The sequence below is a fragment of the Eulemur rufifrons genome, chromosome 7, assembly GCF_041146395.1.
Source record: "Eulemur rufifrons isolate Redbay chromosome 7, OSU_ERuf_1, whole genome shotgun sequence".
NCBI classification, from domain to species: domain Eukaryota; kingdom Metazoa; phylum Chordata; class Mammalia; order Primates; family Lemuridae; genus Eulemur; species Eulemur rufifrons.
The window spans coordinates 25,349,392-25,493,570 of NC_090989.1; the positions used below are offsets into that span (position 1 = coordinate 25,349,392).

General features: G+C 38.2%; 2 protein-coding genes across 3 annotated transcripts; one reads left to right on the plus strand and one right to left on the minus strand.

Annotated features, from left to right (window-relative positions):
• Positions 1–15,460: 15,460 nt before the first annotated feature.
• Positions 15,461–34,515, plus strand: BTG3 (BTG anti-proliferation factor 3). Its single transcript, XM_069472435.1, has 5 exons — positions 15,461–15,669; positions 18,989–19,169; positions 23,403–23,540; positions 28,088–28,295; positions 33,831–34,515. The coding sequence occupies exons 2-5, from the start codon at positions 18,997–18,999 to the stop codon at positions 34,068–34,070; spliced, it is 759 nt and encodes a 252-aa protein (XP_069328536.1). The 5' UTR covers positions 15,461–15,669; positions 18,989–18,996; the 3' UTR covers positions 34,071–34,515.
• A 47-nt stretch (positions 34,516–34,562) lies between these two features.
• Positions 34,563–101,743, minus strand: CXADR (CXADR Ig-like cell adhesion molecule). Of its 2 annotated transcripts, none has more exons than XM_069475017.1 (8): positions 101,556–101,743; positions 74,898–75,064; positions 67,524–67,728; positions 63,646–63,801; positions 62,571–62,693; positions 61,904–62,042; positions 58,335–58,518; positions 34,563–35,045 (listed from the first exon to the last, which is right to left on the minus strand). In XM_069475017.1, the coding sequence occupies exons 1-8, from the start codon at positions 101,596–101,598 to the stop codon at positions 35,004–35,006; spliced, it is 1,059 nt and encodes a 352-aa protein (XP_069331118.1). In that variant the 5' UTR covers positions 101,599–101,743; the 3' UTR covers positions 34,563–35,003. The 2 variants fall into 2 exon arrangements, with proteins under 2 accessions (XP_069331118.1, XP_069331117.1); XM_069475016.1 differs by lacking the exon at positions 34,563–35,045 and adding an exon at positions 45,792–46,004.
• Positions 101,744–144,179: the final 42,436 nt, after the last annotated feature.

Below are 144,179 nucleotides of genomic sequence, written 5' to 3' on the forward strand. Positions count from 1 at the left end.
AGATCTCTATGAGAATGAATATTTGATGTATTTGAGGTGTTCCTGGAGTCTGCACTGCTTATTGTCCAAAGAAATTTCAAAGGTGATACTGGCAATGTTCTAGTGTATTTGGAATTCATAAAAATTATTTCATTAAAAAATTACAAGTTGACAGCTATGAGTGCTATGTCACACTTGAGTAAAAATGAAGTCAGCTGCTGCCTGGCTGCAGCAGTACTTTTATTTGACACTTTCAAATACGTGGCTAAAAATGAACTAGTGTGCTGGCCAACAAAAAGCAAAAGAGCATGAAAAGCAGCGGAGTGATAAAACTGGGTAAGAGCAAGACATTTTTAGTTCAACTATTTTATTTTATAGTCTAAGACTATAAAAGCAACCAACTGTAAAACTATACTTAACTATGTACCACTGAATTCTACATGATTCTACAGTAAGTATCATCATCTACCTTTTCCTCCAGAAAAATTTTCAAGTTCTAAATTTAGGCTAAAGAACCTATGATGTTGATGTAACAATAATCTATTTAATACATTTTGCTATTCAGATTTCCATCATCCTCTTAATATAATACTGATCTTTTTACAACTATTTTAGAGAGTCGACACCACTTGATGTCTCCATTTTATCAAATTTGGTTCTCTTCCTTTGGTAGGTATAAGGGAGCTATGGGTATGTCTTACATTCTCTGTATAATCTGTCTCTCTCCATTCCTGCTTCCATTGTCATCTTGATCTATACCCTGTGTTTCAAATTCTGCACTTCCCTTTGCCACAATCCACTATCCTCCTGGAAAGCATTTCCAAAATTTTTTGCTCCTATAAGAATCTTTGACTCAAAGCTGAGTAGGTAGCAGAATTTTTGAAAGAATACAGCAAAAGGCAGATTACATTTGAAAATTGTATGAAGTGATGACATTGAAGAGCAGTACAAAAAATAACACAAAAATGAGTATTAGAACAAACTGAGAATGTGGGACATTTTAAATGACAATAGACCCAGTTTCTTCAACAAATCAATGGAATGAGAAACAAAAAAATAAAAATAAAATAAAAAGGAAAGAAGGCAGGAAGGTGGTCTTTTCTGCTTTAATAAGACTTGAGAGTCAACACATTCAAATGTAATGTATGGACTTTGAGTTATTCAGTAACCAACTGTATAAAGAAATTTTTGAGACAACCAGGGACACTTTAATATGGATGGGGTATTCTACAATACCAAAATGATATCAAGGAATATCAAGTAATTACTGTTAGTCCTTTATTATTATCCCTATATGATTTTTTGTTATGTATAAAAATGGCATTGTGTTATATTTTTTAAAAAGACCATAGTTTTTAGAGATCCATCTTGAAGTATATGGAAGTGAAATGATAGGATTTCTGGGATTTGTTTTCAAATATTTAGCAAAGAAAGAAAAAGAGATTAAACTGATGTGACACAATCTCGACAACAGTTAAATCTTAATGAATATGGGGGTTTCATTGTGCTCTGCTTTCTACTTTTCTGTCAGTTTAAAATTTTTCATTTCATACAATTTTCAAATTGAAAAATAAAAAAATTAGATATTTCTGTTCTTAGGACCCTTGCTAAATCCTGAATCTTAGAAACTTTCATTTGCATTTCTTTTCCACTTAAGAACCAGCTCAACATATTTTTGGATAGCCTTGATTTCCTCTTAGACTCTTACTCGTAATCTCCAGCCTACATCTAACCTTCAAATGCCCATTTATTTCCCACCCACAGCAATTTGGAGATATTCTGGGTTATTCTGGCAATGCTTAGAAAGCCTGGTGTCCATAAACACAATGGTTCATCTTGGTGTTTTCCTACACAAAAGCTATTTTTCCTATATTTTTATTGACTTCACCTTTCTTCACAGGCATCATTTATCCGTCTCTGCTTTGTGTTTTCATAGCATTTTAAAAATACCCTCATGGGAGCATTAATTACAAGTTATTCTTTTACTTGTCTGTCTTCCCCTCAGTAAATTGTAAGCTCCCTGAAGACAAAGACCATGATGGTCTCCCTAGGAGACCTGGAATCCCTTGCTAACTACCTAACACTTTTCTAGTCTCCTAAGTGTCAGACTTATATTTGAGCATTTATTTATTTGTTTATGAAAAAAGGAAAACTTGGGCTTTGAGAAAAGGAAAAGTTTAGAAAAGTTGGGCTCTACATGGGTATGAGAAAAAGAGAATTCTTTGCTTATTAAAAGACCAACTGAAAAAGTTAGCCAACTAAAAGAGGAAAGAAACTGATGAATTAGACCAGAATTGGACTCATTTTCATATTCTATTGACCTACACTTTAAATTTGTTCACACATCCATACTTTTACCAACTTGGGTTTTAGTTTTTTCATCATAGAGTATGAAATTGGTTTCTCTTCAGGTATCTCCCTAGCTCTGACCTTTCATCACTCTCATCTTTCCCAGTAGCAACTACAGGCTAATGTTTCTAATAAATTGCCTTTATCTTGTCTCCAAATTTTCAGCAGCTCTCCACTATCTGAACCCTTGACTCTGGTATTCAACTCCCTCCCAATTTGATCCCAACCTGCCTTTTCAGGCTTGTCTGCTTTCAATCTCTCAATCAAATCCTTCTCCTTTCCTTGTTGGTTAATGCACACCTCTTTAACACACCTCAAACTATTTCATTCCAGTTCTTAAAATGCCTTCCTCCTTACATGTAGCCAGTCCCAAATTCTCTGATAGAATAGTGGAGAAAGCACTAAGTCTGGAGTTAGGGAAACTTTGGTTGTCCTCTTTTCCAATACCATTTTATTGTGGGATGTGAGGCAATTGAGTCAAATAACTTCTCTTGAACTCAATTTCTTTATCTACATGACAATTGGGAAATACAAAAGAGTTCTAAGTTCTTTTTCAGCTAAAAGCAGTTATTGTTTCTTCCCCATTCAGCATAGCTTTTGTCATTAATTCAACAAACAGTTCTTGAGTGCCTCTTATGAGCAATAAACACCTGCTCTGTGAAGCCAACCTTAACACCCACCACCTCTTTCCTAACAGCTGCACTTGCTGACTAAAGTGCACTGATTGTCTATGGCAGTCATTATTTACATGTTATTTTTATGCCTTATTATCTTAAATATAGTGTTAGCTCTTTTACAGCATGGATTTGTGCTTCTGCATATCCTTCACAGATAAAGTTCTCAAACTTTGAACAGCATAACCTGAGAAACTTGCTGAAAAAATGCTGATTCCGTCATCTCCCATCTACCCCCTACCAATTCCAATTCAGTAACTGGTAATCTACCTTGTAATAAGTACCCTCCCTCCCCAGCCTACGATAACAATTCAGGTTCCAATTCAAGGGACCACACTTTGAGAAAAAACTTCTCTGCTGTATATATAGCACACTTTCTTGCTTACGCTTAGCATGTGTTCAAAAAACATTTTTTAAAAATCTGTTTTAATTCTGGGGGATAGGTATACTTTCATTGATAAAGATTTAAAATAGAAAATGGCTCATGAGGGACAGGTAACTCTAAAATGATCTGACCATATGATTAATATCGAAAATAATACCCATGAGAAAAGAGAAAGAAAAAATGCATAGGAAACTAAAGAGACTGCAAAGTTGCTTCTGAAAGATCAGCTACAATTAAAAATGTCATTGGCTGAAACCCATAACAACGGTGAAGGGAAGGCCAAATGTCAGAATGGCTGATACTTCACAAGGGGCGGTTTAGTTGAGTTCAGAGAAAGTGTTCAGACCCCTGCTTAGTGCAGGTGTAGACAAAAGCACAATCTTCAGAATCTCATTTTGTTTTTATTCTTTACTCCAAGGAAAGCAATTTTAAACCAGAAAGAACAGAACCAACATCCTAAGGCAAAGGATTAAAGAATAAAAAGGAATAGTAACTTTTGAGGGGATTGATATCTCTGCCTCTAGACTCATTTGTAGATTTAGGGTACACTGTCAATAAATAAATAAATGAGGAAATGTTTAAAATAAGAGAAATCTCAAGCATTTGCAAATGGGATATGTCCTGATTTTGAAAGAAGGAAAAAGCAATGGTGAAGACTATGGACTTGATCTTGAGCTCTTTCAAGATTTCAGCACAGACACAGATTATTAAAAAGCCTGTCAGCATTTAGAGATAGAAAAGATGAAAACTTTGAGCTAGTTTAGGTACACTGAAGACAGTAATGACAAACTATTTGTTTTCTTTTATGACAGATCAAGAGATGTTTATAGAAGTTGCTACTGATGACCTCAGCAAGGCATTTGATAAACGAGTGACTTTTTATGAAAAAGATGTTTTTTTAAAAAATAGTTCTATTAGGTAAGTTCAGAGTTAGCTGACTCATTTTTTTCCTCAAACATGATTAATGAAGTGAGTCTTCTGGGGATTTTTTGGTGATATGCATTTATTCAAAAAACATTTATTGAACATTTTACTATGTGCCAGGAACTGCTCTAAGGTAGTGGGAATCCAACAGTGAATAAATCAAAGTTCTTGCTCTCAAGGGACTTAGTAGAGGGAGACAGGTAATAGACAAGTAAACAAATACATTCTGTCAGATTGTGGTGAAAGAAAGAAAAAAAAAGTTAATGGGAAAAAAGTGTCAACTGACGAGTGGATAAAGAAAATGTGGAGTACACACACGCACACACACCCCCCCCCCCCATGGAGTACCACTCAGCCAGAAAAATGAATAAAATAATATCTTTTGCAACAACTTGGATGGAACTGGAGATCATTGTCCTAAGTAAAATATCTCAGGAATAGAAAAACAGATACTACATGTTCTCACTTATAAGTGGGAGTTAAACAAAGGATATATATGGTCATAAAAAGCAGTAATAGACATTGGAAACTAAGAGGAGGGGAGAGTGGGAGGGAAATGAGTAATAAAAATATACTATCAAGTACAACGTATACTATTCTGGTGATGGGTACATTGAAAGCCCTGACTTCAGCATGATATAATTCATCCACGTTAACAAAAAACACTTGCACAATCTACACTTTTGAAATTTTAAAAAAAGGGAAAAAATGTATTTGGAGATGTTTCTTTTAAAGGATGGTCAGAGAGGCTGTTAGAATCTGGTGATGACTGAACAGGGACCTGAAGGAGTGCAGAAATGAGCTGTGTAATTATCCAAGGGAAGAACATTCCAGGTAGCAGGACAGTAAGTAAATGGGCCCTGAGAGGAAAGCATGCTTGTCCAGGAGGCTGCATGACAGGAAGAATAATGTTTCCCCAGAGGTCCATGCCCTCATTCCTGGAACCTATGAATTTGCTATATTACATGGCAAAGAAACTGTGCAGATGGAATTAATGTTTCAGACCTTAACATAAAGAAAGTATCCTGGATTACCCAGGTGGGCCCAATGTAGTCACATGTGCCCTTAAAAGCGGAGAACTTTATCTGACTGCGGCAAGAAAGGTTCTAAGTATGAGAAGGATATACCATGCACTGTTGCTGGCTCTGAGATGTAGGAACCCATAAGCAAGGACCAGAGAGACTCCTCTAGGAGTTAAGGGTAGCCGCTAGCTGACAGCCAGTAAGGAAACAAGAACTTCAGTTCAGAAGGCAAACAAACAGAAGGCATTGGATTCTGCCAACAAACAGAGAAAACAGCCAAGACAACCGAGACTTCTTTACATTGTTTTAAGCTGCTAAATTTGGGGCAGTTTGTGGTCAAACAATAGAAAACAAATACAGACCATGACACTGGATTGAAAGGAGAGAGAAGTGTGGTGGAAGCAGCAGCAAGAGAGGTGGAGGGCACTGGTTGGGGAAAGAGGGTAAATGAGGGGACAGCTACCATGGGGCTTGGGAGACTGTCATAAGGCCTTTGTCTTTTACTGTGGGTGAAATGGGAAGCCCCTGGGGGTTTGAGGCAGAAGCATGACATCATCAGACTTAAATTATAAAAGGATCACTCTGAACTACCCGGGTAGAATACAGTTAGATAAATGTCCCAATAGTTCACGCAACAGCTTGGACTAGAGAAATTGTAATGGAGATAGGAATGGTCAGATTCTGGATACACTGGGTTGAACCACATAAAACTGCTACTTAAGGGAGTCAAAAAAGAGTTGAAAATCAAAGGATGAATAAAGAGGATTTGCTCAGGGATAGCTTATGGTGTGCTGGGGAAAGAGAAGAATCATTGCTGACTCCAAATCTTTGGCCTGAGCCACAGTGGGGAAGAAAAAGACTTACACTGAGATAGCAAAAAGGAGTAGTGAGTTTAGTAGGCAAACGAGGGCAAACGGGTTCCTCTTAGAACACGTCATGTATGAAATCCCTATGACATATCCAAATGGAGATGCTCATTAAACTGTTAGATACACAAGTGAAGTTCAGAGGACTGTCTGGAGCTGGAATGTTTAATTAGGGAGTCCTATCACAAAGACGGTATTCAAAACCATGAGACGATGAGTTCAAACACCAAGGAAATGAATGTAAAGAGAGAAGAGTGGTACGTCCTGGCTTACCCCTTTTTAAAAGTCTCCCCTAGATTGTAATTTTTTTTCTGATTCATAAATACAAATATATGAATAATTGCACAAACCAAAATATCTTTAAAAATTTAGTTATGTATTTAATGAATTATCTACCTTAAAAATAATAAAATTGAATAAAAACTGTACATTACAGAAAATCCAAAATAAAGAGTCATTGCTTAATTTTAGGTCTTCCAAATTAAACAGATTATATAGTTGAAAAAGCCCAGTAAAATTAGTATAAACAACACACCCATATGGAAAGACCAGTGAATTATATTCCCCCAATAATTGTTGTTCTGAGACACTTTAATGTCTTAGATTGTGCACCTTTTCTATATAACATTTATGCTGAACATCTGATGAGAAGTATTATTCTTTCATTTTGGTTTCTCAGCACCATGAGAATTTGGTATTTATATGTCCGCAATTAACAACAAAACAAAACAGAAAATTACCAACCTAACAACTTTGTTCTATTCTCTTTCCTTTCATACATAATGCCCCCATTGTGTTTTGGTTGTTGGTAATGATATAGGTCATACCTATTTTATTACTCTTACCAACTTTCCTTCTGGGAAAAAAAAAGTATTTGTGAGCACATTAGACTAATATAAAAACACTGAAAAAAATCTTTCTCTGTCATAAATCTCTTTGCATCCCCCCAAATATAAAGCACATACATAAATGCTTTATACATAGATATAGATATATCTTTTTGTATCACAAAAAGGGTTAGTTGAAACTTCCTACAAGGTAGAGAAAAACCTGACCTGCTGTAATTACCTCCTAAGGCATTTTTATAAGGACATCATTACAAAATATTTTTGTCAACCACATCATAAACAATTATTAATGTACCAACTTCAGTCCATGTTTTGAGCTCCTCCTGGGCTAGGGGTGGGGTGGGAACATACTCTTTATGGTAACATTTCATTGGATCATCTGCTGACAAAGCAGATTTTTAAAGCTTACCCATAATCACCCTAATTAGGCCGTCAAATGTCAGGACTTGCTGTGTGAATTTGAATAATTCTAGCCATCTCTGTGGTGCAACTGATATTGCCCGCATTAAAGGAGTGACTCTGCCTTGGAAGCAATTTTCTTATGTTTATGGCCTCTCCCCTTCCACCAGCCCATATCAAAAAAGTAGTACAGAAGGTTTGCAATGATGCCCTCCCTCACAAGTCTGTGAAACTTTCTTTCACCTGGGATCCCAATCACATCCAAATATTTTATTTATCTACACCGTTATTGTCTTTATGCCTCTATTTGGTGTTTAATTCATAATGCATGCAGTAATACATAAAGTAGACTGTTCATATATGTCTTAGTCTGTTTCTGCTGCTACAACAAAGCACCCGAGACTAGGTAATTTATAAAGAATAGAAATTTATTTCTCACAGTTCTGGAGGTTGGGAAGTCCAAGATCAAGTTGCTGGTGGATTTAGTTATCTAGTGAGGCCTGCATCCTCTGGAGGGAAGGAACACTCTGACCTCACACTGCAGAAGGCAAGGGCAGGTGGGATTAACTCCCTCCATCAAGCTCTTTTATAAGGAAATCTAATCACATTCACGAGGGAGGACCCCTCATGGCCTAACCACCTTTTAAATGGCCCACTCTTAATACTATCACATTGGCACACTTGGATTATGGAGGGGACACATTCAAACCATAGCAACATCTTCATCTGGATTGTGAGCAACTTATTTGTTCATCTTTTGACCCTTTCTAACAGATTCACTGTCCCCAGTGCTCTAGCACAAATATTTGACGTGGTTAGGCAGAAAATCCTCCTGAAAACAGACATCCAGTCCTCCCTCCCCCATCCCCACCCATCCCCACTACCACACGACTGACTGAAAGAAAGCAAAGAAAAATAAAAACAAGGTGGTTTGCTTTCTTAATGAAAGCATGCTTCATGTTGTTCACTAAGGGATTTATGTTTTTTAATCTACTTATCATGATGCCTTTAAGGAATTGCTAATGAATAAAAGTTATTGTGATGGTTGATTTTATGTGTCAACTTAGCTAAGCTATGGTACCTAATTATATGATTAAATGCTAGCCTAGATGTGGATGTGAAGGGAATTTTGTAGATGTGATTAACATTTATAATCAGTTGACTTTAAGAAAAATAGATTACCCTGAATAATGTGGGTAGGCCACAATCAGTTGAACACCTTAAGAGCAAAAACTGAGGTTTCCTAGAGAAGGAATTCTGCCTCAAGACCATAACATAGAAATCTTACTATGTAGTTCAAGATTACAACTTCAACTCTTGCCCAAGTTCTCAGCCTGCTAGCCTGCCCTATAGATTTCAGACTTGCCAGCTCACACAATTGCATCAGCCAATTGCTTAAAATAAATTTTCCCCCTCTTTCTCTCTCCCCGACCCCATCCTATTGTTTCTGACTCCAGAGGACCCTGATTAATACAGTTGTATTTCAAGCAGTTCTTTCTTTTATAGTATTTCTGAACCTTTTACTAATTGAATACAGGCATACCTTGTTTTATTGCACTTTATATAACTGCACTTTGCAGATACTGCACTTTTTTTTAACAAATTGAAGATTTTGACAATCTTGCATCAAGCAAGTCTTTCAGCACCATTTTTCCAACAGCATGTGCTCACTTTTTATCTCTGTATCGCATTTTGGTAATTCTAACAATATTTCAAATGTTTTTGTTATTATTATATCTCTTATGTTGATCTGTGATCAGTGATCTTTGATGTTACTATTGTAATTCTTTTGGATTGCCATGAACTGCACCCATATATGAGCTGGGAACATTGGCATGTACCTGTAATCCCAGCTAGTTGGCAGGCTGAGGTGGGAGGATTGCTTGAGCCCAGGAGTTTGAGACCAGCCTGGGCAACATAGCCATCCTCTGTCTCAAAAAACAAAACAAAAAAATGTGAACTTAATAGCTAAATAGCTAAATGTTATATGTGTTCTGACTGCTCCACAGATCATCAGTTTCACCATCTCTGTTCCTCTCTTTAGGCTTCTTACAACAATATTGAAATTAGGCCACTTAATAATCCTGCGATGGCCTCTTAAGCGTTCAAGTGAAAGGAAGAGTTGCACATCTCTCACTTTAAATCAAAAGCCAGAAATGATTAAGCTTAGTGAGAAAGGCATATCAAAAGCTGAGACAGGCCAAAAGCTTGGCCTTTTGTGCCAAACAATTAGCCAAGTTGTGAATACAAAGGAAAAGTTCTTGAAGGATATTAAAAGTGCCACTCCATTGTACACACAAATGATAAGATGTCAAAACAGTTTTATTGCTGATATGGAGGTTAGTGTGCCCAGTTTCCATTGCCTCATTTATCAAAGTTTTAGTGTCTGGATAGAAGATCAAACCAGCCACAATATTCTCTTAAACCAAAGCCTAATCCAGAGTATAGCTCTAACTCTCTTCAATTCTATCACAGCTGAGAGAGGTGAGGAAGCTGCAGAAGAAAAGTCTGAAGCTAGCAGAGGTTGGTTCATGAGGTTTAAGGAAAGAAGCCATCTGTATGACATAAAAGTACAAGGTGAAGCAAGTGCTGATATAGAAGCTGCAGCAAGTTATCTAGATCTACCTAAGATCATTGATGAAGGTAACTGCACTAAACAATAGATTTTCAATGGCGATGAAACAGCCTCATAATGAAAGCCCATTTAGGCCTTCATAGCTACAGAGGAAAAGTCAATGCCTGGCTTCAAATCTTCAAAGGACAGAATGACTCTCTTATTAGAGACTAATACAGCTGGTGACTTTAAGTTGAAGCCAATGCTCACTTACCATTCTAAAAATCCTAGGCCCCTTAAGAATTATGCTAAATCTACTCTGCCTGTGGTCTATAAACAGAAAAACAAAGCCTGGATCACAGCATATCTGTTTACGGCTGAGTTTACCGAATATTTTAAGCCCACTGTTGAAACCAATTGCTCAGCAAAAAAGATTCCCTTCAAATACTACTGCTCATTGACAATGCACCTAGTCACCCAAGAGCTCTGAGGGAGATTAATGTTGTTTTCATGCCTACTAACACATCCATTCTGCAGCCCATGGATCAAGGAGTAATTACAACTTTCAAATCTTATTCCTTAAGAAATATATTTTGTAAGGGTAAAGCTGCCTTGGATAGTGATTCCTCTGATGGATGTGGGCAAAGTAAATTGAAAACTTTCTAGAAAGGATTCACTATTCTAGATGTCATTAAGAACATTCATGATTCATAGGAGGAAGTCAAAATATCAACATTAACAGGGAGTTTGGAAGAAGTTGATTACAACCCTTACAGATGACTTTGAGCGGTTCAAGACTTCAGTGGAGGAAGTAACTGCAGATGTGGTGGAAATAGCAAGATAACTAGAATTAGAAGTGGAGCCTGAAGATGTGACTGAATTGCTACAATCTCATGATAAAATTTGAACGTATGATAAGTTGCTTCTTATGGATAAGCAAAGAAAGTGGTTTCTTGAGATGAAATCTACTCCTGGTGAAGATGCTATGAACATTGTTGAAATAACAACAAATGATTTAGACTATTCCAGAAACTTAGTTGATAAAGCAGACGCAGGGTTTGAGAGGATCGACCCCAATTTTGAAAGAACTTCTGCTGGGATAAAATGTTACCAAACAGCATTGCATGCTACAGAGAAATCTTTCCTGAAAGGAAGAGTCAATAGATGTGGCAAACTTAATTGTTGCTTTATTTCAAGAACCTGCCACAGACACCCCAACCTTCAGAAACTACCACTCTGATCAGTACACAGTCATCAACATTGAGAAAAGATCCTCCAGAAAGATAAGGACTTGCTGAAGGCTAAGTGGATTGCTAGCATTTTTGGGCAATGAAGTATCTTTAAATTAAGGTACGTACATCGCTTTTGTAGACATAATGCTATTGCACACTTATTAGACTACATATACTGTAAACATAATCTTTATATGCACTGGGAAACCAAAAATTTGTGTGACTTGCTTTAATGCAATGTTCATTTATTGCAGTGGTCTGGAACGTAACCAACAATATCTCTGAGGTATGCCTGGATACCTGTATTCCTAATCTTGCTGCACTAAATAAGGGTAGGAGCTTATATGCTACTCTCTAATAAAAGTCAGTTTCTCTGCTGGTATGGAGAACAGGAGAGTATTGTCAAAGGAACCCAACAACAATGGCATCTTTCCTGCCAAGCAAAGAAATTTTACACCGGGGTTTCCAATATGAAGCGTTACCTGAATCCAGAGTGCCTGGCCCACTTAAGTATTATAGCCTATATATCATCCTAACCTAGTTCACACAAATACTAACTAATTACCAACCAAGAATCTGAAAATCTTGATCAAAATATTTTCTTCTGAAAAAGATGGACCATGTTTGGGACCTGGTTGAGGCAGGGAAGAGGGTTTCACAGTTAATGCCACTCAAAATAGGAGGTTAGTGTGCCCAGTTTTCATTGCCTCATTTATCAAGAGTTTGTATCGTGACTTTTGGAAGTCAGTTTTATTGCATGATGTAATGGAGAAAATCATGAAGATTACAAATTTTCTTTTCTTTTTTTCCAAGACAGAGTTTCACTCTGTTGCCTGGGCTAGAGTGCCATGGTGTCAGCCTAGCTCAGAGCAACCTCAGACTCCTGGGTTCAAGCAATCCTTCTGCCTCAGCCTCCCGAGTAGCTGGGACTACAGGCATACACCACCACGCCCGGCTAATTTTTCTATATGTTTTTGGTTGTCCAGCCAATTTCTTTCTATTTTTAGTAGAGATGGGGTCTCGCTCTTGCTCAGGCTGGTCTTGAACTCCTGAGCTCAAATGATCCACCCGCCTCTGCCTCCCAGAGTGCTAGGATTACAGGTGTGAGCCATCATGCCCAGCCTACAAATTTTCTTTATGCTTATTTTTTTAAACACTGCTGGTTCATGAATAGTTAAGAAGTTGAAGCATGAAAAGTAGATTTAGTTTATTTTAATTAAGGCAAATGGCTAAGTCCTAAAAATTCTTGAAGAAATGTATTGAAGTGTTTTTAGAATTAAAAAGTCTTAGATCCTACTTGCTGGACCTCCAATAGCCCCAAAGGCTACATATACTTTTCCCTTACATTACATAACATAACACAATTTTCTATGTCCACTATAAAAGTGATAGTTTTGTATTCAGATTCAAATCTGACATGTGAATTAAGAAGAGTGTACCTGAGACTGTTTTGTTTTTAGTGCTGAACTACTCTGAACCCAAAGGACTTTTAAAGAGTTACACTGTTACTTAATGAAAATAAGTCCTGATTTGGAAAGCTATTTACAGATTTTGTTGATTGAGTGTGAGTTCTGTGTGACTTTGGGATACAACCACAGGATGTCTGTGATTATAATCCTCAGCCCTATCAGGGTGGTTCATTTTCAAAAGAAACTACTTATACTTAAAGCAAACTACACTCATTAACACAACAGTAGTGAACATTTAAAGTTAGCTGTGGAATGGAAATACATATTAATGTTTTCTTAGTTCCCATCTCCCCCCCTTATCCTCGGTTTCACTTTTCATGGCTTCAGTTACTTGTGGTACAGTACTATGAGATATTTTTAGGGAGAAAAAGAGACTACATTCACATAACATTTATTACAATAAATTGTTATAATAGTTCTATCTTATTAAATATTGTTGTTAATATCTCACTGTGCCTAATTTATAAATTAAACTGTATCATAGGTATGTATGTATCAAAAACAAAACAGCCTATGTAGGGTTCAGTACTATCCACAGTTTCAGGCATCACTGGGAGGGAGTCTTGGAATATATCCTCCCATTGCTAAATGGGGACTACTGTATTTATATCAGCTCTGCTCCTGTTTTAGTCTGGGCTGCTGTAACAGAATACTATGGACTGTGTGGCTTAAACAACAGAAATTCATTTCTTACAGTTCTGGAGGCTGGGAAGTTCAAGATCAAGGTGCCAGCAGATTTGGTGTCTGGTGAAGGTATGCTTCCTGGTTGGTTGTCTTCTTGTATCCTCACTTAGCAGAGAGCAAAGAGAGTGATCATTGCTCTGTTTCTCTTCCAGTAAGGGCACTAATCCCATTCCTAAGGGTTCCATCCTCATGACCTAACTATCTCCCGAAGACCCAACCTCCAAATACCATGACATTGGGGATTTAGTCTTCAACATGTGCATCTAGGGGTGGGGAGAGGGATTGGGAGGGACACAAACATTTAGTCCATAGCAGCTCTCTTTTTCCAGTCTTCTAAAAAGGAGGATCCTGCCTTGCTAGACCAATTCTTTTGGGATTTTGTGATTCTGACTCAGGAGGAAAGAGAGCTGAGGGAAAGGATCTGAAGCACATAGCTAGGGCAAGTTTTGAAAGAGGCACAAAAGCAGGTACTGTGTGCAAGAGAAAGGGATGAGAGAGAGAAGAAAGTATTTAAGATATATTGTTATGTATCTGCTTCACATGTTCAGCTACGACAGATTTTTTGAAGTTATTTTGAAATTAGGTTTCAGGTTATTGCCTGTTTTTTGAATGTGATACTGCTCAAAGACTCAACCATGTGGGTCACAGATTTGTAAATATTACACAAAATACTAAGCCCAAACCATAGTTCTGGACAAATTTTGAGTAATGTTTGTGGCTACCTATCTATTTTATGAAACTGCAGAGTTATCAGTAAAATCACCTCATCAGATTGTTATGATTTTCAAATGAAAACACCCTCACATCTCCTAGAATAGTCCAAGGTGTAAATACTAGCACCCTCTTTAAATGTATACTGTCCTAAAACAGTATACTACTTTTTTTTTTTTTTTTTTACAAATAAAGTTCATTGTACTGGTTTTGGGATTGTATTTTTACTACTGCTAGAAAATTATTTTGAATTGTCAATAGGCTATAATCCATGAATATCAGTATTAAAATTTTAAAATATTCATAAAACTGGGCTGAAAACATCATCCCAGACTTAGTAGGCAGTAAGGAATCTGGTCAATATACTGTAAAATCTGAACATTCAGTTCTTTAATAATTTACATGTTTTAGCCCTCTTTTAATAACAAAGAAAAACAGTAGGAATGTCTTGTATTCTTCTGGCCTGTTTGATGTATTAAAGTGCTTCTGCAAAACTAACACCATGGTGCCAATTCAATATAAAAGCTTGGAAAGATGTTCCTTCTTTTCTTCATAAAGTTAATGTTCCTTTTCCATATTTGTATTTGCTCGAAGATTAAGCTTTGCATCTGGGAAGTCCTTGAGTATAAGTGTCTCAGAAATAGAAAGCTTGGACTCTCAAGGCTTCATTCATTTGGCTAAAATTCCTTGGGTCTCTCTTTTGTGCAAGATGCTGTAGCCAGTGCCAAGCCGGGACACTACGGTCCACAGGAGGCAGCCCCTGCTGTGAGGGAGCCACCAGCTGGCCAGAGAAGGGTCCAAATGGGAGTTTTAAACAAACTGCCTAAAACATAGCAAGAAGGATGAGGATCGGTCCATAAATGCAAAGTTCCCCTTCCCGTCTGGTCCCTGTGCCCTGCGAAGCCCTGGGTGGGCAGGGTCTAGAACTTGCCCTCCCGGCCAGAGAGCGTCAGGCCAAAGAGCGGAAAGGAGAGACCAGAGGTGGAAGCAAAGGCCGAGGCAGCCAAAGAGAGGTGGCCCGCGCGACCCCCGAAGGGTGGTGAGGCAGATAGGGCGGCCGGGAGGGGGTCTGTTCGGCCCTCAGCGCGGCTCTTTCCCGGTGAGGAAAGCCCGCGGCGCTGTGGGCCTCGCCGTCGGGGTCGGGGATCCGTACCCAGCGCGTGGCAAGGCAGTGGACGCGTCTCCGCCCGCGCGAGGCGGCCCGGGGCTGGGGGTCGGGCTCGCGGCAAAGCCCCGCCCCTAGGCTCCTCCCCCTGAGGCGCGCGAGCCGGTCCCGCGCGGCGCCAACCTTTTCCCGGGTCATCGCCCCTCCCCTCTTCCGGGCCGCGAGCCCCCCGCGCGCCGCTTCGAGATCGCGCCCGCTCGTGCGCGCGCGCCCGCCCGCCCTCCCGCCAGCTAGTCCTCTCAGCGCGCGCTCGGCCGCCCGACGACGCGGGATTCGCACGCGCCGGACGAGGCTTGCTGCGCTCTCTGTAGCTGAGCGCGGGCCCGCTGAGGCGGCGCCCTCGGTTCCCGGCCAGGGCACGGTCGGCACCGCTGAATCTGCGGCCCCAGAGCGGCGGCGGCAGCAGCGGTGAGGAGACCCGGCCGGCGGGAGGCAGACATGGCGGGGCTGAGGGCATCGTGGGGGAGGGTGGTCCGGGCGCCCCTGTGGCCACGTCGAAGGCTCGCTGGCGGGCAGTGTGCGGAGGAAAGGGAAGGGGTGTGGGATCGAACTGGGTGCGTGGGCTCCTGCTCGGCGCCGAGGAAGCACTGGGGGCTGCGGGGGCGGCCGGCGAGGGTTTCCTCGGGACCCTCGGCTGGCTCCGGAGGGAGGAGACGCCGCCTCGAGGCTCCTGCCACGTTTCCACAGCGCGTTACCTTCCGCCTCGGGGTGGGCGACGGCCCCTGCGCCCTCCCATCCTCTGCCAGCCCCCTTCGCGTCAGTGGGTTTTCTGGATCCCGGGACGCTGCTTGTTATTGGAGGGTCGCGGTCCTCGAACCCAGGGCCACCTGGAGCTGTGGGGACAGCTGCCCCAGGGGCAAGGCGGGGTAGGCGCGCCCTACCGAGGATGTTGTCGGGGGAGGCCGGCCAAGGAAATGGACTTCAGGGCCCTTCCCCCTGAACTTGGGGGAAAACCAGATTGCAGAAGTTGGACGCGGCCAGCAGGCCATTCTTTCAAGAGTGGGTGGAGATGTTTGATGCCTCCTCACCTAGCTCTCCCAGAACCCCAGCGGGAGTGCTCGGCGGCAGGTTTCCATGGCTTCAAAAAGTCAAAAGTCCCGGCCCTTTTGGAAAATTCTTTCCTTCCTCATGGTCCGAAGCCCGCCATGTAACGCCGCCGAGGCTGGGCAGGGGCTCCTCACCCGCTCGGGCCGGTCTTCCCGCTCCCTCAACCTTGGGAACGTCCATCAGGAGAAAAAATTGTTTCTAGAAACGGTTGCGATTAGCTTTTCGTTACAAGAAAGGGAGAAGTACAAAGTTTTAAACTCCTGGAAGGCCGGGGTTGGTTTCCTTTTGGGTTTCATCCACGCAGCCTTGAGCAGAGGAGCCTGTGGAACAAAGTAGAACTTGAGGAGCCGCCGCGGCGGTGACGACCTCCCAGGATGACGTCACTGTGCGATATTTAAAATGGGAGCTTTGCTCTGAGCGTGGGTGGAGGAATTGCGGCTCCTTACTCAAGGCGCCTAAGCTCTTGGCCCTGCTTACTTCTGATTGTTCCCTCCTGACTTTGTAACTCTCTCTTGTACCTTTTGGTACTCTTGGAATACTGGTGGGGGTGGGCTAATTTTTCAGCTATTCCAGTCATCATTCTTGGAAACAGAAAAAAAAATAAAATCCATATGAGTCATCTTGTATTACAACCAAAAGCAACCACTAAGTGGTTCTTTCCTTTCTTTCTTTTTATTTCTTTGATATGAAACGGAGCAAACAAAAATAGAACCCAAAATTCTCACATATAGCCCATGGTGGACAAATGTAATGAGGAGAATGATCTAGTTAAGGATTCAGTAAATTTCTTTAGTGTGGTTCCTTGCTTTCGTTGGTGGGGTGGAGGCTAGTGCAGTTCCATCAGCAACTTTCTTCTCAAACCATGTATTAAATTGCCTTGGGTTTTCCTTTCCATCGTATCGTGGTGGAGTATAAATGTGGCTTTATAAAGTGGAAATGGCTCACATTTTTCAAGAGGATGCTGCACAGCAGTTGTGGTAGGCTGGGGTTTTGTGTGCTTGCACACTCTTGTGTGTGGACCCGTGCCCAGTGCCTGGTAGCTGGCTGTAGAAAGTGAGTTTGGCATTTTAGGGTTCCAGGAGGAAGGTTTGGGTGTCTTCCCATCCAGAATCAGGGTGGCTGTGGCTGCCAGGACACCTCTCAAATAACTATACAGAATTTATTTCACAGTGAGGTTCCTTGTTTGAGTTTGCACATGGAGTAAAGAAATCACATTGTGAAGGAAGACTTAAGAGCAGTTTGAGAAAAGAAAAAGAAAGCTAACAAAATCAGCTTTATTTTTTGAATGTGTAGGAACACAAACTATTGCTAGGTTCGTTGGTTTTTATACCAAACATAGCAGAGGCTGTATGTCTTTAATATGTAATTGGCTCCAAAAAAGGTTATGTTGCTTACTAAATGCAGCATCTGAATAACTCCAAGTTATTTACAGCAGCCAAATGAATGAGCTCACTGAGTAAAGACAGGATATATGTCAAAACAATCCCATGACAAGGTTTTTGCCTTTATGGATTAATCAATGATAAATCAAATCTACCATTCCAAAAAGTCCTTCTTTGAGGCAGTCCAAAATGCAACTCAATCTCTGATTATTTCTTTCAGTTTGATTTTCTGTGGATGACCCTGAATTTTCACTCTCTTCTGATAGAGCCACTATTTTTTATGTGTCTTAACTTTTAGGTAAATATATCCCTGTTCCTGAAAGAGTACCTACAGAAAGTCAACAGTGAATTTTTTTTAATGTGTAACAGCTTTGAGATGTAATTCATATACCATGCAATTACCCATTTAAAATGTGCAATTCAATGATTTTAGTATATTCATGGAGTTGTACAACCATCACCATAGTCAATTTTAGAATATTTTCATCACCCCATAAAGTAACCTTGTACTTATTAGTATTATTCTTCCTTTCCCCTGAATCCCTCTTGGCCCTATGCCTCTGATCTACTTTCTATCTATATAGTTTTGCCTATTCTGGACATTTCATATCAATGGAATCATACAATGTGTGGTTATTTGTGTATGTTAATATACCACACTATTTGTCCATTCATCAGTTGGTGAACATATAGGATATTTTATAAATTTTTTGGCAATTCTGAATACTGCCAAGGACATTTGTGTACAAGGTTTTGGCATGGACATATGTTTTCATTTCTCTTCGGTATAGAAGTAGAATTGCTGAGTCGTGTGGTAACTCTGTATTTAACCTTTTAGGAACTGGGAAACTTTTCCAAAATGGCTCTATAGTACTAGATTTTAAAGGGAATTTTTTGTGTGTTTTAAAGTTCAAATAATTTCACAGAATTCATTTCATTTTAGCTTATGGTAGCTAAATATTGACCGGTTTAGTATAAATTACATAGTGTTACTCGTTATAGTGCTTTTCTTTGAGTGGTGTCTGTGATTTTATTTTAGCCAACAGGAGCAATTTGGTATGCTCTCTTTACTAAACATCTTCACAAAGCTAAGTTATAAGGTTCTTAAGTAGTATTTTATAAGGTCTCTATAGCATAAACATAAATTAGTGATTGTTCCCTACTCCAGAGATGAGCCAATGAAATACATGATAAAATTGGAAGGAGGATAGGAAACTATGAAGGGAGGATATTTTGTAGAGCTTTATCTTGTAGTTTTTATGTTTTCTTTTTTGAGAAATCCTGTTTTATCTTTACAGGGAAAAAGATGAAGAACGAAATTGCTGCTGTTGTATTCTTTTTCACAAGGCTGGTTCGAAAACATGATAAGTTGAAAAAAGAGGCAGTTGAGAGGTTTGCTGAGAAATTGACTCTAATACTTCAAGAAAAATATAAAAATCACTGGTATCCGGAAAAACCATCAAAAGGACAGGCCTACAGGTAAAGGATTAGATTGGACAGTTGGATTGGACTAAGTGAAGAGGCTGATCAACTCCTGAAATGGGTGCAAGGCCAGAGGACTGAAGGGTATCCAAACCATGCTTATCAGTTTTATCTGCAAAATACAGAACTATGGGGTGTCTAGGTATTTTCTCCTTACTCATTTTTAAAGTGCAGGTATCTATTGGTGGAGTCTCACAGCCTAGACTCAGGAGGCCAATGCTATAGGGTCATAGGAGTTATTCTCTTGTGGTGGTAGTCTGGCTCCTGACTGAGTGCTTATCTCTGTGTATCACAGGTACCTGGGGTTTTCACAAGTCTAGAGGACCCCTAGTCATCCATTTAATGGGCATGGTAAGAGTTGAGGGAAATGAGTCTTCTTGTATCTAAAAGTAGATTACATGACAAATGTTTTTTGGAGAAAGGGAACTAAGATTATTAGACATCTGATATGTTCTTGACACTGACAGGAATAATCTCATTTATACTATGTATAATTCTTTGTGCATAGTATAAATATAAGCCAGTGTAACTGTTTTGTAGATGAAGGTAACTCACCTATGATTCACTGGTAAATACTGGCTCTGGGATTTGAACTCAGGTCCAACAGACCCCAAGTTCTCATGGGCTTTCTGCACACCACAGGGCCACCATTGCCTTGGCATTAAGAAGGAAGAGAATTCTCACTTATAGCTGTCTTTTGTACTCTGGTTTACAAGGTGCATTTACAGTTTAATGTAAAGAAGAGCAGGCTCCTATAAAACATGTCCTGGCATGCTCACTCCCTAATACTTATGTGACTGCTCAGGAACCGGGGTTGAGATTGTTCTCCTGCTAAACTCAGCTGTCAAACCTTGTCCCATTTGTGGATGTGGCCACAAAAAATAAAAGTGGAACAGTTGTGGCTATAGTGACACCTGCAGAAAAATTCTCTTTTATTTGTGCATATTGCTGACTCCAAAGTTTCCTACACAAATCAACACTTCTGTGCTTTGATGTAAAAAGGACCTCGTTTCAGTCACTGAGCTTTTGGATGTGCAAGACTATTCAAGAAATCTAGAAAGGAGGTGAACATATGATCTGTTTATTTCTCATTTGCTAAAAGTCAGATGAGCTTATATTCTATTGACAAGGAAATTAGTGTATTTTGCTTTTTGTTTATAGTCAAAGAGATTTCCTAGTAAATTGAAAAATATGATGAATTAAAGTAAAAATGTGCAAGGTAAAGGAGGCTCAGGTCATTTTTTGTCTTCTTACTTGATTTTCTTTTTTTCTGTATATCTTCATTTCTGATAGAGTGAACAGCTTTTGTGCGTTAGAGGTGTTGAGGCTTTTTACACTGATTTAATTGACATTGGATGAAGGCTTTTGGAAGTGCAAGCCACTATATTAATATTGAAAAAGGAAGCACTGTCAAGTAAATACTTAAAGGTCAAGCAATGTTCAATTTCATTTCTATTAATTCTAAAAACTTGAGAAAAAAAAGTCAAACAAGATTAAATTGGCATGTGATCAGAAGTATCATTATTGAGTCATTTTGAAGCTGTCTTTGAAGTAGAAAACTATTAAACTTAATAGTGGGTTGTAACTATTACAAAAATGAATAGAATATGAGATTAACTAGAGTTAGTAGACACTCTTCAAGCCATAGAGTAGGTGGAGTGTTAATTTTCTTCCAAAATGTTTATAAATTAAATTATTTCTTTGCAGTATATACAACAAATAAGGTGCTTGTAGAGCAAAGCAATTTGGCAATATTATCAAGATCTGTGGAAATATTCATAACTTTTGAATAGTAAGGTTTCTAAGACTCTATTCTGAAAGCATAATCAGAAATGCAGGTAAATATGTATGAATATGGGCCAAGCACAGTGGCCCATGCCTGTAATCCTAGCACTCTGGGAGGCCGAGGTGGGAGGATCACCTTGTGCTGAGGAGCTCAAGACCACCTTGAGCAAGAGCAAGACTCCATCTTTACTAAAAATAATAGGAAAAAAATTAGCTGAGTGACTAAAAAAAAATAGAAAAAATTAGCTGGGCATGGTGGCAGACGCCTGTAGTCCAAGCTACTGGGGAGGCTGAGGCAGAAGGATTGCTTGAACCTAGGAGTTTGAGGTTGCTGTGAGCTAGGCTAACACCATGGCACTCTAGCCCAGAGGATAGAGCAAGACTCTGTCTCCAAAAAAAAAGTATGAATATGGATGTTTCTTACACTTTGTAATTGCAAAAAATTGGAAAGAACTAAACTGTCAACATTAAGTAAATGATCGACTATTTTTATTCAACTTTTAAAATTTTGTTTCTGAAGAGTAGTTAATGGATAAGTAGTCACAGTATGTAGAGTGAAGAAACAGCATTAAAATATGTAAGATATGCAAATTTTGTTGAAGCAAAGTCTCTGTTTAAGCATCTATATTTACATATAATTTTTAAGCTTAGAGCCTACATCACCTTTTTGTAGAGAAGAAAAACACATACATCTAAGATATATCTCCTTATCCTTAACTGCTTTTGATCCCAGGGTCTTTTGAATGACCCTACACAACATGAGAGTCTGTAGCATGGGACCATGTTTTTAAAGTGACCAAACAGCATTTGATATACTATAAAACAATTTTTTCACTCTGACTTTGGTATATTGTTAATGGTGATGCTAAGTTAGGTACATATACACAGAAATGGGTATTGTTAAATAACATGCACCTTGGAGTCTGGTGGCCTGGATTTTAACCCTGGGTCTGTCACTTACTAGCTAAGTGATTTTGGGCAAGTTACTCAAACTCACTCTGCCACATTTTTTCCTTACACAGTTCAGTATGTAACTCACAGGATAACTGTGAGAATTAAAAGAGTTAATACATGCAAAGTATTTAGGAAACTGTCTATTGCATAGTAAACTTCCAAAAAGAGTTACTGTTAATATTATTTAGAAACATTTGTTATTAGCTGTTACCTAATGAGAACTTTTTCATTTTTTAAATGAAAATTGAAGCCAACTAATAAAATAATTTAACTTTTTTAAAAAACTTCAAATCATACATTACTTTGGAGATCATTGTATCTTATGGTATTGTTACTATTTATCAATTAATTTGTGTTTCTATATTTTACAGCTTCATGTCTGATGAAGAGGTGAAATGACTTAGCTAAGCTCACCTAGTAATTATTAGGACTAGTACCAAAACCCAGGTTTTCTTGACTGATTATTGGTTATAGGCAGTAAATACTTTCTATCATAGCTAACATTTCCCTACTTAATCAAAATGCTTATTTAACATTTAACTTAACAGAATGCATATTTTTACATTCACTCTAGTGGCCATCTTTGAACATTCCATTAGGTAGATGTAATATTTCTTAGGTTAAAAAAAAATTGAGCAGAGGTTCTATAGGTTTAAAATTTTTTGTCACTTAATTTTGACAACTATTAAAAAAAATTCTTGAGTAACAAAGGTAAATGAAATAAGCCAATAACATGTTAGGTATTTTAATCAGAAGTATCTGATATAAATGGTTCTGTGTCTTTGACTGATTCTATATTTGTAGGCAAAGGGTACCCTCTTAACGCTTTATTATCTGCGATGTAAAAGCAAGTTAATGACAGATCAAAACTTGTCATAAGAATTTCCAAGTATCATTTGAAACCTTAGGTGAGGGTTTTGTTGTTTTTTTTTTTTTTGAGACAGAGTCTCGCTTTGTTGCCCAGGCTAGAATGAGTGCCATGGCGTCAGCCTAGCTCACAGCAACCTCAAACTCCTGGGCTTAAGTGATCTTACTGCCTCAGCCTCCCAGGTAGCTGGGACTACAGGCATGCGCCACCATGCCCAGCTAATTTTTTCTATATATATTTTAGTTGGCCAGATAATTTCTTTCTATTTATAGTAGAGACGGGGGTCTCGCTCTTGCTCAGGCTGGTCTCGAACTCCTGACCTTGAGCGATCCACCCGCCTCGGCCTCCCAGAGTGCTAGGAATACAGGCGTGAGCCACTGCGCCCGGCCAGGTGAGGTCTTTTGTTACAGATTTTGTTGTATAGGAACTTAGCCTACAAAAACTTTTACCTTTCTTCTCTGTTGGGATAGATATGCTCGTGGGTTCTCCACCAGGGTATTTATCATTATTATTATTATTATCATTAGTGTACCATTATTCACCTTGGCAAATACTAATAGACATAACAATATTTATGATTAAGATTATATTAAATTCATTAATGTAACTCCACTTCGTTGTAGATGCATTCGTGTCAATAAGTTTCAAAGAGTTGATCCTGATGTCCTGAAAGCCTGTGAGAACAGTTGCATCTTGTATAGTGACCTGGGCTTGCCAAAGGAGCTTACTCTCTGGGTGGACCCATGTGAGGTGTGCTGTAGGTGAGTTCTTGAGTCTGGTGGCTAAACTGATGCCTGTGCTGGAACTGATTTTATGAAATTCTGTCCTGTGTGGTCTGCCTGTAGCTTTATGACCAGGAGTTGGTGGTTTAGCTTTCTCAGATACAAATAAATTTTACGAAGTACTCTTTGGTTTAGCTTTCTCGGATATAAATAAATTTTACGAAGTACTCTTCTGGAGGTGATGGTGAAGGACTGGTTACATTCCTGCTTTGCCACAAAGAAACTTAGAAACTGGGCATAGTTTTTGGAGAGCTTTGCCATGAAGTTTATTGTAGGCCAAGAAGTAGGACTTAGACACCTTCGTTCTTCTAGGTCAATTGTTATCTTTTTCTTCTTTAAATTAAGGAAGAAGCTAATCCCACATAATACTGGATAATAATTTTTGATTGGCCTGTTTCTGTTTGTCTCTACTCTCCCTCCCCCTTTTTGATTTTTAAGTGACTGATAGGTACAGTCATTTTTTTAAGGGAGAAGAAAGGATAAGCAAATTACAACATAGTCTAATTTGTGCTGTAATAGAAGTGTACACAAAGTGCAATGATAGATGGCACAAAGTAATAAGTTATTGAATCTGCTGGGGAGTCAGGAAAGGCTCTGCTGAATAGGTGATACATGAACTGGGATGGGAAGGATGAGTCATGGTTGACCAGGTGACAAGGTGGGAAGGACATTCCACAGAGGAGGAACAGAATGAACAGAGACATAGAACCCCTGCAAGAATTTTCCTATGGCTATACTTTTAAGGTATTTCTCTTTGGTTTTGTGGTACAATTCACCTGATCACCTAGCCTCTCTATTGATTATAGTAGAGCTGTTCTTTGAGGCAACCCTAACTATATGCTCCAAAGGTGGTCACACACTTTGACCTGATCTCCAACAGTGAAGGTGGATGTAAAGACATAAAGTGCTAAAAATACACCTTTGTTCTTCCGTAATTTTATCAGGACCATCCCTGGAAATTACTACCTGATTTGCCAGTGGCTGAAATATGTTTATTGGTTTGGGAAACCAGGCCTAGGTGGTAGAGGTTTATGGAGGTGAAGATTCTCCAATGCCTCTTTCTCAGGTAGAAAAAGAAGAGCAATCCATCTTAAGTTTATGTCTGAGAAAGTCAAACATTTTTAGATTCTGGGACTAATTTAGGACTAACCTCAAGATAGTGTCAGGCTTTGGAGACTTCAGCCACTGAACCTCCCTCCACAGAAGACCTCAGTTTGTAAGTAATAGCTGTCACAACATTACTTTGTTGAATTGCTTGCTTTTTTATTTGACCTTCACTTAGACCCTGGATGGCTCTGTATTTAACATAGTTCTTTGGGTTAGTTGTGTAGTTTCTCAACCCATAAAAAATGAGAAGCAGCATTTGAAGGAGAGTGTTCATAGTAGTCTTAAAGCTACAAAAATGACATATGGTCTGACATAGAGGCAACAGTGAAAAAGCTAAAGAGTCAGCACAATTATATTATCACATAGTCAATATTTAGTATTGCGATCCTAAATCAACAGGGAATAGTTTTTATGTCCAGGGATGTTTAAGAAGTTAGGTAATTACATAAACATTTTGGACATATGTAATAAGTCTCAGCACCTGAAGATAAAAACTTTAGTTATGTGGACAGTCTATTTAAGTAGACACTTCATTATTTGTTGATGGCTGATAATTAAAAACTACTGTGCTTTCATCTTACTAATCTTTAAAAATCTCTGTACTTAGTAATCTTCTTATAATTTTATATATGGTTAAAATTTTGCCAGAAATGTGTATGATGTGATTTTTTTTCCCCAGTTAATAGAAATCACCTTCAGAATGCAGGGTATTCATTCAGAGGTAATAAAACCCCAAAAAGATAGTAGCAATTGAGTAGAGGTGACTGAGTAGAAGTGGTTAATAGAGTAATAGCTTGAGATATTGAGAAGTTCTTTTGGTCCCAAACTGGAAAGATAAATATTCTGAAAATTAAAACAAAGCTGATCTAGCAGTTACACAGTTGAACAAATATCTGAGAATCTTTAAAAACAATAACTCATTGGTATACCAGAGACTGAGGTTATAAAAAAAAATTGAAATGCTGTCAGAGAGAACATTCTTCATAGTCCTCAGTTACTGTGTTAGAAAAAAATGTTGGAAGAGTGCAGAGTGCCATATAGTTAGAAAGGTTTACCACTTAGTGAAATATTTGAGAGGATACAGAATAGATAACAGATCTTTCCTATGATGAGAAGGTCTGAGAATAGCTGGCAACTGCATTATCTTCTCAACATATTACAAGTTCTTTTTGTAATTTCTGCAATCCTTTTTTTCTGATAAAGAGCATTAAATATTGATTTGTTTCAAAATAATAAAATTAGCCTTGATGTTTTAGCAGTACATCATTGAAAAATGGAGAGTTTAAAAGTTGTCCAGCTATTACTAATTCTCCTAAGACATTAAGTATGTGTTCTAATGTTACAATAATATAGTCAAGCAGCTTCTTTTAACCATGGAGAGAGCCCTCATACCAAAATATTACAAAGGAAAAGGTAAAGAACCTGATTGGATGTTAATAAAGCTAATCCTTCAGTCATCAGATGGCAGCCCTTGATTTAGGTTTCTGTTTGTACAAAGGCAGGGATTTTCCTCAAATTTCCTGCCTTTCTGTTTTGCTCGAATTTTGACTTCATTAATGGACAAAACTAAAGATTGGCCTAAGCCCATTGTCAATATTACTGGTATTAACATATGAATTAACCTTTATATTACATTGAAATTTGTTGAATCTTCAAACCATGAAGAGGGCAGAGAGGTAAATTTCCATTGCTGAAACCTTATACTAAGTAAACTTGAAATTACAGCACACAAATTCTATGTTATAAGAAACTCACCCAACTGTTAGGCATTTTATACTATGCACTATCACCAGCTGAAGATTAACCAGTATCTAGCCAGCTGTAGCTTCCTCATCTAGCAGGTAGAAAACTAAGGCCTATGGAAATTAAGTGACTTGCCTCTGCTTATAGAGCTACTTAGTGGCAGAGATAGTTAATGCCAGAGCAAGAATGAGAAACTAGTCTAATGCTGTTTCTACCATCCTGTAGCAACTCTTTGTATGAGGTAAACTGAAAAAGAATAGAAAAGGGAGTTATGTACCATATTAAGGTATTATTTGTGGCTTCATTCAACCTATGGGAATGGAAGACAAGACAGCTATATGAAGAAATGGAACTCATCTATGAGGCTATTTGATTTCCACATAAATTTTCAAAGGCTTTATAGCAGTTACCTTTTACCTTATTATCCTGATTCAAAAATAATTTGAGACAAGTTATCTTGAAATAAAATGAGTTGACACCAGTTAACCCTATTTTTCTATTGAATCAAAAGCTTGACATTATTTCTACTTGAAATTATTTATTTTTATCTTTTTTTCAAGCTTAGAATCATTTTGTTTCTAACTTTAATTACATATTGTATAACTGCTTAACAATTAATATCCTGTGTCCTAATGCTTCCTAGAATTGTTTAATAGTGTTTACATTGTGCAATCTATTTAAATAGATGTGTGAGTTTCTCCTTTGTCCTCTGAATAAAAACTCTCGGTTTTACTTTTACCATTCATTATGCTATTTTCCCTCATTACAGAATTTATTTTCCTTTTTTTTTTTTTGTTTGTTCATTTTTTTAGTAACCAGCAGTCTAGGTTATGTATTTTGACAATTATTTTCTTTAACTCAAGCCTTCAACTCAAGCCTTCAAAAATGTTTTGAAAGAATAAAATGGCTTGTTCACTTTACTTTAAAAAATTATGGTGTAGGATAAACAGTTATTTGAGGAGTGTCTATGAGAAAAGCAATATGATTTAAGCAAAATCTCCTTATATTCTTCAACAATAATTTTTTTTTCTTTAACCTCATAATTGCCTTTGTTCTCATTTTTGTCAATGCGAATATAAGAAATACAGGCCCCTTTTTTATTTAATCAGGGTAAAAGTCAATATCATAGAAGATTTCTAGTTGGTCTGTAACTTGAATTACTAGGATATACATTATATTTAAAATACATTAGAAAATTTTAAAAATTACAGGCTCATACCTGTAATTCCAGCACTTTGGGAGGCTGAGATAGGAGGATTGCTTGAGGCCAGGAGTTCAATATATATGTGCATATATAAGAAAAGACATTAAAAATACATTAGAAAATTTTATTGTACAACCAGTTTTATTGGTATATACAAAATGTAATGAAAACAATGATTTCTTTTTGATGTTTTCAACAATTTTTTTTTAGGACTTAGTAGAAAAGAAAGAAAGTTGGGGAAAAATATGGGGTCACTTTTATGTGTACCTAAATAGACCAAAAGTTAAAAATTGTGGCTTGCTTGCTGGCATGAAGCTGGCTTGAAATACTACATGTGTGTGGTTAGTTCTGGGATGGTTCCTTCTTTGCCTTGGACCCATAGCATGTCCAGACCTGTTTAATTGTTTTTATGGACATTTTTTGCTTTCTTGATATAACTTCAAGGATTATAATTTTTTAATTTTATTCTTAGGTATGGAGAGAAAAACAATGCATTCATTGTTGCCAGCTTTGAAAATGAGGATGAGAATAAGGATGAGATCTCTAAGAAAGTTACCAGGGCCCTTGATAAGGTTACCTCTGATTATCATTCAGGATCCTCTTCCTCAGATGAAGAAACAAGTAAGGAAGTAGAAGTGAAACCCAATTCGGTGACTGCAACACCAAGCCCTGTGTACCAGGTAACCATGAAATGGATCCGTATTGAAGGGCATGAGCAGAGCTTGCCAGGGTGTTCTAGGTAACCCTGCTCATGTTGTCCAAGGTTTCTGATTTGAGACTCTGGATTACAGTTCTTGCCCTTCCCACATTAAGGGAAAGCAGCTTCTCTGAGATGTAAATAAGCATCCTGAGTCATTTTATTAATATCAAAGATCTGCTTCAGCACACAGTAACTAGGATAAATATATTTCAAAAAACGTGTCAAAAAATAGAAAAGTCATGATGATAAAATATTCCTGATATTTTAAAATTGCTTATTTTATTCAAAAATTGCAATTTATTTTTTGTAGTCTTTAACATTTCCATTTCATATCTTTGGGCTTAACTTTCTTCTTCTCTCCCTTTCCGCGATTAAAGAGAAGCTTCACTAAATTATGTTTTGGTTAATTTTTTACTCAAGCCACAACAATATGTCCCTTTTTCTTTAACAGTTGAAGACAGTCAAAAGTCTAATGGGCATGTATTTACAGATTCATTCACTTATTTGTTATTTATATATATATACACCAAAGAACATTTGGTAAGAAGCAGAGTATTGGTGTTTTGAGTATCAGAAACTAAGCTTTTAAATTCAGCATATAGGTTGGGCACGGTGGCTCACACCTGTAATCCTAGCACTCTGGGAGGCTGAGGTGGGAGGATTACTTGAGGTCAGGAGTTCGAGATCAGTCTGAGCAAGAGCAAGACCCCGTTTCTACCAAAAATAGAAAAAATTAGCCAGGTTGGTGGTGCGCACGTGTAGTCCCAGCTACCTGGGAGGCTGAAGCAGGAGGATCGGTTGAGCTTAGGTGTTTGAGGTTGCAGTGAGCTATGATGACACCACTGCACTGTACCCAGGGCAACAGAGTGAGACGCATTCAATCAATCAATCAGTATTATTTCAATGTAACAATTTTTTATTTCTCCTTTTTTTTTCTTTTTAGTTAAATTATTCTTAGACTTGAGGGAAAGATTAGTTCTGAAGATTATCATTTTAGGGATATATATATATAACATGCAACATGTACCTGCTTTATAATACTTCAAACAATATGAGAGAGTATAATAGTGAGAAGTGCTCCTTTCCCCAACCACCAATCCTATGCTCTCTCACAGAGGCATTCATCATCAGGTTTGGGGTGAGGGGATGTTGTATCCTTCCAGAGAGATTCCCTATATAGTTCAGTAACTGCTTCTTACTCAATAGGTTTAAATTTTCATTTATCCACTTCTGCCACAAACCTAATGTTTCATTCTGTCTAATTAAGGCAAATTAATAAAAACAGGTGCCTTTAAAAATTAGAAATAAGTACATGTATAGAATAAGGCTCAGTTCAAAGATCTTTTTAAATTGTTTTGACTTCAAAATACCTTTTCTGTTGAGGAATGTTGTTTAATCAAGAATTTTTTAAAGTATATTAAATGGTCTTTGATATATAGATATAAATAGAAAATATTTGTATTTTAGAATCATTTAAAAAAATCTTTGCTATAAATATTTGCCACATTTTTTTCTCTGTGTGATGTATTATTAATATATACTACAAATTACCTTTAATGAATTTCCTGGAATTTATTCAAATGTGTGGCAATTTTTCCTCAGAATTTTATTTGTTGTTACTTAACCACACAAGAATGTAAGTCTCAAATTAAATTGATTGCTGCTAATTTTTTACAAGTAAATTAACCTGTAATTTTTAGGTTTCCTTTTAATGTTAAATTGCATTTTATTTTCCCCCATGTTGAAAGACTATTAGGATAACAGAAAGGCATGCAAATTGAGGTGTCTCTTATGTGCTTTTTAAGAAAAACATTTCTCCTTGGCACTATACTCATTAACAAAACATTTCATAATAGAGAAGCATTGCTTTTACAAGCCCTTGTGTGGAAAGCTAGTGCAAATGGCAAAGTTTAATCTTTTCTTTCTATCTACTTTTTAGTCTTCAATCTGGCATTGTCAAGAACTTTAAAAAGGGCTGTCAAATAAGGACAGAAAATTTTTAGTTTGTGGTCTTTGTTCTTTAGTGTCTTCTGAAAGGTACCCTCAGAGACAGTGTTCCACGAGTTAAGAAGTGAAGATTATGGCAGTTTTCCCCAAATTGATTGGTAGATCCAACTCTATTAATCTTGAAAGACTTTTTCTAGAAAGTGACAAATTGATTCAAAATTTTTAAAAAGGAGGATGCCCAGTGGTCTATAATCCCAACACTTTGGGAGGCCTAAGTAGGTGGATCACTTGAGGCCAGGAGTTTGAGACCATCCTGAGCAACGTAGTAAGATCCCTTCTCTACAAAAAATAAAAAAAAATTAGCTGGGCATGGTGGTATGCATGTGTGGTCCTAGCTCCTTAGAAGGCTGAGGTGGGAGGATAGCTAGAGCCCAGGAGTTTGAACAAGTTAGAGAACTCACAATAATATAAAGCTATTAGATATTCATTGAGATAGTGTGGTAATGGTTTAAAGATACATAAATATGGCTGGGCATGGTGGCTTACACCTATGACCCTAACAGTTTGGAAGGCCTAGGGGGGAGGATCGTTGAGGCCAGTTTGAGACCAGCCTGGGCAATAGCAATACCCTGTCCCTACCAAAAAAAAAAAAAATGAGTTGGGCTTGGTGGTGTGTGCCTTTAAGTCTCAGCTACTGGGGAGGCTGAGCCAGGAGGATCACATGAGTCCAGGAGTTTGAGGCTGCAATGAGCTACGATTGTTCCACTGCACTCCAGCCTAGGCTAAAGAGTAAGACCCTGTCTATCTCTTAAAAACAAAAAAGATACACAAATATATCAGTGGAGAATCCAGAAATAGACCCATATATGTATATGTGCAGTGGGGGTTTATTTTAACCTGATAGCTAGCAGAAAGAAAGTAAAGATTATGTTCTCTCTCTCTTTTTTTAAAAGACTAGGTCTCACTCTGTTGCCCAGGCTGGAGGAGTGCGGTGGTACAATTCTAGCTTACTGTAGCCTCAAACTCCTGGGCTCAAGCTATCCTCCTACCTCAGCCTCCCCAGTAGCTGGGACTACAGGCACATACCACCATGCCTAGCTATTAATTTTTTAAAAAATTGTTTGTAGAGATAAGCTCTCATTAAGTTGCAATAGCTGGGTTTTTGTTGTTGTTGTTTATTTGTTTTGTTTTGTTTAACAAAAGTGCCAAAGCAGTTCAGTGGGGAAAGTCTTCAAGAACTGGTGCCAAAACAATTAGATGATCTTTGGGGGGTGGGAAATGAACCTGTTACTTGACACCATACACAAAAAAATTGATTTGACATGGACCATAGACCTAAACATAAAAGGTAAATTTCTGACACTTTTTGAAGAAAATAGGGAAATACAATCTTTATTACCTTGAGATAGGCAAAGATTTCTTCCAGGAGTCACAAAAAGCACTAAAAAGAAAAAAATTGATAAATTGGACTTCAAAAATTAAAAGTATTGAAGTCCAATTGGACTTCAAAATTAAAAATATTTCTGCTCAAAGAAACCATTAAGAAAATGAATGGGCAAACCATCCTGAGATAGAAATATTCTTATTACATGTATCTATAAGGGATTTGTTTCCAGAATATACTTTTAAAATCATTCCTATAAATTGATAGTAAAAGACAAATGATCCAATTAAAAATAATGGGCAAAAGATGTGAATAAACATTGTGCAAAAGAAGTTGTATGAATGGCCAGTAAACAAATGAAAAGGTGTTCAACCTCATTTGTCATCAGAGAAATACAAATTAAAACTACATGAAATACTACTTCTTCCAGAACCACTAAATTAAAAAGTCTGACAACACCAAATGTTGGCAAGGTTGTGAAGCAGCTAAATTCATAAACAACTGGTGGGAGTGTAAAATGGTACAACAGCTTTGGAAAACTGGCACTTAAAAAGTTAAATATGCATCTACCCTATTACTCTCCAATTCCACTTCTAAGTATTTATCAAGAAAAATGTCAATAGATGTCTACAAAGCCTTGTATCAGAATTTACTATGCTGTTATTCATTGTAGCATCGTTTGTTGTACATCTTTTTTTTTTTTTTTGGAAACAGGGTCTCGCTCTGTTTCCCAGGTTAGAGTGCATTGGCATCATCATAGCTCACTGCAACCTGGGCTCAAGCAGTCCTCCTGGCTCGGCCCCCCCAAGTAGCTGGAACTGTAGGCACGCACTACTATGCCTGGCTAATTTTTCTATTTTTTGAGAGATGAAGTCTCACTATGTTGCTTAGCCTGGTCTCCCACCTTGGCCTCCCAAAATGCTAGGATTACTAGCATAAGCCACTACTCCTGGCCACATTGTTTTTTTAATAGTAAAAGACTGAAAGCAGCCCAAATATACCCCCAACAGAAGACCAGTTAATTTAGTGATGACATAGTCACTGCAATATTATATAGCTGTAAAGCAATTAGAAAGGTTTATATGTTAATACGAATGCCTCAGAAAAATATTATTATCAAGTGTAAAAAGCAAGGTACAGAATGGTATTTTTTTAAATGTTTGTCTATATGTGCACACAAGTATATGCATAGATTATATCTCTAAAGGTATACACAAAAAATTGCTTAGTATCAGTTGCCCCTGAGAAGAGTAATTGGGTAGAGTACTCAGATAAAGAAGAGGGACCTTTCCCTGTATACTCTTTTGTACCTTTTGAATTTTGTTTTGTTTTCTTTCTTTTTTTTTTTTTTTTGAGAGAGAGTCTCACTCTGTTGCCCAGACTAGAGTGCAGTGGCCCAATCATAGCTCTCTGAAGCCTCGAACTCCTAGACTCAAGCAATCCTCCTGCCTCCAAAGTGTTCAGATTACAGGCATTAACCACCATGCCTGGCCCCTTTTTGAATTTTCTATCATATGAATGCAGTGCTATACAGAATATAAATAAATTTTACGAAACTATATTTAGAAGGGCAAATTAGAGATCAGAGAAATCTGAAACTCAAAGGTTCTAGCATTCTGAGCAGAGGTCCAAAACTGCTAACAAGACCATTTTGAATAATGTGAACTTGATGTGCCCACCTGACTTACGGGATAATCTAAGATTGTTGTTCTCAAACACTAAATTGGCTATGTCAAAATCAGCTGGAAAGTGTTGTCAGAATACCTGGCCTCTAGTCCTAAGATTTTATTATTGTTCAATAGGCCATTGCTAGGCCATGAACAGTTTTGTGTTTAAAAGCTCTCAAGTGACTCCTTTTTTAGCTAGCTGTGGAAACTGTCTAAAACATGACATGTCCTTATAAACTTCCATTCATTTTGTGTTTTGATTTTTTTCTGGTTGAAGTTGTTTTAGAATGCTGCTTGAGTTTATTCATTTCTTCATGCATTCAGAAAATGTTGATTACCTATTACAAATACTGAGGTTTTTCACATAGTCTTGACTGTAGGAATGTCACTTACACCTACTCTCAGGGTTGTGGATGAGTGATTCTGTCTGTCTTTAATCTGGAAGGTTACCTGGTCTTTACTTAACGTGTGACTAATTTTTCCTTTAAATTAACATAATGTTTTTTCTTCCCTATAGATTTCAGAACTGATATTCCCACCTCTTCCAGTGTGGCACCCTTTGCCCAGAAAAAAGCCAGGAATGTATCGAGGAAATGGCCATCAGAATCACTACCCTCCTCCTGTTCCATTTGGTTATCCAAATCAGGGAAGGAAGAATAAACCATATCGTCCAATTCCGGTGACATGGGTACCTCCTCCTGGAATGCATTGTGACCGGAATCACTGGATTAATCCTCACATGTTACCACCTCACTAGCTTCTTTGATTTTGTTGGTGTCATGTTGAGAGAAAGGTAGAAAAAACCTTACCACACATTAAAAGTTAAAAGTTCATACTAATAGTAGTGAAGTTAGATGGACCAAACCATCAAACTTATTTTTATAGACGTTATTGAGAATAATCTTTCTTAAAAATATATATATGCACTTTAGATATATTGATATAGTTTGGAAAACTTTATTAAAGTTAGTCAAGTGCCTGAGTTTTTAATATTGGACTTGAGTATTTATATATTGTGCATCAACTCTGTTGCATACGAGAACACTGTAGGAGTGGACGATCTGTTCTAGCACCTTTGAGCATTTACTTTATGGAGCATATGTAAGTTATTTATATACAAGGAAATCTATTTTATGTCATTGTTGTTTAGAAAAATTGCGTGAAATCATGTAGTTGCAAATAAAAAGTAGTTTGAGGCATGACAACGTGTGTTTCTGTTCTGTGCATAAAAAGGAGAAAGAGTAAAGGATATTTCATATCAATATATTTAACTAAATATTTAGCAAAAATATTAAACAAAATATGAGAATTTCAGTATTTCCTTTAAAAAATCAACTTCAACTTTTTATTAACCATACTTTCCCCAAAGACCACATATCAAAATATGCACGTAAAAAGTTAAAAATTTCCTAGTGGTAGCTAATTGAAAATATAAATATAATAAAACATCTTTTAATTATCAAAGTCACTATCCATAGGATTTTTTAAACTGGGAATTTGGCCAGTACTAATTTCGATACGACTTCTGACTTACATGCCTAATGCCATTGCATGAAGCAGAAAAATGTTCTTACAGCCGCTCCGATCTTTGTACCTTGTTCTTTTTTCAAAAACCATTTAAGTCTTTACTATATGTCTAAAATAAAGCCAAATAGTACAGTACTTCAGATTCTTCAGTAGTCCTTCATACTTATACCACTGTAATCTCATCAGTCTTGTAAGCGTACTTGAACTACAAAAAGAAAAAAAGAGATACCTCTATAAGAGTTTGGAATTTTTTCCCAGAGGCAAATTTTTAAAAACTAAGATCAGTAGTACTTTTTTCATCACCTGCATCTTTACATTTCCAGTCTTAAATTATCTCACATATAAGAAAAATCATAGCTTGCTAGTAAATTATAATTGGATGGCTTTGACTATTCCAAAAATTCCTGTTTTTTTAAAAACATTCTATTAAGTATAGAACACAGAAAAGTGCACAAATCATAAAGGTATAGCTCAGTGGTATGAAAGTGTGAAGTCAGTTTTTACAGTGGTATTTTAAAATGTTTGCAACTTCATCAGAAAACTCATTTTTTAAACTTATAGACTTTCCTAGTTTTAATTGTTATTGTACTCTTTGTTAAGCCATATACAACCTTTAACATACTTCGAAATCATAATATTCACTTTTTTGCCTGAAATCTATAGCGAATGCCTATTCCAAATAGAGCATATTTTCCTAGGGGCAATTGGTAACTCAGGGGAGATTAGTTTTATTTAAGTTAAAAGAAATTTAACTTTCAAAGTGATTGTACTGTTTCCTTATGGGTTCTAGAGAGTTTTGTGGTAATATTGACAGATTTGTGGGTATAAAATTGGAAAGTTTCAAGTATTTTTTATCATGAAGTTGGCAGATAGTATTTGTTTATTAGTTTGCTTGTGTTATAGGTAAGTTGGCCCTTTGTGGCGGTTTCATATTTGCAGATTCAGCCAACCGCAGATCAAAAATATTACTTGAATTTGACTGCATACATGAAGATGTACTACCTGCAGAAGAGTCTGCCCTTATTGACTATCCATCCTCCACCTTGTTCTAAAATATATTTAGAGCAAAGGAAAGCTCTCATCAATATGGCTTTTTCAATCTATTTCTAATGAAATAAAACCATCCCTCTCTCAAGCAGTTGTGTCTTAAATTCCAGTAAGCATGGGGTACAAAAGTTTGCCAAACACTTTTTTAATGGTAATTACTAATTATGACTCTAGGAGTTAAGTCTGTAAGTCTGTCTCCCTTAAACAACTCCAGGACTGCTCTAATGAAGACAAAACATGGCTGTATAATTTCAACTTGAAAACCTTATCGGGCCGTTTGAAGCAGGAGTAGTTTGTCACTGAACAATGAAGATAATTTGTTTTAATACTCTATTTTATTTTATATTTGTAGGCATAACTGCAAAGCTCTAAATTTTAGAGGTTAAACTTGGACGTGGATTTTGACAAATACAAATTCTTTTGGTAAGTTCTATTACATCAATACTAAGTGCTTATTTTTGTTTTTTTAGTGTAATATTTATATCAAAGTATTTAACTTCTCAGTAAACTACGATTTCAAGCTAAGATAATACAGCATTTATGTTAACTTCTATTTAGCTATCATAGGTATGTGATAATTTCTTATTTGATTGAGAAAAGGGAAAAAAACCTGATAAACGTACATTTTACCTTGCACAGTAGCTATTCTGTCCATTTTTCAGATAATAGTAAGCAATAAGTTTTTTATTTTTATTACTATGTTCCAAAAACTTACTTAATACTTCCTCATAATAACCACAAGAGGTAAGTGTCATTATTATCCCACTTTAGATAAGGATTCTTAGAGAATTTTAAAATGCCCAAGATCACAAAAAGCTAACTAATGAAGCCCTGACATAAAACCAAACTGGGCTTTTTTAAAGCCCATGGTCTATGATACCTTGGCACCAGATTCAGTTTGTTACCTATAAAATCTACCAAATCTTGAAACTTGTGAATCAATATTAGACCAAGATTTGGAAAAAACCGATGCAAAGATTACATTAAGTGAATGAGAACACAGGACATTAAAGTATCTATTAATTAGCCTCTAATAAATCCTTGACCAAGTTTCCTGTTACAGACTATTCTGATATTTCTGAAAAGGGGGCTAACAATTTGATAGCAATTTTATTTGCTTGAACTAGAAATTATATTGCAATAGGCTGTATAGCCCAATAGACTGATAATTTAGATGACAAAGCAAACTGCACCAATGATTGGTTAAGTGGAAAGATAACACACAGATAACTAACACAGGGTATTATTAGGTCATTAAATATGAAATGTCCAATTTCGAATCAAAAGTTTAGTTTATTATATCTCAAGCAGTAAAATTAATCAAAGTATGCACCTAAACTATCAACACAGTTTTGCCATCTTAACAGTAGCTTGTTTATGCCAGTAGCAAAGAAGCATGGAGAGTGAGTGGTGATAAAATTATAAAACATGTTTTCCACAGCTTGTTGAGAATTAAATATTTTTCCTTGTAAGAAGGAGTCCAAAACCTGGAAGAAGTGGTAGTGAGTTGGTCAAGGTCTGGTGAATCCAGTGGATGACAGTTTCCAAGTCCAACCTCTGTAATTAGAGCAGTGTTTGTGAGACATGTGGTTGTGCGTTGTCTTGCAAGAGAACTGACATGTCTCTATTGACCAATCTCGGCTGCTTCATCTCAAGCATCCTCATCATTTTGCCCAACTGGTTGCAGTAGACATCCGCTGTAATCAATTGACCAGGTTTCATGAAGCTTTAGTGGATAATACCAGCGCTAGACTACCAGACACCATTAGTTTTTTTGATGAATATTCGGTTTTGGACTGTGTTTCAGCACTTCATCTTTATCCAACCATTGTGCTGAATGCTTTTGAATGTCAAAAAGAATCCATTTTTCATCACACCTAACAATACAGTGTAGAAATGGTTCACCTTTATATCGTGATAGCAAAGAAAGGCAAACTTCGGGATGATTTCTCTTCTGACACCTGTTTAATTAATGCGGAACCCATCTATCCAGCTTCTTTATTTTGCTAATTTGTTTCAAATGGTCCAATTTAGTAACATGTCAAACCTTGCTGCTAATTTACGTGTAGGTTGAGATGGACTCACTTCCACTACAGCTTTCAGTTCATCATTATCTACCTTGGTCTCAGGTGGCCCACATGGCTCATTTTCAAGATTAAAGTTGCCACAATAGCATTTTTCAAATCATTGACATACTGTGTGTTCATTAGCACATCCTTCCCAAACATTTCGTTGATATTTCAAGTTGTCTGTGCTGCATTGTTTCCAAGATGGAACTAATATTCCAAAATAACTTGAATTTTTCACTGATCCATGGTTTCACAAAAATTGCTCAAAAAAAAAAAAATATTTGAAAGATAATCACAAGCCAAACCATGTGTTTAAAAGAATGAGGATGTACCTTCACAATAATGTCAAAGTGAAATGTCAGAGATATCGACTGTCAAACTTAGTACTTAAGGAAATCGGACATTTCATACTTAACCTAACACTCAAGTTTATCACAGTCTTTAACTTGTTTTTTCTTAGTTGTCAAATACATGGTAATTTAACATGATGTATAATATGAATATACCTTGTTCAAATTCTCCATGTACTCTCTGGAATCTGTATTCCAGTGGGTAAAGGAGTAACATTGTGGGTCTCCTAAGGCAACACAAAAATAACCCTGCATGACATTTGGCACTTTATGGCATTGGACTTACCATCCTGGGAAGTTGTCACACAAGCACTAGTTATAGGGAAGGCTTATGCAATTCCTATTTAAAATGGATACACTTTATTGGTTGTAGAAACTATCACCCACCTCCCAATTTAATAGCATTAGGCCATCTTCCATGTTCCTTTGCTGTTCACATAAAATTTTAAGGATAACATAAGGACCAAAATGGAAGCACATTTAAAGCCTTATCAAAAACAAATTCACCATTACAACTTAGATACATTACTGCAATTAGGGTGGTTTGATGTTTATTCCGAAAAGCACACGATCAGCACAAATAAAACTATTGAATTTGTTTCTATCCTCAAAAAAGGAATAGTTAGCTGTAGAAATAACCTCCATAAAAGTTAGAAACGTAATCATGGGAGACTTTTGCTTAAATTTCATAGGACTTGAAAAGAACACCTGTTAAGATTTAGACACCCATTGCATGGTTAAAAAAACTATCATTTTATTTATGTGTGTATATATATACTTGTATAAAATTTATAAAATATAAATCTATATGGAGTATGGGTAAAAAGCATTTCTATCTAGGCTAGAGGTTTAATGGATCATTTCAGTACATAATTTTAGTGTCATGACCAATAAATATATGAACTTCACTAGTAATTGAGTACAAATTAAAACATTTATTTTGGCAGTCATAAAATTAACGCTCAGCGTTGGTGAAGATTTGTGGGGAAGCAGTCACACTCATATTAGAAATTTAAAGAGGAGGACAGTTAAACCTTTTTGAAGTACATATCCTTTGATCAAGCAACTGTACTTTTAGAAATTTATCTGCAGAAGTACTCAAACAAGAGGGCCATTATCTATGTAAAAATGTTCATTGCAAAATTGTTTTGAATGGCAAAAACACCAATAGATGAACAGTTAAATAATATTTGAACATCTATTCAAGGAAATACTGTGGTAAATACCATATAGCCATAAAAAAAAAAATAGATCAATTTGTAATGACACAGAACCAAAAAAAAAAGTGGGGAAAGAAAAGTGTTATGTCTAGAATGATGCCACTATTGCCTGGAAAAATAAGTAACAAATTCTTTTTTTTTTTTTTTCCTCCATTAGGGTTTTTTTGTTGTTCTTATTTCAGCATATTGTGGGGGTACAAAAGTTTGTATATTGCCCTTGCCCCCCCAACCCCCCTGAGTCAGAGCTTCAAACGTGTCCATCCCCTAGACAGTGCGCATCGTGCTCATTATGTAGGTATACACCCATCCCCTCCCCCACCCACATCTGCCCGACACCCGATCAATGTTATTCCTAAATGTGCTCTTAGGTGATGGTCAGTGAAACCAATTTGATGGTGAGTACATGTGGTGCTTATTTTTCCATTCTTGGGATACTTCATTTAGTAGAATGGGTTCCAACTCTTTCCAGGAAAATACAAGAGGTGCTATATCGCCATTGTTTCTTATAGCTGAGTAGTACTCCATGGTATACATATACCACATTTTATTAATCCAGTCATATATTGATGGGGACTTGGGCTGTTTCCACATCTTCGCAATCGTGAATTGTGCTGCTGTAAACATTCGGGTGCAGATATCTTTGTTATAGAATGTCTTTTGTTCTTTTGGGTAGATGCCCAATAATGGGATTACTGGATCAAATGGTAGGTCTACTTGTATCTGTTTAAGGTATCTCCATATTGCTTTCCACAGGGGTTGCACTAGTTTGCAGTCCTAACAAATTCTTAACAGTAGTTAGTGTTATCAGAGGCAGGAGAAGGGGCAAATACAGAGAATTTTAGTTTTCTGCTTTGTGCAATCAATCTTTAAATTTTTATACTAAGCATTATTACTTTGTAACAAAAGGGGTAAAAAGACAACACTTTTTGAAAGGACGTGATTTAAGACAAGTTCAGTGGAGTTATTTTTAGCAGATAGAAATACTACACCTCACTGATAATCACATTGCATGTATGTGTCATGGGCAATCTGTTACATTTCTGAATTAAATGATTGCAATGTGGTTACAGAATTTTATGTTTGTGATTAAACTGTGTCTAGAAAGAAATATTCCAAAATAAGAAATGCTTGCAATAGGCCAGTGGTTTTATATATTTTTCCCCCAGTGTTCCCAATTACATATTAATTTCATGAGAAAAATGTTAAATATAGTATTTTGTGGGAGAAATATCTGTATTAAGAAAAAGTATTAAATACCTGGAAATAAACTTTAACAAAAATGAATGAATCCTATGGAGTAGAAAAATTATAAAAATCTGTCAAAAGACAAAAAACTGAATAGAAGAATATACTATTTGTAAATTGATTCAATATTATAAAAACTTTACTTTTCTACTAATTAATATATAAAGTCAATATAAATCATAATAAAAATCCCAATGAAATTTTATGTAACTAGAAAGCCTGATTTTTAAGTGTACATGGAAGAATGTTTCAAGAATTAACAATAATTTTTTAAAGAAATTCTCAAGAATACCCAAGAATTTTTTTTAAAGAACAATGAGAGGAGGATGTTCTTCCTTTTGCATGATTTATTAACATATACTCTAAAGTATAACATAAGAATCAACTAATACACCAGTGAAATGGAATTAGGGGTACAGAACCAGAAACATTTATATGCATAAATTTGTTTGGTGAATAAATTATTTAGCACAGCCAATCGATAAAGCAATACAAATGGCTGAAAACAACAGACATGCTAATGGCACACTAATAACAAGGGAAGTATAATTTGAGACTATGAAATGCCATTTTTCACCTAATAAATTGACAAACATTGGGAGAAATTAGTTTGCTTTCTTTCTGGAGGGCAATTTGACAATGCCAGAAAAAATTTTTAATCTGTAAAAATGTTTGTACCCAGTAATTCCACTTCTATATATCTAGCAGATATCCTATGGAAATACTTTCACAGCTGTACAAAAACTGATGTGCAAGAATGCTTGTTGCAGCATAATTTGGAATAATGAAAGATTATAATTCATTCATATTGTGTAAGAGTATGAGGCTGATAAAAGTATGATTAGTGTCTATTGATATGGAAAGATGTCTGTGATGTTATATGTGAGGGATGAAAGTAGCAAAAAGACTAATAAGAGGATTTAATAGGTTTATGATAAAATGAGATGATTACTGTAAAATACTCTAGTACCTGGCAAGTATCAAATGCTCAATAAATATGTTTAAATATGTTTAAATATCTTCTATGTAAAAAGAATAAAAATGGATATAGAAAGTAAGGATAAATTATGTACCCATAATAATTAAAATAATTTTAAAGTAAGGATAATAATAGAATCCACTTAGATTTATCACAGAATACCACCATTATATATAGTTCATATGTACATATACACATATAAAGCATTTTACTGAGCAAAATGGAAATTAAGTACTGCAAGTGCTTTCCATTCTGTGATAAACCTGTGCATGTTCTAGTATTATCTTCACTTTACCAATAAGGAAACTTGAGTCTCTGAGTACTCAAGTAAATTGCTCCAGGTAACCTAACTAATTAGGCTTCAAACCCAGGCAGTATGTGACTCCAGGACACATGCTTTTAAGCGTTAGAGGGTTGGGAAGATAGTTTCTAAACTGCTAATTAATGGTTACCCTTAACCTTAATAACAGTGTGTGAGCATTATTTTTTGTCATTTAGAAAGCAATAAAATTGATATCATTTTGGTATTCTCTTGATTTAGACCAGACTGCAATGAAAAGGAATAAATCACCTATAAAAATTTTTGGCCACAAGAGGGCATCAGATATTCTTTTCCAACTTCAAAACTAGAGGTTGTATTTGCAAATAATAATCTCCCTCCTACATGAAAAGTGTTCATGGTTATAATTTAAATCACTGCTTTTTCTATGGATCTACATGTAGAAATTGTCATTGGTAATGGAGAATTTTAATTAAGTATGCTATAGTTACAATATACAACAAACATTTCTTTATTAGAATTATTTTTCTGTTAATAAAAGTAGTATTGTTCATTTAGGATAAAAATTAAATATACAAAAGCACACAGATATTCAAAATCATCTGTTATCCTTCTAGCAGATATAACCACTCTTAATGTTTTATTGGATGAGGGAACTTTATACTTGTAATGTTGTTATGATATGAAATATATTCATGTTATGGTAACACAATGTGAAAGCTTGAAATATTTTCTTATGTTGATTTTTTTTCCTAAAACCTTATTTTTAATAGTTTCATAGTATTCATATGTATGTGCCTTAACTAATTTAACCAATCTTTATTGTTAGATATTAATCTACAGATTTCTTTTGGAAATGTCTCTTCAATAATATATCTCAGTGTACACCACCAGTGGTGGTGGTGGTGGTGGTGGTGGTGATCAGAAGTATTCCTTTAAAGTCCAGAAATAAATGGAGAAGTTAATCTCATAACAGAATTGCCAACTTTTTGAATTCACACATAGAAAATATATAGACAATAAATTTTTTAAAGTCAAATCAATAAGCTGTAAAATTCAACAGAAAAACAGCAAGTGTGATTGACTCTTTGTTTCACTAAACTTTAATAGAAAAAACAAACATTGTTTTTGCATTTTACAGATCATCTATCAATCACTTCTTGCAAAGAAGTGATAAAATATGCTGATTAAAAATGAAAGTGTATTTTAAATTTTTGAACTTTGTCTCAAGTAATGGAACATGAAAAATATAAAATTCAGTTGTGTCATCTGAATTATTACTAAGTGAAATCTATTTCGTGTTTCTTTTTTGTCTGGTTAATTTGTAAGCCCCTAATTCTGTCTGCTGGGTGTGTGTGAGAGAGAGAGAGAGAGAAAGAGACAAACACAGAGGATATTATGACATTCAAATCCTTCTATAAAAAATTCTCATAGTCTACACTGAGGTATATTGTTGATTTCTTGCTTGCCATTTATACCCGATGTCTAGAACTCTTGTGTGTGTAAAAAAACAACACATTAGTGTATCAGTAAAGCTGCCATTAGGAAAAAAGGGCACAAATATTTAGAATATAAGGTTAATAAAAGGTACAGATCAAAAGATAGAAATAAGGTTGGGTATGATGATTCATGCCTACTGTAATCCCAGCACTTTGGGAGGCCGAGGGGGGAGGATAGTTTAAGACTAAGAATTCAAGACCAGCCTGTGCAACATATCGAGACCTTACCTCTACAAAAAAATAAAACATTAAAAAATTGCTCAGGTGTGGTGGCATGTGTTTGTAGTCCCAGCTATTCAGGAGGCTGAGGCAGGAGGATTGCCTAAGCCCAGGAATTTGAGGTTACAGTGAGCTATGATGATGCCACTGCACTCCAGCCTGAGTGACAGAGCAAGACTCTGTCTCAAAAAAAAAAAAAAAAAAAGAATATTCTTAATATTGTCTAGTGATAAGACAGACCATTTTTAAAACCTGATATTGATAACTAAATAAGATCCTTTGGAAAATAATTTTGAAAATACCATTTGTTGTGCTTGCTACTCCCTGACAAATCCTGGAAGGGATACACAAAAGTTAAAATACAGAGTGTAACATAAGGATTTGGCACGAGGGTTTACAGTATAATCTCCTCTGACAATCAGGACTGGCAATCCCAAAAAAATGTAAGTGGGAATCCATTAAGAATGATATATTTCTTAAACATTTTAGATGTTTAAAATATATCAGTATAGTTTCAGTCACCAAAGTCTTGATGTAGAGTTAAGAATTTTTCTAGGAGTCCACTTGCTCAAGGCTTCTTGGGTGTGGCTCCAGGTCATGGTCCTCAAATTTGGCTCAGAGTAAATCTCTAAAATTTAAAAAAAAAAAAAATTTTTTTTTCCCCCTAAAAATTTGGGTCTATCACTAGGGGCTATTTGTGTTTTTTCTATAATCTAGACTCATGGATCCTCAAAGTTTGGTTTCTTTGCAGTAGAGTGAAAATATATTAATACTTTTGAAGCAATGTGACAGGAGAATTAAATTTTTATTTTCATCAGATATGTCATCTTTGCCATATGTAGTATAGTTGATATGTACAATTAAATATCTAATCATAGCAAGTATGACAAGCATCAAGAGTTGCTGCCCAACAAAAAGCAGACTCTCATCAAGCACATACCCCACCAGGGCATCCATGGGCATCAGGAAAAGAGTCTGCAGCTGTTCACTCTTAGGTGACCACGTTTCACAGAGAGAATGGAGGGCACTAGTCAGCTATCCTGTCATTGGCCTTCTTGGCTAGTGTTGCTGACACTCTAACTCTGCCCTTCTTTCCTTACATATAGTTCTCTCAGGGTCTGGACTGCCAAGGACTTAAGGTTCCTAGAAAAATACTTGACCAGGAATTAAAAGACCTGGATTCTGTTCCTGTTTGGCCTTGATTCAGAAATCAAAACCTTTCTGAATCTTGATTTTTTTTCCTAAAATGATACTGAACGAGATAGATAACATAGAGCATTTTATAGTAACATTTTTTGTTACTATGTCTTTCATAATGATTTCAACTTAACTGTATCTGGTTTAAAAACAAACCATCCTACCTCTAAAATGCTATCTGTCTTTTTTCTTTTTGTATGTGTGTGTGTCACTGAATAAGCATTTTTTTCCCCAAACATCCCTACTCTTGCTTTTATCTTGGAAGCAGGACTTTTAACTTTCAGATTTGGAAGACCTTAATAGTATAATGTCCAAATACATTAGGAACCATGTGAGAGTTTGCACAACAGAATAACCAAAGTTGTGAATGCAGGAGGGCACAATGAGGTGTACATTAACCACCCTGTGCTACAATAGTCTCTTCCCTTGGAAGACTATCTTCACAGTGCTGTTACAGACCAAAATAAATAAACAGCTGAAAGAGTCATCACTGAATGATGGCTTAATACCAGCCAGGTGCTGTGCTAGACACTTTACACGGATTGTCTCATGTATATTCATGAGGTATAATAGTTTGTTCCTCATTTGCTCAGTGGTGGAGCCAGGATTTAAACTTTTGCCTAACTCCAGAGCCCAAACACTTTAACAATTATACTTACTGCTTCTAAACAAATCCTTCCATTTATCTTAAATCACAAGTGAGCACAAACCTTTCCCCCCCGGAGTTGATTGCACACAAAAAGCCAGTAATAAGCATGTCTTTCTTATGCATGCCTTGAAAGCACTAACTGGTGGCCATAATGGATCCCCCTCTATTAATAGCACTGTTAACAAAAGGAAGGAAGGGAGTTAGGATCCATTCTATGTGAAGTACTACACCCATGAGCAGCCCTATATTTCCACTCCAGGATCCATTACAGGATATTTGAACAGAGATGAAACCCTATCATAATGAGGTCTTTCTGGTTGCTTCTGCAAATTGTTCTCAGAGGTCCAAAAAGGAATCACATGTAATACTTGGGATAGTGCTGAATTTTTAAAATCTATTCTCTCTTCTTCCTGTGAGCAAACAGGAAAAAAGAACTATACTTTTGTTTCTTAGTTAACATTTGAGTGTTTAATCATTAATATGCTTACTTGCTGATGCCAGGCAGCAGAGTGTGGATTGTGTGTGTCAGGGTGTGTCAGTATGGCCCGATGGCTGTCTTGGATGAGATGATACTGTGTTTCAAGTATTGCTTTGATACTAAAGTGGATGATACACAAACGTAATAAATATATGTTGGAGAAAATTTGAAAAACTACCACCTCAAGTTATTCTCTTAAAATTTGGCATATCTTTTCTTTAACCACCATAGACATTTTAAATTGTTTTTATTTTAACACTTACAATAGCCTGTGGACATTTCTTTTTTGGCAGAACTTGAACTGCTATGTAAATTTCTTCACTTAACTATATTACAAATCTTTTGCCCATAACATTACAAGAAGTTTAAATCGAATCTATATGTACATATGTTCATAAGGTCCTACTGGCTTCTATACAGTGCATCTTTTTTTTTTTTTTTTTTTTTTTGAGACAGAGTCTCACTCTGTTGCCCAGGCTAGAGTGAGTGCCGTGGCGTCAGCCTAGCTCACAGCAACCTCAAACTCCTGAGCTCAAGCGATCCTCCTGTCTCAGCCTCCCGAGTAGCTGGGACTACAGGCATGCGCCACCATGCCCGGCTAATTTTTTCTATATATATTTTTAGCTGTCCATATAATTTCTTTCTATTTTTAGTAGAGGTGGGGTCTCGCTCTTGCTCAGGCTGGTCTCGAACTCCTGAGCTCAAACGATCCGCCCACCTCGGCCTCCCAGAGTGCTAGGATTACAGGCGTGAGCCACCGCGCCCAGCCTACAGTGCATCTTTATCTTGTTCTAAACACAGCAGATAGTATCTTTTGGTTGACAATGCAGAGATTACAGTTCCTCTCATGTAATTATTTAATTTTACTTTGTGTTCTGTTGTTTCTCTGAGCACATAAAATGTCACCACTTTGTCAGATTAAAAGACTGGTGAATGTTGGAGGACTATGATTTTTCTAACAGGTTGCAAATTGTAGTCGCTGGCATCTTCTCTATCATTCTGTCCTCCCAGAATCACAAGGTCATTCTACTGTTCCCTAAAAGTGTTCTCACTGTTGACAGTTCTGGGACTGTGTGAGGGGAAAATGTCCTACTTAGCAACATTAAAAGAGCACAGTGCCAGCAGCCAACATTTAACTTGGAATAATATGTGACGGCTGACCTACCATGTGACCCAGACACATCTTTTCAAGTGCAAAATAACTTATTTTCTTCATTAGTTCAGTTTGTGCTGAATCCATAAAACTGCTCTTAGCAAAAAAAAATACCTCCAGCAACTGGAAGAAAACAAAGATAAAGGAGACACACTATCATGGGGATACATGTGGTGATTGCGTGATATGAACATACCCAGAACTGCTGCAATTATCACTGACAAAGATTACTGAGAATCTGTTATGTGTTGATAATTTAGATGTAAAGATGTCTCCACCTTTGAGAAATCTGACATACAGTTAAAGGAGACAAACACATGAAAAGACAAGTGACTCTCAGGTACCAGTGAGGGTACCGTTCAAGGAGGGAGAGAAGTCAGGTTAAATCAAAAATGGTTTGGAAATAGCTTCTCTCGTGGTGGGATTTAAAAAGGATTAGGATTACATAGAAAAGGGCATACATAAATAGTCAAATAAAAATGATAACCCAAGTTCAGACATCTTAATGGGTAAAGGAAAAAAAATGATAACCCAAGGAAAAAAGTTGCAGTTCGTATCACAAAGGGCTAATTTTATTAATATTTAACTTCTAGAGATATATAAAACATTGTGCCCATAATTATAGCAATACTGTATTGTACACTTAAAATTTATTAAGAGGATAGATCTCATGTTAAGTGTTCTTGCCACAGTTTTTTTAAAAAAGGCTACCGCTTTACTTTTTCCCTTACCAGTTTCCTTAAATTGTTGTCTAGAGATCACTGCATCAATAAAAAAGTTTGTGAAATGATCTGGCATGTAAGAAACGATGGCTTCACTTAAATTCCACAATTTCACTTGTCCTAACAACCCATTGTTTTAATACCTGTTCTCTGAAATTGCTCAAAAGAATAGAAAAGACTCTAGGATTGCAATATTACATATAACAGAAAATTGGAAACAATCTCTAGGTCCAAAAATAAGAAAATGATGAGTTATGGAACATCAACTTAATTAGACACCATGCTCCATTCAAATGGATATATATGAAATACTTTGAACAGGTAAGATGTTCAATATCAAGTGGGAAAAAAAAACCAATAGAGAACATGCACTTTAATATATATATATATATATTTTAAATATGCCAGAAGAGAAATAGGACAAATTTGGGTGATGCTGTCATTTTAGAAATATTTTAAAATTCATTTACTATTGTTACAATGCTATCTTAACAAGGAAACAATTTTTAAAATACTTCAAGTCAGATGCAAATCAAATTCAGAATATGCAATGAGTTAAAAACATATCCTGGCTCATAAAGATGGAAATTTTTTCAATAGTTTCTATTACTAGTAGGTATTTTTGTATAACACAGGGAATGACGTCACACTTTATAACAGTACTGGTGTATGTTCTAGACTTTTGGAGATAATCAAAACATAATGGGAATTTAACTATACTGGTACTACGTTTTTTTTTTTGTTTTTTTTTTTTGTAGAGACGGGGTCCCGCTATGTTACCCTGGCTGGTCTCGAAAGTCCTGGGCTCAAGCAATCCTCCCACCTCAGCCTCCCAAATTGCTGAGATTACAGGCGTGAGCCACTGCACCCAGCCTTCGGTGCTGCTTTTGTTAAAGACCAGTCCAGTGCAGTAGTGAGAAGGGAGGAAAGAGTGGAAAAAGGTATTCAATCTGTAACTGACTGAACTCTGTTGAGAGAACTCACTACCTTCAGACCAGCCTGCTTTTGATTGAACAGTGACAGAGAAGGTGTGATTAGAGCTGTTTCCTTTCTCATGCTGACTACATAACATTAAGGCTCTAATTTCAAGCTACTCTGTAAACCCTAAAGATAGGATAACCATAAATCTTACTGTCCAAGACACTTGAGAGCAAAGTATTTATTGCTGTTAGTAATTACGCTGAAGTAACAGACACAAAACCAGACTATCCTCGGAAAACTGGACAGTCATATTAATATGAGGCAGATATTACTATTATATTACAACAAGGATGATGATGATGCTAGCAGCCAACACTTACTGAGCACTAACCAGGTGCCAGCCTAAGCACTTGACATGTATTACTATCAATCCCGTAACAATTGGGATAGATACTACCAGGTACGTACTCTATTTTATAGGTGAGGAAATGGAGTGTAGAGAAGTTAAGTGGTTTGACTAAGGTCATCCAGCTAGTAAGTAGTGGAGACAGGATGGATCCAGGACAGGCTGTCTCCCAAGCTGCTTTATGGTGTTATCCTGCCTGAAGTATTGTTTTCAGAGGTCCCTCCACCCCCCCAACACTGTATATACTTACAACATTTATACCAAATTAAATTTGTTCAATCAATGAAACCCTGTTGAGTATTTTTCTCCTTTTCCTCCCTCCCAAAGCAGTGATGCCCAGAAGTTAGTTTTTTAATTTAGAAATTCTAAAATTGAGAAGTACATCTTCGAAATACCAAAAAAGCCTTCCTGACAGGAGCAGCAGCAGATGGAATCAGGCAGTTCATCCAAAGTTGCTAGGAATACTGTCTTTCCCACTGGCTGACAGCATTGGACCCCAAATATCAGTCTTAATATATGTTTTTTTCATTTCCCTACTTCCTATTCAAGTGAAGTGCCCAGGATCTGGCTACTTGTCTTTATCTACATCATTTGGTAATCTCCAACATTTACATGCCCACGAATCCCATTTCCGTCTCCAGTCCTGCCCTCTCTCATACTCCACATGTCTATATCTATTCAAAATCTCCATTTGCATATATAATAAACTCCAACTCAATATGTTCAAAACTGAATTCCTTAGCTTAACTTTCAACTATTTGAAGAATCAGGACTCCAACTTCCACCTTTATCTCTCTACATTCTCTGCCATGGTTGCTTCTTCTAGTCCTGTCTAAAAACCTAATATTCCCTCACCTCCATGACCATTCCATTGACGATTAATTTTTTAAGATAAATATTCACAGTAAACACATACACAAGTACTTGTATATGTAAAGAGCCTTCCTAGGATAAATAAGAAACTTTACTTTTCATTATATACTTATACCTTTTGAATTTTATGCTCTGTGAAGATGACCTATTCAGAAATTAATAAAATGTAAGAAGCAACTATTTGAGGGGAAGGGGATGGGCAAATTCACACCTAATGGGTACAATGTGTGACGTCTGGGGGTTGGGCACGCTTGTAGCTCTGACTTGGGCGGTGTAAAGGCAATATATGCAACCAAAGCATTTGTATGCCCATAATATTCTGAAAGAAAAATAATTTTTAAAAAGCAGTTAAGCCTTTTGAAGGGGAAGTAGGGACAAATTGGGCAATATGAGTGAGGTGACTTAGATTTCACTCTATGCTTTGTGCATTACCTTTTTGAAATATTAAAAAAAAACTAAAGAAAATTATTCAGGTCCATAAAAAGTTATCCTGTGAATAACTTAAAATACAGAAATTTTTTAAAGGTCTAATTCCCTCAAAAAATATTGTTTCATCTTGTCGGCAAGAGTCGTTTAAAAAGACAAACTCATAACCACTTCATCAACTTTTTCACTTGACAAGCAGATGTGAGGTTAACAAAGTATATTATAGTCACTCATATTTGAAATAAAGAGAGTATACTCCTGGGGGGGGGGGGGAGGCAATTAGGGATCGTGGGTCCTAATCGAATGACTGGTGTCCTTATAAAAGGCGGAAATTTAGACACAGGGGGTAGACATACCTAGAGGGAAGAGAGATGGAGAAAACGGCCATTTACAAGTCAAGGACAGAGGCCTGGAACAGATCCTTCCCTCACAGCCCTCAGAAGGCACCACCCTGCCAACACCGTGATTTTGGACATCTAGACTCCAGAACAGTGAGACTAAATTTCTGTTGATTAAGCCACTTAGTTTATGGCAATTTGTTATGGCATCCCCTGCAAACTATTACAATAGCACATAGAAATTACTTGTAAATGACTGGTCATTGCAGAAGACCAGTTATTTAAAAAGACTTAAAATAATTGATGTAATACTCCAGGTTTTTTGAAAACAGAAATCTAAGAAATGGTGTTTTAAGTATCTAAGTAGGTCTCCCTAAATTCTAATATCAAGAAATACCATCAGTATACCAAAATTAGGCAAAAATTTTTAAGCATTTTTTTTTTAGCCACATTAAGTGTAGTCACATATGTCTGCAAGTTTGTGAAGCCCAAGAAAAAATACTTTAACACTAGGGACTTCGCATGGAAATGAGTCATCTGCACAGGGTTTCTTAACATTATGTGGAGGTTCCCAAAGTTGGTTAATTTTTGAAACAATCTGGGAGAGAAAAGAGAGCCACTGACTTCACCCTAGACCCACTCAGCTGGAATCTCTAAGGAGGGCCTTAGGGAGGCCGAGGCAGGAGGATTGTTTAAGGAGTTCAAGACTAGCCTGGGCAACACAGAGAGACCCTGGCTCTACAAAAAAACATTTTTTTTTTTTTTTTAAATTAGCAGGCATGGTGGTGTGCGCCCATCATCCCAGCTACTCGGGAGGCTGAGGCAGGAGGATCACTTGAGCCCAGCAGTTCGAGGTTGCAGTGAGCTATGATTGTGACACAGCATTGCAGCCAGGGCGGCAAGTTAACTTTCTCAGTCAAGTGCTGCCTTTCCCTCACTACACATACTCACCACCCTTTTTCTCATGACACTGCCTGATTCAGACTCCTAAAGGAGGTATAAAAAGCATGTGAAGCAAAGAGAATGCAAAATGCTTTATGCCATAAAAGACCTGTACTGGCAATGGGGAGGGCCCATAAGTAGCCCTAATTTAGCTGAGTTGTGAATCAAGAAAAATGACTCAAAGGAGATATTTGCAGGGCAAATATGCATTGGGCAGGTAAATAAGGAGGGACCCTTTTTTGGCTGAGGAAGTTGATAGTTCACAAAGAGATGAAATCACAGCCCCTTAGCTGTCTAGCATGGCTATCACATAAAGGTATATCTGGAGATGTGGAGAAAATAAACCATAGAGAAATATAATGGACCATGAGAAGCCTTTATGTCATGTTCAGATGGTCTGGTTTTTAATGTGATCATATTTACATTTTAAGATAATTGATCCACTGAGAAGATTGGGTAGCATGACTTAGGGAAGGACAAGTCAAGATCATGATAGCTTCTCTTATTTTGTTGGGGACTGATATCAAACTTTATAATTTCCTATATCTTCTCCCACCTCCCATTTTCCAACAGAGAATTTTCACAGTTAAGCAAGGAAAGGAGAAATAAACTGATCAAGAACCTAGTGTTTGGTTACTACACTGAAATTTATTTCTCGGTTCTTCATTAGCTCCAGAAATTCTTCTTTAAATAGCCACCATCAAGGAGAACCTAATAGCTTATTTTTGTGCAATTATGTTAAGGCAGCAACTTTTTGCCCCCTATAAATATTTAGTGAAATTTAAAAAAATCACCTGAGTGACAACAAAGTATGTTTGATTTATACTTTGGACATACCAGCAAAAATACCTGAGCTTAGTTTCTAGGACTAGCTTTCTGATCTTTTCACTGTTGCCATTATTGCATCTTGAAATTGCATTTGATTATAACTATGCCATATTGACAGATTACTTCATACTCAATATTGTGTCAATGTAATCAGCTTTGCCATTTGTTATTTAATTAACCAGAAATATTATTTGGCTGTTAAAGCTACGAGATTAAAATATGGTCTAAATTAAAGGCATTACACTATTCTCAGTTTCCTATATATTTTATGATAATCTAAATTCTTTGAAAGTCTGTGTATCATTATCAGCATCCCACCTATCAGGGATAAATCCAAAGATTTTTCAAGATTATAGCAATTTTCTTTAAAATTTTCCAACATCTCCTGTGAAGCAGGCATTTTTATACTCATTTTAAACACTAGGAAACTGAAGCAAAGTGAAGCAACTAGTAATATTAATGTAATAAGTGGTATTCAAATACACCTGACTCTAAATCCTGTGCTGTTCATGTTTAATCCCTGAGTAGAAAATTCACATTACTATAAAGCAGTGGTTCTCAAACAGAGGTGATTTGCCTCCCATTCCTGGGAGACATTTAGCAATGTTTGGAGACATTTTTTATTGTCACAACTTTGGTGGTGAAGGGAGGGGGGCATCTAGTGGGTAGGGGCCAGGGGTGATGCTAAATATCCTACCATGTATAGGACATTCCTGTTGGGCTGTTGGACAAAGTTATAGCCCAAAATGTTAACAGTGTCAAGACTGAGAAACCATAGTATGAATAAAATATTCCTCAACATGTCTTCTTACAGAAGCATTAATACCGTATTCCTGGTTTTTCATGAAATCAATGTTTAGAGTCCATGAAAATAAACCATAACAAGATGTTGCTGTCATCTGAATGTTTGTGTCTCTTTCAAATTCGTATGTTGAAATCTTAATATCCAACGTGATAGTATTAAGAAGTGGGGTCCATCTGGGAAGTGATCAAGTCATGAGGGCTCCACCTTCATGCATTAGTGCCCTTATGAAAAAAGGTTCAAGCAAGCTCTCTTGCCCCCTTCTGCTATGTGAGGACACAGCAAGAGGCACCATCTTTAAAGCAGAGGGTAAGCCTTTGCCAGACACCGAATCTGCCAATGCCTTGATCCTCCAGTCTAAGGTATTTTGTTATAGCAGCAGGACCAGACTAAGACAGATATGTATTTAATATATACAGGCATGCACATTTTTAATGCATCTGAAAAACTTAGAGTTTATACTATAAATTCTGAAATGATCATAGAACTTAACAGGTTTCAACCTCAATTATTATACAGTATCATATACATACACAGGACTGGGGAAATACATGTTTGACATGTTTTCATTGTATGATTGTTGCGATCTTTATTCCTTCTGCTTAAAGGATGCACAAGGGGAAAAAGAAAACCTTGATGCAGGAAAGCAGGGAGGAATAACATATTGAAACTTTAGTGGATATTTTTTAGAAGGCATAATAAAGCCACACCATGAGGCAGAGAACTGCTTTCAGGATTTTATTTCAAAAGTACACAAGGTCACAAAACTAGAGCAAGTTGTTCTTTTAAACAAATTTTGTTCTTACAAATTTCAAAAGCTGCACCATTGGATATGTAAGCCTGAAATTTTAAATACAAAATCTAAAACTGACACTATCCATTCTTTACTTTGCACATGTGATGTGTCAAAATATTTTTCTCAGTGGTACAAGTATTTTTATCACTAAAATTCACAGGAACAAGGATAAATGAATCAATGAATTGTGGTTCTCTTAACACTTATGTCACTTAATAAGTTAGCAGAAAACACAACGGTCTTTAATGGAACTTTTAGTGTCCATAACCAAAACCAAACCCAAGTGATACTCATTATAATTGTAAAATAGAATATACATTTTGTAAAACGAAACTTGATTTTAATTAATAAGAGGCTAGTGTTCCCATCTATAAGTAATTAGTCATCTCCAAAGAGAAATAAACAGAACCACAATTCACAAATTTATTATTCTTCCCTGGTTCTATAACATTTTTAAAAGGAAGTTTATGCTCAGTTATTAACTATTTTAGTGTCAATATAGGCAAATGAGTAAGAAATCCTATTGCAGAACATGTTGTCTTTATTGCTGAAATATCCAAAGGCATTTGAAATATTAAAACTTGCCCAGAACATTTACACCACTAAACACAAGAATGTTATAAAGATATATGTACATATATATAATATATAATGTCACAAGCCACTAAAAAGTTAAAATTGTGCCAACATTTTCTACAAGCTACTTATGTGACACATCAAAGCATTAACCACATAAAATATGGACTTTTTCTGTTCACACTGGAATAAGGCATCTGAAAGCCCTAAACACTGTTAAAGCAAAAAAAAAAAAAAAAAAAAAAAAAAACTCTAAACATTCACATAACTTCAAATATACATGCTGCACGCACAGAAAAAAAACTGAGAATAGTTATTTTGAGAAGCTACACATTACAGAATCTGATAGTCAACTTCATGCAATGAGTTCTTTTTACATTTAATCAAAATGTTTACTTGCCCCTTTATTTGCTCTAAATTTCTAGGACTCAATCTTAAATTAAAAAAAAAAATTTTAATCAGGTATTTCTTTTTTCCACAATTTTTATGGATAATGATTTGGGATTTTTCAACTAACCTCCCCCTAAAACACACTCAGACTGTGTTTCTATTGTAAAAAGTCCATGGCAGATAGCTCAAATTTTAAGGAAGTACTTTGTCCAGAATAACTGGTCAGTGTAATAAATAAGAGACTTTTTTAGGGAATGAAGGGCTTTCTAACAGAGAAATAACATTAGTTAATATTGCCAATATGAAAAAAAAAGAACATCTATAAACTACTCCATATTCAAAGTACAGAATCATTTCTCTCCAAATTACCTTGTGTAACCTACAGAGATGGTATCGAGTCTCTCGGGTATAAGGTAGAAAGAATCAGTTTTGCTTTGAAAATGCAGTACGGTCCTTGACTGATGTTACTTGGCTCCCTAACTGAAATGCTGTGATCATTTTTTGCTGAACTACTTGATGATTATCAATAGTAATTCTAGAACAAATATTTGATCTCTATTTCAACAGGAATTATTAGTGAGCATTATTTGGGAAGTTATCAGTACTATGTGGGCAACAGAAACTTACAGTGAGAGGAGCTGGAGACATAAGCCTAAAACTAACTTGTATCCTCAAAATTTAATCACACCTAGTAGGTCTCTTCAGGCTACACAAGTGATTTTTACAAGCCTGTTTCTCAGACTGTAGTTGGTATGGATCTTAACTGAAAGCCTTTCTGAAAGATTTTGATTTACTTATAGCAAAATCCTAGATAAACATGAAGTCTAAGGAAAGGGAAGTGTTATACACATCCCCTTTCTGTGGTAATTCCTACTTAGACTGACAGCATAATCTTCACTATATGAAAATCAGGAATGGGAAGGACCAACACTTTATTATTAAAGCTCGTGTTCTGTTTACTACACTATTTTATAAATAGATTTTATTCATATAAAATAGGCCAAACATCTGGCAATCAAAAATAGCTACTGTTAAAAAACCAGAAACACAGTCAAAGAGTGTTGGGGATGTTGACATTTTTAAATCGTTATGAATAACACAATCGTTTTAAGTTACATCCACGAAGAACAGAGAGGAGGCAAGTCTGAAAATGCGAGGATAGAAAGGTGTCACAGTGATGTGTTTTAGCAACAGTACCTTCACCTCTAAGCACCTTTCCAGTAGGTGACAGCAGCTCATAGGCACCAGAAATTCATGATAGAAATTAAATTACCCAAAAGGCACAGATGAAAATGTTAACACAAGTATAAAAGTAATTTTATGTAAGGTTAAAAACCTATTTTAAAAATGCTTCCAAATATGTAAAACTATACACTAATCCATTACACAGACATTCAGCTTAAGTTTACCATTAAAAAGTGTACACAATACTCTGCCTAATTGTAAATACATGCCAACATTAATTTATAATGTAGCATTTACCACCACAGCACCCAAATAGATTAACAGAAACCAACTCCCTACTAAAATCTAGGGAAAAGGTTTTAGAGCCAGTGAAATAATTTATTGTATACCTTATTTACTATAAAGAAACTATTGACTCATTCTCCTATATCCACATTCCCTCACAATCTTAAGGGAAATACAATAAATCCACTTTCTTCCAAAACAATACTTAACACATTTGGCAGGTAGGAGTATTCCTTTTACTCCTTTTTCTTTCTTTCTTTTTTTTTTTTTTTTAAAGAATAAATCACTTCCAGAAAACTAAGACTCAAATTTTTTCAAAGCTCAACTTGATTTGCTGGAACTACATAAAGACATGTTTGGCCACACCACAACTGTAGATCCCCCCAAGTCTGGAAGCCAGAATTGGCAGAGGACACTCACTTGCTTAAAATGTATTTGATCATTCTGAGTCTATGATGAAAATATCCTCCAGGAACTGCTTTCTAGAGGGTAAATTTAGGATTACATGTTTCTAGAACGCATAATATATAACACCGTCCAAAAAAAAACAAAACAAAATGGCAAAAAAACCCCAAAAAAACAAAAACAGAAAAAAACACTATACCAGAAAAAACACTTAAAATGTAGAATCAATAATTAGAGCATTTCAATCTGTAATTGCCAAATAATAAATGAGTTATAATATTTTATTAGAAAAATATCAACTACAGTGGAGAGCTAGTGTTTAGTTGGGGACTATGAAATACTACATCCTTGATCTGGCTGTTCACTATTTGGAAGACCAACAACAAAACCTATCCCCACAATTGCACCATTAGTGTCATATCTATATGTAGCTGACAACACATGTTCTAACTCAATCTGATAGATACTCCTTGACTTTAGTATGTAAGAGCTTACTATGTCCCTGTTTCCTGTAGCAGTCTATCAACTAAATCTTTACGAAATCATTGTATAGACAAGGTGTATGAATGATTTAAAAGTAAAACTAGTAATTTCTATAACATAGTGTTTTCTAAGTTATTAGAGCTATTCCAAACACATTTAGAGTTTTCAAAGAAGCTATAAAAACAAGTACAAACATACGTAAGTAATTTTGCCATTTACTAATTTGGAGAAGACTGTAGGGCCATAAATAAATGATATACACATCCTAAAAATAATGGTAGAAATTATAAAGTACCAGTTTCACATGATTCAAGTATCAACTTGGTATACACGTCAGTTCACCAGTTTCTTCAGCTGTGATGTGATATTCAAAGTGCTACATCTTACGTAGGTATTGTTATTTAGAAACTGTTAAAATCAACCTCTAAAAACCCAGTTTGCCTTTTCAGATGAATTTGTCTTTACTAACTTTAATGCCTTTACTGTTTCAATGTAACCAAACAAAATTTTTTTGAAGTATGTTTCTTACAGTTTCTGATCAACTTTTTTTTGATATATTTTGAGGTTAGTAACAAGATTTAGACCAGAATACATTTTCGTCTATCAAGAGGAAAGAAACATGGAGAGCACAGATGAGAGGTACGGAGTATCTATACTATAGACCCATCCTTGCTCTGTGCTGGAATCATCACAGGAACCGCTCCCATGCGACTTAGATTAGGGGCAGCTACCTTAGCAGGTGGGAGAGTTGGACTCTGAGGAGCACGTTCAAAGTCTTCACTCGGTACTTGGTTATACTGAGTCTTGGAATATCCTTCCATGTTGGAAGGAGACATGGATCCCAGGGATGAATGATTGCTGCCTATGTAGCTTCTGGCAGTGGATGTACGGCTCTTTGGAGGAGGCACATCTTCCCTAGAAAGCAAAGTCCCCAATACAAGTTAAAAGAATGAGTTTCTAAAATCCTATAATTATATAAGCTATGAATCATGGGTAAGAGCCTCTATTTTAGCTAAGCATATAAAAGCGTGTGTGTAAGTCACCAAAAAAGCAAGCAGAGCAGATATGTCACGAATTGTGTATCTATCCTCAATTTATCATTTTGATTTAAAGGTATATACCTTTGTATTTAATGAAATACGGTATTTACACAAATGTATATGGTTGTATAATGTTATCTTACAAGGATAAACTTCAAATAGTTTCATATTCTAGTATCACTAATCAAGATAATCTAGTTACAGTCATGTAACATTTTATAGTTGATAAAATACTAACATCTCCAGATATATCTCTATCCCCCCAAAAGAAAAGAATTCCTTTTTGCTATGAAAAGTTATCTAAAACCTTAGCTGAAAATCTTGCAGATTTAAGTTTGCAAAAACTGGCAATTTAGGCATAAGAATTCTCACACCAAGCACTGACAAAGACTATACAGTCGGCTCTCCGTATCTCTGGGTTCCACATCTGTGAATTCGACCAACCAGGGATTGAAAATACTTTTTAAAAAATTCATCTGTACTGAACATGTACAGATTTTTTTTTCTTGTCATTATTCCCTAAACAACACAATAATCATTTACACAGCATTTATATTATGTTAGGTGTTACAGGTAATCTAGAGATGATTTAAAGTATACAGGAGGATGCATGTAGGTTATAAACATATAGTACACCACTTCATACCAGGGACTTGAGTCATACCAGGGACTTGAGCACCCTCAGATTTTGGTATCCGCAGAACATCCTGGGACTAATCCTCAGCAGATACTGAGGGCAAGTATATATCTGAGTTACCTTTGGTGCATTTAAGAAATACAGGCATACTACATTTTATTGTGTCTTGCTTTTACTGCACATTGAAGATACTGTATTTTTAACAAATTGATAGTTTCTGGCAAGCCTGTGTTGAGCAAATCTAGCCATGCCATTTTTCCAACAGCATGTGCTCACTTCATGCCTCTATGTCACATTCTGGTAATTCTCATAATAGTTCAAACTTTGTCATTATTATTATATCTGTTATGGCAATCTGTGATGTTTGATATTACTATTTTAATTGTTCTGGGGTACCATGAACCATGCCCACGTAAGACAGCAAACTTAACAAATGTTGTGTGTGTTCTGGCCGTTCCCCCATCTCTCTCCCTCTCCTCCAGCCTCACTATTCCCTGAGAACAATAGTATTGAAACTAGTCCACTCAGTAACCCTACAATGGCCTCTAAGTGTTCACATGAAAGGAATCGTAGCACATCTGTCACTTCAATCAAAAGCTAGAAATGATTAAGCTTACTGAGGAAGGCATGCTGAAAACCAAGATAGGCTGAAAGCTAGGCTTCTTGCCCAGCCAAGCTGTGAATGCAAAGGAAGAGTTCTTGAAGGAAATTTAAAGCGCTACCCCAGTGAACACATGGATGATATAAGAAAGCAAAACACACCTGAACAAGAGCAAGACCTCATCTCTACCAAAAATAGAAAAAATTAGCTAAGTCTGGTGGCGCATGCCTGCAGTCCCAGCTACTTGGGAAGCTGAGGCAGGAGAATCACTTGAGCCCAGGAGTTTGAGGTTGCAGTGAGCTAATAATGACGCCACTGCACTCTAGCCCAAGCGACAGAGCAAAACCCTGTCTCAAAAAAAAAAAAAAAAGGGAACATTTGTGATCCATGGGAAGAGGTCAAAATATCAACATTAACAAGAGTTTGGGCCGGGCGCGGTGGCTCACGCCTGTAATCCTAGCACTCTGGGAGGCCGAGGTGGGCGGATCGTTTGAGCTCAGGAGTTCGAGACCAGCCTGAGCAAGAGCGAGACCCCATCTCTACTAAAAATAGAAAGAAATTATATGGACAGCTAAAAATATATATAGAAAAAATTAGCCGGGCATGGTGGCGCATGCCTGTAGTCCCAGCTACTCGGGAGGCTGAGACAGGAGGATCGCTTGAGCTCAGGAGTTTGAGGTTGCTGTGAGCTAGGCTAACGCCACGGCACTCACTTAAGCCTGAGCAACAGAGTGAGACTCTGTCTCAAAAAAAAACAAAAAAAACAAAAAAAAACAAGAGTTTGGAAGAAGTTGGTTCCAACTCTCACGAATGGCTTTGAGGTGTTCAAGATTTCGGTGGAGGAGTAACTGCAGATGTGGTGGAAACAGCAGGAGAACTATTGTATTAAAGAAGAGGTGCCTGAAGATGTGCCTGAATTGCTGCAACCTCATGGTAAAACTTGAACAGATAAGACTTGCTTCTTATGGATGAGCAAAGAAAGCAGGTTCTTGAGATGGAATCTACTCCCAGTGAAGTTGCTGTGAACATTGTTGAAATGACAACAGCAGATTTAAAATATTCCATAAACTTAGTTGGTAAAGCAGCAGCCGGGTTTAAGGACTAACTCCAAATTTGAAAGAAGTTCTACTGGGATAAAATGCTATCACACAGCATCACATGCTACAGAGAAACCTTTCATGAGAAAAAAAGAGCCAACAGATGTAGCAAACTTCATTGTTGTCTTACTTTAAGAAAATTGCCACAGCCACCAAACCTTCAGCAAACACCACCCTACCTAATCAGTCAGCATCCATCAACACTGAGGCAACACCCTCCAACAGCAAAAGATTACAACTCACTGAAGGCTCATATGATTATTAGCATTTTTTAGCAATAAAGTATCTTTTTTTAATAAGGAATGTACATTTTTTAAGACATAATGCTACTGTACACTTTAGAGTACGGTATAGTATAAACATGACTTTCATATACACTGGGAAGCCAAAAAATTCCTGCCTCACTTTATTCAGGTGGTCTGGAACCAAAACGGCAATATCCCCGAGGAATATCTGTACGAGTGCCTGGACTCCACCCTAGACCTGCCAAATGTCAATTTAAGTCATGTGTTATTATTTTTTAAAGTTCTGTTATCCAGTGTGCACTTCCAGTTAAGATTTACTGATTTAGAATATTTGAGAAAAATAAAATTATACTATCAGTAATTCTACAAATTACCATGTCACTTGATACAATCACCTTTTTTTTCAAACCCCAGTATCTGCTCTAATTTTTGAAAACTTTATCCCTGCTATTTTATGGTGAGAAGGAAGACAGTCTTGAGATAATCATTTTGCAATATTTCTTTAAATGGGGTAGAAGAAAGTTTGGGGGGGACAAGGAAGGGTGGTTGATTTTGTGGGGCCAAAGCTTTTATCCAATTCTCACAGGACAGAGGCTTTGGATGTTTAATGAGAGAACTAATGCTTTAGAGACATAACAGACTTATTATTACATCAGTCAACTCCTGTCTCACTTAATTACCTGATATCATGATGAACTTCCTTTTCATATTTTTCTTCTCTTCGCTTTTTACGACAGCAAAAGACGATAAGACTAATGAGCACTAGAGCAAGCAAAGTTCCTATAATAGCTCCCGCAATTGTTCCAGCTCTATTTGAAGCTAGAATAAGATGTTAATAAGAATTAATAGTAAAAAAAAAAAAAAAAACTATATCTATTGATAATGAAGGTAGGATACATATTGATAGACTGATTTCACTGTACATATTAACTTTGAGACATATTATTTAGCCTTTTTGATCCAGTGGGGAAAATACATTAAAAAGAACTTCCTGCTAAACTGTATAATCTATTTCAAGCATAAAAATGATAAAATTTGTCTAAAAGACCTTAATATTCAAAGCTATCTTGGTTAATATATAGGAATGTTCTAAGCTACTCAACACTCATAATAGCTAAATATGCTACATGAGTTGATTTGGCAACTCTTACCTGCTTAATGTATCATTGTAATGATGAAGGTTTTATTAATGAAATGTATTTTTCTAGAAAAGCTAATAACCAAGCCAGAGAATGTTCTGATCAAAGTTAGCATCCTTTTGCCTTCAATACACCCTTGCTGACTGGATTAAAGGAGGTGGGATCAAGATAACAAACAAAACAGCCAACATGGAAAGAAGACACTTACGAGGAACGACGTCCAGGCGCAGCAGGCACTGATCGGAGCCCACTCTATTTTTGACTGTACAGCTGTATGTCCCAGAGTACTCAGAAGAGGCGTTTTTTACAGATATAACAGATGAAGTCATTTCTATAGGAAGGGGAAAAAAAGAAACATTTTTACAGTATGCATTGCTCTGAGTTATTAGTAAAGGCAACCTCTACCAAGTTTGATAATCCAATTAAAAGCAGGACAGACCAAGGCTGGGTGCAAACAAACTGCCATCCAGCCAGATGGGCATCTCCAGAATTCAAATAATCATGCTTCCAGTTCATTTGCATCAAGGCAAAAGCAACCATGACCCCATCCACCACAGAGCCTCAGCTGAAGCAGGGGTGTCGCTTAGCTGTTGCAAACCCATTTTGGGCCACATCTGATTATAAAAATTATCCTATTCCACAAAGGCTCTTTCATGCAGCAAGAAAACTTGCAAATCCTATTTTATCACCACAGATAGAAGAAACATACAAAAGAAAGTCAGAAGGGGTCGTCCAGTTTGGCTTCTCAGTTTGGGGGTGGAAAAAAAAAAGGAGAGAAGAGAAAACCAATTTAAGACCAAGGGAATCAATCTGAATTTACAGGTCAATTATAACAAACAAGTGAGTGATCAGATTTAGTAACTTTCAATTTGTAACTTTCTAGTTAGTGTCACACACAGGTTTTTAGTTATTTACAGACACACCGTGGGTAAATTACCGTATCTTCAACATGAATCTAGGCAAAATACTCAAGATCCAATTCTTGTTACATTTTGGTCACTATCTAACTTATGATCATGAACATTTCTCATCCATTAAAATAAATCTATCAAAGTAACTAATTATAATACCCTAAAAAGATAGAACTACCTCTTAATTTATGATAGATGGCACTAAGTTGACATTACAAAACACTGAATACTTGCCATGGAAAATCCTGACTGTTCTGTATAGAAAAGGAAAGGTGTTTGTGAATCTAAAATATACAAGCACACACACACAAACCCTACTAGATTTAAATCCAAATCAATGGCACATGGTACAAACAGTATCATCAGCAGTACCTGTTAACCATGAGGTGGGCAATTTCTGTGAGTCAGACAATTTTTGCCATTCATATCGTAATGGAAGGGAACCTTCTTTTGGTTCACATTTTAGTTTAAAGTCATTTCCAATTTCTTCTGATCCATCAATGTAACATCTTGTACCTGAAGGCTTAACTGAGAAACAAAGTTACAACTTTATATAAGATAAGGGAATTCATTTTTATAATGATTACTTAAACACACAGCATGATGCTCACAACCACTGACTCATTATCAGTTGGTCCTGGGTTCAGAATTGACAAAAGAATGAAAGACCATAATAGGGTGTCAAATCAGTTTACTCAGCTTTATCCAACACAAAACAGGAAAGAATGAGCTCAGGCAAAACCACCATTGCGTCAGGAGGTTTGGCAATAATTGAGGCGCAGCTCAGTGCCCCTGTGTTCCATGGGGCACACCCTAAGAAAGCAAGGACGCCATGCGCTGGTCTACGCGAGACTCAAGAAAGCTCCCCCTCCATTCCTTACCTATTCTTCTCCATGCTTGACATGTAGCCCTCTGGGAGTATGCACCAAGCCATATCCCTTAGGTGCCATTACCTTGACAATCGGGATTTACCATCAGTAATGGTGATAACAGGAATAATTCACTTAGCGCAGCAAGGACCAATTAACATTCCGAATTTCCTTTAACTCAACCGATCCAGACAGCAGTGTTATAAAAAAGTAAATCTAAGGCTATATTCCGGGTCTCCCTAGGTAACTGTTTAGAGCAGCTGCTGCCCCATTACCTGCAAATCACCCTGGATTAATACCTTGGCATTGCATACTCCTCTGCTAAACTTTATGGGGGCATAACATTCACACAATCAAATTAACACATTAATCATGTGGGTTGATCATCCATTAAGCACCACTCCAACCCTCTCCCAAGAAAGTTCCCTTGTGCTGGTCCAGCAGATCCCACTTCAACACCTGGCCCCAGGCAGCCACAGATCAGATTTCTACCAGTATGGATTAGTTGTGCTTCTTCTAGAATCACGTGAATAGAATCATATAGTATGTACTTTGTCTCACTTCTTTTATTCAGCATAATGGTTCTGAGATTGATCCACGTTGTTGTGTATCCGTAGTCGTTTTAGTATTCCAGCGAATGACTATGACACAAGTTTGCTTACTTGTGCAGCCCGCCTACCTTCCACTGGGAGGAAAAAGTGCAAGTCTTAAGGAAACACAGATAAAGTCCTGTCCCCTAAACGTTTCTTTGGTCTGGGCTTTCTGAATACCTGGCCATTATCCTCTGAACTCTTGCCTCCATAATCATTAGCATAGCCAATAGTCCTTCTCAGGTAAGGGCATGTGACCATCAAGTTGTACTTGGCCATGGTATCCCACCAATTTAGTAAATGCCATGTTCCATACATGAATTGCTTCATCATCCTTCCATGCTAGTTGGCCTACCTCAGTTTTGTGGGAAATATACTCTAAATCCCTAAATGGGGACAGGGTATACTTTTATCGTGATGTCATCTGTCCAGAAATGCTTTCTGCTTGGTTCAAAAAAAAAACCCTTACTCCAGGCAAAATCCATCAATAGATGCTAAAATCAATAGGCAGAAGTTAGAGGAGAAACAGGATAGTTGCATAGTATCAAAGTAGCTCCCCCAAGATATTTTTTAATTACAGAGAGAAAAATCCTAACTTCATAGTGGAGAAACCCATCTGATAAAACTTAAGCCAAGCAATCATGTTAACAATAAGACGTGACATCATGTGCCCCCTGACATGACTGGAAGAGATTAAGGAGACATAAATGTAATGTGGATTCTAGATGTGATCCTAGTACAAAAAGGACATTAGTGGAGAACCATGAAATTCAAATTAGGTCTGTAATTTACAGTATTGTACCAAATGTAAATTTCTCGGTTTTGATAATTATAACATGATTTTGTAAGAGGTCAACATTAGATGATGGTTATACTCTCAGAAACTGCTGGTATTTTTGCAACTTTTCTATAAAAGTATTTCAAAACAAAAGGGTTGGGGGGAGCCATGCCTGGTACCAATGGTTTGCAAATCCCTCAGGACCAGAGTTGACTGAGCTACCACACTTGCTGTTGCTACTGTGTTCCTCGGCATGGTGCAGTTTGAGTCCACCATATACATCCTGTTATGGAACTGTTAACTGTGTATGCTCTACCCTTCAGAACAACTCGTTCTCTTTATGCCAAAATGACTCAGTAATAGGGCCTTTGGGAGCTCCAGGGAAAGGCACTGGTGATATGTGGTCACAATATAACCTTTTATCAATTCCTTTTGTTATCATTACCCACTTCGGTTTCTTTACTGAGCTGCATCCACACGTACTTTTGGTGTATCTGAAAGAGCGGGGGGCGCCCCTGGCAATGGGGCAAGCTACACCAACGCGCTGCCCCTCACATCCAGACAACCAACAGTCATCTGGGTTCATGGTCACACAGTGCACAGGGCTCAATGAATGAAATATCATTACCTTTTGAGAATGCCATGGTGGTGAGTCCTTCAGAGTTCCCATAAAAAAATCAAAATATAAGGTAGAGCCAAATGAGAGCTCCAATAACTACTGCTTAGTTGGGTCACTAGAGGGCACTTCATCGTATCTTTCTCCCAGATTATCCAGGCAGAATTTTCAGGCAAAGGTAATAGATAAGTTTCCATCTAATTCTCACTTTTAAGAGAAAACAATTCTGGCAGTTTCTCCCAGCACCAGTCATGAGTCATCTAACAACAAGGAAGAAAAAGCTACAAGAAATTCTTCTCTGGCTCTGACACAGTCTCGCCCGGATCTGTGTGTAAGTCATCCCTACTGCCCGTCAGCAATCACTGCCCCCTTTCTCTTCCAATCCCAAATTCATCCCCTCTCTCCCTCCCGTGTTTGAATTCATGGCTCACTTGGCTGTAGCAATCCCCCACCACGGTAACAAAAGGGTAAACTGTGTCAGTGCTTCCTACTTACTCATTCTGAAGAATTAGACATTGGGATTGGAGGTTTAATGTCAAAGGGCCATTCCTGTTGCTGGGCAGTCATGGCTGCTGCCATCCGTGTGCTTAGCCACATTATGTGCCATGACCGCTGCCCAACCCAGGTTCCTTCTGGGATATGTGCTGCCTCATGCTGTCATGATCTCAGCTGGGACCTGCAAATTTGACCCCGAACCTGGTCCTACTAGGTCCAGCAATACACACACACACAGAAAATGACACGCTTGTCCACAACACTTCTTGGAATACATGCTAATCACATAAATTCCAATGTATCTGCAACATTAAAATATGGGCTTCACAATAAATAATTCTGATAACCAAGTATAAACTGTTTGGTTTATCATGAACCAGTTAATGTTCCATATATATCTTAACTCATTACTTCCTGCAAAGCAGTGTTCAAAGAAAGTATAGTCAGCGTTATAATCTCAAGTATCCCTGGGCTTAGAATAAGAGTTCAGACCACTTGTTGTACTTTCACCTGCTTACATAGTTATAAAAAAGAAAAGTTACCCCATGTTTACTCAGTGTAGACAAAGAAAGCCAGGACAAGGCAATAAACCTAGATCTCCTAGCTCCTGGATTAGGGTTTTTCCTCCATACCACAATACTTTTCTGCTTACAGGGTGTCCCAAAAGTCACCATACATAGAGAAAATGGGAAATTGTAGCTAAATGTACATTTACAAAATATTCATTATAAAATTCTAAAATATGCTAGTTTTATGTCATATGCTTTTGGAAATACTTCAAATGTTTAAAATTATTACTTTAAAAAGCTGGGTTTTGTCTTACACAAATGCCGCCATTACAGTACTGTGACCACTCACCCTGTTACTAAAGTAACTCATTTATACAAATAAAAATAACTCACCAAGAACTGTCAGCTGAAGCTTCTTATTTGCAACACCAGGAGCTTTTTTCACTTTGCACTGATATGTGCCAATATCTGACAACTGTAAATTCGTTACATTTATTGATGCATCACCAGATTTGAGATCATTACTCGTAAAATGGACTCGTCCTTTCAGATCTTGATAGTAGTCATCATAAATTTTGTCTCCAGAATATAAAATAATCTAAAAAAAACAAGACAGGAGGAAAAGCAAAAAAATATACACATACAAAAAGCCTGTCTCTAAAGGAGCTCTGTATACACCTGCTACTACAGAATCCAAAAAAAAAAAAAGAGAGAGAGAGAACAACAGTACTCTGAGGAAACCTACAATTATCCAAATCACAGAATAAGAAAATGGAAAAGTGTCAGTGTGATCCTTGTAATAGTCCCACACTTCCAAGACCCAACATTACTAAGTAGAGCAATATAGTGAGATGGGACAAGAACACAGATGTGTTCATTCCTATAAACTCTATTTTTCAATTGCCTCCAAGGCTACAGCAGTGCACCAATCAAGTGTACAAAATCAAGTACATACTGCCCCCTGCCTCCCTAAAAAAGGCTTATCATCATTTACCTGTGCAATCTAACAAAAAGATGACTATTTTTTGTCTTTTTTTTTTTTTTTTTGCCACCACCTAACCAGATGAATATTTTTTGTCTTAATACTAAGTTGGAGGCACTTGGTGGTTCTAGATTCTAATAGATAAAACCATAAAATAAATCTTTTAAGATATGTGTAACCAGGTTAACAAAACCTCTCAATGACTCTTCTGTGACCAAGGCAAAGCTCTGTTCCTAACTCCACCAAGTTTTCTGAGCCACTCTTACAGCCTTTGATGGCAATAACTGAAGGCTAGATTTAGAAGGAAAATAAAATCTGTGTTAAATACAGCTTGGAAGAGAACTGCAGTAGTCATCCCTAAAATTAATTTAACACATTTTATAATTTCTCACATTTGATAATAAAATCCCTACTCTGGTCACACGAGACCCTAAGGGCCAAAGAGCAGAGGTGCCAAAATCTCAGGAAACATAAATACAGTCTATATCATACAAATAATTTTTTATCTCAGATGCTAATTATGGGCAATCTAATCAGAATAAATGTCATCCAAGAATACCTTAATAAGTTTATTCTGTAGGAACTTCCTGACTGGAGGAACTTGGGTTCTTTTCTGTATTATCTTCTCTCCTACCATACTGACCCCACCCTCAATCCAATAAAGCTCTTTATTTACACATGAAGTGTCTGCATCTAGGTCCTGCTCAAATCTAGGTCCTGGCTCAATACCACTTTGCTAAGTCAACAAAAGAAGAAGCTGAAGGGTCCACAGCTGATATACTATGTAAACACAAGCCATAACTGTATTTGCTCAATATTGTTGCCACTTGTCAACAGCAATACCTAATACTCCACAAATGAGGCTGCTCTATCTTTCTTTGGACTTAAGACCAAAACATTCAATCTATTGTACTTCTAATAGCTCGTTTTGCTACCCACACACTTTAACAGTCTTTAAGGAGGCTCTGACAAATAAGACGTGTCCATACTGTCGGTTATTTTGTAAACTATCTTATTATTTTCCCATAAAAACAATGGGTTTCTTTTTTTAATTTGAGACAGACTAGACTCTCATTCTGTTGCCTGGGCTAGAGTGCTGTGGTGTCAGCCTAGCTCACAGCAACCTCAAACTCCTGGGTTTAAGCAATCCTTCTGCCTCAGCCTCCCAGGTACCTGGGACCACAGGTATACGCCACCACACCCGGTTTATTTTTCTATTTTTAGTAGAGATGAGGTCTCTCTCTTGTTCAGGCTGGTCTCGAACTCCTGACCTCAAGCGATCCTCCTGCCTCGGCTTCCCAGCATGCTAGGATTACAGGCATGAGCTACCACGCCTGGCCCCATAAAAACAATGTTATAAAAACTCGTTAAGAAATGGGGAACTAACATTTACTAGGCAACTTTACATGTTTTTATTGATTACCCTTCACGACCCTTCAAGGATGTTCACATTTAACATTTAGGCTTAGGAAAGCACTGGCTCTCAGTGATCAGCTTGCAAAGTCGCACAGCTAAGATGCAAACCAGATCCATTTAACTTGGCACAGTACACAAATAACATTTCAATATCCCTCACAGGCTTACAAAATGCTTGTGCCTATAGTATTTCATTGAATTCTTATAACAACCTTGAGATGACAGGTGTATTTGTTCCTCCTTTACACATGAGGAAACAGGTTTATGAAACAGGGGAGGTAGTACAGGCTAGTGCAAGGGATAATAAAAGTGCAGGTGTGACAGAAAGACCTGGGTTCAAATTTCAACTGCATCTGTTGCTAGCTATGTGACGTGGGGCATGTTCCTTCAAATCTCTGGGCCTGTCTCCTCCTTTTCATATGTATAATTCTTACTTTAGGGTATCATTTATGGCTTAAATTAAGTACCTACAACTAAAGTATATAAAACACTGCCCCGCACACAGTACATGGTAACTGCTGACTAAAGCAACTGCACCAAGAATAAGACGGAAATTTCTCCAGCCCAGTCCTCCCATTCCTGGTCCTGAACCCACACTGCTAGCTGAAATATATTAAAACAGGGGCTCCATTAACTTATAAAATAGCTGAAATTCTATGTAAGCATCCTTTTCTGCATCAATCTCTTTCTAACCCTTCCACCTTTCTTTTGGTCTGACTTTACTGTGTTTTAGGTTAAAAGCTACGTTTTAATCCACAAAGAGACAACCAAAGCCAAGTCCCTGTTTCACCCTTATCTCACTACCCCTGTAGACAGCACAGCTGTGCCTCCCACTGAGCAGAGAAGACCTGGGTCCTCCTCCCATTGTAAGACACACTAAAGGCTCAGGGCACACTGTTTCTTGGTCTCTATATGCGCCTTGTCACAGGTTTCACTCCTCTCAGGAGTCTTAAGCCAGAATCACTGAAGGCCCCTGCTCTCCATATACATCCCAGGCTTCAGCGATCTTAAGCACCGGATCAGCGCTGGTCCCTAAAGGGAGGTGGGCACTGCACTGGCAAGGGACAACAGGAAACTATAGGACCTCACGTAGAAGCCTATTCTCAGGGTTCTGGCAATTCCACAGTGAAAGAAAGGAGAGGAAGGAGAAGTAAAAGCAAAAGCAGGAAGGAACAGGGTGTCTGGGATGAGCAGACAGAGTGAGTCAGGCTCAATTTACTTTGCTTCGGGAGACAGAAGGAAGTTCTGGTAGCAGAATCAGGGCAGAGCGAATGCCCTTGGAGGGAGTGACCTAGTCATTCATGACTTGGGAAAGCACCTTAATTATTTCCTTCACAAATACATCATGGGCAAACTGACTGGATATGCCAAAAATATCACATAACTACACTGGTGCAGTCATTGAATGGAAGAACTTACTACCTTTAAACATCCCTTTTCTTTTACATGGACAATAAATAAAAATAAAATTTTGGCTCACGCCTGTAATCCTAGCACTCTGGGAGGCCGAGGTGGGCGGATCCTTTGAGCTCAGGAGTTCGAGACCAGCCTGAGCAAGAGTGAGACCCCACCTCTACTAAAAATAGAAAGAAATTATATGGACAGCTAAAAATATATATAGAAAAAATTAGCCGGGCATGGTGGCGCATGCCTGTAGTCCCAGCTACTCGGGAGGCTGAGACAGGAGGATCGCTTGAGCTCAGGAGTTTGAGGTTGCTGTGAGCTAGGCTGACGCCACGGCACTCACTCTAGCCTGGGCAACAGAGTGAGACTCTGTCTCAAAAAAAAAAAAAAATTTATCTTCCAAATGTATATATTACTACATTCCCCCAAATATTTAGACTTGTTTTCCTCTCCCTGGTTTAATGTAATTTATTAACATTGATTTTTTTATACTAGCAAATCGAATCCAAGTACTTATCAAAAAAGTAATCCACCACGACCAAGTGGGCTTCATCCCCGAGATGCAGGGGTGGTTCAACATACGTAAATCTATAAATGTAATTCACCACATAAATAGAAGCAAAAACAAAAACCATATGATACTCTCATTAGATGCAGAAAAAGCCTTTGACAAAATTCAACACCCTTTTATGATAAAAGCGCTTAACAAAATAGGCATTGATGGAACCTACCTAAAAATGATACAAGCCATATATGACAAACCCACAGCCAACATCATACTGAATGGGAAAAAACTAAAAGCACTCCCACTTAGAAATGGAACCAGACAGGGCTGCCCATTGTCTCCATTACTTTTCAACATAGTATTGGAAGTCCTTGCAAGAGCTATCAGGCAAGAGAGCAAAATCAAGGGAGTCCAAATAGGGAAGGAAGAGATCAAACTCTCACTTTTTGCTGACGATAGGATGCTATATCTGGAAAACCCCCAGGATTCAACCATGAGACTCCTGGAATTGATTAACGAATATAGCAAAGTCTCTGGCTACAAAATTAATATACACAAATCAGAGGCATTTATATATGCCAATAACAGTCAATCGGAAAACCAAATTAAAGACTCAATACCCTTCAAAATAGCAACAAAGAAAATAAAATATCTAGGTATATACCTAACTAAAGAGGTAAAGGACCTCTATAAGGAAAACTATGAAACACTGAGAAAAGAAATAGCAGAACTTGCAAATAGATGGAAAAATATACCATGCTCGTGGATCGGAAGAATCAACATTGTTAAAATGTCTATACTACCCAAAGTGATCTACAGATTCAATGCAATCCCTATTAAATTACCAACATCATTCTTTACAGACATAGAGAAAATAATTATACACTTTGTATGGAATCAAAGAAGACCCTGTATAGCAAAAGCAATTTTAAGCAATAAAAACAAAATGGGAGGTATTAATTTGCCAGACCTCAAACTATACTACAAGGCCGTGGTTCTTAAAACAGCCTGGTATTGGCACAAGTGCAGGGACAGAGACCAGTGGAACACAACAGAAAATCCAAATATAGAACCATCCTCATATAGTCACCTAATTTTTGACAAAGCAGGAAAGAATATGCTCTGGGGACAAGAATCCCTATTCAATAAATGGTGCTGGAAGAATTGGTTAGCCACTTGTAGAAGACTGAAACAGGACCCACAGCTTTCACCTCTCACAAAAATCAAATCACGGTGGATAATAGACTTACCTTAGGCGTGATACAATCAGAATTCTAGAAGAAAATGTAGGAAAGACTCTTACAGTCATTGGCCTAGGCAAAGAATTTATGAAGAAGACCCCCAAGGCAATCACAGCAGCAACAAAAATAAATGAATGGGACATGATTAAATTAAAAAGCTTCTGCACAGCCAAAGAAACAGTCCAGAGAATAAACAGACCACCTACAGAATGGGAAAAAATTTTTGCATAGTACACATCAGATAAAGGACTGATAAGAATCTATTTAGAACTCAGGACAGCAAGAAAAAATCAAGCAACCCTATCAAAAAGTGGGCAAATGACATGAATAGAAACTTCTCGAAAGAAGATATAAGAATGGCTAACAAACATATGAAAAAATGCTCAACATCCCTAATCATCAGAGAAATGCAAATCAAAACCACAATGAAATATCACTTAACTCCAATGAGAATGGCCTTTATCAAAAAAAAACCCAAAACAACACATGTTGGCGTGGGTGTGGAGAGACAGGAACACTAATACACTGCTGGTGGGACTGCAAACTAGTGCAACCCCTGTGGAAATCTTAAACAGATTCAAGTAGACCTGCCATTTGACCCAGCAATCCCATTACTGGGCATATACCCAAAGGAAAAAAGGTCATTCTTTAACAAAGACACATGTACCCGAATGTTTATAGCAGCACAATTCACAATAGCAAAGATGTGGAAACAACCCAAATGCCCATCAATACATGATTGGATTAGTAAGCTGTGGCATATGTATACCATGGAATATTACTCAGCTATAAGGAATGATGAAGATACGACATCTCTATGGTTCTCCTGGAGAGAGTTGGAACCCATTATATTAAGTGAAGTATCCCAAGAATGGAAAAACAAGCATCACATGTACTCACCAGAAAACTGGTTTCCCTGATCATCACCTAAATACAAATCTGGGAACGACACCAATTGGATATCAGACGAGGTGGGGGGTGGGGGAGGGGATGGGGGTATGCCTACACAATGAGTGCATTGCGCACCATTTGGGGAGTGGTAACACTTGAAGGTGCTGACTCGGGAAGGGGGGGTGGGGAAGGGAGGGATATATACCTCATGATGGGTGCAATGCGCACGACCTGGGGAACAGACACGCCTGGAGCTTTGACTTGGGGGGAAAGGCGGTACAGGAGCAACGTATGTAACCTGCAATTCTGTATCCCCCATAATAAGATAAAAAAAAAAAAAAAAAAACCCAAGGATGCTTCCGACAATACTACAGGTTCAGTATATGCTCTCACTAAAACAAGAATCACTTACTAAAGCATATCGTTGACTTCAGCACTAAAAACTCATTTTCCAATTGCTGTATTTCTCAGCTATAGTTAATAAAACACTGCCCCCCCCCCAAAAAAAAAAAACATTGATTTTTTTAACAAATTAAATGTTTCAGATGACGCTAATACGCAACATTCTAATAAAGTGAAATATTCTGGAACCAATTAAAAGGCCAAGGGTGATATCTGTATTTGGAGGTGAGATTACTGGGCAAGTTTCCTCCTTTGTACTCTTTTTGGCTTTGCAAGTTTTCTACGTTAGGCTTTTATTACTTTCACTGGAAAAAATACTGTAATAATATTTTGATTTCTTTTTAAGATTAAATATTTTATAGGTTGTTTTTATGCTTTCAAAACTTTGTTTTGCTTTTGTAAGAAATTCATTGTCCAGGATATTTAACACAAAAAAATAAGGAAAATAGAACATACTTACATTACAGTACATTATATCTAATGACCCTACTACAAGTAACAGAATCCTTAAAAATCTAAATCTGTCTAAACTTTAACAAAGTGGAGTTTATTCTCCTAACACAGGATGCACACTCCTGCCTTGATATCATGCCTGCTCCATCTACCCCTCTACCATTTCCTGCCTCGTAACATATAATACTTTCTATCCAGATTATCAGAACTTTCACAAGTTCCTCTTCTTCCCTGAAGCCCTCTTTAAGATGTCTAGTGACCTCTTCTCTTCTGTAATCTAAGGTCACTGATTATCCATTTCCCTCTACTACACGTATGTGCTATTCCACCTCCCATGACTGCTTCCTCACCCAGACCATACGCCTGAGAAGTCTGGGGCTTTCTTCCTGCTCCCTGTGGTGCATCCACGTGATCAGCACAGTGATGGACACAGCAGGCAGTTGCACAGACATCTGCTGAGTGACCAAACTTACCACTTGATCCACTTGCTGATTATCAGCTGGTGATAGCAGCCATTCAATGTCCAGCGGTCCCTGGTCTTCGGCACTAAGTGTAAATTTGCATGGCAGATAGGCAGTTTCCCCTTTGGCTTTTTCAATCATCTGTTCAGGAGTAGTGATACTCAAACTTCTGGCGAAATCTGGAGGAAGAAACATGCATGGGACTAAGCATCTGGAATTACGCTGGCAGCCTTCTCAGTGCCCCACAGCCCTTCGGGAGGAGCACAGGGATGCAGAGTCACAGGGTGGGGTCCGGGTCCACAGGAATGGAATCCAAACTCAGCAGTGCCCACGCTTTAGCTTGTGCCTTTGTAAAAATGGTATGACACTTACTTGATACAATCCCCTTTAAAAGCACTGTGCACTTCCAGCATTATATAAAAATATAAGTTTCTCCTAGTAGAGAGTTTCCAGCCCTTTTTGCGCCCTTCCTTCTGCTCTCCTTTGCTGTGACAATAGGTCCGCTCATCATCTGTGGTGTAAGTACCATGCTCTGTAAACCTACGTAAACCTGTATCTTGTTCTTGCTCTATAATCCTATCTTTCTCTCTTCAATAAACCTCATTGTCATGCTTGCCTTAAAAAAAAAAAAAAAAAGTTTCTATATCCAAGCAGATGTTTAAAACTGAATTTACCTAAAATCTCTGAAAAGTCAGTCATGTCATACAAGTTCAAGGCTACATTAATTCATGTTGGTCACAGTGCCACAAACACACCAGGAACTCATTGTTGGTAGGGCGCATAGTGGTAAATTTTAACACATTTTCTGCCAACACTTAATACTAAATTTTTATTACAGTTGATTCTATAACTTCTGCTGAATGCTTCGAAATATTTCTAAGCAGTAACTTTTGATGAGAACAATTCAAAAAGAAAGAAAATACTGTCAATTTAGAATGCTTAAAAAATTTACCAAATAGGTGATCTCAAAATTATCTCTGAGATATTTCTTGGCTAGGCATGGTGGCTCATGCCTGTAATCCCAGCACTTTGGGAGGTTGAGGCAGGAGGATTGCTTGAGGCAAGGAGTTTGAGACCAGCCTGGGCAACATAGTGAGAGCTGTCTCAAAAAAAAAAAAAAAAAAAAGACATTTCTTACTGATTATGCCTTCCTACTTCCCTTCTGAAAAAGTCACCAAAAATATTTATTTTATTATTTCTAAAAAGACATCTTAAAATCCCATAACTTATTCTGAAATTTGTAGTCTATAAAACTTCCACTTAGATCACAATTTACAAGGTAATGCTAGATGGCAATATTTTAAAAATATGTAAAGTAAGATATCCTGAGCTCCAAACAAAACTTCATACATTCTTCCAGTTGAGTTTGTTAAAAAAGTATGGCTTAAGGCTAGTCCTAGTGCAGTGGTGTTCACACCTAATCGATCACAACCACTTACAGATTTCTTTCTTCCTTCTCCATTCCTACTGCTTCACTTGACTAGCCTTTTTTTATAAAAAAAAAAAAAAAAAAAAAAGGTAAAATTCAAAAATGTAAAAAAAAAAAAAAAAAAGGGCATTGGGCCTGGTATGGCAGCTCATGCCTGTAATTCTATCACTCTGGGAGGCCAAGGCAGGAGGATCACTTGAGCTCAGGAGTTCGAGACCAGCCTGAGCAAGAGCAAGACCCCATCTCTACTAAAAACAGAAAAAATTAGCCAGGCACAGTGGCACAGGCCTGTAGTCCCAGCTACTCGGGAGGCTGAGGCAGGAGGATTGCTTGAGCCCAGGAGTTTGAGGTTGCTGTGAGCTAGGCTGACACCATGGCACTCTAGCCTGGGCAACAGAGCAAGACTGTCTCAAAAAAAGAACCAAGAAACAAAAAAAAAAAAACTTACTTTTTTAAAACTATTCACACTATAAAAGTCTGCACAGCACTACTTTGTCACAGCTGTGGTTTATTTGTGATAACCCAATATTTTCTTAAGTATAAATTCAAACATCTAACGTATACATATCTGTAAGTTTCACCATTTTCTGTTTAAGAAGTAGCTCTACCATTTGGACCTGTATTGCCTGACACTGACATCTGGAACTGGATGATGACCTGGAGGAGGCCCAAAGCACTAAGACTGTGCTATGCTATGTGGGACCTGCCTCTCATTTCCTCTCCCTTCCTTCTGCTCCCACCATAAAAATAAGCACATTAGAACAAAATTAAGAGTAAATCAATCCAAAGTCGTACTTCTCCACAGTGACTATTCTGATGTTGTTTAAATGAAGTTATTAGCCATAGCATATTCTTTCCATTGGCCCCAAAATAAGCTTAATACATACAGACTATCAGTTGTAATAAACTGTTAATAAAGCCGAAATCAACAGATTGAGAACTAAAGAAAAGCCAGATTACACTAAAGACCATTTACATTCAGGCACCATCCTAAGCTTTTAATCACATTTAAGCACACTCCTCTAACAGATTAAAAATGGCTAAATTCTCTGCACTTCTCTTAACTCTGAGGCTGGCCTTGTTTTGAAAAATAAAACACGGTAGGGATGAGCTGTGTGAGTTCCAAGGCTAAACCTCATGAGCCCTGGCTGCACCCACTCTTGCCTCCTCGGATGCCGGCCACTGTGTGAACCAACCACACGGAGGGCAAGTGAGGTGTCTGACCAACAGCTACAACCACCCAACATATAGGCACCCTAGACAATCAGCCCAGGTCCAGACCAGCTGCCCACAGCCCCACTTGGGAGCCTAGAACTTCCCATCTCAGCCCAGCCTAAACTGGCAACCCACAGGATCGTAAATGATTTTTGTCTTAAGCCTCTGAAGTTTGGGGTGGTTTATTAGACAGCAAAGATTGCTAAGACATCATCCAAACCCACTGATTTCAGCCCAAAAGTCCAACTACTACAGTCTCCATGTCATGTCCACATTTCTATTTAAAATTATGTGATTAGATATTTGTGTAAATCAAATGTTTCTCCTGAGTAACACTTTCTATTGTTTCCAATAAATTTAGATCTTTTCCTTCTTCATTCACTAGGGCATTCTTCTACCTCTCTAGCCTACAATGATTTTTCTTGTCTTCTTGCTATGAATGCTCACAGTACTTTACTTTCTACCATTTGTATCACCCATTTAGCACTTACCATACGCTGCCTTGGATTTTTTTTTCTTTATAAATTTTATGGTGAAGTTAAGGTAGCATCCAGGGTTTTGTCACATCTCCTAGATGCTGAGGAACCTATCTTCTTCCCATGGTACCTCGTATTTTTAGGACCTTTTAAAATGCATGTCTTGATTTACCATTATGTGATTAGCTCCATTACGGCTGGGAGAAATTGTGGATACCCTCTATCTCTTGTTGTAGTTCCTTGCACAAAGAAAAGAACTTGTGATTGGATTATAAATTTGACCAATTTTAGAAATGCTGAAAATGCATTAATCTGCTAGAAGAAATTCCTGCTAATTCAAGTGTTCCTTTCTATAGCTAATACACTTTGTTGCCTGCATTTAATTTGTCTGGTTATTAATAATGTATCAAGTAAGATAAAAAATACTCTATTCATACTACAGAATGAAAATTCCATTTCAAAATGAATTAAGACATAGCCCAAAAAATGGAGCTACAAATATATAAATAAGAATTAAAAATTGCTATAATTAAAACTTCCTGATTACTGTGTGCTTTTAGAGTTTTCATTTTGTAGAAATCAAATAAAAAGTTAAATGACCTCAATTATAAATCTAAACGTATAAAATTTCAAACCCTCCTAATCTACGCTCAGTACTCATACTATACAAAGTAATCAATAAAATGCAACTTAGTTTTCACAATATTATCTTTTATTCTTTCATGTTTGATACATAAAGATTACTTTTATTTTAAAAGATTGCCTTTAAAAAATATTCATATATATGTATCAAAATGATCTGGAAAGACATATGTCAAACTGTTAACAGAAATTATTTTTGTGAACTGAGATTTTAAGAAAGATGATTGCCCATTTCTGCTTTATTGATCTTCTTATGTGTATACTGCTTAAGAAATTTTAAACAGATTTGTAAATGGCTTTCAGTATTTCTTTTCTAAAAAATGGTTAAAACATTCAATTGTTCTTCATTATGTTGCACTAGAAATCAATTGAAATCTCAAGATACTGCAAAACAGTTATGGTGTTTCCTAGCAACACTGAAGGGCCTCTTTTCACAGAAGCATAGTTTTTCAAGTGCTGAAGTATGCAACAGTCACAAATTGTATAAGACAAAAGGCAGACACTTGGTCTCATGCAGTGTCCCTGGGATTCTTTCCTAATACTACCCAATTTTATTTATGCAGCAAATAGACTAATAATTTAACTTACAATCCACTTGTAGGATCGAATATGGTTTGAAAAGTAAATCAAATAGTCTTATAATTTTATTCAAACATATTCAGAGTATGATAAAATATGCAGCACATTATCAAGCTGCAAGTATTTGCAGAGTTCAGTTAATAAGTGCACAGCACTGAATTGTATAAACAAACTGAATCACATCTCATATTGGCAATAACTGAAATAACATCTCCCAGTATTCTGCTTGCTTTTTTATCTCCAATTTCCAAGTCACTTGGATCTTTAGATCTTCTTTTCTGCCCAGTCTGAGCATCAAAGTGACATGAGTTCATCAAAGAGTATTTTTTAGCCCTTGATGTCACCTCCTACTAAGTAAGGCCTTAGAAGATCTGTTTCTACCCTAAGAATGGAACATTACTGGAGATAATGGGAGGAGCTATTCCTCTGGAAGGGAAGCAATGCTTTGAACTGATGACATGCCTTAATTTCCTTAATTTGCTTTTTCAACTTTAAGCAATTTGTTAACCTGGATGGTCTCCAATGATCTTTTCCTTCTGGCAATCTTAAAATCATAGGATGTTAGAAAGTGCTCATGAAACATTATGGTTGGTTGTTTATTTTTTTAAAAGAATTAATCATGAGAATTTTAAATCATGTTTGAATGAGGAAAGCCTTAGACAAAAGTAGAAAAGAAAACCACAAAAGCTATGAAGGAGAAGACAAAAATTTAACTGTATTAAAATTTTTTAGTTAGAAAATCACCATTTCGTAAAACTATACTAATAATTGTTTCAGGCAAGATACTGAAAATTAGTGCTGAAAAGTATGATAAGAAACAGAATCACAGTTATCTCCACTAGAACAAATGTACATCATGTGAATTTGTCCAAACTCATAGAATGCACAATGCCAAGAGTGAACCCTGATTATAAACTATGGACTCTGGGTGATAATGATGTGTCAATACAAGTTCATCAGATCTAACAAATGTACCACTCTGGTGGGGGATGTTGACAGCAGGCAAGGCTGTGGAAGGGGGGCAGGGGGAACACTATACTTTCTGCTCAGTTTTGCTCCTAAAACTGCTCTACGAAATAAAGTCTACTTAAAAAAAAAAGACTAACAATACATAACCATATTCATAATTAAATACAAATTCAATACCATATTTCAGATATAAAATTGACAGTGATTAAAAATTTTAATAAAAGCTAAGCTTGGCAAAAGCGTTGGCAACAGACTGTGGCAATATGGTGAATAAATCAGTACAACCTGTTGTCAACACAGCAGAAGAGACCTGTGAAATGTCAACGTGTTAACCCGCTTTTAGGCGCTGCAGCTGAACTCTCACAAATGAAGAGCTCATATGTACAAGGATATTATTCCCTGATGCACTCTTATTCACTGATGTACTCTGAAAGAGAAAAATATCTGAAAACAACCTAAATGTCCAACAACAGGCAGGAGAATTAAGGTAAGAAATCCAAACTCATTTACCTGAGACAAAGAGCTAGGGCAAATATACCAGATAGAACCAGTCCCCTCCATCAAAAGGACCTTGCTAAAATTTGGCTTTTGAGTGGTAACATCAACATCCACTTATAGTAATAGAGGTATGATGACTAAATACTGCCACCTTCAGGTTTAATTCCATTTACCTTACAGAAAATATAATCATCTAATCAAATCATATCTTTCAGAAAGAACCTGACATTAAACATAAAGTGTAATAATGAACATACTAATTTAATGAAAATACATTTTGGGGGACTGTGCTATGGACTGAATCCAGTCCCCTCAAAGTTCATATGTTGAAGCCCTAACACCCCATGTGACTGTATTAGAGACAGGGCCTTTAAGGAAGTGATTACGGATAAATGAGGTCATAAGGGTGGAGCCTTGAACCAACAGAGCTGGTGCCCTTATAGGAAGAGGAGGAGACACGAGAGCCCTCTCTACCAGGTGAGGATAGAGCGAGAAGGCAGCTGTCTACAAGCCAGGAAGAGGACCATCACCAGAAACACAATTTGTTGGCCCTTTGATCTTGGACTTCTCAATCTCCAGAACTGTGAAAAAAACAAGCTTCTGTTGTCTAAGCTATCCAATCTATGACATTTTGTTATGGCAGCCTGAGCAGAAGAATACACACTGCCCACAGTTTCCTGGAGTGATGAAGTTTTTCATCATGCATAAGGTAATCTGTTCAACTGGACATGAGGTTAATGCATTCAGCAAAAATTCTCAAGAAGATTTAAACACATTGGGAATCTACAAAACAATGGGAAAATGTGCTTATCAATCCATAGCCAATAAAGATCACTATGAAGGCACTGTTTGGATGGTCCTTCCAACTAAGAAAGAAAAAATATATCCATATTAATAGAGAGGCATACAGAGATTGATGAATTTACTTAAATTTACTGCTTATCTGTAAGTCACGCATTAGGTAAGGGGCTTTACATTTATTATTTCATCTAATCCTTACAAAACCTGTGGAACAGGCAATACAGACAATCACAAAAAGGAACTGCTTCTCACGTGAAATCCAAGTAAATGTTGAATAACACCAGTTACTTAATGCAGACTAATGTGGAAAAAGAGAGAAGTAAGAGAAGATAATAAAGGCACCGATGTAAGGAAATGAGGCAAGAGAACTCAATGGCAGGAAAAATAATTGTTTATGTAATAGGGATATCCATGTAGACCCCTTAGAAATCTCAAATGAGGAAAGCACAAATCACCACTAGTGTGGTTTTTTTTGTTGTTGTTGTTGTTTTGTTATTTTGTTTGTTTGTTTTTTTGAGATAGAGTCTCATTCTGTTGCCCGGGCTAGAGTGCCGTGGCATCAGCCTAGCTCACAGCAACCTCAAACTCCTGGGCTCAAGCAATCCTCCTGCCTCAGCCTCCCAAGCAGCTGGGACTACAGGCACGTGCCACCATGCCCGGCTAATTTTTTCTAGATACATTTTCAGTTGTCTAGCTAATTTTCTTTCTATTTTTAGTAGGGACAGGGTCTCGCTCTTGCTCAGGCTGGTCTCGAACTCCTGAGCTCAAATGATCCACCCCCCCTTAGCCTCCCAGAGTGCTAGGATTACAGGCGTTGAACCACCGCGCCCGGCCTCACCAATAGTTTTAAAGATAGGCTGGAAGACCCCTTATGGCACAAGAAAACATGGGGGTGATTTGAGAATTCAACTCATATACTTGATTTGGGGGGAGGGGGACCAGGGACATCAAACTGCCCTGGGTTTGTTCCCCCAGCACAACCCTAAATTTCTCCTCTCAATCCCCTATCTCTGTAATGGGACCTGGCACCATCACGTTCCACAATCAATCCCTGCATAAGATCATGGATGCAAGAAATAGCTACATCACCAATTCATTTGCACAAATCCAGAAATAAGATTAAACGGGGGGCTACAAGGTTCACTTCTTTTCTCATTCAAACACACACTATGTCCAGTTAATTCTGCCTCCCCTGCACCCCGCTTTCTCATTCTAACCCACTCTCCATATTTCACCCAGGGTGTTCTTTATACAAATTTTTTTTTCCCCCCCAAAAAAAAGATGTCACTGCCATGTTTGAAAAGTCTCTGGTGGCTGCACCTTGGTTCAGACACCTTAATTCTTCTGCAAGACCCTTTATGATCGGACACCTTCTACCACCTTTAGTTTCTTACCAGTCCCCACTCCCATGGTATGGTACACTGCAGCCAGTTCATCATCATCTCTCCCCAGTGAGTACTCACAAAAGATACCTCCTTCTCTGCTCCAGCCCACCTTTTTAGGCTAACCACTATAATCTCAGTTCAGTCATTTCTTCCAGCATTCCTTGTATCCATATGTGGATTGAACCAGTGTCCTCTATGTACTCCTCAGGCCACTGATAATGCCTCCATCTCAAGCAATTATCTCACTTTACTGAAATTGCTGCTTTACTCTGTGTCCTTCCCACCCTCTACTCCCAGTGATTATTTCATAATTGACTCTGAAGCCAAAGACCCTACTGGTCTTGATCATCACTTGTTTTCTTTAGCATAGCAAAATTTTAGGTACTCAGCATTCAACAAACATTTGCTGAATGAATGAAGATTTTCTCTGTTCTATCACTGAGGAAACAAAACAAACAGAACATTTTAAACATGGTTTCTGTGTTTTTACCTATCCCAGCAAAACACCAAATGACAGGTCTGACCAGTGATGGCACAGGCACAGGGATTTTAGAGATTGTGTCTCACTGCAGATTTCAAGCAGTGACAGGTGAGGTCTTTTCAGCTGGGTGCAGAGAAGAGCTACGAATTATGAGATAGACAACTACATAGTCTGTCTTGAAATCTATACAGCCAACAAAGCCCTTCATTACAAGGAATGAATAAAACAGCAATAAAGCAATTCTGGATGCCTAGAAGCAAGCAGATCACAATTTGGGGATCTGCTGAGGGAAGAGGTGGCAAAGTGAAGCTCACAGGCACCATACCTTTATATAAGGGGATCCACCAAAACGGTACCGTTCAAAATAGTGAAGAAAAAATTAACAAGATAAAATGCAACTGAAAGGTAAGTCTTTTCTCTATTAAAGATGGAAATACAATGCCTGAGCAACATAGCAAGACCCATTTCTACAAAAAATACAAAGAGAGAGGAGAGGGGGAAAGAGGAGAGGGGAGAGGGAGAAGAGGGCAAGGGTGAATAAAGATGAACCACAAAGTGAAACTGTCTTGTCTGGGGCCAATCACAGAAGGAATAAATCAGGAAGTACCAAGGGGGGAAACGTAACTAAGGCCACATTTGCAGACCACACTGTTGGTGTACATTTTCCCCTTTATGTCTAAAAAGTCCCTTTTCTCCCTTGCTCCACCTTCTCCACAGAGAGCCTCTCTAGCCATTTATCAAAGTAAACCTTACCTGTTACTTCCTCTCTGAAGCTCCCCGGATCCCAGAGGCAGTATTAATTGCTTCCTCCTCTGTTATTATACAACATTTCCTCTATTATAGGTAGTTATTTACAGGTCTCACTTAACCAGGGCCTCATCTGTGGAGGGTGTGTCCCAAGGCTTATTCAATCAGCCCCCTCCCAGGCAGCCAAGGACAAAACTGCTGAACTTCAGGCGGAGGGAGGGAGCTATGAGGGAAAGTGAGGAGCTATTTGAAAAGGAACAGTGATGGGAGAGAGGATCACCAGACCTCATGAGGAAAGCATGGGAGGGGAGCCTTGGGAAGACTGTATATCCAGGGAAGCAAAGGAATCCAACAACACACCTGGATGGGAGGAACAGCTCAGAGGGCACTGCGCAAGCCTGGGCTGGTACTGATGGAAGCAAAGACCAAATACTTATTATTTGAATAATAAGAAATACTAGCAAATTTGGTAAGAAACTAATGCTACTTTATATATAGTTGTGTTAACATGAGAGAAAATGTTAAGAAAAACTTTTATTGTGGGTATTCCAAAATCACAACTACAGATGAAGAAAAGTTGCCTGTTCATCCTTCAACTATCTCTAGGGCAAAATGAAGAAAAAAGAAATTAAAAAAGTTACACGTTGATGTATGACTTCCCTCTCAAAATATGGAGAGTCATTCCAAAGGTATTAACAAAAAGGGAAAAATGTTAGAAACAAAAATAAGAGGAATTTAAATTTATATTCCAAAACTCTTACATATCTGGTTTCATGGAAAGGGGATATGATGTTAATGCCAACTGTTATGAAGAATTTATTTAATGTTAAGCTTTTTGAGAAACATAGCATGCCCTAAGGGTTACTATTTTAAAGAGAGGACACGTTGAACAGTATTGCTGAGTTCAGATCACGGAATTCAGGAACCTTACTATAAAAACACAATGGTCAAAAATGATTCACTAGAGCAACTTTAAGAATAAATTAGACAAATCAGGAACTAGTATGTTTAAGGGATTGATAAGGACAAGTATAATTTTGTATGTTTGATTACAAATACTGTAGATATCTCTCGGTTAGCAAGTCCTGAGATATTCTAAACGCTGTACAAAAAGGTGACCACCATGCTATTTGGATCATTTCTTTCCCCTCTGCTGACTCTAACTCCAACCTGGGCCAATTTCCTTTTTCCCAGGAAGCTGCTTTGGGATTAGCAATATTTGAAAGTCATCTAAATAGTGAGTGTCCTGGCTTCTTAAGAAAGGAAAAGAAAAAACAATTTAAATATGTTACCACTAATTAATTATACCACCTAGGCCTTTAAATATTACTGAGGGAAGGAAGAAAATGCAGGGAGGTAGAAATAAAGCTCTTCGCTGTCTAGGAGTTTTAGTTGTTTAATTCCCATGTGTGCTACTCAGTATAGACAGACTGCTGAGTCTCTGAGACTCTGAGACTGTACTCAGAGCTAAGGAAATTAATATTTACAGTCAGATATATTAATAGCAGTGAGAAATGACATAGGCATACTTATTTGCTTTTCTATGTACTTTTTAAAATATCAATTCCCAGCTCCCCATGCCCAGTTAGAAATCAAAAAGCAGGCCCCCAGGAAATAAACTGGGATAGAAATGGGGAAACCATTGTCTTAACAGTAAATACCAACTAACAGTGACTGAGTACTTTCAAAATACCCTGTACATACGAACTCGTGCAATTCTCCTAACACCTCCATGAAAGAGGTACTAATACTGTTTCTTCACTGTTTCACAATAAACACAGACACTGAAAGGTATCTAAGCTACTAAGGGACCAAGGTTCTTTGAAGGCAGACTGACTCCAGATTCACATCCATGCCATATGTAGAAACTGACCAGTGAACACGCCAGACAGATTTCACTTCTGAAGTCAATAGAAAATACAGTAAGTACATTATAAGAAACCCCATTCTAATCACCATGGTGGAGGAAGGTTTGGAATTTACGCTATTCCTCTCCTCTATTATATTTCTCAGTACTATTTTAGGTAGCACATTGTGCCAGAGTGTGAGTTCGCTTGTGTTTTTTATTGCTGTTGTTTTTGAGATAGTCTTGCTCTGTCGCCCTGGGTAGAGTACAGTGGTGTCATCAATGCTCACTGCAACCTTCAACTCCTAGGCTCAAGCCATCCTCCTTGAGGCCTCAGCCTCCCAAATAGCTGGGACTACAGGCACACGCCACCACATGTGGCTGATTTTTTGTATTTTTGGTAGAGACGGGTCTCACTCTTGCTCAGGCTGGTCTTGAACTCCTGACCTCAAGCGATCCTCCCAACTTCCCACCCCCTGCCCCCAGTGCTAGGATTACAGGCATCAGCCCTTTTTTTTTTTTTTTTTTTTTCCTTTTAAATCAGGGAAGTAAATACCAGACTAGGAATCTGTTGTCAAATCTGTCACAAAAAAAACATCTATCATTTTGGACAAGTTGTTTGTCCAGGGCTCAAATATAAATTAAGGATGTTGAACTAAATTATCTGTTTCAGATCTAAATACGTTCTAATTCCAAATCATGAATCAACCGACCTAGAAGCCTTCCCCTGACATCCATCTCTTTCCCTCCCCTCCACCTAAATCTCAGTGGCATTAGCAGGAGTTCTGAGTCCACCTCCCAACACGTGCAGACATTTCCTAAACATTAGCATCCTGAATGACAGAAGCAGTTCTGCCCACTGAACAGCATGGGCTCTAAAGTCAGATCTGGGTTCAAACTGAAATTCAGCTTACTAACTTGGCCATGGGCAATTTCTACCCTCTTTATGACTAGATGTTTTCCTTTTTAAAGTGAAGACTAATAGTAATAATGCCTACTTTATTGCAGGGATTAAATAAAATAATGCATATAAAGCTCTTAGAATAGTTCCAGCAAAAATCCCAATGTTTACTCTTCAATAAATAGTAGCTAGTAGGCAATTCACTGTCATCTCTCAAGCCTGTTACTCCTACAATGATACAAACCCCCATGTGTTGGGAAGGTGTCTTTTTAGTGTTTTTTCCCTAACGCTTAGCAGTACCTTCCATAAGGGAAGAACTCAAAATCTGCTATTGTAAAGTAAGGACATTGAAATGCATCTACTAGGTTTGGCAATTGGAACGTCATTGGTGACCTAGGCCAAAACTGATAAAGTGAAGGCTTTGGGGAGTTGCAATGGGATATATCCGACTACAATGCTTGAGAAATGTGAGTAGAAAGAGAAGTAACTACCGTTTTGAGGAACTTGGCTCTCAAGGAAAGGAGAAAAATAGTAGAGTGTTATGTGTGGTCAAAGTAAGGTTGTGGTTTTTTTTTTTTTTTTTTGAGACAGACTCTTGCTCTGTCACCCTGGCTAGAGTGCAGTGGCATCAGCCTAGCTCACAACAAACTCAAACTCCTGGGCTCAAGCAGTCCTTCTGCCTCAGCCTCCTAGGTAGCTGGGACTACAGGCATGCGCCACCATGCCTGGCTAATTTTTTCTATATATTTTTAGATGTCCAGCTAATTTCTTTCTATTTTTTAGTAGAGATGGGGTCTCGCTCTTGCTCAGACTGGTCTCGAACTCCTGAGCTCAAACGATCCGCCCGCCTCGGCCTCCCAGAGCGCTAAGATTACAGGCGTGAGCTACCGTGCTCTGCCAAAGTAAGGTTGTTTTGAAATGAGAAATGTTGAGCATGTTTTTAAGTCAAAAGGAATGAGCAAATACAATGGGAAAAGTTAAAAGCACATACAATAGGACACTCAAAGATGCAAGGATCAAGACCCCAGAAAAGAAGGAGACCTAGAAAATAAGGGATAAGACACCTTTAACTAAGACTGGAGGGAAGGTTGTAAGCATTGGTACAATCATGGTTAAGTTTATACACTGAGAGATTTTGTACCCAATAGTCTCTATGACAAAAGAGGCATACAACATTAATTTAGAATAAAGGAGGCTGAAGAAATGTGAGTAGAGGGCTTTAGAGACTGGTCCAGGCCTGAGATTTCTATGAGGAAATGAAGGTCTGCAGAGTGGCATCAGAAGTCTAAGATGAGAGTGGATGAAGCTGGGCAAAGATCCACTAGAGTTTATCATACCATTTTCTCTAGTTTTACATATATTTGAAATTTTCCATTAATTAAAAAAGTTAAAAAAAAAAAAAAAAGAAAGAAAGAAAGAAAACCACAATGAGGCGGCATTAATACACCCACCAGAATCACCAGATGAAAAGAGGCTATGGTGAGGATGTAGAGCCACAGGAACTTTCACACTCTATTTCAACTGGTATGATTAGCTCTGGAAAAGGGTTTGGCAGCATAAACTAAAATGAAACATATGTATAATCTATGGGACTCACAAATTCCATTCATAGGTAGAGATGTATGCACACATGCACTAAAACACACATACGAGGCCGGGCGCGGTGGCTCACGCCTGTAGTCCTAGCACTCTGGGAGGCTGAGGCGGGAGGATCGTTTGAGCTCAGGAGTTTGAGACCAGCCTGAGCAAGAGCGAGACCCCATCTCTACTAAAAATAGAAAGAAATGATCTGGACAGCTAAAAATATATAGAAAAAATTAGCCAGGCATGGTGACACATGCCTGTAGTCCCAGCTACTTGGGAGGCTGAGGCAGGAAGGATTGCTTGAGCCCAGGAGTTTGAGGTTTCAGTGAGCTAGGCTGATGCCATGGCACTCTAGCCCGGGCAACAGAGCGAGACTGTGTCTCAAAAGAAAAAAAAAACAACCACATACGAAAACGTCACAGCAGCAGTGAGACAAAAAGCACATACTGTAAAATTCCATTTACATAAAATGATAACACTAACATATATTGTTAGAAATCAAGAGAGTGGAAAGATGAAGTAGAGCGTGAAGGAAAGGACTGAAAGGGGCATGAGGGAGCTTCTGAGATGTGTGTTATATTTCATTTCTTGATCTGAGTGGCAGGTACATAGAGCACTTTGTGACAGTGCTGTGACCTGAACGCTGGTAATAATAATGCTTTGAACTATGTGCTCTTCTATGTCTGAATGTCATCCTTCTATTAGAAGTTTTATTTAAAAATAAATTTTAAAAAACTGAAGGAGGCTGGGTGCAATGGCTCACACCAGTAACCCTAGCACTCTTGCAGGCCGAGGCAGGACAGATGCTTGAGCCAGGAGTTCAGAGACCAGCCTAAGCAAGAGTGAGACCCTAATTCTACTAAAAATAGAAAAATCAGTTGGGTGTCGGGGTGCATGCCTGTAGTCCCAGCTACTCGGGAGGCTGAGGCAGGAGGATCACTTGAGCCCAGGATGGTTGCAGTGAGCTATGATGACACTACTGTACTCTACTCGGGGCAACTGAGCAAGACTCTGTCTCATAAAAATAAAAATCAAAAAAAATTAAAACAAAAAAATAAAACTGAAGAAGTAAGGACCAAAAAATGTGAATTTAAATTGTCTTTGTCAAAAATATGTCCTAACGTTTTAACAACATACTTAAATTAAGAAAAAAAGTCTAGCCAAATTGGACAGTAAAAAGGTGTCTCCCCAATGCACACAACTGTGTATTTCCTCTTTTTCTCCAGCTGTGCATCACACACCATGAGAAGGAGCAACGAAACTGGCCTGCAGAACTGACCCACATCAGGGATGGGAGCTGGGGTCTCACCACGGATCTAGGATTAGAGAAGAAATTCTGGTTTTAAAGTGGCCACAAGACCAGGGAGGGTGAGGGTGGGGTAAAGTTCTGCAGGTCTCATTGATCTCAAGGAGAAGGTGTAATGGAGTGTGAGAAAACTGGGCGGCTGTGAAACAGGGTTCAAGGTTTTAGAGGTAAAGAACTAAGCGTAAGGTGAGGGATGCCTAAGTAAAATGGCTAGAAAATCCCCGGTATTTGAAAGGTCAAGGAGCTGTGGTATAAGGATGTTAGAAAAATGCATAGTAAAAAGTAAATACTAAAATGCCAAGATAATGCTATCTGGGGGGTGGGGAGGGCAGATATGAGGCAGGGAGAGCAAACAGAAGTTAGGTATAAGCAGAGAGCAGGAGCCTTAAAAGATAAAGGGCTGGTACACAAGGTGGAGGGGGAAATGGTCTGGAGATGCCAACTGGGACCAAGAGAATAATCAGAATACCTTAAGTTTTTACAGTGCATAGTACTTCTGCTATATCCCTGCCTTGCTCTACCTGGTATCATAGCTGTGTGAATAATTGTGTGACTCCTCCCTCTGGATTTAAACTTGCCAAGAGTATTGGAATGGTGTCTTATTTACATCTCCTGAAGCAACTATTACAATGCCTTGCCCGTAAGTACACATATTTTTTATTTACCTTCAAACTTCCACAGGGATTGAGGTTGCTTATAAGAAGTATTTACTATATAATTTATAAATCAGGACAAGAGAAAATGTGAATTATTGTGGAAAACTAAACAGGTGGAGTTAAAAACTGAAAATTAAGACAGATTCTCTGAAGCATTTGTTAAATTAGATTGTGACCCACCCCTCCCCCACTCCCCCCTACACACATCTGAGGGATTGTTCATTCAAATCTCAGTCCTGATCAACATTATTCTTGTCCTTTACAACTGAAATAGCATAGTACCTTCCCCCCAGAGATGCTAATTTCAGAATTCTTTGGCAAAACAAATGCAAATAGGATATTTTGCATTATGGGTAGAGCAGACTGGTTGCCATGGTGAACATTTCATCACCTTCATAGAATAATATGTATCACTCCATTTTAGGAAATCTTCCTTTGCCTCCTTGCTCATAAAAACCTCAGGCTCGCTTCTCTTCCTTTTTAATTAACATGAAACAGGAAAAGTGACTCTTCTTGGGGGGGGGAGAAACCCATCCAGGTCAAGTGTCTTATAAAGATGAGATCACAGAAAATAAGAAATTCAGGAAATAGGCATAATAGCAAAATGAGTAAATAATGTGTCTCCTTATGGAAAATCCTGAAGTTAATGAAGAAAAGGTTAATCTCAATAAGAAAATATCCCTGTTGTGAGCATGTCTAACTTGATTGCTTCAATCTTGGTATAAATTCCTTTCTAATATCCCAAAGTGAATTCAAATTTCCCCAGCAACCATTACCAGGGACCATTCTATCCTGCTTATTTTGCGCCTCTCCATAAATGCATTTATTTCCCCCACAGGTAAGTTAAAATTTTAATTTGGGGATATATATTTATTTTTCTGCCTTATACTTAAAATGTGAATGCTTTTAACTATCGAATAAGAAGGGCTGATGTAATTTGTGTGCCTGTAACAAATGCTCTGATGATCAGAAGAGACTGTAAAAGAAATGAGAGACTTTATTTAGCTCATTGACAACAGGAAATACCATGGGACATACAAGAATTATTTTAGAGGTAAACTCTCATGAGAACAATTCCAAAGGCACATTCAATGTGACAAAGCTGTTTTGATGGCACACTGCACCCATGCTTTTTCAGGTCAAATGTTCTAGGACCAGATAAAATGGAAGGTGACCAGAACTAACGCTCCAAGTGACGACCAATTCGGTAGCTGCTGGCACTTGAGAAGTGGCTACTTCAAATGTGATGTGCTGTGGGTCAAACAATGACTAGATTTCAAAGACAGTATTGAAAAAAATTTTGATATCTCAATATTTTAAATCTGATCACATATGAAGATAAGTTTATTTTGCACCTATTGAAATACATTCAAATTATTTTCACCGTTTCTTTTTGCCTTTTAATGTGGCTACTAACCAATTTTAAATTACACGTGGCTTACATTATATTTCTATCAGACAGCACTGTTCTCTACACCAATGCCACAGTTCACTGGACTCAGGTCTTGGCTTTAGGGCTTGATTGCTATAAATGGGAATAACATGATGTGTCCTTTCTACCCCAAGGTTGTTAAGAGAGTGGATTCAAATGAAATGTGTGTGAAATTGTCTTTAAAAGTAAGGTAAAATCATTTTTCTCATCCCGATTTACAAGTTCATTCTAGAAGAATCACATTTCACATTGTACAACTGAGTAGATAAAAGAGCCTCCTCAATTCTTATGAAAGAACTACTCCGGCACAAAACAAAAGTTTTTATCTGGTCCATTAGAGAAAACCCCCATGGAAATTGTCTGATATTAAAGAGTTTAAAACACTCTACACTTGTGGGAGAGACTGAGGAGAGTCCACAACAGTCATTCTAATAATTTACCAAAGATGTGACTCAACAAATTTGGTTCACTGTATCTAGGTGTCCCTTGAGATTGAGAGAACTTTCTATGTGCAACCAAACCATCCCTTTGGAAAAACCTATAAAACTCACAGAGAACATAAATCTACATTATGGGAAGGTGAAAAAGGTTTACAGTGTTATGTTGCTTCTTCTTAAAACCTAAATATATTTTCATTTCTTAGAAGTAAATGAAATCAAAATCCTTCCCATTCTACCCGGTAAAATATCTTTGAAAGAATGAAAATGATTTAAAATTTTCCAAAGAAATTTGCATGTTCTCAGTATGTATAGATGTTAACTGTTAATCCTTTTTCTCACCAAGTATGAAAGCACAAACTGAACCATGCCACTGATCTCATCCTAGCCTAAAAACACTGTTATTATTAGCTCATTAAATATGAAATGTCGGATTTTGAATCAAAAGCTTAGTTTATTATATCTCAAACAAGAAGAAGTTCAATTAATCAAAATAGTACCTAAATTATGGACAGTTTTGTCATCTTAAGGGTAGCTTGTTTATGCCAGCAGCGAAGAAGCCTGGAGAGCAAGTGGCGATGAAATCACAAAAGATATTTTACACAGCTTGCTGAGAATTAAATATTTTTCCTTGCCAAGAGGCAGTCGAAAGCCTGGAAGAAGTGGTAGTCAGCTGGTACAAGGTCTGGTGAAGATGCTGGATGACAGTTTCTAAGTCCAGCCTCTGTAGTTTGAGCAGCATTGTTTGTGCGAGATGTGGCCAACAGTTGTCTTGCAAAAGAGGATTGGTCTGTGTCTATTGACCAATCTGGGCTGCTCAATCACAAGCAACCTCATCATTTTGTCCAACTGGTTGCAGTAGACACCTGCTGTAATCGACTGACCAGGTTTCATGAAGCTGTAGTGGATCATACTAGCACTGGACCACCAAACAGACACCACTAGCTTTTTTTGATGAATATTCGGTTTGGGGATGTGTTTTGGTACTTCATCTTTATCCAATGTGCTGAATGCTTGCGATTGTCAAAAAAAATCCCTTTTTCATCACACATAACAGTATGGTGTAGAAACAGTTTGCCTTTATGTCATGACAACAAAGAAAGGCAAGCTTTGAGATGATTTCTCTTCTGACACGCCTTTGATTCATGCGGTACCCGTCTATCCAGCCTCTTTACCTTGCTGATTTGTTTCAAGTGGTCCAATATTGTTGGAATAGTAACATCAAATTTGCTGCTAATTCATGTGTAGGCTGAGATGCATTTGCTTCCACAACAGCTTTCAGCTCATCATTATCCACCTCTGTCTCAGGTCACCCACGAGGCTCATTTTCAAGATTAAAATCGCCAGAATGGAACCTCTCAAACCATCGACCATCATTTGTCACATCCTTTCCAAACACTTTGTTGGTATTTCAAGCTGTCTGTGCTACATTTGGTTGCATGACAGAACTCTTATTCAAAAATAACACGAATTTTTGACTTATCCATGGTTTCACAAAAATTGCTCTAAAAAAAAATTTGAAAGATAATCATAAGCCAAACTGTCATTTGAAAGAATGAGGATGTACCTACCTTCACAATAAAAATAAAACAAGCGTCAAAGTGAAATGTCAGAGATATCGACTGTCAAATTCAGAACTTAAGGAAATCAGACATTTCATAGTTAATAACCTAATCTCTCCTCCCTTAACCTAGCTTCTCTTTGTCAACAGAATAGGAAACAATCTTTTCTTCTGTAAGTACTCTGCCAACTGAAACAAATTGCAAATACCGCTAAGTTAACATCTTTATGGCTTAAACTCTAATTGCTAACTCTATGTTAGAAATCAAAATGGGCAAGGCAATGAAGAAAGACCATATGAAAAACACGTGGGAAAGCACAGAAGAATTGTCTCCCTATATCATCGTTTTGTTACTGAATGCAGAAACATTTTTAACTTTTTCCCATTCTCTTTTACACAGAGTCAGTAATGAATTTGAAAAAGTGAAGAACTTACAAATACAAATCATAGAGCCTCAAGAGATCACCAACCCAGGAACTCAGTTCTAGCTTCCTGAACCAATTCCTTCATCATACCAAGGTGACATTCTTTTTTTTTTTTTTTTGAGACAGAGTCTTGCTTTGTTGCCTGGGCTAGAGTGAGTGCCATGGCGTCAGCCTAGCTCACAGCAACCTCAAACTCCTGGGCTTAAGCGATCCTACTGCCTCAGCCTCCCAAGTAGCTGGGACTACAGGCATGCGCCACCATGGCCGGCTAATTTTTTTTCTATATATATTTTAGTTGGCCAGATAATTTCTTTCTATTTTTCGTAGAGATGGGGTCTCACTCTTGCTCAGGCTGGTCTCGAACTCCTGACCTCGAGCGATCCACCCGCCTCGGCCTCCCAGAGTGCTAGGATTACAAGCGTGAGCCACCGCGCCCGGCCACCAAGGTGACATTCTTCTATGCTCCTTGCACTGTCACTTGTGACTTTAGCCCCACTGAAGAAATCAAGTAGAAAAGAAGGTAGGACACCAGAGCTCAAAAAACTTAGCTCTTTCCTCTTTACATCTACTTAGCACCACACTCTTAAGAGAAACCAACTTAAATCCAAAACCAATCTAACAATTAGTATTCTAGATTATCAGGTTTGTTTTCTTAAGAAATACAAGTTAAAGAAAAAGAAATACAAGTTAGATGAAAGCAAGATAATGACCATAAAGTCATTCTGGTTAGATAATTTCTAATTGCTTTCTGGGTTACTTTAATAATTATCTTAAAGTTCACATCCACTACCTGCTAGCCACCAAATGAACACAATCCAAAGTTTCCAGCCTGCATTATTTCCCTTAATGACAGGAAGCATTAATTCTCATAATAATGACAGATGAAAGGCAGAAAACAAGGGAAGGGGAAAAACAGGCTGCAAATAGGAGATTAAAATGTGAAACTGAACACCCCGCAAAGCTGACACACACAAGGCTGACCTGGAAGATACGGAGCCAGCCCTGCTCACTCAACTCTTCCACAATGTACCTGTTCTTGATCTTCAAATGCTCTTTCCCTTCTAGATCCTTCCCAAGCCTACAAACATCAATTCCTGTCTAGCACACCTTTTGCCATTTACTCACTGAACACGCACTGTGCCACACATACACTGGGGATGTGGTGTAAACAGTCCCTGACCTCATGAAATGCGGAGTCTGGCAAGAGAAAACAATTACAGCAAAGCCATGCTTGGTAAGGGTGAGAACATGCTGCAGTAACAGGATGTGCCTGGAGCACAGGGAAAAGTTCACTTAATCCGAGGCCAATTATGAAGATATTTCAACAGCTTAAGGGTAATGGTATGAACTAGATGACGGGTAGTGGCTGGAGGGACACAGTGACTTAGAAACTGGATATAAACAGGTAAGAAAATAGGAATAGTCAAGTAAGGAATCTGTATTTTTGCCTAGGCATTTTGTTGGCTGAAAATGCCACATACTGTGAGAAAGAAGAGTGTGTAAACAGATTCAGCTGGAGGTGCCTGTGGGACATCTAAGTAGAGATGTCAAGTGGGTGGTTTGATATGGGTAAAGCTTGGGAGAGGGAGACTAGAAATAGACTGGAGGCTGTAAGCACATATATGGTAAATGAAGCCATAAACTGAGAAACCTCCACATTTACGACATAAGAAGGAAACTGAGCACACCAAGGAAAATGAGGAAGAGCTCACGAGCAGAAAGAGACTACACAACAGAGCTATTCTTACTGAGAGGTTTAAGAGGCTGAAGGTGTGATGTGTCCACTGGATGTAGCCAGTGCTAACTGCAGTCTACAGCAACTGTGGTTTCATCAGAGTAGAGAAGACTGAAATTTTGATTGCAAAGAGTGGAAGAATTAGTGCACATTAAAAATAAAAGCAGCAACTTTTTTCAGAAATCTGATTAAAAAAGGAAGATACAGAACAGTGATCAAAGAGGGATAAATAAGCTTATTTAATGTTGATGGCATCCAGATATAAAAGAAGAGATAACAGAGGGACATCCCTGAGAAACCAAAATGTTCAGAGTTCAAGAGTTAGTCTTAGGAGGAATACCATTTTTTAAGGAAGGATGACGATGTGGACTAGGTTCTAGGTCTGAATGGAAGAAAGGTTAAGAGAGTCCTTATGTTCTACCTTCTCCCCTGGGGATACGCCGTTTTCCTCTGGAATTAGGGCACATGTGTAACTCTTCACTGTCAAAACACCTGAAAGTACAACGTTCATTCCTCATTCTCCACTTACCTGATGCCCACTCCTCAATCTATTAAATCCAGCTTCACTCTTACCACTACAGGGACTGTCCTCCCCATGAAGCCGAAAACTTCCTCAGTGTTCAACAGTCTCCTAATGGTCTAATGGTAAGACCCACTGGCCTCATTCCTGCATCAGTCTCTAGGACACCCTCACCCTCTAGTTCTCCTACATTCCTTACCACTCCTTCTTGTTCATCTACTTATTAGAGGCTGATGTTTCCCCCGCCTCATGTTTCACCTTCTCTTCTAGCTCTACCTGCATTTCCTGGTTAAACTTACACAGATGCCACTATCAACAGTGAATTCCCAAGTCTATATGATAAACGTCTGCCTCTCTCCCAAGATCCAGTCCTTTGTTTAAACCTTTTTACTGGGTATCTTTAACCTCCATTCCCCTCAAGCACCTCACATACTACCTGTCCACACTTAAGTTCATTGTCATCTCCCTAAAACCTGCTCTCCTCTTTATGCCCTGGGAGTTGGTGACTTTACCATATACTCAAACCAGAAATCTTATTCTCTCCAACTTTTTCTGGCCAACATTCAACCAACCAGACATCAGGTTCCGCTGCATCTTCCTCAGAAAAGCTTTCCAGATCAATGAGGAAGTCCAACACTGTCCTGCTGTGTTTAAACAGAGATAGTTTATGTCCAAATCATTACCTGCTGTGAGAATTGCAACATAGTTACCATTAAAGAAAATAAATCTCATTGTATAAGTTCACCTTTTCAACACTTCCACAAGCTTCTTAGTGCCCTGGGGGTGGGAAGCATTACGACCTATGGTCTCTCGCAGAGCTCTCAGCACAGCCTTTAGATCTTTGCCCACACAAAATGGGGTCATCAGTGACATCATGTGGAACTTGTTAAAATACAAAATCACAGACCCCACCCCAAACGTCCTTATAAGAATGACTCAGATGCACAAAGTTTAAGTCATATTGGTTTGATGCTTTATATGGCATTAAACTAACTCAACTCCCAAGACACATTATACCCTTCAGATCTCCACGTGTTCACAAAAGCTACACCATCCATCTGCTTGGAATGTTCTACCAAACCTTTTGCAACTTGCAATGTCATACTCTACTGTAGAGCACCTAGCACAGGAATAATATAGTAGGCTCTAAATATCTGAATGAACAGATCACTTAATTAACGGGTGAGTTCAACTGGAGACTTGGAAAGTCTTAAGTACTCAAATGAAAGTTGAAAGTTAAGCAGTTAGAAATAGTGGCCCAGAATTCAAAGGAGAAGTGTGGGGCTGAGCTGGAAATATTTTTAATTTACTATCAACTACTTGGAGATTACAGCGATGGCCAGATGACATAATCCAGGTTCACGATGGACACTGAAAAGAGCCTATGGGCTGAATCTTGGGGAAGTCTGACATTCAAGGGACGTACTGTAGAAGGCAGTGAAAGGCAGGTCAACAGTGTGGAAAAGAACCAAAACCGGTATCAAGGTGCTCCAAAGAGGTAAGTTGGTTTGGTACATAGGTTACTGTTAATCTTTGGCAACTGAAACAGGGAGGTAAAATAGAACAAAAGATCAGAGATAAAGCAGAAGCCCAACTTCTTTAGACTAAAAACTAAATAAGACATGGCTAGTGGAATGATCACTGTAAGGACCACCTTTATGGGACGAGAAGGGAGTGAAAGAAAGATGGAACTGATGAAGGCTATGTCATATACACAGGCCTAGTGGCAAAGAACTTGAAAACTTTCCACCATGCAAAAACCACTTGCTGAACACTGGCCATCTTCCAGGTGCCACAAGCTCATACAGGGACCTTAACAATGAATACAGGTAATGGCCCAGCTCTCTGACCTAGTGCAAGGAGATAAATTGGGTAATTGATGGAGACTCCACAACAGACTCAGTAAAGAGCCAATGTAAGGAGGCTTGCTTTGGAGGAGAGGTAATTTTTGCTGTGATGGTGGTATAATGGCAGGAATAAAAATATTAAGAGAGAGGCATATGCAGAGGATAAAGCTCACACCTAATCATTGTAAATTTTTTTTATGTAAAGGAAAAGACTACGATAGGAAAAGCGAAACAATAAATATCTCACTTTACTCAACAACTGAGCAGGATCCTCATTTCTTTTTTTGTTAGCTATTTTTCATTGACAAAAATTACATATACTTACCTTATACAATGTTATTTTTAAATGTGTATACATTGTGGGATGGCTAAATCACGTGAATTAACATATGCATTACCTCACATACATTTTTTGTGGTGAGAACACTTAAAATCTACCTTCTTAGCAACTTTCAAGAATACATTGTTATTAACTATAGTCACTGTATTGTACAATAGATTTCTTGAATTTATTCCTCCCATCTAACTGAAATTTTGTATCCTTTGACCAATCCTCCCCCTTCCCAGGATCCTCATTCTTGACACATAAAGCAACTGAGGCACACAGAGATGATAAGACTGTGGCTGCCATCAAATGGCTAACAGGTGGTTGGGAGAACATTTTTAGTGCCACTCTTCTTGGCAATTTGAAAAACAGCACCCCAAACTTTAACAAGATCCTTAGATAATACTGATGCTGCAGGTACATGGGTCGCAGCAGTTTACAACACCAATCTAAGCCTAGTGTCCTCACAATGCCTCAAACTAAGACTATAAAATTAAAGAGCTAATAATAAAAGCATTCAGTCTCGGCACACAGTCAACCCAACAGCAGGTTCTTAATAAATGACAGATGACCAGAGGTAGAAATTAGGATGGTGACTAGAGGTAATCAAAGAGGAAAGTGGCAGCTTTAGAGGCAGAATAGCATAGTGACAAAAGCAGATTCAAGAGCACTTCTGTAACCTTGGCAAGTTAAATTATATAACCACTCTGTGCCTCAGTCTCTCTACTTGTGTAACAGAGATAGTTATAATAAATAACCTCTAGGGCTGCTTGGTAGATTAAGTAAGTATATGTACTGCCTTTAGAACAGTGTCCGGCATCTAGTAACTATTCAGTCCAGAGTTTGATTTTACTACTATTGCTACTGTCACTGCTCTACTACTGTGACAATGACTACTACTAATACCATTACTAGTACTACGACTTGCTAGTATATAGGCAATAAAAATGCATCAGAAGGAGTCTGTCCTATCAGCAGCCAGAGTATACCACAAAACTCTTTAAAACCTACATAGAGACAGTTCTAGAGGAATAACTATCACTGATGGTATTACAATTTTTAACATGTAAGCCTCTTCCTGGTTTTGCTCATGTAGAAGTCAATCATGTTAACACTGAACTTGATTGAATTCATAGCAAAGCAGTTCTAAATCTAAGAAATACTTACAGCCATATATCAATTAGTTTTTGAGCTGTTTCTTAAGCTGAAAAAATTGGAATAAAAATAGTTGTTTAGCCGAAGACATTAGTCCTTTAATGAGATGTTCGCTGTACCCTCGTGTACACTGTATGAGCACAATGACTCTACGTGTATCAAAATATCCTTGGTTGGGATTGTGCCTATCAAATTGAGGCATTCCAGAAAAAATAAATCCAGACAATTACCTGAATGTTCTTGGAAAAAATAAAACAATAAAGTTCCTCTACATGGGTTATATTCTTCCACTTTTCTGCTTTAGTTGTGGTCTAAAACATTTTTTTTTCCCAAGAGAACACAAGCACTGTGTTCTCAACTTCAGTTAGGCCTTCACAAAACAAAGGTGGGAATGTACCATGTAAACCGGTTATGTGACCCTTCAACTTTTCCAGAAGCTTTACTTTGGAAATTTCAGCCAAGTCTAAATGTTATGTATCAAAAAAGTGGAGGCAGTGCCATAGGCTCATATAGAAGATTAGACTTGCTAATAGAATGGTGATCCCGTGTGTAAAGCTCACAGCTACGGCATCCAACAATGGAATTAACATTTCAACAGGAAGCAGAGAGCCATCCCAACTGAAAAGGCCATTCGATCCAGTTTCAGGGCACTTAACAACGACAACAAAAAATTATCCTTCCGGAGGCTACACAAAGTGTGCCTCCCAGGATCCCACCTATGGATTTTTTTAAATGAATCATTTGGTTATAAAATGCAGCAAGTGATTAGTTTGACAACCACAAGATCAGCTGGTTAAAACACAGACATGAAAACAGATCAGTTTTGTAAGTGTCAAAATGATTATGCCTTCTAATGGTCCGCGCATTTTTTTAATTGCCTTTTTTTCCCCTCCCAGAGAAAGGCGCGGTCGAAAAATGTACTTGGCAAATACTTTAGAAATTATCCCGTACAAGTCATCTCGTCTTATCTTCAGAATGAACCAACTCATTGCAAACTCAAAACCAAGGTTACTAAATTCTCCTTTGCACTTTGCCCCGGGACTGCAGGAATCAATACTGCATTTCTGCAGGAACCTACTTTTGATTTCCCACGGTCTACTTCACAATGCACCGTCTAGTCAGCAGTTCTTGCCTGGGCCAGCCTTTCCTACGAGACCAAGACTGGCCAGGTTCGTGCTCAGCGCGTCTTTCCTAGAGGTAGCCTGGACGATCCGAGGCACAGAGCAGCTCAGTGTCCATTCACTAATGGCGTTTGTAATCCAGCCTCCCCGCCTGGACTGCTCCACACCTGAAAACTCGCCGCCCAAGGCTCTTGAGATTGGGCAATGCTGGACAGACTCACGCGGAGGCTAACAAGGGAAAGGGCACGAGCAAATAAAGCAAAGCCCGCGCCGGGGCCAAGAATGCTCTGGGAGCGCCGGGAAGCGCGCCCGGCACGCCGCGCCCGGAGCCCCTCCGCCGCCGCCCGTCACCCCGGGCTCGGTCCCCGAACGCCCCACGCCCTCCGCGCAGCTCTGCTCAGCGCCGCTCCCCTCCCGGCTCGCGCGCCCGGCCCCGCAAAAGCACCGCAGTGCAATCCCGCCCTCCTCGCCACCACTGCGGCAGCGCCCCCAAATTGCGCCCGCCCCCTCCCCCACGCCCCATTGTTCCTGGGTGGCCGCGGGCTGCGAGCGCCCCCGGGCTGGGCGGGTGCTGAGGACCGAGTGGCCCCCACTCACCCGCGACTCCGCACAGGAGCACGAAGCGCAGCAGGAGCGCCATGGTGGCTGCCGGGCCGTGGGCGGCGGCTGCAGGTAGGCGGCTCTCGCTCTGGGTCCCCGTCTCCCGGCGCCCGGCGCGATCGCGACTAGCTCGCGGCGGCTACGGCGGCGGCACCTCTGCGCCCCCGCCCCCGCTCGGCAGGTGAACTCGCGTCACTTCCGGCGGTGGCCCCGGCCCCGCGGCGAGCGCCGGCTCCCGCAGCCGCCTGGGGTTACCACGGCAACCGGGTGCGGCGCGCGTCTGCCCGGGGAACCCTCCCCGCGCGGCGCGCTGCGTGTGAGTGCGCGGGCGCCGCCTCCGCCCCTTCGGTGAAATCAGGGTGTTGCGAACGAGGGTCGGTCCGGCCGGTCTCCCCGGATATCTGAAACTGTGGTCGCGTCCCCTTTGGGGCGCGGCACCGGGCAGGGGTCGCCCCCCTTCCCTCGACCCCCGAGCGGCGGCGACATCAGCGGGCCCCGCCCGCAGCCGCCCTCGAGGTAGGGAGGGCCGGGGGCCTCCCGCCGCGCGTCCCACCTCCCGCCGCGCGTCCCACCTCCCGCGCTTCGCCGCAGGGGCCGGACCTGGGACCCGGCGGCTCTGGGCGGGGGCGCGCCGGGCAGCCCCGGGCGTGCGCTCTCGCCTTGGGCGGACGAGCCGGCGGCGCGGGAGGCGGAGAGGGCTTTTCTCCATCTTCAGTACTGATCGAACCCCTGAGCTGCAGCTCTGCGTTTGGGAAATACTGGAGTTTGTCCCCCCTTGCGTTTAAAGGTGATTCTAGCTCTGAAATTGGCGGACAAGGACCAACGAGTGAGCTTTCACAGCGGGGCTAAATCGGGGTGGTTAGAGGCATGAGGTAGGGCGGGGGGTCCGGGGAATAAAAGATCTTGAAAATCTCCGTCTACCCTGCAATGTCGTTTCTGCCACCTTTGCTCCTTTGTCATTTGGCCGCTTGTTCTCACTTGCTTTTCCCAGATAACGTTTTTTTGTAGCTGCGGAGAGACTTTAGATTGCACAACAGTTTCACATCGGAAGTGGATTAGGGAAGAGAAGCAGTGAGGCGCAGTGAATAGAGCTTGAGCTCCAGCAGGGCAGTAACTGGGCAAGTGACTCAGAAATGGCACCTACCTCAGAGGGTTGGTATGGAAATTAGATGAGATACTGCACAAAAAACATTTGGCACCGTGCCTGGCACATAGTAAGTACTTAGTAAATGGAAACTAATAAAAATAATATTGGAAAATTCTTATTATTTATTGAACCAGAAAAGAGAAAGGGCAGAGAAAATAAGTTAGCAGAAAGACCAAAATCACGCAACTGCAATTTAGCTTGGTGGATTGTGAACCTGGCTGCACATTAAAATTACCTGGAGAACTGTTTACAAATGCAAATGCCTCAGCCTCACTCCAGTGATTGGAATCTAACTTGATTTGCGTGGAATCCTGGCATACCTAAGAGTTCGAGTATAGATAGATGTCAGAGAACATGAGTAACGGCTAGGGATTTCCTATTATTATAGTTGCATATAATTGCAGGTACGTAATATTTGGAATGTAATGTTTTTGGAATTTAAATTTTTACTCACTACATTATACTTTATGAAATTAAGTGTGGGAAGGGCTCAATGGCTCACGCCCCTACTCCTAACACTTAGGGAGGCTGAGGTGGGAGGATTGTTTGAGGCCAGAGCAACCGGAGAAAGAGCGGAAACTCCCTCTGTACAAAAAGTAGAAAAAATTAGCAGGGCTGGTGGCACGCTCCTGTCGTCCCAGCTACTCGGGAGGCCGAGGCAGGAGGATCATTTGGGCCCGGGAGTTTGAGGTTGCAGTGAACTATGATGACGCCACCGCACTCTAGACTGGGTGTCAGGGTGAGACATTGTCTTGTCTCAAAGAAAGAAAGAAATTAAGTAGAAAAGATAGAATAGTGAAGTTCTTACCTATTTCACACTGTTCTATGAGAACTTTTCTTAGTATTGACTGCTTCATAGTAGCACACATTTGTAATAAAGTTGCTACCTACCCCTCCCATTGGCTGCATGGGGGAAAAATTAAGATAAAGTTGCCGCCTTTAGTTAGTGTCTCCTCCAGTAGAAATCAAACCCGCCCTTCAGGAGTCATTTCAGATACTTACTAGAGTAAATCTTAGGAATTATCCAAAAGTAGCCTGGCGTGGTGGCCGGTGCCTGGAGGCTGAGGCAGGTGGATTGCTTGAGCCCAGGAGTTTGAGGTTGTAGTGAACTATGATTGATGACTCCAGGGCAATGTAGCCTAGGCAACAGGGCAGGGTGAGACCCTGTCTCAAAAGAGAGAGAGAGAGAGAGAAAAGAAAAAGAAAGGGAAAGGGAAAGGGAGAAAGAGGGGGGAGGAGGGGAGGAGAGAAAAGAAATGAAATTATCCAAAAGGATTTTTTCTTAATTCCCTTCCTGGTACTTTTTATTATACTCCTTACCTTTGCCTCCTTCTGTGGTAGGTATTTGCATACCTATTAATCACTTTTCTTACTCTGAATATTTCTAGAAGGCCAAAAAGGCACATTATTTATCTTTCTTACTCTGGGAAGTACAGCACATAGTAGGCCCTATGGTTTTCAACAACACCTAGAGGATCTGTTGAATTCGATATTTATTTTCTCTGTCATACAGATTAATAATAGAAATTATATATCCATGCAATTACAAATCATCACACCTTAAATGTATCATTTTAGAATGTACTTTTTAAAATGTACATTATAAGCTGAATAATTTATTTAATGCTTTCTGCTTTAGATTACTGAGCACAATTTTTTTTTAATGTGTCATTATAAGATTTAAGTATCCTTGGCTGGGCATGGTGGCTCACGCCTGTAATCCTAGCACCATGGGAGGCTGAGGCGGGAGGATTGCTTCAGGTCAGGAGTTTGAAACTAACCTGAGTAAGATTGAGACCCTGTCTCTACTAAAAATAGAAAAATTAGCCAGGCATTGTGGTGTGCGCCTATAGTCCCAGCTACTTGGGAGGCTGAGGTAGGAGGATTGCTTGAGCTCAGGAGTTCAAGACCAGCCTGAGCAAGAGCGAGACCCCAACTCTACTAAAAATAGAAAGAAATGGTTTGGACAGCTAAAAATATATATAGAAAAAAATTAGCTGGGCATGGTGGCCCATGCCTATAGTCCCAGCTACTCGGGAGGCTGAGGCAGGAGGATTGCTTGAGCCCAGGAGTTTAAGGTTGCTGTGAGCTAGGCTGACGCCACGGCACTCTAGCCCAGGCAACAGAGGGAGACTCTGTCTCAAAAAAAAAAAAAAAAACTTTCTGAGCAATAATGGATCTGTCAACACACTCACAGATGATTAAAATTATACAAACACATTTAAAAGTTAATTTATACTTAAGAATGAAAGGATTTTCTATCTCTTCCCAGCCTGGAATACGAAGGCATGTGAAATAAGAAACTTTATATCAAACATGACAGTGCTGATTTTTATACTTTCTCAAAAATGATAATGCTGTTCTTAATAATAAATGAAGGTTTCTTGATAGTATCTTCTGTTTACATCACCAGGATCATTGGTTTTATAGCTTAATAACATTGGAAAGCTATTTACCCCTAAGCAATGAATTTATAAATATGTACAGTTTTATTAGTTTTTTTGCATGTAAATGATATTTATAAGTCAGCTCTTAGCCAGTGACCCAAATCCTAATAATGCAGATTCCAAAATGAATACACAAAATGATAAATTTATATAGTACAGACCAAAATTGAGGATTTTATTGATGGCCTTTTAAAATATTCTTATCTAAGAATAATTCATTTCTTCCAATTGCGTTCTTTGTTTTGGTCTCTGTCACTTCATACTAGTTTCTTTCTTTTAATTTCTGTTAACTCATGTTTTTCTGCTCAAAGGTTAAAATAGGGAAAAAAGTGTATCGAAAGTTCTGAGCTTGAAGGTGATACTTTTTTATTGTGGCCTCAGATGGGATCAATTTGGAGAGACTCCAATAAAATTACCTTTATATGAGATCTTTACCACTCAGTGCATTTGCAGGGTGGTCAGCTTTCTGGTAAGATGACTGGAAGAGGACTGGGCCATCAAATTTAGTATATGAACTTCCATTTAATCCCTCCGTATATAATACAGTATTCCCACCCTAACCCTGCTTGATGTCCCCTCTTCCAAAGATCCTTTTTTTACTCCAGAGAATGAACATCTACTCTTATGCCAGAGCACACAATGGGTAGAGATGAGATCTCAGTGTTTAACTTCTTTTCAAACTAACTTTTAACCAATCCCCATGCTTTTAGCCTCATCTTCATCTCACTTTCAAATATCCTGATACTATCAAATCCTGAAATTCTTGGAAGGGTCACTTTGACCACTGCTGGCTTGAATGTGTTCAGTCAGTAAACTCTCATCTCCCTGTTTTCAGTTACCACAATTTTGGTATTGTCTTCTGTTATCTGTGTCCTTGTGTCTTGAGACTTTTCTCTTTTTTTTTTTATTGCATTGTTATCTTTTGTAATTGTTCCTTTTTATTCAAGTTTCCACACACAGCACTGATTGAGGCCTTTTTAAAAAATTCATTTACTGTGATTTTTATGAGGTTTTCAGAAGTAGAGGTAAATGCATGTGTTTAATTCTCCATCATTTTCCAGAAGTCTGCCCTCAGTTGGGGTGAAATGCCCCCATGAGTATTTAAGTTTTATTATATTTTATTTATTTATTTATTTTTTATTTTTGTGAGACAGGGTTTTCTTCTGTTGCCCAGGCTGAAGTGCAGTGGCACAATCGTAGCTCACTGCAACCTCCAACTACTGGGCTCAAGTGATCCTTCTGCTTCAGCCTCCCGAGCAGCTAGGACTGCAGGCATGCATCACCACACCCAGCTAATTTTTTGTTTTTTATAGAGGTGGGATCTTGCTATGTTGCTCAGGCTGGTCTTGAACTCCTGGCCTCAAGTGATCCTCCCACCTTGACCTCCCAAAGTGCTGAGATTACAGGTGTGAGCCACCACATATTTAAATTTTAAAAGCCTAAAGAAAATCAACATTTTTACTCTTTCCCTGATTAATCCAAGGATCCTAGACTGTTTTAACCCATATCATATCCCTCTCCTAATTTATATTGTAATCTAATGTTTTTATTCTGTCCACCTTATAAATTATACATTGTCATTTTTTGTATAGTCAATGTTCTATTAGGTTTGTCTACATGTCTTTGTTCACCATTTATTCTTGTATATCAAACCACTTCAGCAATATTCTTAGCAAGTTTGCCTTCTTGCAGAAGTATGTCCCTTACAAATTGCTGAGGATCTTTTTAAGGTAAACTTTGTTTCTGTTTGTCTAAAAGTATCCATCTTTGTTGTCTCTCAATTCTGGAAAAATCTCACTATTTAAATTTTTGTTGAATGTTGCTTTTCCCACAGTTTCTCTATTATCATCCTTTGGAATGATATGTATTACAACTTCTCATTCTATCCTTTATGTCTTATTCTCTCGTATTTTCCATGTATTTGATATTCTGAGCTGAATTCTCAGTAATTTTTTCAGTTTTATCTACCAGTGAACAACTTTGCTCTTCAGTTGTGTTAAACTTACTATTCAGTTCTCCTTATGGGTTTTAATTTAAATTATATTTTTATTTATAGATATTTAATCTTGTTTCATGCCTACCTGGTTTCTTATTCCTTACTTAAGCTTCCAACTATCTCTTCTATTTCTTTAAGCAAAGTTATTTAATATAAATTATGTGTGTGATAATTATATGATCTGAAAACTTGTATGTCTCATTTTGTTGTTATTTATGCAGATTCTTGCTTGTTAGGCTTCGTTTTTCATGTTTGCGAAACTTTGTGTGAATTATTTGAGGGTCTTAGTGCTTTCCTTGAGAGAGAATTTGTATTAGCTTCTGCCACGATGCTAGGGGCACTACTAACCCAGAAAAACTTTTAAAACAATCTTTTGGCATTAGGGTTATTGATTACATAGATAAGGTAAATTTAGAACAGAAATCAGCATGCAGAAGGACTTGTAGTTATAAATTCTCAGAAGAGATTCATGACATCTCCTCAACAGCCTTTTTTTTTTCTTTTTTTGGAGACAGACTCTCACTCTGTTGCCCAGTCTAGAGTGCCATGGTGTCAGCCTAGCTCACAGCACTCTCGAATTCCTGAGTTCAAGCAATCCTCTTGCTTCAGCCTCCTGAGTAGCTAGGACTACAGGCACTCACCACCACGCCCAGCTAATTTTTTCTATTTTTTAATAGAGATTGTGGTCTTGCTCTTGCTCAGGCTGGTCTTGAACGCCTGAGCTCAAGTAATCCTCCCACCTAGGTCTTCCAAAGTGCTAGAATTACAGCCATGAACCACCATGCCTGGCCTTTCAATAGCCTTTTAAATAAAATAGTCCTCATACTCTTTAGATCAGCTGTATAGAGAATTCAAACCACATTTTCCTTTATGGATAATCCTCCAGTGTTTTTTTTTAGCTTGCTCCATTTAGTTTATTCAATTTCTTTAAAAACGTTGTGTTTAGTTGCTTTTGTGATATTCCCTAGTTTCTGGGTAGAGTAAGTAAATTGTCAGGGATATTCTTTGCAAGTTCTTTTCAAAATACCTAAGATAGGTTATTTCCAGGGCTGAATTCTGACTTTTAGCAAAGGCCCTAGGTACTTTTGCCTGTGTGGACCCCTCCCACCATTAAAAGCATTAAAAATTATCTCTTATGATGGTGTTGGTACAAAAACAAATTTAATCCAGGCTAGATCATATCATTACTTCTTCTGATTCTAAAAGAAATTAAAATTTTCACAGGCCCTGGATAAGTTGGTTCTGGGCATTGCTGAGTGTCTCCCTCCCTCCATCCCTAATATAAGTTGTTCTGGTGACACCAATAATATTAAAGATTTCCATTAAAAGGAAAGGAAAGGAGTGAATGTATACATTTCCCTCCCATCGCTGTTTCTATTTTACCTCTTTCACCAAAAGTCCCCATCCTTATGGTATCTTCACCTCTGGTCCCTTTTCTCTACTTTCCCTCTTAAGCCAAACGAACCCACAAAGTACTAAATTTCACACACTGAAGATAAGAAAAAGATAAGATGTTTACCCAGGAATAGAAGTTTATTGTTTTTTTTATTTAAGCTCTTCCTTATCTTCCAGTTCATAGTTTGTATTTTGTCTTAGAGGTGCTTTCATTTGCTTATTCATATGAAAAGAAATGAGACTGGCAGAATAAACCAGGAATTTATATCCTCTTTCTGGGATTTTGGACTAACTTTGGTGGTGACCTTTAGGAAGAAAGTTAAAAGAGAGAATTAAAATGGATGGTGTTTGTGACATACACACCCACAGGGCATTTTGAGACTAGATGACTTCATGTTTGCATAGTGCTGTGGGCATTACAGATCAAAGATGTTGGGCTTACCCAGCATTAAACCCATTTAATTCATACCCAGATTATAAACTTAAATATTACAGAAGTGTGTGGTGCCTCCTATACTTTATATTTTGCTGGTTTCTTTTCGGCTGCAGACAGCTTTTTGTCTGATGGATAATAACAATGCTTTACATTTATAGGCAGTGTAACATCTTTCATCCAAGGAGTTCAAAGAACTTAGCAATTATGACTCATTAAATATCTTAAAATATCTTGACAAAAGTGGAGGTGACAAGCATTGAGGTAAACTGGTTATATAGGTAAAGAAACTAGAGTCATGGAGGTATTAAAGCATTGATGAGACATTCGGAGAGTCAGAGATGAAATTCAGAATAAGTCCCACTTTCTTTGGTTAGACCATAACCAGTAGCACACATTTCCTCCCCATAAAGGCATTGCTTCAAGGGCCTCAGTTGCATTTATGGAGTATTATGCAGTATTATGCAGTATATTATGAAGTATTATGCAAAGATAATACTTCACTCTGAAGGGTTTGGTGCTAACCTGCCTCTCTAAGCTCATCTCATACTCTGCATCCCCCCTGTAGCTACAGCCACTTTGCAGATGCTGTTCCCTTTGCCTGGAATACAGTTGAATGTCCCCTGGTCATCCTTCCCATCTCAGATCAAGTATCTCTTCCTAAGAGACCTTTCTGATTAATTAAATTCCAGCATTATGGTTTCTCAACGCACCGGGCACCTCCGCTTCAGAGCATTTGCCACCACCGTTGCAGTTTCATGCTTGAATGTGTTAATTGTATGATTTATGCCTGTCCCACTCACCCAGCTGTAGGCTCTGTGAGGGCAGGGAACTTTTCCATTTTTCCTTGTTATTGTAGCCCCAGCATCTAGTTGAATACTTGGTACTAAATATGGGCTCAAAACATATTTGTTGACTGAATTAATTTAGAGTGTAGGAAAAGTATTCTTTCAGAATTTGCACCCAGATCCTGAAACTTCAATGTCAAAGTATAATTAGGGAGAAAATGTTTGGCATTTCAAATCATTATTCTAATGTATATTTGAATAGAAAATGAAGAGAATGCTTTAACAACTTAATTCAAACTAAAACTATTAAAACTCTAGAAAAGCCGGGCATGGTGATTCGCACTTGTAGTCCCAGCTACTCAGGAGGCTGAGGCACAAGGATCACTTGAGCCCAGGAGTTCGAGGCTGTAGCGTGCTATGATTGTGCGTGTGAATACCCAATGCACTCCAGCATGAGCAAGATAGTGAGATCTTGTCTCCAAAAAACAAACAAAATGAAAAAAAAAGAACCCTCTACTAAGATAACAAGAGACAAATTAGGAAGGTGAGGAAAGGAGAGCTCAGAAAAATTGTGATTAAAGGGAGCTACCATAATTAATACAAAATTTATCTCTGATCATGAGAAATCTGAGATTAGACAGGGAAGTTGGTGGCTTATTTCTGTAGTGGGAGTCCCCACTCCAATCCAAGAAGTAGACTCCTTTCCTCATATCCCTTTGGCTGCTGGTGAGGATGGGCTCACTTATGAAATAGATTTTTCTAGGGCGCCTGGAGAGAGAAGACTGGATGTATTACAGCTGTCTATTCCCTAGCTTTATTGAAGGGCCCACATCTGAGAGTCCTGGAGAAAAAGCCAGGCAAAGAAAAGCCAGCAAAAGCCTTCTTGTACTGCCCAGGTGCTGAAGTGTGACGGAGTAGGCAACAATCCCTCCTCTCGGGCTATTTGATTTAGCAGAAAATAATCCAAGGGGTGTGTGTGTGTTTCCTTTCGTTTTAAACAGGGGCCTATCATAATCCTATCTGTATTTTAGAAGGAAAACTCTCAAAGCAGTGCCAAGGATGGGTCTGAAGTCGGTGGGAAGAAACAAAAGGAAGGAGATCATTGAAGACATTATTGTCATAGTCACAGGAAAAGCTTGTGGCATCTGAACTCAAGTTTTGACAGCAAGAGAGGTTTGGGAGATATTTCAGAGGATGGACTATAGCCACGCATGGTGGCTCATGCCTGTAATCCCAACACTTTAGAAGGCCAAGGCAGGAGGATCAGTTGAGCCCAGGAGTTCAAGGTTACAGTGAGCTATGATAGAGCCACTGCACTCTGAGACCCCATCTCTCTCCCTCTCTCTTTTCTTTTTTTTTTTTGAGACAGAGTACAGTGCAGTGGTGGGTAGAGTGCCCTGAGTAGAGTGCAGTGGCGTCATCCATAGATCACTGCAACCTCAAACTCCTGGGCTCTAGCGATCCTCCTGCCTCAGCCTCCTCAGTAGCTGGGACTGTAGTACTGGGCACCACGACGCCCTGCTACATTTTGTATTTTTAGTAGAGATGGGGTCCTGCTCTTGCTCAAGCTGATCTCAAACTCCTGAGCTCAATCGACCCTGTCTCTTAAAAAAACAAAAACAGAAAAAATAAAAAACAGAGGAAGGACTAGCAAAATTTGAGCCCAGTTGGATGTGGGCAGTGAGGAACAAGAAACAAAGCTGTCTCAGGTTTCTAGGTTTGGGTAATCAGTGGACAAGGGTGCTATTAACTAAATAAGGAATAGTGGAGAAGCAGGTTTAGAGGAGTATAAATGTTAGGTTTTCAGCGCCTGAGGGACATCCAAGTAGAGATGCCAGAAAGAAAGTCGACCTGGCCGGAGATCCACATTTTGGAATCTAGATTGTACTCCTTTGAGGAATTAGTTTGTTTTTTATATTGGTTGTAACACTAAATATATTTTCTCATAGCAACCATGTGGTAAGTGTGGTTAATTTCCCAAGGAAGCCCACAGACACCCATTTAGCCTATAGAGTTCTGGGTAGAGCATGATGAAATATTTATAACAATGTTTCTATGGGGACTTGCATTCAGCAGCCAAATTGGTACTTCAGTAAAGCATCTTTTCTCGCTCAATCACAGAAAAAAGCCAAGGCTTCTTTGCCAAACCTTATTCTCTTCCCAGTAACAACAGAGCTTAGATTGTTTAAGGGCAAGTTGCATATTCTATGGTGTGGAACTAGTATTGTTTGTAGTTTTAGGGAGAAGGGGTTACAATTTTTATTTTTAAAAATGAGAGGGAGAATTGGCAGAGGTTTAAGGTAGGGACGAGTGATCTAGCCTGGATAGATGCTGGTGGGGATGGAGTGAAGGACCCTGATTAGGGTTGAAAGAGTGAGTAGCAGGAGTGGTGAATCAGCGAGGATGGGAAGCCTGGGAAACAGATCCCGGGCAGTTTTGGTGGCCTTATGATGGGATTTGGGAAGGTATCAGCCACGCATTCTGCTGGTTGGTAGTGAAGAAGAACAGGAAGGTGACATGGAGGGGGTGCCTAGGAGCAGTGGGAGTGGACAGGGAAAGGCTGTTCTTTGGACACCAGATGACCCCCTGCTAGGGCAGCAATTCCTAGGTATGTCGATTTAGTTTAGGATTGCAGGTGGTGAGAACATACTATCCCAACTCACAACCCAAACTTTAAAGGACTCGGAAATTTGTAAATTTCTGACAAAGGAGGAACTCTGCTATTATGCAAATGGACATGCTGTCTAGGTGAACTCACCTGTCTCTACTTTTATAGGTTTAAAAGTCAGGTAAGCCAGGTGCAGGGCCACAAGCCTGTAGTCCCAGCTACTCAGGAGGTTGAGCCAGGAGTATCGCTTGAGCCCAGGAGCTCAAGTCTAGCCAGGGCAACACAGCAAAACCTCATCTCTTAGAGAAAAAAAAAAGTTAAGTATTTCTTATTCAAAATCATTTGAAAGGTACAGTTAGAAGAAATAAGTTCCAGTGTTCAATAGTACAGTAGGGAAATTATAGTTAATAATGATTTATTATATATTTAAAAATAGCTAGGAGAGAAGACTTATAATGTTCCCAACAGAAAAAATAAGATAAACTTTTGAGTTGATGGATATGCCAATTACCCTGATTTGATTGTTACACATAGTAAACATATATCAAAATACCACATATACCCTCCAAAATATGTACAACTATTACACATCAATTTTTAAAAGGTACTTGAAAGGTTTAAGAAGTTCCCCTTTTCATTAAAAAGCATTCTTGTCACTGTGAAGCATTACTTCACTTTTATATAAACCTAATTGCATATAAAATAAACCGCAGTTGATTTAATTCTTTTTTGGTTTTGCTTTTTTCTATTTCCATGATAGTGTTATTGCTAAGCAATGAAGAAAAGGGAGAAGAGATATAGGGGGGAATCACTTAAAGGAGCTTAATTTCTGTTGTGTCAATGAGTCTGACCAACTTCAGACTTGGCAGGAGATGCTGGTGGAGGTGGGGGTGGCAGTGGACCCTTTGTGGAAACTTAAGAAAAATGAGAAAAGAACAATTAAATGTATTTAATATGTATTGATTCAAAAAAATTTAGGTGGTTGCAATTTGTAGCATTTTAATTTTTGTGTTATTCAGATGGTTATTAAGTACTCTCTGGCTTGACCAAGTAGAAATGTATTCAGTGCATATGTTGGAGTCTGTTAATATGGCAGGACTTTTCCAGGCTGTGTCCTGTAGATGTGTTAGGCCACATCTTTTCTGAGTTTTTTATTCTAGTATTATATATTTTCTACTTGCTTGATTAAGGAGAGAAACAACCTTGGGGTGAAGAGTCCGGCATATCCCCTATGGCTCTCAACACATGGCTGCTGGTTTCCTGAAATTCTTTCTGTGCAGATGCTCTATCATGCAGTAAAATTGCTTAATGGACAGGATAAAAATCAAATGGACAAACACTGGCAACTCAAATAGAAACTCAGATGACAACTCAAAATGGATAATTAGGTTTGGTCTGCAGAACTGCAAAAATCCATCTGGCAAACAACATGCCTGCAGTTTCCAGGGTCCAACTTCTTGTAATAGCTACGAAGACTCCAATTAATTTCTGAAGAGGACGAGAGCCAAGTAAAGGGAGAAAGAAGGAAGGATCTCAAACCAAGTCTAAAAACAAAGTAAACCAAAGTAGGTTGTGCTAAAAAAAAAAGAGAAAGAAATTAGCCGGACAACTAAAAATATATAGAAAAAATTAGCTGGGCATGGTGGCTCATGCCTATAGTCCCAGCTACTCGGGAGGCTGAGGCAGGAGGATTGCTTGAGCCCAGGAGTTTGAGGTTGCTGTAGGCGAGGCTGACGCCACAACACTCTAGCCCGGGCAACAGTGAGACTCTGTCTCAAAAAAAAAAAAGGGGGGGGGGGATCAGTGAAAACTTTAGCCTTCATAATCTCTCAGGGAAGCTCCTTTTCACTCATTTTTTTACCCCCCTCAACCAGGCCCCAAAGGGCTGCTGAGAATTTTGATGTAACTATGCTGGGTACAAAAAGCTAAAATATTAGGAAGAATAATGTATTTTCTCCAAAGCTACCTCTAGTGTGGTGTGGAGTATAGTGAATTTAAATACAAAATAGGGACTGATTCACCATTAGAGGAGGGATCAGTGAAATACAGGTAAACTTTCAAAGATGAATAAAGAACTGGGCCCATTTAGCAGGCATTCTGAGTTTAGAATTGGTTGGCTTGTGTATAGATGACTCAACTGATAGCCAGAATGGATAATCTGTAAGAGAACCACTAGGGTAGCAGTTTGACTTGGGCTGAGTTCCCCCCAGAAGCTGACCCTAAGGTACAAATAGGGGAATAGAGAAGTGAGACAACCTCAGAAGAACAGTCAACAGAGGGTCTGCTGATGAGTGGGTTTACTCTGTGGATATCAGGTCAGCCCCAGTGGGAGACCCTGGAAGACTGTGTAGAGCAGGTCTTGGAGTTGTCCCATCTGGTAGGTGAGGAGCTGGGGTAGTTATTCAATAATTTCCACCTGTCAATGGTTGAGGACTCTCCCTAAAGGCATTAACTCCCAGATATTCTTCATATGTCCCTTCAGGGTCTAGCACACTCATGCAGCTAAAGAAAGCCCTCAGTCATTAGTGCTTACCCATAGGAAATACGGGAACAGTAAATGCTGAATGGGTGTGGGCCAGGCACCTACAGTGTCTGCTACATAGTTTTTAAGTATTTTTGGTGATTATCAATCACTTGTAGAATTTGATTAAAGGATCCTCTCACTAGAAAAAATAATAAGAGCATATATATATGTGATTTTGCATTCAATTTATTGGGATTTTTACCTGAAGTGCCAAAGAGTCTCTGTCTTAAGGAATTTATGCTGATCTATGGATACTTTGTCTCAGCATGCTGAGAATTATCAATCTTGAAGAGTCTTGTGGAAGAAAGTATTGTGAAATCAGAATGATAGGTTTCATAGCCATATTAAAATACAATGGTCTTGGTGGAGGAATTGATAACATTCTTAGCAAGGCTCAGAAACGTGAAGGAGAGAGACGAAGGTGTTCAAGTGGCAGGTAGTGTAACTAACATATTGTTGTAAAAGTGTTGCACCAGAGAAAGATCTAGAGACTAAAGAATAGTATCTTTTCAAATTGGGTGAATTGTAAAACCTGGTTTGATATTGATAAGGCCATCTAAATTCCTAGAGGAGTGGCACAACAGTTTATTTTATTTTACATTTTACTGGTTGGTTGAGTAGGTAATGCAATTACGTGGCTCCAATTTCAATAGGGTAAAAGGATATGAAAGTAAAACTTTTTTCTCTGTGCCTGACTGCAAGTCATCTAGAATTCCTCTAGAAGCAATAAAGCTATCAGTTTCTAGCATAGTAGCGTGGGTGGCCGTGGGAGGGAGATTCCCAGTACCTAGGAAAATGAACCATTATTGAAACAGTCATCCACAAGTGCTATGATGGCACCATGACCTTGAATCAAAGGCAACATAACAAAACCAGTAAATATAGCCAATGTACCTGCTCCAGGTGAAGAAGGAGGCTTTTTGGTTTACTGGTAAGGTTTCTGGGCTGGCACACACCTTGCATGTTGACTTGCAAATGTTCTCTCATTGTGATGGCTCAGCAATCACCGAACATCTCTTGTGGCTGGTTGTGTCTTAAGGAATGCTTAGGAATCCAGTGGTAGAGACCATGGCACCAAGGTCCTGTGTTCTGGTACACCCTGATGGGGCAGACAGGCAGCAAATGGGTTCTATATGCCTAGATAGAGCCTTTGTCTTCACTAGGAGCTGGTTAGGGGAGATATAAAACACCTCTTGAAGATGTAAGAATTCTCTGCTTTTGTTTTCCAAGAGGACCTGCTGATCCAGAGGAGAATAAGTGGTGGCAAAGAGTTTGACCTACATGGTTCCCATGTGGTGCCCAAGTCACTGTGAGTGAGGGGTGGGAGATGGGAACTATGGCCAGAAGTTCCAATTTGGGGGGTGCCAGGAATAAAGGTGTTTCAGAAAATTAAGCTAGAAAATACTAGAAATTGTTCCAATTTCTTGACTAATTTAAACAAATAAACTGTGGTTTAAAAAAACCAATAAGAAGGAATAACTGTTCATAACTCAGCTTCTTGATAATCTGCCAGTACTTATAGTTCCTGGTAAATCTCTTTTAACCACAGCCTGACTTCCCCTGAGTACCACCAACCACCAAGTTCCTAAAGCCCACCTGATGGCCAAGGAGTTTCAGCCTTTGGTTCAGAGTATGTGTGTGAATGTGTGTATAAAATGTATTATAGTTCTGCTTGCCTGAGTCATTTAGGGAGAAATGTGCACACAGGAATAAAAAGACAGGTTGTGGACAGGTATTGGTTCTGGCCCTTCTAGAAGCTGATGTCAAGGCAGGATTAAAAGTGTAAGAAATTTCTTGGGGAAAATACCTGTGAGGGAAAATGGAGAGGGAAGATGGGAGGTTGAGAGAGCCTTGGATGCAACATTGATCTGACTGCTCACTGGAAAGGAAACAGGGCAGGAAGGAAGAGGAGGTAGGAAGAGTCTTAGACTTCAGTGCAGTTCTAAGAAAGTTTTGCCAAGGTCAATGGGGAGTTCTCAATCCAAAGTCACCAGGTAAAAAATGGGTCTGCCTTTGTTTCCCTGCCATACTTGGTCATTGGCTGGGAGCAGCTCATAGGACGCTTGAACTCGGTACCCCTGCTGGTGGTGCATTCAGAGCACAGCACCTGTGATCATCCCATGGGATCCTTGTAGAAAGGGCTGTTTTTACAATTTTGGATATCTACAATAAATTTGTGTAGGAGTTTGGAGTATTTTAGGATGGTAGAGGAGATGAGGTGACATTGCAATGAATAACAACAGCCAAAGCAAACCTACAATTTATATGTGCACCAAGCCGTTCCTAAGTACTACACGTGCATGAAATCGTGTAATGCTTATATAATAGCATTGTGAAGTGATACTTTAGTCAGGACTTTTTCAACTGCAAATGACAGAAACTCAACTAAAATGAACTTAAGTGAAAAAAAGTATAGAATTTATCTGCTCACATAATAATTGAGATGTTTCAGAGCTGGGATTAGAGGGAGGCTAAGTGACGTAGAGTCGTACAAGTACAGAGCAGGATCCTGTTTCCTTTTAAAAATAGATTTTTTTCATCATGGATTTTTTTGGCATTAATTTTGATTTTTAAAAATATTATCCAAAATGTTATTTTCTTGGTTACTGAGGCTTTTTTGCATCCCCTTAACTTTTGCTTCCGAGATGAATGCCTCACTTACTTTACCTAAGTTCCAGTCCTACTTCAGGTGTGGCTGAACGCAGAGATACAAATGATCGCATTGTGACTCAGCTTCCTTGGCTCTGCTTTTATTTGGTTTGGCATTATTTTAGGTAGGTGCTTTCTACATGTGGTTTTTAACACTCACAATCCTAGAAGGAGAGAGGCATTGCCTCTCCTAGTACACTTACTGATCTTTGAAAAAAGACTCTGCTTGAATCCACCTGAAGCCTAAGACGTTCTGGAAGAATTTTTTAATATAGGTTTCAATCCAATTTAGGAAAACATGGAGTTTCTGGATTAAGTCTCATTTCCTTCTCGTTGGAAACTCAATCTTTTTAAAAAATCATGTTTGTAATTTTTAAAATTCTCATTGAAAGGCAGAAATAGTTTTAACTAAGTTTTCATATTGTCCAGGTGAGAAAAACAAAATGAGGAAGCTCTTCATGAAATATTAATATTTTTCTCTCTGTAAAATACTATATGAAGGATATTTTGTTAATTGAAGAAAAAGATACAAAACTGTTTCTGTGACATACCAACATTTGTGTGAAATATATATATGTGTGTGTGTGTATTCAAACGCATATGATTATTTCTGAAAAGATACAGAAAAAAATCCCATAATAATGATTGTTTCTGAGGAAGGGAGTTAGGTGACAGGAAGACCAAGGGTAGAAAACAATATTTTCACTATATATCCTTTTACATCTTGATTTTTGTATTATGTGTATGCATTTTTCAAAAAATAATGACTTTCTACATAGTTATTTTTCCAACAAATACATGATGGATACTATTGCACATATTAGGGAACATGACAGACAATTTTCTGTGCTCCCAGAGGTATATTGCCAGGCCTTGATTCAATAGATTTAGTAGAAAATGAAATCCATTGTGAGATCCCTAGTGTGTACTACAGTCAAATGGCATGACTATGTTTGAAAAGTCAGTGTTGGTATGGAAGGCAGTTTTCATTTTTTCACTTCTGACTTCCCTTATTCAAAATGAGACCCAGCAGAGGTACCGATCTAGGCATACTAAAGTTTTGACAAATGTGCTGAGATTAAAGAGAAAGAAAACTAGTATTAGTGGATAACGGCAGTCTGTCCCCAGTAGTAAATGCAAAGGGGGATTCATTACTGTCCCCTGCCCCTAGTGATAAGTATGGGTTATCTTATCAATAATGTTAGGGGCTGTTCATACCTTGGTATCCAGAATTGCTGGAGCACCTGGGTGTCAGGATCAAAGAGCGAGTACACGGATTTTATGAAGGCCTATGTTCTGGGGACCAAAGAGTTAACCAGGTGCCTCAGGTTACCATGATGGGAAATGGTCCTCTCCGTTATGAGGAGGCACAGGTGACTCCATAAATTTGCAGATTCCTTAGCTGCTACTCCAGGAGGCAGTAAGGTCATGACAATGATAGCAGGAACAAAAGATCACAGAATGCTTGTGCTGGGCTAGGTGATTGCATGTATGCTCCTCTAAAACTAGGCGGCCTAGAGAAGCATTGAAAAGAATGGTGATTCATTGATAATGAGTAGAATTACCTCCTGTTTCCTCCAGTGCTAAAACCCTTGGGTCCAATTCCTGGCATTAAAAACTTCAATTCCCAGATTTACTCACTGAATGTGTCCATTACAGGAGGAGCTTGAGGGAAAATGACAATGACTTCTATGAACTTGGTAATGTCAATACAATTTCCAGAGCCTGCAGTGCTTCCAAGTCAATATCAGGAGTTAATGGAGGGATATATGGATGGGCAGGAGCCTTGGGGCCAAACTACCCATAGCGTCAGCAGAGGTAGGAGAAGGTGCCATGTTGCTGCCCCTCATCCACAAAGTATGAAACGGCCAATGTGGCTAGATTTGCTTTTTTCCCTGGACCACTTATCTTAGAAGTCTAGAAGAAACAGCTTCTCTACCTTCATTTTCATCTTTTTAAATATCTTGAACTTTGCTAATATGAACACTATTACCACTGGTAGGTTGGTTATTCATGTCTTTCTGGACTTGTTAGATAAAATGTCTACTTGAAGTATTTCCTTCAGTGTTTCCTACTCTGTGGTTTTAAATCGCCATAGGATATTCTCTAACATCTATGCTGCTAAATCAAGAACTTAAGACACAGACAAAAGCCAAGAGACCGATTTATCTCACTCATTTTGCAAATGTGTATGCTGAAATTCGGGAGGGGGGGTGGGGAAGGGAAAAGAGCTACTAATCTGTTCATATTCAAAAAATAAATTTAGATATTTCACCTTACAACGACATACTGAAATGGATTAAAGAATTTAAAAATGAAATAATAGACTAACCAGAAGAATATATGTATATATATGCACACATACACACACACATATAAAAATATGTTTGACATTTGTTGAAGGTTTGAGTGGATACTGCTGCCAATGTCGGAAAAATACACTGCCTAGGGGCGCTGGGAGACTCTGCAGGACAGGAATGCTTGGGTCAAAAAGAAAGGACAACTGGTTACATGTTATGTATCTCTCTAAATGCATGTATGTATGTATCTGTATATATGTCAGAAGCAACCTTTACTATTTTTGGTAAATTTTATTGAAATATAACATACATGTAGAAAAGTGCACAAATCATAATGTGCTGGATGAATTTTCAAACTAAGTGAACTTTCCCATGTAATTACATAAAACCAAAGGAGGAAAACATAAAGGAAATGACTGATAAGTTTGACAACATAATCAGTTTAAAACACCTGTACATCAAAAAAAAATGTCAAATAAAATTATGGGGAAAATGACAAACTAGAAAAATACCTACAGGTATGTGACAAAGAACAATTACCTTAATCTTTGTTTTTTCAAAGTAAAAAAAAAATCATTCAAAAACTTGAATATCACAGTTAAAAAATGGGTGAAGTACAGAAGAGGCAATTAAATGTGTGTGGGAAAAATCTCTAGTAACTAAATTGGCAATAATGAAAAACATATAATGTCCTGTGATGGGAGGTGCTGGGAAGAGGCTCTCGTGCACATTTCTAATGGGGGTATAAACTGGTTGCTTAGAGTGAATGTGGGGTGACAGGGCCTGGGGAGGGGGTGGCCGTGTGTGGTGTGCGGTGAGTATCATGAACCTACAAACTGTATTGACATTTGTACCCAAATGTTCTACTTCTAGAAATTTGCTTGCAGTAAATAATAGTAAAACACAAGAAATAACTTAAAACATCTAAAAATAGTTTGGTTAAATAGAGTATAGCTACATTGCATGATCTTCAGCCATCACAGAAGGATATTGAAAAAATGAAAAAAAAAAAAAACCAATATGTTAAGTGAAGACATCAAACTATAAAACTGAATGTGTGATAAAAACCCAGTTTTTGAAATAAATGGCACAGATATAGATGCGCTGAAAAAATGCTTGTAGGTTTTACATCAAAATGTGAACAGGTTTAAAAGTGGATGAAGAGACATGGGTGATTTTTATTTTTCTCTTTTTACTTTTCTATATTTTCCAAGTTTTCGGTAATGAGTACCAATTAATTTTATAAGCAGAAAAATATATATAAATGATTTTTAAATTTTCTGTTGTGTGACTCCATAAAATCCACATCCTAAGCAGTAAAAAATGTACTTTTCTGCACATAAAAGAAATAAAAATACTGACACATGTTATCTTCTTTATCTAAAAGTGTTAAGAAATTTTACATTTATTTTTAAAGATGTATACATTATAGTTGCCTCTCTGTGATGAAACCCAGAACATTGATAAACATCCAACACACAACATCAGCATAAATTAAGAATAACCACTAATAAACTACCAAGGTAATTTATAAATTACCTTGACAAACAATAGAGAAACATATTCCCCTGAAACACTAACTAGATAAAATGTATTAAATTACTAGTGAATCAAATTAGTATGATGAAATCTCAGCATTGTTTGAAGGGAACCACTGAATTCCACTGAATTCCAAGTATATAAATAGGAAGCTTTAGGCCATGTGCAGTGGCTCACACCTGTAATCCCAGAATTTTGGAGGCCAAGGCAGGAGGATTGCTCAAGGCCAGGAGTTCAAGACCAGCTTGAGCAATTTAGTGAGACATAGTAAGACACCCCACCCCAACCCCCTGTCTCTACAATAATTTTAAAAATCATGTACTCACCATCAAATTGGTTTCACTGATCATCACCTAAGAGCACATTTAGGAGTAACATTGATCAGGTGTCTGGCAGATGTGGGTGGGGGAGGGTATGGGTGTATACACACATAATGAGTGCGATTCGCACTGTCTAGGGGATGGACACGTTTGAAGCTCTGACTGGGGGGTGGGGGGATGGGCAATATATATAACCTGAACTTTTGTACTCCCACAATATGCTGAAATAAGAATAAAAAAAAATTTTTTTTAAATAGCTGAGTGAGGTGGCATGCACTGCTTGAGAGGCTGAGCCGTGAGGATTGCTTCTCCCAGGAGTTCAAGGTTACAGTGAGTTATGTTCGTTCCAATGCACTCCAGCCTGGGCAACAGAGTGAGACCTTTGTCTTTAAAAAAAGAAAGAAAGAAAAAGAAAAACAAAATTAAGCTTTTATTCACTAGCCTAAGGGAATTATCTGTCAAATTTAAGCCCTACAATGAGATCACATGAATATTTTTTTATTTTCTGCAAAAGAAGTCACTCCCTCCCTATATGGGTAGAGATGGAAGATCATCACCCCCCCCAACCCTCCCCAGTGGACCTTTATGCCTTTTGTGGAGAAAGGTAAAAAGAAGCATTTTGTTTAAAGCCACCTGCTGAGTTGAGAAGTTGAGGAAAACCAATTTACATCAGGAGCTCCAGGTCTTCTGCAGAGAGAGAGACAAATAACTTCTCTCCTTGCTCCCCAAGTTTTTTACTTTAGGTTTGGTTTCAGGTAGATTTACAGATTTGAACTAGGGTAGTTTCAACCACGACCCAGATGTAAGTAATGCAAAATAATGTAAGTAATGTAAAATAAGATGTGAGAGCCAGGAGCTGGCTCTGACCTCAAGTGGAAAAGGGGAAGTAGTTCTTGGCGGGGAGTTGGTTCTGCAGTCTCTTCTGAACCAGCTGTCCTGGGCCCCCTGCTCCTTGAGTTGCTATTATTGTGAATGGAAGAGCTGGCTCTTTAGAGCTCTCACTTGGGTTTCTGGCCTCTCTGGGAATGCCTCAGCTTGAAGATCTGTGATTTGGAAGGGCTCTGTGCCAGCAACCCTAATCACAGCAGCCTCTACTTGAGTTCTCCTGTGAAGGAAGACTTTGAAGACAGGAGCAATACTGACTTCCCTGCGGTAGTTCTGCTCTTAGAACCAGGCAAGAGGGACCACTGCTGTGAATCCCACACTGGAGGGGGCCACACATAGCACAGAAATATCTCCCATATCAAAATATTAAAGAACACTGTGGCACCTTTGTCATTCTAATGCTCATGCTGGCACAGAATGACTGTCACCCTAAACATTCACTCCGAGGCTAACATCATTCAGGCCCCAGGGAAATGATTGACCCTCCACATTTCCTGTTGATGTCCTTGAAACTAAAAGCCACTGTGATCAAATGTAAGGGTCTGAGGGTATGCTGCTGCCTATGTCAGAAAAATACGCTGACTTCAAGTGCAGGGAGGCTCTGCAGGACAAGAATGCCCAGGTAAAAAGATAGGACAAAGGGTCAAATCCTTCCCCTCTGATAGCTTGAGTGTAGTAGATCCTTGCTTGATGGAAGGGTCATTTTCCAGTTAATGGGAAACCTCCATTTTCTTGCTTGTCTTCATGTTTCCAATTGTGAGCACCTCTGAAGGTACTCGGGAATGACACAGTATTGGGAAGAGTGGGGTTGAACAATTCCTTTTACTCCTAACGTGTCTGAGCATACTGGAATGGGATAACAATTCTTTATGCTGGCAACCAGATGGACACTGAATGATAGAATTATGCCTATTTTAATTTTAAAAATTAATAAAATGTCAATAAAATTTCAAAAGGTAAAATAAAAATTCAGCATTTAGAAGTAACTTTGATTTAAAATTGTAATATTCTTTAATTCTCACTTGTAGTTTGCCTTTAATTGCAATAAATCTTTGAACATTTTAAAAGAAAATATATTAACCCAAACCTTTGTATATTACTAAAAAAAGAAAATAAAAAAGAAAACGTATGAAAAAATATAAAAATTTTTCATGTTTTGATCTTTCACCTTCTAATTTCCATATTTTGATTATTCATCAATTTTGTACACTTATACACATTCATCATCAAATTTTGTACACTTTGAATACAATTATAGTTTAGTCTTTAATTCTTGAGATCATTACTATCACTAGATAACAAATTATAAGAAAATCTTAAATACGGCAATGAAATTTGTAATTTTACTGCAATGAGGATAATAAAAATCAATCAATATAAACAATAACATTTATAAATTAAATATGTCTCTATTGTATTAGTGATGCAAACACTAAGCAGAGGAGGGTATCCAGTTGTTTGTCCTTTCTCTTCCTCTAGCTTCTTGTACGCATAGGAAAAAAAATTATAGGCTAATGATGAAATTATCACTGTAATTTCAATTTCAGCTTTGCCCTCATTAACCAAAACTTTTATGTCAAAATAGTTTTAAGGGTTTGATTTACCAAAAACACTCTGTCAATTTCCACTTCACTTATTTACATTCCTCTTTCCAAAATGAATTCTGTAGCAAACAATAAAAAGGAAACATACTGGAGCAAATCCAAATAACAACTTCAGGGGATGTATATGATGTACAAACAACAGGAAGTGATTTTGTTATATATAGTTCATCTTTTTGGTGCATTATTTTTCTTAGCATTCTTGGAACCCACTACAATCTGTAGCTACATAAATCTGTCGACAACACTCCTGGTGAGAATGTAATTTGGGAGGATTTTATGGAAAATATGCAAGGCATATTCAGAGCTTTATAAATAACAAGGACAACGATTGGGTAGCTAACCTATTGAGCTCTTCTCCTGTATGGGCACAACTAAGGATTTTATCTATATTATTTCATTCTCACTATAGGAGAAAGTATTATTATTATCTCCATTTTAGGGAAAACCAAAGCCAAAGAGATTAAGTAATTTGCGTAGAGTCTCACAACTAGTAAATGGTGGAAGTGAGATACAAACCAAAGCAATCTTATTCTGAAATTTTCACTTTTGGGGATGAAGTTAGGCCCTGGGGTCTCTTATCTTGTATCTAATCCTGCCTTCACCATTTATGAAGTGTGTGACTTCTGGAAAATGGTACTCCCTCAAACTAGGTTTTCTTATCCGTATAACGAAAATAGTACTAACATCTTAGGGTTACTGGGATAATTAAAAGAGATAATGTGGGTAAAGTTCTTAGCAAAATGTCTGGTACTAAGTGCTCAATAAGTGCTGCTTGTAACTGTTTATTATTATTTTAAATGACTAAATTATTCTACTTTAAAAATATTCATGCTCATTGATCTAATTCTACATTTTGGAATCTATTCTGAGGAAACAGATATAAATATGCAGACAGACTTATGTGCAAGGATGTTCTTTGACCTTTTATAAAAATGAAATTTAAAAATAATGGTGCAGCAAGAGGGAAATAGCTGAATAAATGACTCTGGATGATGGACTATTAGCAGACATGAAATGTTTCAGAAAAATATTTAGTCACGTGGGAAATTGTTATATAAAAAAGTGAATAAAGGGAAACATGAATCCATAAATACTACATTATCTTGATTTAAAATCATTTCTTAATTAATGTAAGAAGTGTTGATTGAGTGCCAAGTATGTGCAGACACTGTTCTGGGCATTGGAAATACAGCAGTGAACAAATAGTCACTATCATTTCGAAGAGGAGATTCATTCTAGTGGATACATACAAGTGAAAGAAAATGCATAAACTTCTTTACAGGGCCTCCCGCTACGTATTGGAATATAGACTGTCATGATTATTTACATTGACATATTTTTCATTTTTTAAAGAATCAGCTTGTGTTAATTTTATAATCAATAAAGTGATAATATATGTAAGAAATATGTCAGTAATTGCATGCATTTTATGGAGAATTTTTTGATACTTGTTGCTATTTTAAAAACTGATTTTTTATTCACATTTTGAAATACAAAACAATATGAAGCAGAAAGTCACAACCATAAATATTCCCACCATCTAGAATAAATCACTAAACATTGTCGTATTTGCTTCCAATATTTTCTGTTAATTATTGGTAAACGTTACTCAATCGTTACTATAAAAACAATATAAGCAGATTACAAAGAATTTATGCAATGCAGAAAAGTACAAAAATGAAAGTGAAAAAAAATTCTTTTTTTTTTTTTTTTTTTTTTTTTCCGAGAGAATCTCGTTCGGTTGCCTGGGCTAGAATGCCGTGGTGTCAGTCTAGCTCACCTCATACTCCTGGGCTCAAGTAATCCTCCTGCCTCAACCCTGTGAGTAGCTGGGACTATAGCCATGTACCACCACGCCCGGTTTATTTTTCTATTTTTAGTAGAGACGGGGTCTCACTCTTGCTCAGGCTGGTCTTGAACTCCTGAGCTCAAGTGATCCTCCCACCTCGGCCTCCCAGAGTGCTAGGATTACAGGCGTCAACCACCGCCTGGCCTAAAAATTCTATCATTAAGAATTAACGCAGTAGTGAACCTCACTCTCAAAAAAAATTTTTTTTAATTCTTTTTCTTTATTTTTTTAGAGACAGAGTCTCACTCTGTTGCCCAGGGTGATCCTCCAGCCTCAGCCTCCTAAGCAGCTGGGACTACAGGTGCACCACATGTCCAGCTAATTTTTAACTTTTTTTGTAAAGACAGGGTTTTGCTATGTTGTCCAGGTTGGTAAGACATTTTTGAGTGGAAGGAATAAAGAAGAAAAAAAAGAAAGACAAACTTCTTTACAAATGAGATTATAATATAAATTCTACTTTCAAATACAATTTTAATTTAAAGTTACAATAAAAAAGAAACAAGTGAAACTAAAGGATTTTTGGAATTCAAAACCAGAACACATTTCTTCACCCAAAGAGATACTATTTTCTAAAAGGTTTCTCTTAACAATGAACTTGTGAAAGATATAAAAGGGTTAGAGGCACTATGTTCCTTTTATAATAAAATCTCTATATTTTAGCTGATCTCAACATCCTTCTAGAAAAAGATGGAGAACAGTAGCATTCTTGCATTCCTCCCAACATTGTTATTTATGTTATTATTATTTGCACATTATATAATTTTTAATGTTTATTTTCAAGTCTGCGTCAAAATTTTCATAGTAACTTAGCATCATTTTTCCAATTTGAGTCAATGCTCACTGCCAGTTTTTTCACCATAATTTCTCTGTTTCTGAATGCTTTGCTTTGATTAATTTCTTGATCGACTGGTTTTCCTTAACAAGTAGTTTTTTAAATAGATTATGCATTGCCTAACATTTTTTATTTATACTTACTTTCAGTCTTGAATAACATCTGTTGGAACATATTATTTTTGGGTCCTACCCTATTTCCCTTTTTGAGAATTGTTTTAATTATCTGTTGCTGTGAAACACATTACTGGAAATTTTGGCCACTTAACACAACAAACCTTTATTATTGTACATAGTTTCTGAGGATCAGGAATCTGGGAGCAGTTTGGCTTCATGGTCTGGCTCAGAATTTCCCATGATGTTGCATTCAAGCTGTGGGCTGTAGTCATCTCAAGAGTTGACAGGGACTAGAGCATCGCTTCCAAGATGGCTCGCTTGTGTGGTGGTTGTTGAGAGGCTGTTCCTCATTGGCTGTTTGCAAAAGACTTCAGTCCCTTATCAGGTGGGCCTTTGCATAGCAGCTGGTTTACCCCAGGTGAATGGTCCAAGGGAGAATGTCAGAGCAACCAGGAGAAAAGCTGCGGTGTCTTTTATAATCTAGTCTTGGGTGTGACATACCATCATTTCTGTAGGATTCTATTGGTCACACAACCCTCTTAAAATGAGAAAAGGGGCTACACAAGGAAATGCCGGATGCAGGGATCTCTGAAGGTCATCTTGGAGACTGTCTACCATTGCCCTTTTTTCTTCTGGCATTGAGTATTGCCATGGAGAAGTCAGAGTCAGCTTAAATTTTCTCCTTTTTGCAGTAGTTTACCTGTAAAATCTAGATGCCTGGAAGAAAAAAAAAAATCTTTATTTTTGAACCTCATTAGCTTATCTGTGAGTTGATATCAAATTTTCTTGGAGGTGATATTTTGTTCTGCAGATTCAGTTTTTGATTCATTTCAGGAATATTTCTTGAATTGTATCTTTGTTTGTATTTGTTGGCTCCTCTTCTTCAAGAACATCAGTTATTCTTAGATTATCTTTCTTTTCATGTCTGCTAGCCCATCTCCGATTGCTTTAAGCTTTGTCTTTTCATTCTGCTTTCATTGTGATTATCTCCTTATCTACCATTTATTATCAATTCAATAGCTTTGTATTAATGTTTTGGTCCTTGCTTTTTCCTTTAAGACCGCAATATTTCTCTTTTTTCAAAATATTCTGTTATTTGGTCATTTTATCTGAAAGTCCTTGATTTACTCAATTTAGTTTTAATTAAGCTGTTTTATAGCGTAAAACAATCATTGAGACATTTTCTTCTGTTCTATATAATATGGAGCCCTAGATAATCTCCTGGTATGAGTTGGTCAAACTAAAGTGAGGGAATGTATAAATAATATTAAGTAACCCTTTGTAACTTTCAGTTCTCCCAGATCTGAGGCACCTGGAAAATAGGTGCTTTTTTCCTCTGCCCTTGTGAACATGATCAGGGAATGGTGATACTTAAATAACTAAATAACTGTGTAGCCCCTCCAGTTCTGAGATGTCAGTAAGAGTTCAGAAAAGACAACCTGAATGTAGGTTTAGTAAAAGGAAATTACCATTCATCTCTAGTACTTTTTTCTCCCTAACATCCTTCTTACAACAAACTCCTAGAGATTATCCAAATTTTTTCACTGGAATTTTGCCATATTAAATACTATTTCAAATAATTAAAACCATCAGGAGGGAGGGGTTTTGGGTATCATTTAATTCTTAAACAGTATGGTTGTAATTGATTTGTACTTTGTCCATTTCATGTCCATTCACAATTTTATGGAAATCAAAGTTAGCAAGGAGTTCATCAAAACTGCTGAAACACTGGCCCCCTCCATCAGTAATTTCTAGTATATATTTTCAGAATTGTTTTATGTATATAAACACAGATATGTGTATATCTGTTAAAACACTCACAGGTGTACACCCATAAAGACATACCAGAAACACTTTTTTATACCTAACTTTTTCATTTATTAACATTGAAACTTTTTTCATGTTAGAACATAGAGATTTATTCAATTGTTAAAAAAAGTATCATGCTTTAGTTACCCTGTTCTCTACAGATATTTATTTCCTTTTATGCATACATCAACACTGCTGCAATAAGCATCTTTGTTCATATACCTATGTGTGTATACACGAAAGTATGTCTGTAGGACAAATTCTCAGGAGGAATTCATGAAATTCCTTATGTAGGTTAGGTGTGACTCATCAGGCGCCATTCTGTAAGACAGGCTTTATTTGTGTCTTTTGAGAGTGAGCAACTGACATTTTAGTGGAGTTTATCATATCTGAGACCCTCCTTAACAATACCTGGAGGTCCCTGAAAATTGTGGATTTTTTTCCTTTTTTTTAATCTAATATTTTTAATTGGTACTTTTAAAAGAAACAAAAATTATTATTGTACTAGAATTGCATAGTTAATGAAGTAGGTACAGTTTATTATGTCTCCAGGATACTGGTGGCATCCCACTTGGTTTACCCCAGGAGTGAGTTTCATCTGGGCCTGTGCAAAAGACTGTTTTTGCGTGTAGCACAGGGTCTGCCATTCCTGTTGTTGGGGCAGTCTAGGTCCTAGAGGGGCTGCAATTAAAGAATAAGTAAAAACTGGCGGAGCAATTTGTTGCATGGAACACCACAGAGAATGGTAGCTTCTGTGTGCTTCTTACAAATAATAGCAATAATAATACATTGCTTAGCTCATAAGTGTTCAATAAATGTTAACTGGGCGCTTTATGTGCATTACATCATCTATCATTACAACAACCCTGAGGTGAGGGCCATTAAAATTCCCGTCTGATAAATACACAAACCTATGCCAGTGTTAACCTAGGGAATGGCAAAGTTGGAATTTGAACTCCAGCCATCTGACTTCACAGATCAAAGCACACATTATCTTCTACATCAGACATTGGCCCCAAAATGGCACACCTCTGCATGTTCAACAGCAGTGACAGCATTTTCAGCAAACACTGGCATCACAGTTGCTACTTTGCAGATTGGAAGTGACCAGAGTCATATCTAATAACTTCAATGAACTGGCACAGAACAGGGAAAAAAAGTTTCCAAGAATTAGACCTAGTTGCTCATGGAAAATAGGCCCTAGTGCCTCCTAGAACAATTCTGGCGGAATATGTGAAAAGCAGAGTGCCCAAAGGATAGAAGGAGCAGGTCTGGGGAAATACAAATTTGTGGCTGCCTTTGCCCCTAGCTTTACCCAAGGCCTGGCTTCCCTAAGGGTGTTAGAGTGGAAAGTTTAAATGGAGAAAGATTTCTCATGCAGAGATTAGGATAGAAAGAAGAAGTTTATTTACTTTTCCCTGAGGAAGGGGAAAAGGACCAGCACGGAGGTGGAAAAAGGAAGAATGTGTTGGCCCTGAAAACCAGCTATTGAGGCTTTTTAAAGGGGGGTGTAAAAATGGCAGAATACAGTCGAGAAACTACTGCATCTGCTCCTTCCTTTGTTCTTGGCTGCAGGTAGGTAACAAAAACTTCAAGGATGTCAAAGTCCAACAGTTGTCTCTCCTGCCTTTCTTTGGAGAAGGTCTGAGGACTGGAGCTTGTTCTCCTGTTGTTTACTCAAGAACTCTGTAAAAGCACATTCTCAAAAAACAATTTTGAAAGAGAGAAATTTACATCTCTTTTCCATCTATCCAGCTCTTTTCAGAAGTTGTGCAAAACAGAACCCCTGCAGGGTACCTGTTAGTGAGAGAACTCACAGGATTGATTTTTAACTGTTACTGGTGAAATTGTGGGATTAGGTATTTTCCTGTTATTTTGCGAGGCCGCCCCTTTCAGTAAGTATGTACACACGTCCAGTTCCTGATACACGTGAAAACCAAGGTACTCAGACCACACGTGACCACAACGGTGTGGACTGTCAACACTTTCTCAATAGTGTGTTGAAAAAATCTGTAACTAAACTAAGACAAACAGCTCTCTGCTTGTTTTGCTCGTTGTTCTGGCTCTGATTCACCTGCTGATCCTTTTGCAACTCTCATACCTGTCTTCATGCCAGGCTGGAATTTCCTAGTCTGGGCTAAACACAGAAACTATGGAATTCTCAGTCTCCATCTATAGCTGTTCTAGGTAGGCCGAAACACTCAGTTTTCATCTTCATTATGCTAATTGTTCTAGATATTTCTGTGTGTATTTGCTACAGTTAGCACTGTGTACTTGGCATGATTCTCCTTTTGCACTTTGCAAAATGTCTTCCTTTCTTTGTCACTGTTATGGTGGAGGGGTTTTGTTTTGTTTTGTTTAATTTGCTTTTTGATGTCCTGCTTTTGGAGGGATGGTCCAAGACTGAGTACTTTATGAGGACTCTTTCCCGCTATTTAGAAGCAATTTATTTCATGGTTATTTGGGGCATTGTTCAAAGTCAGTTCCTTACCCCTATCCCAGTCCCATTATTTATAATTATTTCATAGCCCAAAGCAAGAAACACATTTGCATACGAATAGCGAACTGTTAACAAGGAGGATTTGGAGTTTGATTGCTTTAGGTTCTAATCTAAAACCTTGTCCTTCCAAACTTCCTGACCTTGGGCCACATACTTAACCTCTCTAATCCTCAATTTCCTTGGCTTTAAAATGGTAACGAAATGACATACAGCAACAACTCCAAAAGGTTTCCCCCTTTCTTTTACATGTTTCAAACACAAGGAGGCTATTCTCTTTCTGTTTTATTTGTTAAGATCTTTTCTATTTGGGGAAAGTAGTGTTGGGAACTACGATTTTTGAGGTTGTAAGAGAACTTCACTTTTCCCAAAATTCACAGATCATTGTGTGCTTTGAGTACCCACTGCTTCTGACAAAGTTTCAAAAAATTGAATTTGCTCAGAGATTTTATTATCAGGTGATTTTCAGTCTGGCAATAATTTTCTAAAAACAGAATTCTTGAGTTTTTTTTAAATGAGGTTATGAGAAATTTATTCAAAAGGCAGTAGATGGTGAATTAAGAACTAATGGCAGATTTTTCTATTGTGGTAAAATATACATAACATAAAATTTACTAATTTAACCATTTTTTAAGTGTACAGTTCAGTGGCATTAAGTACATTCACATTGTTATACAACCATTACCGCCATCCATCGTCAGAACATTTTCATCCTCCCAAACAGAAACTCAGCACTCATTAATCAATAACTCAGCATTCCTCCCTTCCCCCAACCCCTGGCAACTGTTCAATTTTCTAATGGCAGATGATTTTGAAGAGAAAAGAAACAGGGTGATGTATCGGCAGCTGGTGGCAAGCATTGCATTTCTGCCCCAGGTCTGTGTCATTTTTTTTTTTTTCCTGAGACAGAGTCTCACTCTGTTGCCCAGGCTAGGGTGCCATGGTGTCAGCCTAGTCACAGCAACCTCAAACTCCTGAGCTGAAGCAATCCTCCTGCCTCAGCCTCCCAAGTGGCTGGGAATACAGACACACACCACCACGCCTGGCTAATTTTTTCTATTTTTTTAGTTGCCTTGCTAATTTTTTTTTTCTTCTATTTTTAGTAGAGACGGGGGTCTCACTTGCTCAGGCTGGTCTTGAACTCCTGAGCTCAAGCAATTCTCCCACCTTGGCCTCCCAGAGTGCCAGGATTACAGGCGTGAGCTATCTCGCCTGGCCAGGTCTGTGTCATTTCTAAACCATCCCACGGAGATACTAATTCAGCTTTTCCAGAGGACATTGCAGAGGATAGCCCAGTTTGACCAGATCACCTGGGGCCAGCCAGTGCCAAGGAGTCCCGAGTCCCTTGGTAGGTGCTGCTAGGGGCTGGGCTACTGCCTGCAAGCCCACCGACTGCTGCTGCTTTTGAGAAATCAGTCCTAGTCTGGGTATCACATCTGAGGCCCTGTTCGACCTCTGACTCTTCCTTTCAAGCCTTGAATTTCAGGCCAAAGACTCCAGATGGTTTGACACCCATCTGCCAAAGTCAGCTCAGTTTCCACCCTACCAGGAATTTACTATTCAGCAACCCAACCCAGTTTCCTCCAGCCCAAACACTGACCTAGTAAAGGCATGCTAGACCTTAGCTGCTTATCAGTGAAATGAAGAGGGTGAATTAGGGTAATCTCCAAGGTATTTTGCAGCTCTGAAGTTGTTACTCTCTGTTTAGGAAAAATAGATACTGGTCCTAATGTAATAGGCTAGATTAGATTCTTTTATAAAAATTCCCTCTCTTACTAGGATTTGTCATATTGTGATATAAACACAAATGCTGGAAGCATTAGTAATGTTCTGTTTGAAAGTTCAGCTAATGGTCGGCAATGGGTTAATTGCAAGTCAAAGCAGACTGGGTATTTAGAAACATAAGAATTTAGAAGAAAAGATAATCTGTTAGTTAGGACAAAGAATTTCATATCCTGAATATAATCCCCCCCCCCAAAAATTGAAGATCTAGGGGCTTTCGGACAGACTATTTGGTCTTTGCACAAAATGGTTTTGACTTTCCTTCCAAAGCAGCTTTAGCACAGGTGAAGGCAAGCAGCTTGCCATTTGATAGGGCTATTTGCATTTCAAAGCTAATCGGTATTAAATAATCGCCAGTAAAAGAAGAGTAAGAGAGTCATTGTGTGTATTTTATTATTGTGTAAACTTGGCAAAACAAGCTGAAAGGCTGAGAGAGCTCTCTCAGATTCTAGCAGATAAGAAAGTGGTTTATGTACTTTTTTTTAAGAGAACTTTCCTCTTAATGAGCTAGTTACTCCTTACTTCCCTCAGAGAGAGCCAGGAGGGTCACTTCACTGCTGAGCTTTATGAGAAAGTAAAAACAAACAGTGGAGAGAAAAACTATTTATTTAAAAGTACTCCTTGGCAGCTCCTCCCTGTAGTGCCAGCAGTCTGGGAAGTTGAGGCGGAGGGATAGCTTGAGGCCAGGAGTTTGAGATCAGCCTGAGCAACACTGCCAGACCTCATCTCTACAAAAAGTTTTTAAGAAATGAGCCTGGCATGTTGGTGCTCACCTGTAGTCCCAGGCACTCAGGAAGCTGAGGCAGGAGGATTGCTCGAGCCAGGTGTTTGAGGTTGCAGTGAGCTATGATGATGCCACTGCACTAAAACACCAACTCAGACGACAGAGTGAGACCCTGTCTCAAAACAGAAAAAAGAAAAGAAAAGAATAATACTTCCTAAATCTTTACTTTTATTCCTCTGTAACTTTTGAGGACTTTTAATAGTTTAAATTAATTAAGTATAATATTTCACTGGTCAGTTCAGACAAACTTGATCATAACTCTAATTCAGTGTTTCTTAACCCTGAGAAAAGAAAAATATTGATTCTGTTTCCTACCCTGGAGAGTTGATATTATATAATTGGTTTGGGATATGGTCTGGACATCAATATTTTCTAATAATGCCCAGGTGATTCTCCTAGGTTGAGAACCACCATTCTAATTTATATACTGAGCATATCCTCCTCTGCAAGAAAGACCTCGTTGTCTCGCCCACTGTCTACAGTGTGGTCTCACATTTTCATTGCACACATCTATTGGTTTTTAAAAAAATACAGCACATACCAAAGTGTATATATGTACACTTATAATTATATAGATGTGTTATAGATCTGTTACTTTACTAATATATATTATAAAACATACAGAAAAATAGACATTTATAAAACTATGAATAATAATAAATATTTTGTTCTTATATCCTTTAGCATCCTTTCAGCCACTCCATTTTGGAAACCACTGTTCCAAGGATAAAGTATAAATTCCTTAGCTTGAAGTTCAAGGTTTTTTTTATACCACATCTTACTGGGTTTTTGTTTGTTTGTTTAGAGACAGGATCTCACTTTGTTGCCTGGGCTAGAGCCCAATGGCATCATCATAGCTCACTGAAAGCTCAAACCTCCAACTCCTGGGCTGAAGTAATCCTCTTGCCTCAGCCTCATGAATAGCTAGGACTACAGGTGCATGCCACCAGGCCCAGCTTATTTTTAAATTTTTTTGTAGAGCCAAGGTTTCCCTATGGTGCCCAGGCTGGTCTTGAACTCCTGGGCTCAAGTGATTCTCCCACCGTGGTCTCCCAAAGTACTGGGATTACAGGTATAAGCCTCTCTTATTGTTTTAGGTTGTTATTGTTTTTCAATCCTTATTATATACCCTACTGTCTTATATCTGCTTTCTTGGGGACTCTGAGATGGGGACTTGCATGTAGAAAGTTTATCTAGAAATGAAGTAAGTAGGATTGGACAGAAGTGATGCAGCTTCATGCAACAAAGCCTCAGCCCGTCTCACACGGAGTTCTGGAGCTTGGCTAACCCTGGAGGCAAAGCAGTTAGACCCCATATTCCTACCCACCACCCAGCTGTTGAGTAAATGATTCGATTTGGGCTGCCCCTGGGTAAGGTGGTTCTCTTTGAGGACAAATCCTGAAGAGCCATCAGCCTCCAATGCTGCCAGTTGATGGGAAAGTGAACACCTCAGTCTGCAGAGGAATCTGGCACACTCACCATGGCGTTTCCTGCATTCCATGCGTTCAGGCCTTAGCTCTGATTGCTCCTTACACTGGAATATTTTACCCTCAATCTCTGCATATAGAAACCTATCATTCACAGGGGCCTGGCTCAAAATACCACCACCTCCTTGAGATGCTCCTATGCTAACCTGCTAGGAGTAGTGTAAGGAGTCAAAGTAGAGAGAGCAAGGACTGTGGTGCCACAGAGACCTGGCTTTGAGTTGTGGGTTTTAGGGACCTGGGTTGGGCAAGTTACTTCTCTGAGTCTGATGGGGCCGTTGAGACCTACTTTACAGGATGCTTGTAAGGATTACTTGAGATAATTGATCACCCTGTCAAAGATAGTATGGCATTTACTTTCTAGCTTTTGCTTTCTCTTCTCTAAATTTCTACAGTTTACTTAAACGATTTAAGTGGCAAAAGAAAAATAATTAGGATAGTGTGATAATTTTTCATATAAATTTATTCAATTTAAAATTCTATCCTTTATTCTGAGATAATATTGTTTCTACTTTTATGAAAAATTGATTTCTTTTCAGCTTTATAAACACCTAATAACTGATTAACAGATTTTTCTCATAATAACTTTCTGGTGGTTTTTTTTTTTTTTTTTTTGAAACAGAGTCTGACTCTGTCACCCGGGCTAGAGTGCAATGGTGTTATCATAACTCACAGCAACCTCAAACTCCTGGGCTCAAGCGATCCTCCTGCCTTAGCCTCCCAGAGTGCTAGGATTACAGGCATGAGCCACTGCGCCTGGCCTGGTGGTATAATTTATATAACAATAGATTTTTGAAATACCCTTACCTAAGTTTAATATATATAAATATATATAAGCTTTAATATATTTATTTAATTAATATGATTAATATAATTAATATATTAGCTGTATTATAATATAATACATTTATTTAATTAAATAATTTCTGCTTCCTAAGTTTATATATAGTTTAATTTAAAAAATTATTATTGGTCCATGAAATTTAAAAACATACAAATATACTACAGCTTAACATTCTGGCCCATTATGTTAAAAAGTTATTATTTTTTGTAAGGATCAATTATTTGTTAAGCACAAATGGCACCTATAAAATAGAAAACATTATAATTAGTGCTAATAGAGAAACAAAGATGAAGTGGGATCCCTGCTCTGAAGGAGCTTAAAATTATTTTGCTGATGAAAAACTAAACAATAATAAATAATTCACGTAACATTTTTTTAAAGAAAGGAAAAAGAAGGCCTGTAGGAAACAGTTAAGCTCACCCTGCTAATTGGTTCTGACATTTCTGAACACACCATAGAATTTCATAGACTAGGCTCTGGTCTGGAGAAGTTCTCTCAAAGGATGGATAGAATTTAGGTAGACTATAAACTCCCTGATTAGCAGTGACCTGGTCTGGTATAACTTTGTATCTCACACACTGCTTAATAAATACTAGGCTCTCAGTTTTAAAAAAATGTATGTTCATACATATGTATTAATATATATATAAATTTTAAATAAAAATGCTGAGTGTATAACTTGAGCATCTGGAGCAGACCGGAAAAGGATTTCAGGCCAGTGGCAGACCTTGAAGGAAACAACTGAGGTGAAAGAGCTGGAGACATGCTGGGGGTCAGAGAGAAAGTCCGATTAGTGGGAGAGGGGCGCTCTCTTACAGTAACGGTATGAATGAGAGAATCAGCAACAGACACTTGGCTTGGGGGAGGTTTTTATAAATAATACAGTTTAGGTTGTACCCTGTATAAAACAAGAAGAATGTGTAAGACCTTGCTAAGGAAACACAAATCTGAGCATGTTACTTCCAAGTCCCAGAACTTACATGGGGTAAGTCTGAATTCCTCAACCAGACTTCCATTCTTACATTTTTCAAGTCTGGCCTCATCCCCTTAATCTCCTTGTTTTCCCATTCCTCTGACATCCCCATGTGGTCGCTATACACCCTTGCAAATCCCCCAGTTGGAATTAATCTTCCCATATTCTCAAGGCATTCTGTTTAATCCATGGTTATAGCCCTTGTTAGTTAGGCTTTTCGTTGCATTCTTTGAGAAGATGTCATCTCAGGCACCAGACTGCATGCACACAGAGATCACGGGCAGTGTCTTGTTTATCTCGGTATCTACCCTTCCTCCAGCACTCAGTGCAGAGTGGTATTCAGAAAAGGTTATTTGAAATAGTGATTTCCTATCATAAGTCAGTGGAAAGGCTGAATGGCATTTCCTCTTACAAACTGACATTAATACACATTACAGTTAGGTCAACATAAGAAACTGCTTAATGGATGGTAAAAGGCACAGTTATATATTAATAAATACCTCTGCTTGAAAAATTATTTCTATCTGAATCACAAGGTGTTTTCCATACAACTAACAAGAGTGGCTATGTCAAGTCTTAGAAATGTTTGACAGAGGTGAAAAAAATTATGAGAAAGGTCAGTGACTATTAGGAAAAAAAGTTTTCTTACTGAAAGGAGAACATTTTTACAAATTTTAATAAATCCACCTCATGACTAGATTTTAAGACCTTGCTGGCTTGGTTGTATTAAAGAGAAGCAATTTTTCCTTGTCATAGTATGATAAAAAAAAAAAAAGTAGAAGGATTGGTCATGATAATTAAACTTGACTTTTTGTGGATTACAAAGGTTATATTGTCAGCTATGTTGGATGCAGGGCTGGACTTTATTCTTTTGGTTGATAAGAGTTATCAACATTTACAAGACAGAAACCTTACATGAAAGTCAGTATTTTTATTGCCTAGTTCATAGCTGGTTTCAAAACTCTGCCTGTTTTCTGCATACATTTGATTACTGAGTGTACTTTCACACCAGGGACAGAAAGAGTCTTAGGACAATGAGAGAGCAACTAGTCAGAGGCAAAAAAAAAAAAAAAAAAAAAAAGAAAAAGAAAAAAAACCCCTGGGCTCTTCATTAATGAATAACTAGCAGGTATGAATGAATAACAAATGTACAATAATCTGCTTGAAAGATTGAATTTTTTTTAACTTGTCATTGACTTGAAACTCAAGAAAAAAATGCTCTTTAATCCCTCCTAGAGGCTGGCGGTAGCTGACTATGTCCTATATGCCTTTCTGTCCCTCTCAGTAAACATATGCCTGCAAGAAATGCCCCCCTAGAGCTCAGCTCCAGAGCCTACACTGAGAATGGTGCCCTCTCAAGTTGGGGAACAAGGCAGCCCTGCCTAACATAGAAAGTATTCAATAGTGATTTCTTCAATAAAAGAATGAATGAATTAAAAGGTTCATCTCAGGATGCTAAGGCAGAAGAGTTTGACAAAAGCTATTTTTAAACCAAGGCCCTTATTATAATATTTGTCTAAACAGTGTGACTCGTGAAATTAGGAGGACAGTGCTATAGTAGCCATACAAGACACTCCAGGTGAATCAGCTAACAAAGGATAGTTCTACAAAACATCACTTGGTTTCCTGATGGGAATACCAGGGACAAATCCAACATCAATATGAAGCTCAGAAACTTATTTCTGAGCGTTGGTGCTTTCCTTCTTCACGCTCTGCTGTCTTCCACTCTCCTATCCCTGGGGCACAGACGCTGTCCTTTCGTTTGAGTAAGAAGCGCTAGTGAGTCACATTAGCTATTTTTAATGCACAGACATGTGAGAGAGCTGTTTGAGAGAGGATTTGCTTGCCAGCAACCGGGTTTGAGAAAGTTTAAGGCTTCAAGCCAGATTCTGGAGTGAGGAAGAAATGGGGATTAGACAGAAAAGCTTGTAGTCTTTTTAGACTAGAATGGAGAGAATGCAGATATAAAACTGGAGTTTAATTTCAGTAGTCACTTGGAGTAGGTGTTGATTTAGGAAGATCTAAAAGATATAGAATTAATGGAAAGGTTAATGATGGACCTCTTGAAGGGAGCAAACGATGACAGATTATGAAATACACTTAGCTCCTAATCATTATGGATTTTAATACCTAGGTGCTAAAAAGGGGTAGCTAAAAATAAACACTGGTGCATTTTTAAATAATAGATTTCTTCCCTGAATTTCTAATCTTATTTCATGAACACAAAACTAATTTTAAAAGTAAATGAAACTTATACTAAGCAGCAAACCAAGAGATTATATTAATTTTTCAATTTATGAGTAGAGAAGTTCTGACTGAGACTGGAAAATTATTTGTTTGCTTCCTTTTGGTATTAATTTGTATATTTGGTTCCTTGTTCCACAGATAATTTAAGCAGAAATGATAGGTACCTTAAGACCACACCAACCCTACAATCTGCAAAACTCCCCCACCTAGTAATCTCACATATCTGGAACCCAGACAGGATACTAGAATAATCCCCCAAATCTCTATGCATATAAATAGATGTTACAAAATAAATGCATTAAATCAGTCAGTATTTTTCAACCATAATGAAACCACTCAGGCCCTCACTCATTATTTATTTGTTTTAATTGTAGACATAATTATAATGGGCTTGGTTATCAGGGTTTATCTAGCCCACAGGAGACCAGAGAAGCACATAGCTGCACATTTCCTTGGCACGAACAATTATACAAAGGGTTTCCACATCCATTATTAGCTGTTCGAGGCAGACACAGTAATAGCATCAAGAAGTGGCAGTTGACTGCCTGACAGCCCCAAGAAGACAAAAGAATTCTAAATAATTGGCATATAAATAAACCACAGAAATATACTAGTCTGTAGCTATGGTTAGGGGAAAGAGAAAGGCACACGTCACCATTCCCAGAAGGCATCTTCTCAATCTGACTCAGACCTCCATGTGCATATAGAGGCTGTCCAGTTCAGCCTCCCAGTCAGTGCACTGTTCACTTCAACAGTTTTCTTCTCAGGTGGTAAGAAAGCCTCTGCTGATGTATCGACAAGGAATCTCTGATGATTACTTTTATGTGTGATTAATTTAATTTAATTGTATTTGGTTGAGCCAGAGCACCCACATATGTGGTCAAACATTGATCTGGATATGTCTGTGAGGGTGTTTTTGGATGAGATTAACATTTAAATGGTAGACTTTCAGTAAAGCAGATTGCACTCCCTAATGTGGGTGGGCCTCATCCAATAAGCTGAAGACCTGAATAGAACAAAAGACTTATCTTTCCTGAGCAAGAGGGAATTCTGTAGCAGACAACCTTTGAACTTGGAACTGCAACATACATTGACTCCTGGGTCTTCAGGCTGCAGATTTTTGACTTGCCAGGCTCTGTAATCGTGGGAGCCAATTCCTTAAAACAAATCTCTTTATCTATATACATCCTCTTGGTTCTGTGAGGTAGACAGATAGGGACCTCTGGCCCCTCCTGGCGACAAAGCGGGTGACTGCCACACCTGGGGGAGGAGGGAACACCCCAAGAATCTGTCAATCAGAACTTAGCATGCCAGCTGCAAAAGAATGCACAGGACTTTCTAGCTCAAGGGCCAAGCATAGGTACGATAGAGTCTGGAAACGGACCTAGAACAACCGGCTTTGAAGCTCATGGGAGATTCCTCATGCGTAGTAAGACTCAGGTCTATAACTCTCACTGTCCAATCAAAGTGGTTCCATGATGACGTCTGAGCCATGAGGAGAGTGCAATCCAGACCCTATAAAACAAGACCCCAGACCATAACCAAGGCCTTTTTTTGTCATGACAAGGGGTCTGTTCATCATCTGTGGCGAATGTATCTGGCTCTCACTCTGTAAACCTGTATCTTGCTCTTGCTCTTATAATCCTTTCTCTCTTAAATAAACCTCATTTTCGTGCTCACCTTACTTTCTGTGTGTCTGGTCATTCTTCTGCCAAGAGCGCACCAAGAGCTGACATTTCAGACTGTGACGCGACAGTTCTTTTTCTCTGGAGAACCCTGACTAATACAGAATTCTTTTCCAAATTAGGACATGATACATTGTATAGCTCTGATTGTATCATTAAATAAAAATTCTGATGAAAAGTGCTCTTTGCAGCATTATTTATAATAGCAACAAATTGGGATTAGCCTAAAAGTACATTAGTAGTGAATTGAATAAATGAATTATGATAGAATATAACCCAAAAGGTAGAATACTTTGCCTCCATAGAAAGTGATTGAGGTAAAGCTATATAAAATGGTGGTGACATAAAAAAAAGAGACAATTAGTGAATAATTGCAAATTTCAGTAAAATACACATACTTTGATCCCACTTAAGAAGAAATAGTTTTATATGTAGTCAGTTTCATCTAGTAGGAAAATAGTACAATAAAAAGTAGCTAATACTACAGGCTTCCTACGTGCATGCAGTGTTCAAGGAGGTTCATGATTATAATAATTCATTTCATTCATTCAATTCAACAAATATTTATTGCATGCTGTACTAGGTGACAGGCATTCAGCAATAAATTACACCAGTGGTTCTCAAGCCTGGTGATTTTGCCCCTCAGGGGACATTTGGCCATGTCTGGAAACACTTTTTGTTGTCACAGAGTGTTTGTTATAGGGAGTTTCCTACTGGCATCTGGGGGGTAGAAGCCAGAGAAGCCAGTGGGTAGAAGGCAGAGAACATTCTACAATGCACAGGACAGCAGCCCCTCTTCCCACAACAAAGAATGCCTAAAATGTCAGTAGTGCAGATGTTGAGAAACCCTGAATCAGACAAAATTCCTGTGGAGTTGGCAATAATTCACTTAATTCTCATGTTACCTCTACTGGATAGGTACTATTATTATTATTATTATCCTCATTTTACAGATGCAGAAACTGAACAATAAAAAGGTTAATTAAGGAGATAGGCTAAACTGTTCACAGTTACCTCTGGAAATTGGGGTTGGGGTGAACTTTCACTTTTTTTTGTGCTGGTTTTTTTTTTTTAGAGATAGGGTCTTGCTGTGTTGCTTGGACTGGAGTGCAGTGGTGTGATCATAGCTCACTGCAAACTCGAACTCCTAGGCTCAAGCAATCCTCCAATTTCAGCTCCCAAGTAGCTAGGATTACAAGCATGTGCCACTGTGCCTGGCTAATTTAAAAAAAAAAAAAAATTTATAGGTAGGGTCTCATTATATTGCCCAGGCTGGTCTCAAACTCCTGGCCTCAAGTGATCCTCCTGTCTCAACCTCCCAAAGCTTTGGGATTACAGGTGTGAGCTACCACATCCAGTCTCACTTTGTACATAATACATTTTGATGTATTTAAATTTTAATAATAAATTTATTTTACTTTTATAATAATTTTGCAATTAAAATTTGAGTTAAAAAGGAATTTAAAATGCTTTATCACTTCCAATCACCTGTTTAAAAAAATCCAAGATCCTTAACTTATCTAGGCTCTCTGTGATATGCCCCATTTACTTTATCCACTCTTTGCTCCCCACCTCATATACTCTTCATTTCAGCTATAGTAGGTTAACGTCTCTTTGGAGGCCATGACTTGTGTTTGCTCACTGTTCTGTTGCTTGCAAAACCAAGTAGGACCTTGTACATAAATTGTTATCCAAAATGAATTACAAAGAGGAGTTCCTTTTATATTGAACCAAAATTTGCTTCCCCATAATAATTTTTACCCATTGGTCTTGGTTTTCTGCTCTAGATATTTAGAGATTTATATCCAAGGCATCTTCACAAGACAACGCTGCCAACATTTAAATATTTATCTTTTTTTACGTTTTCTCTTTCTAAGGCAAGCCTCTCTAATTCTTCCAGGCATTTCTAGGACTTAACCTGGTTTTAAGGCCATATGCCACCATGGCTGCCCTCCTCAGCTACAACACTCCATTGCCTGTGTCCTCATTGAGGTGGGACATGCATAGTACACCTGAGCTCAGGGGTGCAATGAGTAGTTAGAAAGCAAACAGTCTCATACTCCTTATTTTTCTTGAGCTTTGTGTGTGTGTGTGTGTGTGTGTGTGTGTGTGTAGGCTCTCATTGCATTCACTTCTTGGCAGGGTGTCACACACCACTGAATCACAGCTCACTGTTAGAGTAATTGATGGCTCTCATGGTGCTGAGTCCTCAATAATGCATTAAGCCATGTTCAGCACACTCTGCTTAGGAAGGCAGGAAAGCATTTAATATAAATAGCACTTAATGCAACTAATATTTTTATATAAATGGATTCAAATTCTTTTTAATATTGGTGTTTCTTAAAGAGATATACAACTATCTGGGGCACTTTATTCTCCAAAAAAAAAAAAAAAAAAAAAAATACCCCTAATTCCCTAAACAATCTGGAGAAACAACATTTAATTATATCATGAATCAAGAGAAACTTTTTTTGAGCATTGCGAGAATCCTGAAGTTTAAAGATAGACTGTGTGCCAGTGATTTCAGAGCTTGTTTTCGAAATACCCCAAGGTGCTTTTTAAAATACCCCAAGGAGATTTAGAGTAAAAAAAGTAAAGTGGTTTGCCAGAAGTCACTCGAGAAGTCAGTGACAGAGTCTCAAATCCCAGGTCAGTGTCTGAAATGCTCAAAATCAAATTAACTTGAAATGTTTTACCTGTAAAATATCATGCCTTTAGGAAATGATGTCTGCCTGTGAACAAATAACTGGTATGTGCTCAATTGAGTGTTATGTCTTTCCTATTTCTGTAGTTGACTTATCTATGAAACTCTCGGTTTTTCATATCCTCTTAGAAGCTATTTTTTCTACAGCAATTTGAAATATATAATGGCTACCAGTCAATACCTTTAAGCAGCACTTCAAGGGACCAAAATTTTATCATCTACTTTCGCCATCATCTATTCTCTTCTAAGCAACAAGGATCGTCTTGTAGTCCCACTCTGATCATGTCATTGCCCTTCTCAAAAGCCTTCAATGGCTCCCATATGTTTCTGAAATTAAATGAAGATTTGTAGTAATGGACTTCAAGAACCTTCTTACTAAT

Bases quoted from the DNA above. Each gene is read 5' to 3' on its own strand.
- BTG3 (XM_069472435.1), top strand. From the start codon at position 18,997: ATGAAGAACGAAATTGCTGCTGTTGTATTCTTTTTCACAAGGCTGGTT. The intron at 19,170-23,402 runs GTAAAGGATTAG...ACTTCGTTGTAG, and splicing joins TCAAAAGGACAGGCCTACAG to ATGCATTCGTGTCAATAAGT. The intron at 28,296-33,830 runs GTAACCATGAAA...TCTTCCCTATAG, and splicing joins CACCAAGCCCTGTGTACCAG to ATTTCAGAACTGATATTCCC.
- CXADR (XM_069475016.1), bottom strand. From the start codon at position 101,598: ATGGCGCTCCTGCTGCGCTTCGTGCTCCTGTGCGGAGTCGCGG. The intron at 75,065-101,555 runs GTGAGTGGGGGC...TTCTTCCTCCAG, and splicing joins GCTCCTGTGCGGAGTCGCGG to ATTTCGCCAGAAGTTTGAGT. The intron at 63,802-67,523 runs GTGAGTTATTTT...TTTGTTTCTCAG, and splicing joins GCTTCAGCTGACAGTTCTTG to TTAAGCCTTCAGGTACAAGA.